The 144,179-nt window shown below is 42.3% G+C and overlaps 5 protein-coding genes and 1 long non-coding RNA gene across 6 annotated transcripts in view; 3 read left to right on the top strand and 3 right to left on the bottom strand.

The window, feature by feature from the left end:
* Positions 1-21,492: 21,492 nt before the first annotated feature.
* LOC306941128 (high affinity choline transporter 1-like) lies at positions 21,493-26,031 on the top strand (the record flags this gene model as incomplete). Its single annotated transcript, XM_079526442.1, has 3 exons — positions 21,493-21,550; positions 22,062-22,279; positions 25,223-26,031. The coding sequence occupies 3 exons, from the start codon at positions 21,493-21,495 to the stop codon at positions 25,784-25,786; spliced, it is 840 nt and encodes a 279-aa protein (XP_079382568.1). The 3' UTR covers positions 25,787-26,031.
* Positions 26,032-71,967: 45,936 nt separating this feature from the next.
* LOC306941127 (high-affinity choline transporter 1-like) lies at positions 71,968-82,891 on the top strand (the record flags this gene model as incomplete). Its single annotated transcript, XM_079526441.1, has 8 exons — positions 71,968-72,151; positions 73,597-73,710; positions 76,195-76,350; positions 77,641-77,789; positions 78,151-78,300; positions 78,744-78,897; positions 80,632-80,849; positions 81,727-82,891. 8 exons carry the CDS (start codon positions 71,968-71,970, stop codon positions 82,288-82,290), a joined length of 1,689 nt encoding a protein of 562 aa, XP_079382567.1. The 3' UTR covers positions 82,291-82,891.
* Positions 73,827-75,216, bottom strand: LOC306941193. Its single transcript, XR_013792101.1, has 2 exons — positions 74,871-75,216; positions 73,827-74,292 (listed from the first exon to the last, which is right to left on the bottom strand). It is a non-coding gene; the product is annotated as an uncharacterized lncRNA (long non-coding RNA).
* A 7,822-nt stretch (positions 82,892-90,713) lies between the features above and the next one.
* LOC306941126 (high-affinity choline transporter 1-like) lies at positions 90,714-103,854 on the bottom strand (the record flags this gene model as incomplete). Its single annotated transcript, XM_079526440.1, has 8 exons — positions 90,714-91,277; positions 96,451-96,668; positions 97,163-97,316; positions 98,264-98,374; positions 99,159-99,307; positions 99,612-99,767; positions 102,144-102,257; positions 103,671-103,854. 8 exons carry the CDS (start codon positions 103,852-103,854, stop codon positions 90,714-90,716), a joined length of 1,650 nt encoding a protein of 549 aa, XP_079382566.1.
* Positions 103,855-108,702: 4,848 nt separating this feature from the next.
* On the top strand, positions 108,703-130,867 carry LOC306941125 (rho GTPase-activating protein 18-like; the record flags this gene model as incomplete). Its single annotated transcript, XM_079526439.1, has 7 exons — positions 108,703-108,747; positions 112,341-112,500; positions 115,049-115,131; positions 125,415-125,621; positions 126,532-126,676; positions 129,264-129,350; positions 130,696-130,867. The coding sequence occupies 7 exons, from the start codon at positions 108,703-108,705 to the stop codon at positions 130,785-130,787; spliced, it is 819 nt and encodes a 272-aa protein (XP_079382565.1). The 3' UTR covers positions 130,788-130,867.
* Positions 130,868-141,843: 10,976 nt separating this feature from the next.
* LOC306941124 (inactive peptidyl-prolyl cis-trans isomerase FKBP6-like) overlaps positions 141,844-144,179 on the bottom strand; it is a gene marked incomplete at its 3' end in the record, with an annotated part of 26,986 nt that continues 24,650 nt past the window's right edge. Inside the window, exon 5 of the mRNA XM_079526438.1 lies at positions 141,844-141,867. Coding sequence (XP_079382564.1) covers positions 141,844-141,867 — 24 coding nt within the window. The remainder of the gene's footprint in view (positions 141,868-144,179) is intronic.

Below are 144,179 nucleotides of genomic sequence, written 5' to 3'. Positions count from 1 at the left end.
CTGGTACAGGTACGGCACCAGAGAGTGACATTATCTCGCATCTGGTACCAGTAGTAGCGGTTTTGTATGCGGGTTAGGGTACGTTCGACCCCAAAGTGGCCACCAACAGGTCCATCGTGCATCTGTTTTAGCACATCTGACTTGAATGCACGGGGAAGCACAATCTGTGGGTAGAACAAACTATCGTCTGTGCAGTAAAAACGTCTCACCAAGATGCCATCCTTAAAGTATATTCGTTTCCACTGACCCCAGTACGTCTTTGTAGCGGGGCTGAATGATGAAACCTCTTCCCAACCGGGACGCTCTCCGCCTGACTCCAACCATCCCCTCAGGGGAGCGATATCAGGGTCATCCAACTGAGCATCACGCAGCTGTTCGAGTGTCCAGCCAGAGAACAGGGCAGGTGTAGCAGTGTCGACCAGACAGATCTTCTCTGCCTGGGCCTCTTTCGTCGCAGTGAGTGGAGTCTCCACTACCCCCACTGGGCTTGACAATATATGAATGTAGTCTAAATCGCACTGCACTCCCTGGTCGTGACACTGGGGCATTTCAGGAACCGTACAGGGACACAACTCACGACAAGGCCTCCTAGACATGCCGTCAGCATTGCAGTGGAGACGGCCAGGGCGGTGAATTATAGTGAAATCATACTCACTTAACTTCTCGAGCCACCTGGCTAGCTGCCCCTCTGGTTCTTTGAACCTGGTAAGCCAGCGGAGGCTGCTGTGGTCAGTGCGCACAATGAATGTTCGGCCCAACAGGTACTGATGGAAGTGCCGAGTAAACTCCACTACCGCCAGAAGCTCCCTCCTTGTGGTGCAGTAATTCTGCTCTGTCTTGGACAGTTTCCGGCTTCCATAGGCCAGCACCCTTTCATGGTCATGCTGGATTTGTGAGAGGACAGCTCCAATTCCTACATCACTTGCGTCGGTATCCAATATGAGGTCACCGCTGTCGAGGGGATAACCAAGGATAGGTGAGCTGGTGAGTGATCGTTTGAGTCCCTTGAATGCCTCTTCACACTTCTCGGTCCAGTGGAAACGTGCATGTTTCTTAGTAAGGGCGTGGAGGGGCTCTGCCATAGTAGCGAAGTCCTTCACAAAACGCCTGTAGTAAGAGGCCAGGCCTACAAACTGACGGACCTCAGTGACCGTAGTTGGAGTTGGCCACTGTTGTACTTGTAAGACTTTCTGTGGGTCTGTGGCAACACCCTTCTCTGACACAATGTGCCCTAAGTAGGCGACTTGATGCTGGAAGAGGCAACACTTGGCTGGCTTCAGCTTCAGGTTGGCCTGGCGCAGCCGGTCGAACACTCCTTCAAGGCGCTGTATCATTTCCGGAACATCTCTGCCCAGTACAATGATGTCGTCCAGGTACACTAGACAGGTTTCCCACTGCATGCCAGCCAGGACGCGGTCCATCAGTCGTTGGAATGTCGCTGGCGCGTTGCAAAGACCAAAGACCAAGGCAGAATTTCAGCTGAACAGCCATTGTATTTTCTGACCAATGGTTAGCTACAGCACAGCTCTTAAAACGGTGTATGAACTCTCTCCATGATGTGGTGCCATCGTATTGTCCAGGCCGCAGAGTGGGGATGCGCTCACGTTGGTCGATATCATCCTCACTGTCCGGGGACGGGTCGTAGCGCACATATTTGCTGTGCCTGTCTTGCCTCTGGGGAGAATGTTCATATCCATGCTGTTGTGTAACATCAAGCCTACGTTGAGTTGTAACATCAAGCCTACGTTGAGGTGTAACATCAAGCCTATGTTGAGGCGAGTGCTGCCATGCACCTCCAATCACCATCTGAGGTTGCATATAATGGTGCTGCACACTGGGCATAACTGGGGTGAATGGGTTAGTGGAGGGCTCAGGGCGGGGGGTAAATGGATTAGGATATATTGCCGTGCTCTCAGCATAGCCTGTGGGCAATTCAGACATGAAGGGGTTTGTGTTGGGTTGGCCCACTGACAGGGGTTCATTCTCCATAGGGCAGATATAGCTGGGTGTATGATAATTCTGCATGTCAATTCCACTAACAGTTTCATTTCCCCCATATTGTAGAAATGGGTTTGTTCATGAGGCTGGTGACTGTGGCAATGGGTAATTAAAAGCAGGCACATACATTGGGGTGCTGTAATTAGGTGGGACAAACGTGAATTCCTCACCATCAGACATGAAAGGATTCAGATTGGCATTTTTAGAATGTTCATAACTGTCAGTATTTGCATACGTCCCCTGTTGCATCATCTGTGATTTTGGACGTGTGTTTAACATTAGGTTAGCAAACTTAGCAGGCGTCATGTCCATGAATGGATTTGAATAGCTGGTCACATTCGCTTGATCATTTCTTTCACTTCCATCCACGTTGTTCCAGCCGCCGGTCGCCATGTCATTTAGTTTGTAACGTGCTGCTGCCACCCGCTGGCTAGTGTGTCTCCTTTAAAAATAACGTCTTCAATTTTATTTTCGTCCGTTCACTCACTGTTGCAGACGAGAAGAATCCCGTGACGAGCCCCCAGTGTAACCTTTCCTGTCTTCGTCCCCGGACTTATCATAACCGGTGGACACAGGAGAAATGAATTCCATTCAATTCCACGGCCGAAATTAATACTTGCGTCGATGCCTATTAACTTCGGGGTACAACCCAACTTGTATACTTTTAGTACTTATATTCCCGTGGTGCAATGGTGAATGAACAGGCGTTTCTTCAGGCAGGTTGGTACTTTATTTTCACTACTAGCAATATCAAACACGTTTCAAGTTTACTTCCTCAAACATTTCTCTCACTCCACCCGTCTGTCTCCCAGCATACCTTACGCTCAGACCACTCTTAAAGGGGACATACGCTCATTTTACAACACATGGACAAACTCTCACAGCTGGCAAGTGAGTTTCAGAATCGTTTTCAGATATTTTCTCAGCTAAAGGCAGAATTCTCTGTATTCAGATACCCATTTGAGACCGATGTTGAATCAGATATTATGATGAACCTGGATGGTAAACTCCAGATGGAATTAATTGATATCCAGCATGATGAAGCATTGAAAATAGAATTTAGGAATAGCACTGTGGAGGAGGAAAAAACTGGGACCGCAATATCCTGCATTTCAAATGTTTGCTTCAAAGATCCTCAGTATGTTTGGCACAACATATCTCTGTGAGCAGGCTTTCTCTGTGATGAGTATCAATAAATCCAAACTGCGCTCACAGTTGACAAACAGACATCTAAATGACATTATGAAAGTTTCAACTACTCAGAAGCTGGTCCCTGATGTTGACAAGTTGGTTAAAGCAAAGAGATGCCAGGTGTCAGGCATGAAGTAAAACAGTTTTTTTTAATGTTTTGAGCTGAACCTTTTCTATTTGGGTTTTTTCCCTTCCTTTTTAATTGATTATGCATGCATGAAGCATTGAGTGTCATTATTTTTTGTTTGACATTTTCTGAGAACTTCTGAACTTCAATAAAAACACAAAACTGAGGTCATATTTGCAGATGTAAATGTTTGGCATGGTAATAGCTCCCAGGTGATCTACACCTGAAACATAAGAACAAAAGCCACATATTACTCAACAGAAACTGGAGATATTTTGCATATTAGCAGATGTAAACAGGTAGACAAGTAATGTATTTACTTCAAATTGAAATGTTTTACTTTCAAATGTTTTGTTGGGGATCCTTATTGCATTGTTTAATAATTACAGTAGAATATATATATATATATATATATATATATATATATATATATATATATATATATATATACACACACATATATGTAGTTATAGCAGTGACTGACTGAGACATCGAGCGCGCGTCCGCAACTGGCTGTGGCCCCCATCAAGTGACCTTTTGACCAATGCGGCCCTTTTGACCAATGCGACCAATGCGGCCCTCACCCCAAGTTGTGGATACAACTGCCTATAATCTTGGTCATAATAGATACTTCTTCGACAAAAGTGCCTACAGTGATACTTTAAGTGTGTTTTATAATACACATGGTAAAGTTGTTACTAATAGTGGATTTTTTAACTGGTTTTTGGACTTGGAGAGAGACTGTGTCTAGGCTCTAGATCATATCTAGGCCTGACCTAGGCTCCAGAGAGGAACCAGATCCTATCAAGATCCAGCAGGAGCTTAAACCTGGAACCCGGAGGCAGCGACCTGGCCAGGGACAGATTACAGTTACAAGGAGCTAAACATCTGACTGTAAGGATTCATCGGCAGGAGCTACTAGCCTAGCTACTGTACCACCAGGCCGGTCCCCTGCAGCAGCTAGCTACAGGGCTTAGGCTGCACTGCAGCACAAGGCCACCAGGAAAGCCCCAGGAGCAGCAGCTAGCCACCAGGCAAGCCCCAGGAGCAGCCACCACCAGGCAGCAGCTGGCCACCAGGCCAAGGAGGGTATTCAAGATGGCTTCGAGGAAAAAGCAAGCAGAGCTGAAAGAGGAGAGGTCAGAGGAGGACCTGGTCTCACATGCTCAGGTAAAGGAACTGCTACAACAGCAGAAAGACATGTTTACTGCACTTTTACAGCAGCAACAGGAACTTTTTCAAGGTTTTGTGAAACTCATTATGGACTCCACTAACTCTAGGTTGGATGCAATTACAAGAGAGGTGCAGGAGATAAAAACAAGCATACAATTTACGCAAAAGGAGGTAGATGATATCAAAGGTCAGAATGCAACACAATCTGCACGGTGTAACTCCATGCAAGCTGACTGCAGGAAGAGCTGTGAGAGCCTGTCAGCTGTCACAGATAAAATGGAGTATGTAGAGGGCCAATCGAGAAGGAACAACCTGCTTTTTGACGGCATCACTGAGAAGCCTGGGGAGACCTGGGCAGATACAGAGGAAAAGTTGAGGAGGGTTCTTGTGGAGAAACTAGAACTTCACAGGGACATTGAAATCGAGCGTGCACACCGCATTGGGAGACTAGTGTCTGGTGGCAGCAGACCCAGACCCATTGTGGCGAAGTTTTTAAGATTCAAGGACAGATCAGCAGTGTTGATGAAAGCCAAAAATTTGATTGGAACTGATATTTACATTAATGAAGACTACACTGATGCAGTCCGAATGAAAAGGAAAGAACTACTCCCCAAGCTGAAGGAGGCTAGGGAGAGAGGAGACACTGCCTATCTGAGGCATGACAAACTTATAATTCGCCCCGGGAACAGCAACTAATAGCAGCTTGATTAGTTCCTGAACGCACGCACGCGCACACACATGTACACACACACACACATGTACTTCATGATCAGAATCGCGATGGACAAAATGTCTTATTTTTCTTTGTTGACAGCCTATCTCAACTCTTATGTCTGTAAATGCTAAATTGCCCAAGAAAGGGCTAAAAATAGCCCACCTGAATATCTGTAGTCTTAGAAATAAGATTCAGGATGTCAAGAATATGTTGATATCAAACAATATCAGTATTTTGGCCATCTCTGAAACCCACTTAGACAACTCATTTGAGGATGGTGCACTAGCAATACAAGGGTATAATATTTATAGAAAGGACAGAAACTGCTATGGCGGTGGAGTTGCTTTTTACATACAAAGTCACATTCCTGTGAAATATAGGGAAGATTTGATGACGAGCACAGTAGAGACGGTATGGCTTCAAGTTCACCTACCCCACTTAAAACCTATGTTGATGGGATGTTGTTATAGACCACCAAGCTCGGATAGCGACTACCTTGATATGTTATGTGAAATGATTGAGAAGGTATGTGATGAAAACAGAGAGATATACTTTCTGGGAGATGTAAATATTGACTTTTCTTCTACCAACTGTTCACTGAGAAACAAACTAGTGATGACAACAAGTGCATGTAACCTAGAACAGATGATCAATCAACCAACCAGGGTGTTTACCAACAGGTCTGGAGTAACAACATCAAAATGCATTGATCATATATACACTAATGCAAGTGAACTGTGCTCAAAAGCTGTATCTGTACCTATAGGCTTTAGTGATCATAACCTTGTAGCAATTTGCAGGAAAGCCAAAGTCCCAAAAGCAGGGCCAAAAATAGTGATGAAAAGATCATATAGAGCGTTTTGCAAAGATTCATATGTGGATGAAGTAAAAAGTATATGTTGGACAGATGTTTTCAAAGAGAAGGACCCAAATGGTGCACTTGATGCTTTCATGGAGTTGTTGCTACCAGTCATGGATAAAAATGCACCTGTCAAGAAGTTAACTGTTAAATCAGTAAATGCACCATGGATTGATGAGGAGCTAAAAAAAATTATGGCTGATAGAGACCAAATGAAAGGGGCAGCAATGAAATCAGGCAATCATTCTGAGTGGCAGTCATACTGTAAAATAAGGAACAATGTGACCAAACTAAATAGGAAAAAGAAGAAAATGTATTATGAGATTAAGATAAACGATATTAACACTTTGATTGCTGGAAGATCTCAACAGGCCTATTTGGATGTTGCTGCCATTTAACATTGCACAAAGGCCTTGTTCGGGGGCCCACAGTAAAATGTTCTCTTATAGCGAGAATCACACGCCTACATCAAAAGAAAGCTGAACTTGTCCACTTCAATTAAAAAAATACATTTTGATTTGACCATGTTCCATTCTGGAGATATTGACCTTTTTGCAACACCTGCATTTGCCTGGAAGTGGTTATCTTGAACAGCGAGCAGAGTTATGGATGGTTTAAAGTCAGAGACATTGACAGGCAGATATAAAATTGAACCCAATAAATATCCTATACATCCTATACACCGAATGAAAGCCCTGAATGTGTACTTTTACGAGGAAAAGAGTAAACATTGATCCCATGTACAGTTAGACAGTAATTGGTTATTGAATGCAGCTTGTGCCCACCAGATAACTTCAGAGAAGACATGGACGTGAACTCCTCAATATTCACAAAATAAGGCCTATAGCGACATATAAATACTATATACCGTATGAAACAGAAGACTCTCTGCTTTGAAAGCAGAGAGTCTTCTGTTTCATACGGTATATAGTATTTATATGTCGCTATAGGCCTTATTTTGTGAATATTGAGTTCGGGTCCATGTCTTCTCTGCAGTTATATCTGGTGGGCGCAATGTGCATCCACCCAGTATCCAATTTATGACAAACTGTACATGGGATCAATGTTTACTCTTTTCCTCGTAAAAGTACACATTCAGGGCTTTCATTCGATGTATAGGATGTATAGCATATTTATTGTGTTTATTGTTATATCTGCCTGTCAATGTCTGACTATAAACCTTCATAACTATGCTTTCTTTTTGATGATGATTGCCGCCTCGCCTAATCTATCTCACTGCTTTCATTGTTTTGATCGCAGTAACATTGGGGGGGGGGGGGGGGGGGGGGTCATGGGCACATTGGGCAGCAAAAGTCTTGATCCGTACGGCTATAAAAAGTCCCATTCCACCGTTCGGTTCAGAACTATAGTATAACGGTAAGACGCGTTGTCATCAGCTGATTTTGTTTTTCAAGCTAGTGTAGGGGAACATGCCTGGGCATGCTAGCCTGGCACGGCCAGACTCATAGCGAGGGTTCACTGATGTTTCCTCCGGGGAAGAATCTTCAGTGAATCCCCGCTATGAGGCTGGCCAAGCCAGGCTATGGGCATGCAGCTTGGGGGCGATGGAGGGGAAAAAAAGCGTCACCCGGCTGTGATGTCGACGAGAAGGAAAAAATGACTTCCACAGATGACAACACCACGGTTTAGGTCGCGGAAAAGTTCGTTATACATTACACCCGGGTCGATTACGTCCCCGACGCGTTCATTGCGGTCTTATCACTACAATTATAATGAATAAAAAAGCGTTACAATCACACGTCTGAGCGATCTCCGATTATGACGGCTCTGCATGGCGATACGTGATCCACCAACGGAACACTGTCTTGTCGTGGCGGCCCCTCGATACTGTGGTTAGTTCGTAGTATTGTAGGCTCGGGGATCGTTTGGTCGCTACAGTATGAAGAAGGAAACATGCATCTGTCCATGTGTGTTGCAGATGTTATGCATTTGCAATGCCGATCTGGCAGCGTTCCGTTCAGCGTTCATCATGTTTTTTTCCGAGAGACAGAGGAGAGCATGTACCCCCTCGCAAGATCCTCCTCCTGGAGAAACAGGAGGGGAGGGGGGAATCAAATGTCCGAGCCGAGGTGGAAAGCCTGGTGAGGCGAGGTTAGGTGAAATTTGATTCTTTTCACACATCGGCATGGGCGCTTACACTGGCTTCTACACGTAAAGCGGCCCGCCCTCCTGTTTTCAGGAGGGGAGGGTTTTTTTTTTTTTTTTTTTTTTTTTCTGATCACGTGAGCGGGACTAAGCAGCAATGATAGGGCGATGGTTCTTCATTGTCCGGGTGGGTAAAAAGATGAATGAAAGTATGCTATAAAAAAGTGATTGAAACGTATTGATACGTGATCCGCACCCGACGTTTGATTAATTGATAACGTATTGATACGCGATTCGCGTCGGCTGTGTTAAGCATGATGGAAAAAAGCTCTGGGCTACCTTGAATAATATCATGGGCAGGAAAAATAACTCAACACCATCCTTTATAGAATCAGAAGGGGCATACATCACCAAACCACTAAATATCGCAAATTATTTTAATAATTATTTCATGGATAAAGTGGAGAAGCTTAGGCAGGGGATGCCCAAGCATAGGTGTGAGTCATCATACAAGAATATTAGAGAATGCATAATGAAACATAAAAATTGTACTTTTGAGTTGAGTGAAGTAACCATAGAAGAGGTGGAGAAGTTATTGTTGGCAATCAATGACGACAAACCACCAGGTATCGACAACCTAGATGGTAAGCTACTAAAGAATGTTGCCAAGTTCATTGCTGCACCCATCTGTCATATCTTTAACATGAGTCTAAGAGGTAATATATGTCCGCAAAGATGGAAAGTAGCCAAAGTTATTCCACTCCCCAAGAATGCAAAGAATGGCTTCACAGGCCCTAATAGCAGACCAATAAGCTTATCACCGGTTTTAAATAAAATACTAGAAAAGATTGTATTTAACCAAATACAAAGCTACTTCATTGTTAACGATTTGATTAGTGAATATCAACACGCTTATAGAGAGGGTCACTCAACAGCCACGGCACTTACACAAATGACAGATAAATGGTTGAAAGATATTGATAGGAAGAACATGGTGGGAGCAGTACTATTAGACTATAGTGCTGCCTTTGATGTAATAGATCATGGAATTTTAATTGATAAATTGGAGTGCTATGGTTTTGCCCCTAAGGCGTTATTATGGCTTGAAAACTATCTATGTGACAGAACTCAAAGTGTATTCTTCAATGGCAGTATATCAGATGCTAGATGTGTTACGAGTGGAATCCCCCAAGGAAGTTCATTAGGTCCTTTATTATTTTCCATTTTTACAAATGATTTTCCACTAGCCCTTGAAAAAGCACAGGTCTCCATGTATTCAGATGACACGACAATATATACACAAGGTACTACAATAGATGAGATTACCGAGATTTTGAACAAAGAACTGGAAACAGTAATCAAATGGGTAACCAGTAACAAATTAGTGCTTAACATTGAAAAAACAAAAAGCATTGTATTTGTCACAAATCATGTATTAAGTTCCAAACCGCAGTTGAATCTGACGTTGAATAATGTAAGGGTTGAGCAGGTGGAGGAAACAAAGCTTTTGGGTGTTAAGTTAGTGAACAATCTATCATGGTCGAGACACATTGATTCAGTGTTGGTAAAGATGGGGAGGAATTTATCGGTTGTAAAAAGGTGTTCAGAATTTCTAACACCTCAACTGACCAAACAAGTTATTGAAACTCTAGTCCTCTCACATCTGGACTATTGCTCAATAATCTGGTCAGGAGCAAACAAGGGAGATCTGGGAAAGCTGCAGCGGGTTCAAAACAGAGCAGCTCGGCTTGCCCTGAGATGTACAATGAGATGTAATGTTAGAAAAATGCATGTCAAGCTCTCCTGGACGACAGTCCAAGAGAGGCTGACAATATCACTCCTTGTTTTCTTGAGACATATTAATGAAATGAAACATCCTACCTGTTTATACAATCAACTTACACATAGTTCTAAATTACATCAATATGAGACTAGACATGCCACAAGAGGGTGCTATCAAGTCCCTAAAGCCAGAACAGGGTCTATGCAGCACACAGTACTGTATAGAGCCATGGCTGAGTGGAATAAACTGCCAGCTATAATCACAAAAGAAAAAACTAAATCAAGTTTCAAGAGGCAATTGAAGAGGCATCTTGAAACCCAAAGACTGTAGGGCGCTCGAGCGTGCACGGACACGCATACACGCGCACACACACACACACACACGCACACACACACACACACACACACACACACACACACACACACACACACACACACACACACACACACACACACACACACACACACACACACACACACACACAGCAGTCATGATCATGATTAGGATAATATTTTCATCTACTTTTGTTTTCTACCCCAGGAGAATGGAAGGCTAATATGTAACTGAGGCAGATATGATGATATGCTTTTTGGTTTTCTTTTTCTCTTCCAAGAAAATGGGGAATCAGAAGGTGGATGAGAAAATTGTTGATCAAATATTTTTTATTTTATTTTATTTTATTTATATATCTTTGTCCTGTAATGTCATTCATGTCGAATGTCATGTTTTTATGTTCTGTGTGGACCCCAGGAAGATTAGCTGCTGCTATGCACCAGCTAATGGGGATCCTAATAAAACAATAAAAGTTCGACAGGCCTGGTCTAATGCATCACCTTCCTATTGTGTCCCAACAGGAGGCTTGTTCTTTGCTAAACAAATGAGGTCGAAGCGCTACGTGACGATGATGGATCCATTTCAGCAACGCTATGGCAACACATTCACCACAGTCCTTCTGCTTATCAGTCTTCTCAGTGACATTCTGTCGACGGCCTGCACTCTGGCTGCCTTGGGTCAGTCATACTTTATAGCTCTGCTTATCAACATCAGGTCCAAATGGACCCTTTACAGGTCTGTCACTCTGCACACAGGATGCAGATCACATGATGAAGTAGTATGTACTACCACTTTCGCTAATTTTTTACTTTGTTATTTCAGTGTGTGTGTGTGTGTGTTATTTAAACTCGATCATAGCTGTTAGCTCTGTTCATCATTGAATCAGTCAGTGCTTACTATACCTATAGGGCTCCAAACAGCTTTGTGCAGAAACAAAAAAAAAACTGAACCAAAGGATATTTTACTATAGGAACAGAAAATGGAATGCAGTAGGGACCCTCAAGGGTTCAATTGGCTTATAGACACATGTGCATTGTGTGTTTCTGCAGGTGGGACAGTCAGTGTGATTCTTGATCTTCATTCGTCCTACGCCATCGTCCTGTCTGCAGGTGTTGCCATCACCTACACACTGCTGGGAGGCCTGTACTCAGTGGCCTACACCGATGTCATCCAGCTGTTGATCATGTTCATCAGTCTGGTGAGAGCAGACATGGATGTCAGGTGTTACGACCCAAAATGTCTAGGGGAAATGGGGGTACACGACATTTAAAGTGACAGGAAACCGCACTCCAAGTTTGAAAAGATTTTACTTGTTCTCTTCAAAAAAAAGTCTTACAGAGTTACAAGGGTTTGTGTTCACAGAATACAAATGGCTCATTCACATTGATGGAAGTTAATCGACTTTCAAATAGATTAATAATAGAGGATCTATAGTAGACAATATTATAAATAGGATAAATAGCTGAGTGGCACAATATAACTTACAGTGATGTGGTTTCCCTCTAAATGAAATGGAGACAAAACAATAAACTTAACCTAACTAAACCTAACAAAGCAGACAAGATGGAAAAGCTACAACTATAAAACCTAACGTTCCTTCCCGAAGGGAACTAACATAAAACACAACGAAAAGTACAACAGCTAGTGCCTAGGTTAGTGGGGTCATCATTACAAAGGTCATCTCAAAGTACAACACGCTGAATGACGTCTTTTATAGGCAACGACTCTGGCCACGAGTCGTCACATGACTGGTCTGGCCAATGAGGTGGGATCCACACCTCAAAGGTTTCCACCGGTTCTCGCGAGATATAGCGAGCGAGAAGGGACATTCTTCATCTGGACTTGAGAGAACAGAGTCAGTAAACACAGCAGCTACCAACGCTGCTGACAGTCCTAATACACACTTAGCGCCATAGCTGTAAGGAGCAAACTAATGGCTAGCGTAAATATATATATGGAAATAAGAATAAGTATATATATATTTAACGAATCATAATCAGAAAATAACAACATAAAAAAAAACAATAATAAACGACTCGCCGTTACACAGGGGTGGCAAAGCTGAATGGGTAGAGAGCCTGGCTGGGAAGCAGAGTGTCTTGGGTTTGATTCCCGGCCTTGGCACGTATGTCGAGGTGCCTTGCCTGAGTAAGATCATTCTAAGATCATTTCCTGTTTACCCAATTTCTTTCCTTTCCTTTCCTTTCCTTTCCTTTCCTTTCCGGTCCGGCAAGTTTTGGTACATTTTGGAAAGTGGTTAATGCAACCTCCATTAAGTGACTTCTTCACTGATACTGAGGGTGAATATAATTATGTTTTTGTTGACCTATGTTCTTGTTCTGTTATATCTTGCCTTTCCCAGTGGATGTGTGTTCCCTTTGTAATTCTCCACCCATCATCATCATCATCATCATCATCATCATCATCATCATCATCTAATGTGACTCTCACACCTGTAAACTCACAACCCTGGCTGGGGGAGCTCAAGACGGAGGATGTTGGAAAATGGATCGATGAATTCCTCTTATTGGTTAGTTGGTGTTGCCATATCCTATTCATACAGTATGCAGATATGTGTTTACATATCTGCCTTGTCAGGCAGAAACCTTCAATGTCCATATTTCATCTTTTTATGTTAGGACAGTGAGTTCCCTCAGGGGGAGCAACAGTCCGACACATGCGTGGCTGGTTAAGGTGCACGCATGGCTCCCGACATGCATTGCTGGTTAAACAATGGCAACTATAAAGTTGCCATCCTAATATTTTTTATCCCCTCAGTAGCCTAGAGTAATACGTGTGTGTGTGTGTGTGTGTGTGTGTGTGTGTGTGTGTGTGTGTGTGTGTGTGTTGCAGACCCTCGGAGGACTGTCCTACCAGCCATTCTATCAGAGGGTCCTTTCTGCTGCATCACCTGCTCAGGCCCAAATCACATGCTTTGCATCATCGATCATCTCCGTCATCTTGGGAATTCCCTCAGTCATTATAGGAGCGGTGGCTATTTCTGCAGGTAGGCCTACACATAGAGCAAAACATATAATATGGGGAAATCAATTGAAAAAAAATATATAATATATATATATATATATTTACTTTCGACTTCTCCTAATTTGAATCGACTTGTGTTAATGAAATCGATGCATCCATGTTTTAATGAATGCCCTAGCGCTATAGTGAATACCCTTGCGCAGCGCAAGGTATAATTAACGCCAGCTGCAAACAATTCGGTCTTTGATTGTGTGATTGTCTGTTTGCACAAATCTGGGTCAAATCAATTAAGCAGCAGGAACTGCCTACAGTATAATCAGACAAAAGACTTTGCCTGCTATACATGTTGATCATACCTTTTAATTTTGCACTAAAAAAAAAACATGCTCGACAGGAACTGTAACCAATTAATGGCCAGGTGCAAACATAAATAATGGCCTACGGCAAATAGCAGCCTAGTTCCTTATAAAATCCAAATCGATTTTGCATTTCAACAGCCCGTGTTAAATCAAGCTAGCGCATATGGCGTCAAATCAACAGCAGTCCTGAGCTAGCCGGAATACATTCTAAAAGAGGATGAACAAATTGACACAGAGAACAGATATACCTTTGCTCTTTAGTCCATGGCCCAATAGCAGTGTGTTTATTTTCACTTCCTTATATACACTGATCACATGATCACGTGACCGGTCAGGTGATCAGGTCACGTGCTCTCAATTAAAGGTATAGGTATAAATATACATACAGTGATATATATATACACAGGCAATTAATGATAAAGGTATAGATATAAATATACATAGTGATATATATATACAGGCAATTAATGATCATACATTCCAACAGCCCGGGCTACTATTTGGAAAATACGGTATATACAAACATCGGCATCGGTATCGGCTAGTTTATTTTTTTTTACATCGGTATCGGCCAAGAATTTCCACATTGGTGCACCCCGATGTGGAGATCATATGTGACCACACGCGATGTACGGACTGCCATCGCGGGGGTGGCAACTGTTGAGGACAGCTGAAAAACTATTTTCTTTGTCCTTTTTTATTTTTCTGTCTAAAATAATCTGAAGCTATATTATTATTCATGTCATGTTAGAGCAGGTCTGAAATAAATGTCAGAGCTGATATCGACATGTCACTATGTCTAATGTTATAACCATTGGGTTAACCAATGCTAACTAGACATACGGCTTCCCTTCCAAAGTATGCAAATTCCGCTAAAATCCGCCTTTTTGTACACAATCGTTTTGGAAGATAATACTAGTCTTTTACTAACTGGCTAACAGAAATACCAGAGAAAGAAGTATTAACAACGATATTTTGTAAAAAGTGTGTTTATTTTGGTCCGCCTAAAGCTAATTCATGCTAATGTTCCAGCTGGGGGCACTGGTGGTCACAACAATGGAAAATGCGGAAATGGCTTCCTATTTCCAATAGCAGAAGAAGAAGACTCGAATGAATGTAATGTCATGCACTAGGGGATGCATGGCAAAAACAGGGAGTCCACACAGGAGTGTAACGTTTTGTAGTTGTATTTATTATATTAAAGTAAATAAGGCATAGCAAAATCATAAAGTGTGGGATGTGAGGATATCAGTTATCAGTAATGTGTGCAGTGTATGGATGTGTGGAGAGTGGTGGGTGCGTGTTGTATTAACTGGTGCATAACTTAACAAAAAGGAGGTTAGGCCCTTGAGCCAGGTAGCAGTCCTGCTTGCAGGGAGGACAGAGAGAAGAGTGAGCTGCAGCCAGGAGAGCTCCCTATATAGTCCCCTAAGCCACACCCCCCTCAGGTGAGCACAATTGGGCTGACGGCCTGCTGCACTCTGCCATCACAGAGGCTTCCCTCTAGCTTATAGCTTACAGTGAAGCAGAGGGGGCAGGGCCGTCACACCCCCCTCCATAAAAATGATGTTCCACCACATCATCTAAAAGAAAAACAAACCACAAATTAGCAACCAATAAACAACAAATATTATCCCAAGTTGACCAAACTAAACAAAACAAAACCAACTTTAATGTCTGCGTTTACCCACACTTAATACTACCTATCCATACTACCTGCTTCCCCCCCATGACCCACCATCCTGCCCCCAGCCTCGGCAACCTTGGTACCAGGAGCAATTTAAGAGAGCCGGAGACAGGATAGTCTAGAAAGGGAAAAAACAGAACAGGAAATGTAAGTGAACACCTTAATGTATACGTGACAGTGCATCTGCCATCACGTTCTGAGAGCCTTTAATGTGGCGAATCTCCATATTATAGGGCTGCAAGAATAATGCCCATCGCATTAACCTCTGGTTTGGATTTTGGAGAGACTTCAAAAATGTCAGTGGATTGTGGTCTGTGTAAGCGACCAGTGGCGTTAAACCAGAACCCAAATACACATCAAAGTGTTGCAGAGCTAATATTAGCCCTAGCGCCTCCTTCTCAATAACTGAGTAGTTGAGCTGATAAGTATTGAACTTTCTTGAAAAGAAAGCAACCACTCTGTCAACACCCTGCTCATCTGCTTGCAAAAGAGCAGCTCCGCATCCTACATTTGAAGCATCGACCTGTAGCGAAAATAACTTATCCAAATGGGGAGCAGCCAGAACCGGAGCTGAACACAACAGAGCCTTGAGACTTTGAAATGCCAACTGACAATTAGTTGACCAGATAAATTTGGTATCCTTTTTGAACAGCCTGGTTAATGGCTCAGCCACGGACGAAAAGTTTCTACAGAAACTCCTATAATATCCTACTAGGCCCATAAACCGGAGCAACTCTTTCTTTGTAGTGGGAGGAGGATACTCAATCATTGCCTTGACCTTATCCTGAACCATGCGGACACTGCCCTGCCCGACCACCTTGCCCAAATAAGTTACTGTGGCCCTTGCAAACTCACATTTAGCCAAGTTGATTGTCAACCGTGCCCAGACCAACCTCTCCAAGAGAGCCTTAGTACGCTGCATGTGCTCAGACCAGGTATCGCTGTAGATTACCACGTCGTCAAGGTATACGGCACATCCCTCCAAACCAGCCACCACCAAATTCATGAGGCGCTGAAAAGTTGCGGGCGCATTGCGCAGACCAAAAGGCATAACAGTGTACTTGTATAAACCAGATGGTGTAATGAAAGCGCAAACTTCCTGTGCTCGCTTCGACAGAGGGACTTGCCAATATCCTTTTAAAAGGTCAAATGTACTAACATACTTAGCTGATCCCACTTCATCTATACAGTCTTCCATTCGTGGAAGGGGAAAAGCATCTGGCTTAGTTACATTATTGACCTTCCGATAGTCTGTACACACTCTGTAGGTCTTGTCAGGCTTACCGACCAGTAGGCAAGGTGATGCCCAGCTTGAGCTGCATGGTTCAGCGATATGGTTCTCGAGCATGTACTCCACCTCTTTGTTCAAATGTTTCCGTTTTTCAGGAGACACCCTATAAAAACGCTGCCTTATAGGTACTGCCGTTTCATCCACCTCCACATCATGTTCAATTAAATGGGTACGAGTGGGCACATCGTGCAACAAAGCAGGATATCCGTTAATAAGAGCCACCAACTCAGAGCGTTTATCATCATCCAAATAGGCCAGATTAGAATCAAGTTTACTCAAGGATTCTGTGTTGTTCAACCGACCCTGCAAAATGACCGCCGGGGTCTCACCCTCTTCTGGAGTAGCTAACCCAGATGAAGACCCATCTACCCTGGTTGTACAAAGACAGGAATTACCACTTTCCCCATTTCCTGCTTTACCATCAGACTCCTTTGAGTAATAGGGTTTTAGCAGATTGACATGACACATTTTCGTCTTCTTTCTTGTTGTGTTGGGGCTGTGCCTTACAAGGTGCAGCATACCTTCAAACAACATGGAACAAACCCCCCCCTAACTTAACTAACATTCCTAAATAACCTTACCTAACTTAGCCTACGTTCGGCACTCGGGCATGAGGATTTCTCCCCTCCAGCCACCTAATGTGACCCCCAAGATCCGCCGCTAAACCAAAACTCCACTAAGGGTAAATTAAAGAAAGAAACAAACAACCGATACCCTAATGGTAAAGGCCGCTCAGGGATTTGTTCCAACTAACAAAATTTTAACTAACACCTGCAAGTCACATCCCAACACTTACCTCCTGTTGCAAATCTACACTCTGGGCTGGGGCCAAATGCTCTCTCCGTCCGGCTCCTAACCAAAAACAAACAAACCAACTCAAGTGTGAAACTCCCAACCAAGACAAACTCAAACAAAATAAAAAAAGAAAATTCAGATTTTTTTTTCTCAAACAAACTAATCAATCAATTAATTAATTATGTACGGACGAGCCCCCATTGCATGGCAAAAACAGGGAGTCCACACAGGAGTGTAACGTTTTGTAGTTGTATTTATTATATTAAAGTAAATAAGGCATAGCAAAATCATAAAGTGTGGGATGTGAGGATATCAGTTATCAGTAATGTGTGCAGTGTATGGATGTGTGGAGAGTGGTGGGTGCGTGTTGTATTAACTGGTGCATAACTTAACAAAAAGGAGGTTAGGCCCTTGAGCCAGGTAGCAGTCCTGCTTGCAGGGAGGACAGAGAGAAGAGTGAGCTGCAGCCAGGAGAGCTCCCTATATAGTCCCCTAAGCCACACCCCCCTCAGGTGAGCACAATTGGGCTGACGGCCTGCTGCACTCTGCCATCACCGAGGCTTCCCTCTAGCTTATAGCTTACAGTGAAGCAGAGGGGGCAGGGCCGTCACAGTAATGTAAACATTGTAACATTATGTCACCATAACGTGGTTATTATTAGTTGCTTTGGAATGTACCTGCCATGAAAACATGCATCTACATGCATACAAACAACACAAATCTTGTGTCTGGCATAAATTATTTTCAGACGGGGGTCTGCAAACAAAATAACAGGCTAATGAAACAGAGGAATTAAGAGAAGAGCCAAGAGGGCATAATTTGTGCTGGGAGAGTTTGAGAGCAAACTGTCCTGTTGTCTGTTGGTTACTGTTTTTTTTGTTTGTTTTTTATTGCATTCATATAGCTCTTTTATTTACATAGGCCTAATTTATCTGCCACTGTTATTGTCCCTTTTCCATACTACAAAATGCCAAATAAATACAGTAGCCTATTTAAAAAAGGAGAGATAACAGGCAAACGATCAGGATAACAACATTCTCTAATTGTGTAGACTTATTGTAAATTAAGTAATGCAGATGTTTAATAATTATGTATATCTTGAGAGTGTAAAATGAAACAAAATGGACCTTTTTAAGGTTTCTTTTTACACTTGATAGTTAAAAATCTAATAAGGGTCCACTTGGTTACCAACTCTCCATAATCAACTACACTTTAAAAACAAGCCGAAATAATCAACTACACTTTATTTTTGTCAAATACATTTTTATTAACAGGTTATAAATTAGTATAAAATTGGTACAGTAGGCCTATGCATTATTTTTCTTTAGAAACAAGGCCAACTAATTATAATAAGCAGACATGGCAACACTGCTGGTTGACTAATGGAGGAATGAAGGGAAAACAGCGCCCCCTAAAGACACAGATCACTGAACTAAAGCTTAGAAGTCCATTTTCTCTGCTTGGTCTTTTGTGACTAGATGTCCCAGCTCTTATATATATATATATAAGAGCTGGGACTCGATTAAAAAAAAATCTAATTAATCAGAGGCTTTGTAATTAATTAATCTTGATTAATCGCATTTTAATCGCATATCAATATTCAACCCGAGAACAGTGAGAAACCTTTTTTTTCAAATGTTTTTTGGTATCCCAGTGAATAGTGACTACGGGATTCCACTCATTTTCAACATTTTACTGTCATTAATATACCTTAGAGTTGTTGTGTGGATATAATAAGAAAGTCCCCCCATTCTGTGTTGCCTAGAAGATATAATAAGAAAGTCCCCCCCATTCTGTGTTGCCTAGAACTGGAGGTCTGAAAAAAATCAGTAACATTATGAAGTACATCTCAGTGACATCACAAAAATGTACTTCATAATGTTACTGTTTTTTTCAGACCTCCAGTTCTATAGGCAACACAGAATGGGGGGACTTTTTATTATTTCCAGTGCACACAACTCCATAGAAAAATGTTGAAAATGAGTGGTATTCCCCTTTAACACTAGCACGTCGGAGCGGTCTTTCTGACCGATTTTGAAATTTTGAAGTGGATTTTCTATGCCCATGAAGTCCTGAGAAAGTTCCCCTTGCATGACTTTTTCTAAATGTTCGATTCAAATCATCTGTTTTTTTTTCATCTGAAACGTTTTGTAAATATGATTTTAGACATGCTTATACCTATTATGACTGAACTTTTTCGGTCACATTGACCGTCCTCACCCTTTCTCCCCCCGCAAGCAGTGAAGTTTCACACCTCCCGACAGCTGGAGACGGCATTGTTCAAGCCAATGGTTCATTTGCATTTCAACTGCCACATGTAGGCAAACTTACATTACGAATGTACTCACACTCACAGCATAGACTAAATGTTGTTTTAGAGGTTATATTTGTTATATGCGGTTTGCAGAAATAACAATGTCTGACTTTATTTTTCCCGAAACGGAAAAAATATATATGGTGAAATATGGTGTGTTGACTGACTGGTGTATTGTTTCCATCAAGCGCATAGCTCAATAGATGTTGACTATACACGCCATCTTTATAGCATAATTATGTAAGGTGGTGATGATAAAAATAAATCAATTATCCTGGAATAACAAAGTTTATAGCATGGTCTGTTCGACCCGACCGACATTTCCTTTCCTTGGAGCGAGAATGCTTGCCGATGCGCGATTCCAAATAAAAATGACAGTGTTTGAAATCAGTCCAACCCGATAAGACATCCCGAACCTCTAAATGTTTTGTCAGTGAAAAGATAACAGTTCTGTCCGTCCTTCTTTGCCTGTAAACTTTTCTGCATGCGACCAGTGGAACTGATTTCCACGCATCACGGCTCTCTTTTTTATCCGCTCCCAAACTTTTTCGGGAGAAATAAACAGACATTGTTTGTGACTTTATTTTCCGGAGGGCACGCTAAACGAACAGTGTAAAAATGACATCAATGACATGAATCATTCCAACGCGATATACCTCCCTCCCTATAATGTTTCCCCTCGATATAAAAATGACAATATATAACTCTAATGTCGTATTTCGTCTGACTCTGAGCAATGTGCCTGGCTCTGGCTGTTACAATAACGTGTGGTAGCCTATTTTATTGTCTCAATACAAAGTCGGACAGTGTTTGCTGCGCAAGGGTATTCAATATAGCGCTCACATCGTCACTATAATTATAGTTTGGTACAACTTTTTTATCCCAACAGATAAACAAGTGCAGCAAGTGCCTATATAAAGTGTCTTCAGTGTGTATATGAATACTCAAATGTGCTTTACATGGCAGGGCATGAGAAAACAAATAAAAACAACTTTATTAGGGGGGAAACATTTCACATGATGTTGAGGCAGACCACGGAATTCCCACGCTTGCTACTTCAGTATGTTTCGCATCGAGGACAGCTTGGCAGCTTTGTGCTGTGGTGAAATCACTGCGCGTCTCCGGTGTCCTGTGAGACATGTTAAGCTGAAGCAGCTAGCATAGAAGCTAACGTTGGTTATGGATCCTTTCCCTCTGACATTGCACACAGCCATGCCGCTATCCACGCGTCCATCCGATAGCTTTTACATCTAAATGTCCCATCTATGGAGCAAAAACGATATAAGCGGCTTCTTCATTCGATTCATTTGGGTTTGGGCTTTCTGACGGAGCTGTAGCCTTAGATTATGGCTGTAGCCTGTAGTGTAGAGTGACCTGCTGCTGCCAGTGCTCGCCTCGCTCTATGGAGCAGAGACAGAGTAGGCGTGCCGCAGCCAATTCAGTACTACTAGAAACGCACCCAGTGAGAAACGTTCCGCGGTGAAAAAAAAGGTGCGATTAAATGCGTTAATTTTTTTTAACGCGTTCATTTTTCTGTAGTTAATTAATCTTAATTAACGCGTTAAAGACCCGGCCCTAATATACACATAATCAACAGAATTCAGTAAAAAGCGGCTAATGCGGAATTCTCTACTCTATACTATCTACTGTATGCGTCCACCACCCGTTGTGTTCTGATACAGCCATTTGAAGTATTATTGTCCTGGTGTTGTATTTGGAACTTTTATATAGTCTTTTGGTGTCATTGTTTCACAATTAGTGTATTTATTACGAAACATGTATTACTTAACCTCTCAGATCCAAATCACAATCACAGGCGACTGTGGCTCAGGAGGTAGAGCAGGTCATCCAATGATCCATGGGTTGGCGTTTCGAATCCCGGCTCCTCCTGTCTACAAGTGTCCTTGGGCAAGACACTGAACCCCAAATTGCTCCCGATGTGCTGGTTGGTACCTTGCATGGCTTCCGCCGCCATCGGTGTATGAATGTGTGTGAATGGGTGAATGTAATGCACAATCTATGTAAAGCGCCTTGGATAAAGGTGCTATATAAATGCACCATTTTACAGTGACATATTTTTACATTTTGACATTTATTATTGATAATTCCATAAGCAAGGAATTATTAATACTATAAATATTACGTCCTGAATGTCCTATTAAACGGGATCATTATTACAGAACACTGGTATTTATACTAAATTAAATAACATTTGATGTTGCCACTATACACCATAAGGTGTCGCCAAACTACCAAAGAGAATATAATAATATATTTGTCCACTGACAAAAAACATGTTCAAGTTCATCTACTCATCACTTTGGATGTCTGGTTCCCCCTCTCAGACTGGAACCAGACAGAGTATGGTCTTCCACCTCCGTTTGAGCGCGGGGAGGCAGGGAATGTGCTTCCACTGGTCCTGCAAAACCTCGCCCCGTCCTGGGTGTCGGTGTTGGGCCTCGGGGCATTGGCTGCAGCCTCCATGTCCTCCCTGGACTCTGCCCTACTTTCTTCTGCATCCATGTTCACTCAGAATATCTACAAGAGTTACCTCAGGAAACAGGTTGGAAACTTTGCTGTGTGTGTATTATACTATATGTCTATGTGTCTGTTCATGTGTACACATACTTGTGTTCGTGTCTTCATGTATGCAGCAGTGAGTAAGAGAAAGTCATAGAAATCTTTATTTTTTCTCACTTTGCTTCCTGCCAATAAATGCTAAAGCGTTGTTGTGTCTAAGCACAGCCAGGGCCGCTTTTTAGGTAGTGTGGACGGTGCCGTCGCACAGCCCCCCCCCCCCTCCCTTTTTAATAGGCTTATAAATGTTAACAATCACTTTCCATCTGAGACCTCAAATCTATAGTTTTACTTACATGTTAAATATATTTCACATTTTGTACTCGCTAAAATTGCGTATCTGCGTCCTAAAATCTAGTTTTGCTTACATGATGCATGGATATTTCACATGTTGTAGCCTATTCGCTGATATTGTGTGTCTGCGTCATATCAAGCGCAGTGGTGATCATGTGTATGGAATGGTGGATGGTGGTGTGTGTGCGTGGGGCATGAAAGACATTAAGTCGAGTTGCAAAGAACAAAAGAAGAGTTCAAGACCTCGCTGAGAGTTTAATTTGATAAATTCATTACAAAAAGCATCGATCCAACCAGCCGCGGGGCCCCGCATCGAGACAACGGAAAAATGATGTTTGCAACTGACTGTCATGTGAAGAAGAGTAGGCTATGTTGATTTGCATTTGCAGCGTGAGGCTGTATTAAGGAGGAAGGCGATATTCATATTAGCAGCAGGCTGCAGCTATATTGTATTCTCTGAGCTGTGGTTTCTCAAGAAAAAGAGGAACGGGACTGTAACGGGACATACAGTATTCCTTGTGAAGTTGCCCTTCGGATCTGGGGGTCCCCGTCACAGTTGCAATGTTGCACATGGGGAGAGCGAGAGCCGGTCCTCCAAACAAGTTAAAACTGATCTACACAGGATTATCAAGACATTATTTCAGAATTTCGGAAAGCCAGGAGGATTGAGGAAAATGCAATTCTTTGCTGCTTGTGAGTAACATCCGAGCTTAATATTTGTCAATTATCTGAAGTGGCTGGGAACGGCTGGCTCTCTCTCTCTAAACTAGCTGGTCAGTCAGTGTATGCAGAATAGAGTGAGAAGGAGCTTATAAGGAACATATCTACATAATAGATATGCCATATGCGCAACTGACTGGCAAGAATTAGTTATTGGCAGCACCTGTGAGAAATACCAATAGTATAAACATAAAAGGCATATATGTTTATATATTCATATAGCCTACTCTTACATTTCGGGGTGTTCATTTCAATTAGTTAATACTTGGAAATTGAAGGCCAAAATAAACATGAATTAATTGATTTATTAATTAATTAATTAATTATTTAATGTTCGCACAGGGCCTCGCATTTTTCCCCAGACGCCTCTGAGCACAGCGGACCTGTCACCTGTAGGGCTGAGGTGACAATTCCATATGAGTAGAGTGTGTTAATATAATTGCAACCGTTGGTCTCAGTTTGCTCTGAAAACCTGCATCTCCCGCCAGTCCGTCCCACCTTGTGACATGCTCCATATATGGCCAATACAGAATTAATTCCATACAGTATGTTGATCTGACCTAATCAAACCCTGTACACTCAAGACCATAATATGGAGCGTGTCCGATCAACATATGGAATGAATTCTGTACTGCCCATATATTATATGGCCAGTACAGAATTAATTCCATATGTTGATCTGACCTAATCAAACCCCTAGATCTCCATATATGGAGCTGGCCTGTTCTGACATCACAATGATGACTCGCCCAGCTCAACAGAATGATTGATCTCCAGAATGATAGATCTCCAACTCTACCTTCAAAACTCTTCACAGCACAGGACACCGGACAGCAGGAAGCATCCCGCTTCAGGATTCTACCTTCAAGACAGTAGTATTTTTCATTGTGCATTTCTTTTGTTGGTCAAAGTTGATGCCATGTCAAAGCGCCAATAAAACGATGGACGCCGTCATTACGGAGATTCTAAACACAAAGCGCCCCCACCCATCCTGTTTCAGGAGGGGAGGGAAGAGGCAATCTGAAGTTGATCACGTGATCCTGGGTGATGCAGTGTGATTCAAGGGTGAATGGAGTATTACGATGGTGGCCACACAAGTTATCGAAAGTAATCAATAAAAAAACGCAAATCACGTAAATCTACGTTGTCCGCATACAACTGTCAGGGATTCATTCACGTAAATCTACATATATAGCATTATATGTTTTAACAGCATATTCCTCTGTTTACTCAATTCAATTCTCAATGAGCGTTACACATGCATACACGCATTTGAGCATTCACTCCAAAATCATCACATCCTGTGGGGAAGAAAATAAGTAAATAATAAGGCCCAAAATCCAAAAGGTGCCACACCCACCCAGGTAGCTCGTCACCGGGGAGGAAAACACTGAGGTATACCTGAGTGCCTAGATGGAAGAGTGAGGATGGAGCAGTGGGATGTGCCCAGGAACTCCAGAAGTGGAAGGCAGAGGTGAAGGGTTCAAACCTCGGTTCGAAACCTTAACACATGCAGAATGTCCAATTTCATGTTTACAAATATATAACAATCTTTACAAAATAGCAATTATACAAGCTCACAATGTAATTGTAACCATGTAATGACTACATACATATAGGCCTACTGTATGCATGCATGTGCGCTCAAGAGCGAGTCTGCACAATGCATGCATTATGGGTATAGGTGCACTTAGCTAGTGACGGTGACCTCTTCCCTACAAATCCAGATGCATTGTGGGATACTTGAGTCCACTACATTAGGTAGAATAATGCTCACTATATATTCGGAAACAAATTCAAAATGGCGGAACCCCCAAATAGTGCACTATATGGGGCATAGGGGAAGTACTCGGACGCAGCTTTAGCATATATGTTGTCATTCTGTAATAACACAAATCTTCCGTTCTCTCTCAAGGCATCAGAGAGGGAGTGTGCATGGGTGATCCGGCTAAGTGTGCTGGTAGTGGGCGTGGCTGGCACCGGCCTGACCTTCGCTGGGGAAAGCATCATGGCGTTCTGGATTATCGGTTCAGACCTGCTGTACTGCACAGTCTTCCCGCAGATCATCTGTGTCCTGCATTGTCCCTTCGCTAACGGATACGGTGCGACCACTGGCTTCGTCCTGGGGACCTTTCTCAGATTTCTGAGCGGGGAGCCTGCACTCCACATCCCCCCTGTCCTGATGTTTCCCGGTTGGAGGGAGGATGAGTTAACAGGGGACATCCACCAGTATTTTCCCTTCAGGTCTTTGATAACGTTGCTTATCGTACTCATCATTCCCTCTGCCTCCTTGCTGGCACGTCTGGTGTTCACCCACCACATGCTGCCTCCTTCCTGGGACGTCTTTGGTGTCTTGAGGGAGACTAGGGATGCTGTAAAGAGTGTAAGTGGAGTGGGGAGAGCAGAAGTAATCTTACCTGCTGCTACTGAGTCTGAGACTACTGAGAATCTGCTGGTTACCTCCACCTCCAGCTGCTAGGAGATCGGTAGCCCAACCCATGATACATACTGTAGGTTTTATTCTAATCCCTATTCTGTAGACTACTAGAACACATCTATCTAATCTAATATCTAATCTAATCTATCTAATCTAGAGTGTATTACTATAAACAAATAGATTCCATTTGCTGCTTGCTTTATGATGGACCTTTATGATGTGCCTGATGTCTGCATTGTATTGCATTTTGTCTGTTGTTTTTCGTTTGAAAAATAATTGTAATTACTTTTTCTTGGTGTTTCCTGTTTCTGTGGACACTTGTGTCCTTTGGGCGTTTTGTAGTACACTAAATGGTAGAATTTTCTCACTGAAATATTTGACACAGGTGTTGACACATTTACTGATGAATTGAACATTGTGGACCCTATTGGAAACAAGTGTAATGCTTAATTGGGTCGTCGACTCACAGTTAACAGCCTTTGTATTGAGTTTGTGCTTGAAATGCACTGTAATTCTGCAAACTGTTAATACATTTTTCAATCAATCAAAACTAATCAAGTTAGAGATAAGACGGGGGCCAGGCAATAAGAAAAATCACTTGTGCGAATTGAGCGGTGCAGGCTAATCAACAACACAGCTGGCTGGCTGCAGTTATAGTGATAGTGCTCAGTGTGAATGGCCCTTTTAGGCTGCTCAACAGTGCCACTTAAGGTCACCCAGCAGTATTGCAGCTGTCCGTACCCCAAACAGACCGGCTTATTGTGCGTATTGCATATGGTCTTTTTCGTATTGCTGCATTCCTTTGCCCCTCTTATCGCTGTACAAAGTGACATATGTGTTTGATTGATTGATTGAAAATTGTATTAACAGTTTGCAGAATTACAGTACATTTCAAGCACAAACTCAATACAAAGGCTGTTAACTGTGAGTGGACGACCCAATTAAGCATTACACTTGTTTACAACAGGGTCCACCATGTTCAATTCATCAAAAATTGAGTTCCGCATGAGTCAAGCCAAACGAGGCATGAGTTTTCACGTACAAACTTCTCTTCAAATGGGATTTCAGATAATGGTCTATAGATTGTTGGCTCTATCATATGCCATGCCTTACCCGCAAGCATTAACTATTACGCATTTAGAAGCTTCCACTATGCGTAAACGGTATCTTGCGGCCACACTACCCACAATACATTATGCCGACACCTTTATTTGCAGGTGGAGGCTATCTTATGCACATAGGTTTAGGACTCCTCAAACCACCCGTGATGCAAATTCATGTTGCAGTACATTCACAGCTCAGAGGTCCTGTTCTGTCTTAATTCTCCACAAATCTCTGGGATTGTAATTGTCCTATATAATCAGCAGTGTCAATTCCGAGGCTTTTATATCCAATGCAGATGTTGCCTAATTATTTTCCATTATTCCATTCCATTATTTTAAACTAATACACAGTATGATTCGCAAATTTGTATGGAAAGGCAAACGTCCTAGGCTTAAACTAGAGAAATTACAGGTACCATAGATAGAAGGGGGATTAGCGCTCCCAAACATAATGTATTACCACTGGGCCTCACAAATTAGATACATAGCAGAGTGGGTAAAAAATTATACAAATTCATCTTTTCTTCATTTGGAGGGTGTTGGATGTTTGTCGGTCCGCTCTTTCTGAGTTGCCATTTATAAACGGAGCCATTTCACTCCAAGGGATAAGAGACAACTTTATTGTGAGAAATACCTTGAAATCTTGGAATCAAATACGTACATATTTTGGTATTACTAACACATATTCAGTTCTTGCTCCTGTTTTTTGTAATCCTGACTTTGCTCAATCATGTTCAGATGTTGGATTCAGAGCCTGGAAGGAGGCTGGTATTTTAAAAATACAAGATCTCTTTCTGGGTGGAACCTTAAAATCCTTTGCCCAAATTAGGAATGAATTTAATTTGCCTCAAGTACAATTCTTCAGGTATCTACAATTTAGGAGTTCCAATCTGTACCATTTTACAAAAGAGAGACGAGGGAAAACAATTTGGAACAAATATTAATGAAAGCCTCTTCCTTAAAGAAGACGGTGATAAGCTATATATACTCTCAAATGTTCATTAAAACCCCAAATATAAAGTAAAACATTCTGGGCAGAGGATTTTGGGTTCCAAATTGATGATAAAAGTGGAAAAGAATCTTGTTAAATGCAAAACAAATTACAAGCTCTAACAGAACTCATGAGACACAGTACAAGATCATTCACAGGTTACATGTAACTCCAGCTATACGCAGTAAATATGATCCAACATGTTCTGGGCAGTGCTTTAAATGTAAAAATAAATAATAGCCATTTGATGTGGTCATGCCGTAAAATTAAAACATTTTGGCTAAGTGGAAGAGAGCAGTGTCAATTCCTTGTCAATTGTGTTTAATTGTCTAGTCAAAGAAGTTATTTGAGTTGTGCCGTGGTGCATTGTGCGTGATTCACTCTGCTCGTTCAGTTGCATCACCCCATTGCGCAGCAAATATTAAATGGATTACAATAATATCAGCAACACGTAGCTGATACTTGGGTCAACCAAATGTGGTTTTATTGAAAGGCAATTAAAGGCTAGATGGTAATGAAGCAACGGGTGTCATTTCCATTAATGTTATTTTCGCCTCAGTTCAGTCTGTTTAATTTATCCGATTTCCTGAACATTCCTCTTTGCTTGATACCGTTTCATAGATAGACAATACAATCATGATCTATATGTAACGGGTAGAAGAAATACTTTGTTTATTGTAGTGAAATCCCTGCTAAAATATGTCTATAGTTTATCCTCCTGCGTGAGTGGTTGTTTGGCGCCCCCTACTGGTAGCCTATAAATGTGACCGGAAACGGAAATTCCCCACAGTCTGACTAGCTATCTGCTGTGGTAAGTGTGTACAGTCCGGTGCTCCTCTGAAAAGGTATTATTAAGTACACTAAAAGCTAACGTGAGATTTGTTGTATGATACACAGTCATGTAACAGCATTGGACATGCTATCCCAGTGTATTTTCGTTTTGTATGTGTTGCTCATGTTGGTTGTAGGCTACTATTTATTTTGATACTGAAGACAATGTTATCTTTCTTATGACGTCAATATCAGCGGAGGAGCTAAACCACATTATGTTCTGTGTCTTGAACCACTCATTTGCAGAGCTACCTCAGTAAAAGAACCACAACATCCAACCCAGTGCCTCTGTGTGTGTGTTGCATGACAGGACGGGTACACAACCGTTACATATATACCAAATGAAACCTTTTTTAAGTATTACACAAAATACTTTAAAAATATATATATTTGAGCGAGTTATGGCTAAATGAAATGAGGAGTGTTCTTGGCTGTTCATGAGTGTTCCATATGGTTCTGTGCGGCGATGAAAAACAAACAAAAAAACGGCAGGGTGGGGAGGGGGTGGGGCAGCGCTGGTTTATTTCAGTGAGGCGGTGTTGGTCGGAGTGGATGATAGAGGAGCTACTGGACCCACAAAACAACCCTCTGTATCAAATATAAATATATACTGTATCAATATAAATATATTTTCAAGGCAACGCATGGCTCTTCCATGGGCCCTAGTGTAAGGCAAGATATCACTGGTCATAATGCATGCATAATGGATCTGTTAAAGGCAATGGCAGCTGGCACGGTGATTGGTTTAATTATTGTAACGCCCAAACCACACCTATGCATAATGTAACGGGTAGTGTATATTTGAACCAGGAGAGTGCGTTCTCTCCATCGCATAAAGACTCAAAATACTTTGAGGCGCAGGCAGGCAGAGAGATGTTTCGGAGTTTGTTTTATTTTCAGAGTACATAATACAGCAGAGGACAAGCAGGACCCGCATGGCTGACCACCATGGTGGCCAGCCCAACTGCACGCCATCCTTACATTGAGTCAGAATATATAGGTACACAAAAGCTGAGGGACAGGCAGTTATTTAAGGCACCCCTTGCAAGGACACCCACATGATTGACACCTTAACCTGCAGCTTTAGTTTAATGCTATCTTTATAATCGGCATTGGCCAGGTTCTCCTGGAAACCCTGCTAAGACCCTAGGCCCAGGGTGTTTAAGCAGCTGGTCAACAACTGAAACTAACGATAGAAAAAGCATGAAGCTTGCACATAATTAAAACTGTCCCATAAATGTGAAATAGCACAAAATATTCTTCAGGAGCTACTGGACCCACAAAACAACCCTCTGTATCTAATCAAATACAAATATATTTCAAGGCAGCAACGCATCGCTCTTCCATGGGCCCTAGTGTAAGGCAAGATATCACTGGGCATAATGCGTAATGGATAATGGATCTCTTAAAGGCAATGGCAGGTGGCACGGTGATTGGTTTAATTATTGTAACGCCCAAACCACCCCTATGTATAATGTAACGGGTAGCGGAGGTGTTTTAGGATTTAGGCTGTGGCACAAGATAGCAAATGTTACGGGGACACACGTCTTACACAATGCTAAATCCCAAAATTAGGGAAAAGTGCCTCTGACGCAAGATAGGGCCCTGTGTGTAGAAAGTTTCATGCAAATTGCTCAGAAAATCAGGTTTAAGCTTTTTTCAAACTGCTCAAAATGGTGGAAAATCTGAGGGCGGAGCTTACTGGTCAAAGCGACAGATGTGTTCCCCATGAGTCAAGCAACATGTGGAAACAAGTGTCATGGCTTTGTCCAAACAAGGCATGAGTTATGCCTGTTCAAAGGTTTCAATTTCAAACGATTGGAAATATAGTTCAATTTGTACAAGGAAGACTAGAACCTATTTACCTACCCCCCCACACACACACACACACACACACACACACACACACACACACACATAGTCATGTGATCAACACGGACCTGCTGCAGTGCACCACTTCCCATATTCCATGCTGATTGGCTAAGATTGGCTTCCAAAGCTCGTATGATTGGTCCGTTTCGAACAAAATGCCACAATTCACAAATACAGTGTGCAATTTCTTTTTTTTTTCTTTTTTTTTTAAAGATATTTTTTTTGCGGCTTACGCCTTTTATTGGTTTTTGAAGGGACAGACAGTAGGCTGACAGGAAACGGGAGAGAGATGGGGGAAGACATGCAGTAAAGGCCGTGTCGGGCTCGGGAGTCGAACCCGCGGCACACTGCGACTGGATTACCAGTCGGGTGCCCAGACGGTTACGCCACCGCCTGGGCCAGTGTGCAATTTCCGTGAAATTATTTAACAGCGCAATAACAGGCCAATTCATGTTTTTACCTATAACTGCATCGATCTGTGTGCAACTTTGTATGTGCACTCCCTAGAGGCCATGGCAAAACATTTTCCCTCCATTTTCCACATCTCCCAGTTATGTGTTGTGGCATTTTGTTCGAAACGGACCAATCATGCAAGCTTTGGAAGCCAATCTTAGCCAATCAGGATGGAATATGGGAAGTGGTGCAGGTCCGTGTTGATCACATGACTATGGCGATAGTGTATACTGAATTGCGTGATGTATGGATAAAATGTGTACGAGTAATCTACAGAAATGTGTTTTGCTAAATTCGGCCTCATGGTGGCGCTATAACCGGCCGTTGTGTAACATTTGGGGCAGAGGTTCGTCGTTGGCATCCATGGAGTGTTTGTGCAAAGTTTGGCATCAACAGGGTTAACGGTGCCAGAGATTAGCTTGTAACGGACGGACGGACGGACACACGGACGGACGGACGGACGGACATAGTGCAAAACATACTCTCTCCCCATGCCTTCGGCCTGGTGGAGACAATTAAACTAAAAGTCTTACTTCAAACACTTATTCAATGAAAATATTACTTAAACAACACTTAAGATTAGGTCAATATTTGGCACTATAATGATTAATGGTTTAGCTCAAAGTCATAGCAATATTCAACAACTATAGTTAAACCTCTCAACATTTTATCATTTCTGAAAATCAATCAACAAAACAGCCTTTCGATGGCTCTAAATCACTTCATTGGCACGTATGTAAACACTTAGGCATATCAATATTGTCAATAGGTTTTCTTTTCTCATTCTATTTTGATTTCATTTTCACAAACATAAAGTGTCATTCATCTCTTTATTTCTCTATAGTATCTTCTTTCTTGTCCATTTAACACAGTAATCCTGGTAAACCATGCCACAGCTGCACTACCATGTTTACTTAGTTATCATTGCCTCAATAGGGCTATTTGTCAAATATGCCCATGTATGCCCACTAGATATGTCACTTAAGTCCTAAACTCTATTGGTTGAGTACACTTCTCCTATTCAGCTACTAAAACACGTGGTAAAAAACAGTATAACGACATTTACAACGATTTACAGACTGTGTGTGTGTGTGTGTGTGTGTGTGTGTGTGTGTGTGTGGTAGGTAAATAGGTTCTAGTCTTCCTTGTACAAATTGAACTATATTCCCCACAACATTTGAATCTCATTATTTACGCAGGCTTCAGCCTTCACTGATTGCTGTTACCGCATACTTTTAGTCTACATCTTTTTCCTGGCCCTAACACTTTTGTTGTCGGTACTTAAATCTAGCCATATACAGTATTTAGGCATATACAATTCAGAATTTAGTGAACCGGCTATACGCACACTCATGCTGGATCCCTGGTCCTCACTTTATCATTACTAGAACAATTACTGATTAGAATAATAGATGTCTTCTCCTCTTACTCTATTGGCCTTAGCTTCACACTCCATTTAATATCAAAACATGTGTACTACAATACTCTTACTAATGAAACACCAAACATTTATAAAACATACATTTAAAACAATTGTTTAGCAACGCTTAACTACTCCTTAGAGAGTACTGTCTGACTCCTCTATCAATACAAATTTGGCAAAGTTTAGAGTTCCCCCTCATGACAGAAACATTTTAATAGTTTTGTCAATAGTGGGTGAAATGTTACAATGGTAATATGTTGTAAAACAATGAGTAATGGTAATATTTAGTAATGTTTTCACCTTTACAAAAAAATATATATATATTTTTATAATATAATAATTATTCTTTACCACTTGCACCACAGCAAACCTATTCTGGGGGAACATTCACCAAAAGTAGCTGATCTACAAGCTCACAAGCTGTTATGAGGTTGTGCAGCCTATATATTTTGTTTCTTTGATTTTGTATATAGTGCTTAAATTAGTCCTTTAATACAGACCGATTAAAACAAGGCAACATAAACCCATAATAATTTAATAAGTGTGGAAAGAATCATTGGTTTGTGATCAGATTGACTGCTTAATGAACAGTAAAGACATCAGGATTAGGTTAAACCTGGCTGTTAGCCTGGTCCGGAGCAGGCTAAATCCACAGCATTAGTTTCCATGGTAACTAGAGTGCCATTGCTTTCATGAAACTGAATCAAGCCTCAACATATCCAGGTTAACTGGCAAACTTAATCTGGCAAGATTAACCAGCTTTCATCGACTGCACGCTGTGTTGTTTCGAAGGACGGGTTGTTCACATAATCAGACTCAGAGTAGCAGGACGGGGATATGGCACTGTACTGTGTCACTCGTCCCCGCGGATAGCTGTCTCCTCCCGTTCCGCTTTGCGGGCTTCCCTCTTGCAGGGCACTTTTGCAGGCCGCTGCTGGTAGAAAGCCGACACTAATCCTAGCAGGTAGCTAGCTGAACGAGGGTCCTTTCACAGGCCACAGAGCTAAGCTGGTTAAGTTAAAAGGCAAAGGCTGTGCGCTAGCCACTATCCTAGATAGCAAACCAACAGAGAAAGGGGGGTCACCTCTTATCTCTGAAACACAGAAACGTCAAGGTTGTTCTATCAAACCTGAAAGTCAGTTTATATCTTGATAGCGTTTCGCTGTTCCAAGTTTCACACCTGTCCTGTTGAAACGTAATGGTAAAGCCAAACACACACAGGCTGCAAACGGCGTGCGTCAAAACAGCCGCCTCCATTATTTTCAATGGACCCCACAATGGCGGCGTCAGACGCGCGTTAACGCATCGCACGGCGGTCCGATGCACCACTGTTCTAATTCCAGGCGTTGCCGTGTGGTGAAAGTGTTTAGCCTATTCTTTTTACTACAACTGCACAAAGTTGGCAGCCGCGCAGCAGAGTCCTGTTGGTACTTATGGGCGGCACTTGACGCGTGTCGATACTGTGCTGCTACGCTGCTCAGTCTGGGTGTGTTCACAGCATCCAACATAGCCATACAACCAGAGTGCAAAGTAATCATGATGATAGTGTCCATAAATCATACTGATCTAACATTGTTCCAATACTATAATCCTCATTCGGGTCCTCCATCCCAATATATTTTGGAGTATAAATACTATGATTAGCCTTAGAAAAGTGGGCAGACTGGACTGGATGCATCATATAGCATGCCTGTGTTCAGTGATCCTGCTATTCAAAGCTCTCAAGGTCACAGAGACATTTCAGCATGTAATATATATATTTTTGGTTTTATACCTTTTACTTGAGTGTGGATGTTTGAAAGTATGTGTGTTGAATCTAAAGTTGCATTACAGTTACCACATCTACTGTATAGTTACCAAATTATTATTATTTATTCAGAAAGGGTGAAGGGATGAGGTGGCAAGTCTGCTCTTAGCTTCATATTTCCAAGATGGAGAGGTCTTTTTACTCTTTTACATTTTATACGGGAGGTTTGGTAAAACATGTTTTCAGTATGTGTACCAATGTCAATGTCTCAATAGAAGATCAGATCCAACCACAACTACTGTAGCAACTGTGCTACAGTAGTAGTTTTACTATTACATTATTAACACACTACTCATATGGAATTGTCAAAATAACGTCTTACTCACACAAATGTGGATTGCAATCATTGCAGCTTTAATAGAGCACCTATCTGCTATCATACAAAAACATATTTTGCGTTGCTGAAAGCTCTACAAGCCCTAAGTGCTTAGACACAACAACGCTTTAGCATTTATTGGCAGGAAGCAAAGTGAGAAAAGAAAGATTTCTATGACTTTTTCTTACTCACTGCTGCATACATGAAGACACAAAGACAAGACATATAGGCAAAGTTTCCAACCTGTTTCCTGAGGTAGCTCTTGTAGATATTCTGAGTGAACATGGATGCAGAAGAAAGCAGGCCAGAGTCCACGGAGGACATGACGGCTGCAGCCAATGCCCCGATGCCCAACACCGACACCCAGGACGGGGCGAGGTTTTGCAGGACCAGTGGAAGCACATTCCCTGCCTCCCCGCGCTCAAACGGAGGTGGAAGACCATAATCTGTCTGGTTCCAGTCTGAGAGGGGGAACCAGACATCCAATGTCATGAGAATGAACTTGAACATGTATTTTGTCAGTGGACCAGCAGAGGGCAGCCCAATGACAAACGTTTCATCATTGAGCAGCAAGATGGCAACATGTGTGAGATATTCTCTTTGGTAGTTTAGCGACACCTTATGGTGTCTAGTGGCCACATCAAATGTGATTTAATTTAGTACAAATCCCAGTGTTCTGTAATAATGATCCCGTTTAATAGGACATTCAGGACGTAATATTTATATTATTAATAATTCCTTGCTTCTGGAATTATCAATAATAAATATCACTATGTTAAACTACGTCTGAATCTGAGAGGGTAAGTAATACATGATTTGTAATAAATTCACTGTAATTGTGAAACAATGAGACCAAAAGAGAGTATATAAAAGTTCCAAATACAACAATAATAAAATAATACTTCAAATGGCTTAATCAGAACAAAAAGGCTGGTGGACGCATTGATGTGTATCGCCTGGCTATAAAATAATCTTAGTGAAGTGATGGATGTTTCTCTTAAAACCTTGCTTCTCAGGAGAGTTTCGCACTAGCAGTTTCTTACTGAATTCTGTTGATAATGTGCATATTAACAACAACAACAAAAAGTAAATATAGTGTGGTGGTCCTGGAAGAGGTAGGTGGGGCCTTACACCGGCCTTACACCGTCTGTCATATTTGCAGAAGGGATACAACAACAACAACCACCTTCCATGGGCTAACTTTTCATATCATCTAGAACAGATTTATTTAAAAAAAATAAAAATAAAACATTTTCGTGTGATTGAATAAGATCTAGCGTAAGGCCCGCCCGAGGTTAAATCCGCTAATTCGGTATGGAACGCTCGGCATGGATGCTCGGCATTTGTTTTTCTTTTTTTTTCAGTGACAAAATGGATAGGCCTACGTGTCTTCATCTTAGAGAGCCCACGCAAAACTGCCCAAAAATCACTTTCACCTAGAAAATCCATTCACATTTTTTATAATTTAGCTGACTGTGGAGACAAATGCTGGAACTTTTTACTTTTAAATGTTTTATAGTTTTGAATTATTTAATTTAAACGCCAAATGCATTCTCAATGGCGAAAACACAAACTTTGGCACCACGTATATATATGGGCTCTGCCCGTGCGGTAATACCAAAGACGTCCACAGACGTCTTGGGCACAAAATGTGTAAAACGTTGAACTGAACTCCTGGATCAGGAGATAAAATTTTCATGCTAATCTGCATACATACAATGTAGCCTACGTACATTCTACTATGCTATGCAACATTCAGAGATCAGATTAGCTGGTCAACATTACGTGATGCTGTTTAAGATATTTGTGAGACCTCAAATAACTTGTTTCTCTTGTGAGTGACATGTCCTGAGCCATCCATTTTGTGGCTATAAGAGGCCTCATGGGCCTCTTATAGCGCCACCATGAGGCTGAGTTGTCTTAGCACATTGGTAGATATTCTGAGTTCGGGGTCCGAACCCTTGGTACTGTAGGACAAAAGTTGTGGATTGCAGCTTTAACAGCGTGCGCAAAGTGTGTGTTTGTGAAGTACCTGCAGAAACAGCCACCGCTCCTATAATGACTGAGGGAATGCAAAAGATGCCGACTATGATCGATGATGCAAAGCTCATGATTCGGGCCTGAGCAGGTGATGCAGCAGAGAGGACCCTCTGATAGAATGCCTGGCAGGACAGTCCTCCGAGAGCCTGCAGCAGGCATGCACACACACACACACACACACACACACACACACACACACACACACACACACACACACACACACACACGCACACGCATTTGCATGCTCTTTTCTTGGAAACTAGGGCGCTGTCCTAGCTCCGTTTGGAACCTCAATATCTACGCTGCTACGCTTTAGCTCAGAGATGTTCCATCCCGTGGTCGACCTGGGCATATCTGCCTGACAATGCAGATATGTAAACACATATCTGCATACTGTACATGAATAGAATTTGGCAGGAAACAACAACTAACCAATAAGAGGAATTCATCGATCCATTTCCCAACATCCTCCGTCTTGAGCTCCCCCAGCCAGGGTGGTGAGTTTACAGGTGTGAGAGTCACATTAGATGATGATGATGATGATGATGGGTGGAGAATTACAAAGGGAACACACATCCACTGGGAAAGGCAAGATACAACAGAACAAGGAAATAGGTCAACAAAAACATAATTAATATTCACCGCCAGTGGAGCAGTGCTAATGCTATCAGGGATGGGGGGATGGAGGAAGAGAAGAGAAGAGAAGAGAAGAGAAGAGAAGAGAAGAGAAGAGAAGAGAAGAGAAGAGAAGAGAAGAATCATCAAAATAGGAGATCCAGTGCATGATCTTTCCCAGCCAGGGCACCTCAACATATGTATTTCCAAGGTCGGGAATTGAACCCAAGACGCTCTGCATCCCAGCCAGGCTCTCTACCCATTCAGCTATGCCACCCCTGACATTCATGTCTGCTCTCACCAGACTGATGAACATGATCGACAGCTGGATGACATCGGTGTAGGCCACTGAGTACAGGCCTCCCAGCAGTGTGTAGGTGATGGCAACACCTGCAGACAGGACGATGGCGTAGGACGAATGAAGATCAAGAATCACACTGACTGTCCCACCTGCAGAAACACACAATGCACACGTGTGTCTATAAGCCAGTTGAGCGCTATAGTGTCCCTACTGCACATGTCATACTCGGTGAACCATCTGCTATCTTTCAGCGAAGATAGCATTGATGACGTTTCCATATTGGTTTTTGCTCCTAGTAAAATATCCTTTGGTTGCACCCAGGACTGGTCATGACAAGATTGCAACAGGCGAGACTACTACTCCTGTGTAACCAGGAGGCGGCTAGTAACAACAGTACCGCTGCCGACACAACAAAGGGAGTTCAGGTCTCATCTATCCTAGCACTGGGGTTGGACATCCCTCCACTGAGCAGAAGGAGCTACGCTAAAAACTTTAGTTCTGCGAGTCACCCACGGATACCAGCGACATTGACCCCAAAGATGCCACCAGTGCGGAGGGAGCCGATGAGTCCAAACATGGGATTCAGCGCGACTGAGGACGGCGAGATCCGTAGCCATCCCCCACCACCTTTCCCGGAGGCCCATGGTTTCACCGAGGCCCACCAGAACCACACAGCAAGACCGTCCGATGGGCCAGCAAAGCCTCCAAACCCGACCAACCACCCACTTCCCCTCCCCCTGTGCATGGTGTGTGCATGTATATTCACAAAGATACTGAATACAGACTGATGAAATTGAAACTGTGATGTAAACTGTGATGAAATTGAAACTTCCTCAAGGAAGCATACTAAGGCCTTTACTGTTCCTAATATATGTAAACGACATGACATCAGTCTGTGACCGCAACCTGTTCTTGACTCAGACAGGCACAAACTGCAGGTTGAAAAGGCCCCCAGCTCTGAACTTGGTAGAATCTCAACCTGGCTCGGTGATAACAAACTATCTTTACACCTGGGAAAAACTGAATCCATTCTCTTTGAATCAAATAGTAATCTCAACAAGGCAGACGGCATTTAAAGTGGGTGACAGTATTATCACACCATCCTGGTAAATCTTTCCGGTGATAAAATGGCCACCAACTTAATAAAAAAGTCAACCAAAAAACAAGATTCCTGTACAGGATCTCTTCACTGGTCAACAAAAACTACTTGAAGCCCCTATCAGGAGCCCCTCTACAAGGTTTCTTCGACTATGCATGCACCTCTTGTAGCCTACCACAGCACCTCAAATGCATTTAAAACAAGGCTCCAACAAGACCCCAAAACAAACTGGTCAGGCTACTTGGCCTCACTCCCCGAACCCTGCCCATTTTGATAGGCTGGAATGGCTTATGGTTGACGACAGAGTACAGCATCTTGCAATGGGTCTGGTCTACAAGATTCACTACAACACCAAGATACCCATGTACCTGTCTAAATACTTAATTAATGTCAACAAAGTCCACTCTCACAATACCAGTAGTTCAACAAACCACGTGCAACCCAGATTCGGCTCAAACAAGGGATTAAATGAATTGCGCTCCTATGCCACTAAAATGTGGAACGCCCTACCAACAGCCATTAAAACATGTGCATCCCTTGACTCCTTTAAAACCGCTCTCAAGGAGCACCTACGGAATGGCTGCAATTCGAAACTGGTCCCCATAATTCAAGTCTGATTACCCCCTACACTTCCCCTTTTTTACATTGTTTATATGATGATTTCCTGTTTTTACAGAAGTGTACTGTATATTTGTACGTCTCTAAATGTTCTGATGATAATGCTTTATAGTGGTGTCCACAGTAAAAAAAAACAGTACGTTGTTCGGAGCCCTAGGTAGTAAGCTGACTGATGCGATGATGAACAGAGCTAACAGCTAAGCAGAGTTTCAATAACATTGATGCACTTAAATGACAAAAGTACCAAAAAGTGGGAGTACAGTACATACTACTTCATGTGGTCTGCATCCTGTGTGCAAAGTGACAGACCTGTAAAGGGAAAAGTATGACTGACCCAAGGCACCCAGGATGCACGCCACCCACAGAATGTCACCGAGCAGACTGGGAAGCAGAAGGACTGGTGAATACGTTGCCGTAGCGTTGCTGAAATGGATCCATCATCGTCACGTAGCGCTTTGACCTCATTTGTTTAGCAAAGAACAAGCCTCCTGTTGGGACACAACAGGAAGGTGATGCATTAGACCACGGGTTCACAACCTGGGGATCGGGACCCCAGGTGTGTCCCCAGATGAATAAAGTGCAACATTGTTTTCTCACTCAACAGTCATTTTCACATCCGTATTCTGGAAAAACATGTGCAATCAAAGTTAGGATTTCATGCAAAACAAAATATCATTGCTATCGGGTGGAAACCACATACCTGACTCATTTTTTAAGGTTTTAGATGATACTTTTGTATATATATATATAAATCAGTGCTATTGAACACCCTTTACGTGTTTTTCAAAAAAATATTGAACCATTGAAAAGTATTAAAAAGCACTTCGGACAAAACCTCTTAACTCCATTGGCACCTCAAGCTGTCTGCTAAAGCAGCTAACTCCACCACCTCTCCCCCTCTCACTGAAGTAATTGACAATATATAATATAATATAAGGTTTTCTTCATTTCCTGAACAATGTATAGTTTTCATGTCCTGAAAAATGAACATTTTGGAGTTTTGGGATATTACACTTTCAAAAAACCTTTTGGTCATTTTATCGTCTACTCAGGCTTATGTGAACACCCCAGATATTTAATTTCTTGATTCAGTATTTAGATATTTGATATTTTAGCTGCCCCTCCCCCTCCCTATACAAACCCATTGTAACTTCAAACTCCATTTTAACCATGATAGATTCATCGAGAACACCTGTCCTTTTTTCTGGTGACTGATAGTGTCCTAATACGCGAGGGGCCGTGGTTTTTCATTTACTGTTTATTTATTTTTAAATATTGTTTTTGGAAAATAATGAGGATTTAGTCCCCAGGTCCCTCGCAAAAATCCCGAAATGTCCCCAAAAGTCCCGAAAATTTACTTTTGATCCAAATTACCTAGAATCATGTATGATGATTGTTTTTGGAAAATAATGAGGACGAGGGAGAAGCTGCTGCAGGACCGAAGAGACTAAAGAATCCAAACAATATTTAAAAATAAATGAAACAGTAAATGAAAAACCACGGCCCCTCACGTATTAGAAGAACAATATCAGTCACCAGAAAAAAGGACGGATGTTGTTGATGAATCTAACATGGTTCAAATGGAGTTTGAAGTTACAATGGGTTTGTATAGGGAGGGGGCGGGGCAGCTAAAATGAATATCAAATATCTAAATACTGAAAAGTTTTTTTGAAAGTGAAATATCCCTTTAAGTGGTTTCTACCCGAAAGCAGATCGAGATATGTTGTATATATTTTGAAATGCCCCTGTGGCTTATGTTATGGTGAAAACCATCAGGGAAATCAAAACCAGGTTTTCAGAACATAAGAGTTCCATCCGGAACAAGGATGAGAAATCATCCGTGGTCTGGCATTTCAATGCTGTGGGTCATGATGTGTGCACTCATGATGTGGGTTCCAGGACAATTATAGTCACAACACCAACACGTTTGTTTTATTGGTTTAAATTCTTATTTTACTTGTTTATCCTATTTGTTGTCCTTTTTTACTTTGTGTTCCAGAAGGCGTAGAGCAGGCCCTGAGGCCACTGATGCACCAGAGCGTCCAAGCGTCCCATCAGGGAGTAGAATAGAGGAAGCTAAGCTTTGTGTCCTTTTTGTGGCAAAGAGTACTGAAGACCCGGGATGTGACAGGCCGTGAGAGAGAGGAGGCGGCTGTCGCACCAGACCAGCAGTCTGTGAGCCAGAGAGCACAGACGCAGGGACTTGATCCCTCCTTGTCTGTTGATGTAGGACATTGTCGTGGTGTTGTCCATATGGACCAATACGTGGTGTCCTTTGAGGAACGGTTCGAACTACTTCAAGGCGAGGAAGACTGCCAGGAGTTCCAGATAGTTGATGTGAGTGGTTCCCCTCAGGGATGATTGATTTGACCTCTATGGACCCTTTATAAAAGATTTAGCCCCCAGGTCCCTCGCAAAAATCCCGGCATTTTTTGCCAGAGGGCCAAATACAAAATGCCAAAAATGTACTTTTGATCCAAAGGACCTAGAATCATGTATGAAGACACTTTTCCATACAAGTCAACCATGAGGATTCCAAATCTGACACCATTTGAATCATAAGACCTCGTTTTGGCCCCGAAATTCAAAATGGCCGCCATCCAGTAGACGCCGGTTAACGACGTGGTGGCACTTGTCGAGAACAAAGAGATGGCTCGTAACGCTCTCCCATCCTCGGCCCTCTCGGCCGTGTCGTCATTCCAGCGCTTGAAGAGAAGCCCACAGGCGAGCCCCGCCCCGACCCCAGGCCCAGTGGACAGGGCGAGAGTAGCCTCGTGCTCGGAGTGTAGGGGCACCTTACAAAATTCCTTTTTTTCAAAGTGTTGGAGTTTGGAAGTGCTCGTTGTATATCACTCAATGGCCCATGTGTACCACCTGTTTTGAATTTGCACATAATGCAGGAGGCAGCAGGTGGTTGCTTTACTGATAACGAGCACTTCCAAACTCTGACACTTATAGCGCATTCGGAAATAGCGCACTGAGCGCACTGTGCAATGCAAACAAATAGGCGAGTGTGCTCCGGTGGGGTATTTCCGAACGCGCCCATAGAAAATAAATCACCTGCAAGGTATTTATTGACAGTAAGTAGCTCATAAGATGTCTACGGTGGATTTTTATGAAACAAACACTTTGCAGATTGAAAGATAAGGATTATTCAAGCTTTTCGTACAGTTGCAATGTTGGAGAGTTCAAAGAACCGCATTCTACTCCACCAAAGAAATGGGGGTTTCGCTTCGCTTCCAATCGCGACTATCCGATAATATGCAGGATATATTACATTATTATATTATACACAATACAGTATATTGAGCTCATTGATTCAAAGACATTAATGGTCACATTACATTATCAGTGCGTCAATATTGGTCAATACTGGTGAAATATCGGTCAATATCTGTGAATTTCTTTTGGAAAAATACATGCTGCTTCTTACCTACGAGGAAGGTCAGACAACATGAAGGAGGCCATATGGCCCAGATAACACCACGGGAGGGAGTGTAGACGGCCTCGGCAGTACCCATGATGTAGGCTCCTCCAATCCAGGTGGCTGAGAGTGAAGATAAAGCAGTTAACACAGGTTGCGTTTACATGCACAACATTCATTCAGAATGAATTAATTACAGTCATCAGAATAAAAATCACACCCGTGTGAACTGAGTGGTGTAAGGTCTTATATAGACTGATCAGCTGTGGTCTGACGTAATGTCTGACGTAATGAAATCACACCCGTGTGAACTGGGTGACCATAGCAACCATGCTCATTTTTTGATACGAACAGACAGACAGACAAACTAACAAAGCCAGTTGTAGGAGTGGTTTACACCACTCAAAAATGCTCAGGTAAACACTCAAAACTCAATTGGAATAGAATATCCCATTCCGGTCTGGAGGGGTGGTATACCGTTTGAATTTACCATGTAAACACTTCCGAACTATTCCGAACGCTACTGGGAGTTTGGAATAGATGTAATAATATTTTACACATCATGTCTGCCCTTAGTAGACTATAGTGCTTTTTGCCCATGTCCAAAGCAGGGATGGCCATTTGGAGACATTTTATGAAATGCGCTATTTTACCCCTTATTTAAAATACAAATACACCAGGTTTTTTCCCATAATATAATTCGCTATTTACAAACCCGTCGGTGATTGGTTGCTGTCGGGAGAACCTGTGTTCCAAGTATACAATGTAGTATTAGCCACAAGCTCTTATAATGCTGTTTATTGGTTAGGTATTTACTGCAGAAAACCCACCTGGAAGACTTAACCAACCTGGCGTCCCTAGTTTTGGCATATGTCGCTATAGGCAAAATGTTTCGCAAATTTTTGAAAGTATAGCAAACATACACTCATGGGTTTTTCAGATAATTATGTTTCTTCAGATATTTTTGGGCTTGTATCTGCTGCTTTTGAAACATTTGCAAAAATCATGAACAATTGTGAAAAAGTTCAATAAGTGTGAAATGTTTAATTCCCTGACACATCTTTTCAGATTGAGGGTCCGCGTCAACATCAATTTGGGGGTCTTTGACATGAAAAGGTCAGTGAATCCCTGATTTATGCCATATCCATCGTCATACAAATGTTCTCACCTGTCATTGTGAAGATGCCAATCCAAATGTTGATGTTGCGTCCTCCTATCATGGTGACTTCACTTCTGGATCCCACACATTTCTTCTCCTCCCTCCTGGATTTCTTAGAAGCCCAGACCCCCATCCCCAGGATCAAGGCATAGAAGACCAACAATGCTACCAACCCAGCTATGTTTAGAGCCATCGTGAAACTGTAACACAAATAGACAGGATGTGTTAACATATTGAAATGTCCTTGAGCAAGATATTGAATCCATACTGCTCCTGTTGCTTCCATGCATGGCTGCTGCTGCCACCAGTTACTGTTGTGTAATGATGAAATGGATTATTTCTCAGAAATGTCATAATTAATGCTGATAAAAGCAGTAAATTCCATGTCTATTGACTCTTTCTTTTCCCCTGAGGGGCAAAAGGACAATATCTGGAGAATGCATGAGACTGTCATTAAACTGCACTGCACTGATATCAAAAGTAAATAACGTATTTTTGAGGGGCGCTGACCCCTCCAACGTCTATAGTTTTCAGACATGACTTCATGTGGCATGATTCTCTTACCAATAACCAACAAGCCACCAAAAATAATAGTCATGTGGCAGCCACAGTGGGTGCCCTTCACTTCACTCAAGTGTGATTTTTTGTATAAACTTCTATCAGTTACACACCCTTTTTTGGGGAGGTTTATTGATTGATTGATTGATTGATTGATTGATTGATTCATCCATTACTTGCACAAGCAGAGCTTGCAAGTACTGCGATCGGATGGGTATGTATGTATGTATGTATGTATGTATGTATGTATGTATGTATGTCGGTGTCCTCCAACAGCCAATAAGGGTCCACCATTCTTGGTGACGTAACTAAGGTTGGTATAAGGTCACTCTAAAGGATTTAGAATAGCAGAGAGCTCTATAGGGACTCAGAGCAGCAGTCGTACCCAGACAGCAGCAGATAGCTTTAGGACTCAGAGCAGCAGTCGTACCCAGACAGCAGCAGATAGCTTTAAGACTCAGAGATGCAGTCGTACCAGCAGTGGTGAGCGCACCTCATGGCGCGCTCTGCTTGCGCACAGGCCATACTGTACATGGCCTATACTTGTGTGCAAGGCGCAAGTTGGCATCTCGACAGAGTGCATTTCTAGTTCATACATTTGTTTGTCCGTCCGTCCGTCCGTCCGTTCATTCATTTATATATTTGTCTAACGAGCCCACAATAATAGCACATTTAAATCACTTTTATGCTAAAGTTGTTTAATGCCTAGCCATAATGTACATGCTCTAATCTTTAATGGTTTACCTTTATGAGCTTAACACACGGACTGGAGCTTGAGACACAAATGACCGCAGCTCCAAACAATGTACTGAAAGCCATTTTACACAAGGAGACAGCAATGTGACGGAGGTGTTTGTAACACCTTCTATTCACGCGTTGACAGTGGAGGACGGTAACTAAGTATTGAGTACACGAGTGCTGTACTTAAAGGGGCATTCCACTCATTTTCAACATTTTACTATGTCATTAATATACCTTAAAGCTGTTGTGTGTGGAAATAATTAAAAAGTTCCCCCATTCTGTGTTTCCTAGAACTGTAAGTATGAAAAAAATCATTAACATGGTGAAACACATCTTGATGACAGATCAAAGATGTGTTTCTCCATGTTAATGATTTTTTTCAGATCTCCAGTTTACTTAAGTAAGTGAAAGTAAAAGTAACCAATTAGAAAATTAGCTTTTTTCATCCCGTCAAAAGTGGCTTGCCATTCATTATATTATCAATGGCATTTAATGTTTGTGTTAGGACAATGTTTGTGTTTACATACACGCACCCTCAGGGTGCAAGCTCACACAAAATATATTTCACAGTCAAATACATATTCATTTAGGGGTCCTAGTCTTCATATATACTCTAAGGTCCTAGTGGAGAGAGCCATTGCAAAACAGACATCATATTAAGCCCTTCATTAAGCCACACTCACTCCACTCTGCGAGGGCATTGGGCAAGCTGTCCTGTCACCCATCACATAGATGCATGTTAAATGATTTCTCCATATAGTCAGGTCCCTTATGCTTTGGTTTCAAGTTTTGTTGGATTTTTTTGAAGATTTGCATATCTATACATTTTTGGAAAGGGTATTATGTAAGGAATCAGAAAATCAATGTTCCCATTTGCCCAGATGTCTGTGGCGGCCATATTGGAATTTACAAAATGGCCACCGTAAAATGTACGTTTTGTAATATCTCTGCCTCTAAATAAGCTAGAACATTGATTTCAACTGCTAAACCTACATTTTCAGCATCAAGGAAGCCAATGGTGGTAGTTATGAAGCTACACAAAAAACCCAACATTAACCCTTAGATGCATGACTGGGTCCAAAATGACCTGGTGTGGTTAGTCAGAAAATGTTGTTGGATTTTTTTAAAGATTTGCATTACTATACATTTTTGGAAAGGGTATTGTCTAAGGAATCAGAAAATCAATGTTTGCAGTTGCCCAGATGTCTGTTTGGATTTTACAAAATGGCAGCTGTAAAATATGTTATTTTTATTGAGAAAAAATTACTTTCTGCATTTATTGATAGTATCAAGTGAAGATAGACAGGAAAGAGGGAGAGAGAGAAGGGGAGAGACACGCTCAAAGGTCGGCATGAACAGGACTTGAACACGCGCCGCGCTGTCAGGTCAGCACAAGCAGCTATTGCTCTGCAGGATTGACAGCTGCAATATCCTCCAGGATTTTAATTGGCATCAATAACCCTAACCTCAGTACAAATAGCCTCAAACTATGCAGCCTATATAGTTGACAAAGGCATACGCCAATATACAGAAAATATTCTTCCTCATGAGTGCATGCTCATGCGGGCATGTAATATCGTATTTGAACCATTATTGATATGTTTTACTTTTTATCCTTGCACAAAAATTATAAAAAACAATTCAAAACCTGACAAATAATTATTTTATATTAGTCTATATTATTACACAGGATTAGTAAATGGTGAGGGATAGACATCTCGTGGGACTTTTTCTTCACAGGGCCCTGGGAGGACTAGTCCCTCATTTGAAATATGATTCTGAATAAAAGAAAGACATTATGAATGTTAAATGAATCAATGATTGTGTTTAGCTGTGGCTGGCTGGCTGCATGTGGATATGCCTCAATACAAATATACAGCCTGTATGAGGTCTGATGTATGACCAAACCAATGTCAGATCTCATGTTTAGTAGGATAGAAAATAATTCAACTGTTGGTCAACTGAGTACCATGCATCCAGAGCATCTATGGATCTGTGATCTCATCTTGATTTATATAAGAAAACATGTGTAAATGTATACCTGAATATTAAAAAAAAAAAAAAAACATTTATAAGAATGTAATAAACAGAAAAGAAATACAAATAAAAATGACATAGCCTATTAGTAAAGTATATAAATATGTACCGCTTATGTAATTCATTCAACTTTGATTTGGAAAAAAAATGTGTAACCCATTTTTCACCAGGTGCCAGTTGCCTGGGCGCTACTCTCCCTCTGCCAACTTCAGAGGGTTAATTTATTGGAGTGGAGATGATAGTGGAGACAACTCCTTCACACAGATAAGTCTACTTTTATTTCCACCAATACAAAAATACATTTTAATTAAACATTTAAATTTAAAAGTATTTTTGCATCGTGACTACGAGCTATGCGACCTGTCCTTTTTTCAAGTTTGTCTCCTGTGGTCAGCACCTCCCCCACTATTGGTGTGCGCTCCTCTTTGTTTTTACAGTAACTTCATCAGCACTCGAATTGTAGGTAAATAAAGAGCTTATATGAAGAGCTTAATTCACATGAACTTTAACTTGAAAATATGGCTAAAATACAAGAGGTCTAGAGAGTATTGTATAAATCCTTTAGATTATGTCCTTAGTCTGTTGATAAACACTAACATTGAATTAATATGAAGATCGACTGACACGGCTCTGGGGTCCACTTCCTTTATAGCTTAGTCTGGGATTCCTTCAATAGGGGGGGGGGGGGGGGGCAGAGCCATGCCTCTGGATGTAAACCCGCCCCATATTTGCCTTGGATAAAGGCGCTATATAAAATGCACCATTTACCATTTTACCATTTTATTTGCATACAGGGCCGAGGGCTGTATTTTTTTTATTTTTTCACTGGCAGATTTGTCTGGTTTCCAGGTTAATGTTTGTTAAAGCATGTACTGCCTTATACATACGTGTTAGTGTTAGGGTTGGAAGCAGGGAACATAGAACCAATGGAACATAGATTGGTACAGTATAGTCTACTTGCCACTTGCCAGCCCATAGAGCCCCATTGTGAACCCAGACATGTTGAGTACAGCAAAGTTTTATGTTGAAATGTTGAGAATGGGTCCCCAGGATGTAGAAACTAACGGATGCTAACTTGCATTATGTTGAGCAATTTTCATAATTAGCATAATTCGCTTTAATTAAAATAATCACTTATATGGGCAATATTTCAGGAATAGTCCCGGGCCTTATTTAGGTACAAAGGTGAGTGCGTGCCATATGGTTATTATAGAGAGATTACTTGACGTCAGGAGATCAAGTTCTACCAGTTTACCATCATCTTATTAAACCAAAACTATTTTGTTTGGTAAAAGAAAGATAAGAATCAAAAACACCATGTAGCCTAAATGTATTCAAGGTTCAATGAGTTTTATTGTCATTCCATACAAGTACAGAACAAACTTTGATTACCCAGATTACCCAAAAATACAGTACGTCTAAAAACGTCAGTTCAGGGTCTAGAGTTCATGATTCTCACAGCTATTACTAAGAAGCTATTCTTCTTCCTGGTGGTGCTGGCCTTAATACTGCGCAGCCTCCTGCCCGAAGGGAGGGTTACGGACAGACCGTGTGCATGGTGGGTGGCATCCTTCATGATGCTGGCAGCCTTATTGAAGGGAAGGTTACGAACAGACCGTGTGCAGGGTGGGTGGCATCCTTCATGATGCTGGCAGCCTTATTGAAGGGAAGGTTACGAACAGACCGTGTGCAGGGTGGGTGGCATCCTTCATGATGCTGGCGGCCTTATTGAAGGGAGGGTTACGAACAGACCGTGTGCAGGGTGGGTGGCATCCTTCATGATGCTGGCGGCCTTATTGAAGGGAAGGTTACGAACAGACCATGTGCAGGGTGGGTGGCATCCTTCATGATGCTGGCAGCCTTATTGAAGGGAAGGTTACGAACAGACCGTGTGCAGGGTGGGTGGCATCCTTCATGATGCTGGCAGCCTTATTGAAGGGAGGGGGACGAACAGACCGTGTGCATGGTGGGTGGCATCCTTCATGATGCTGGCAGCCTTATTGAAGGGAGGGTAAGAACAGACCGTGTGCAGGGTGGGTGGCATCCTTCATGATGCTGGCAGCCTTATTGAAGGGAGGGTTACGAACAGACCGTGTGCAGGGTGGGTGGAATCCTTCATGATGCTGGCAGCCTTATTCCTGCATCTGCTGGTGTAAATGTCACAGAGGGCAGGAAGGCTGCATCCAGTGATCTTCTGGGCAGACTTCACCACCCGCTGTAGAGCCTTCCTATCTGCCTCAGAGCAGCTTCCATGCCATGTGGTGATGCAGGACGTCAGGATGCTCTCCACTGCACACCTGTAGAAGGAGGTAAGGACAGGGGCACCCTCTTCAGCCTCCTCAGGAAGTACACACGCTGGTGGGCCTTCTTTATTAAGGAGGCCGAGTTGAGCTTCCAGGTCAGGTTGGGGGGGGGGGGGGGGGGGGCACACTTTCTGAAGTCCACTATCATTTATTTTGTCTTTTTGACATTGATGCAGAGGTTGTTTGCTCTGCACCACAACTCCAGGTGTTCCAGCTCACGCCTGTACTCCACCTTGTTGTTGTTGGAGATTAGCCCCACCACTGCTGTGTCATCCGCAAACTTGACAATATGGTTGCTTGGGTACCTGGTAGTGGTGTCAAAAAATATCGATATGAATCGATAATCGATTTTAACATTAACGATACGACTACATCGATGCACGTGTGTCTGGATCGGTCAAATTAGCGTCTGGATCGGACGTTGGATCGATCCTAAAGTTGTGAATCGATATAATTCAACTAACTGCGGGAAAAACACAGATGTACAAGCCCACAGCGCTGTGCATTGCGACGGGTAGATAACTTGTAGATCTGCTACTTCCAGCGCAGGAAGGGCGCATGCTTATGACGCTCTTTAACTTTGCACCAGCGACAGTCACAACACACGAGCAGCAGACGGGGTGCACAGGCAGATCCGACACAACTTTATTGCACACATCTGTGCTTTCATCCACGCTTCCATAGCCTTTTAAATCTTATTTCCCATCCACGGGCACAAGCAGTGATATCAACAGCTTCCACCCGATCTGTGGTGGTGTTCTGTTGTCTGACGAGGGAAGCTACTAGCTAGTAGCTAGCATGGGAGCTAACGTTAGTTTAACTTCCATATAGTTAGAAGGAGTCCTCCTTAATAACACTATACTTTCCATCCGTTCCCCAACCCCTCACACTCGCTGCTGCGTTTACACGGGCAGACACAAAGACGAATGGGAATATCATTTGGAGCTTTAACAATGAATGATAGACTGTATCGTTGCGTCTGCCCGTGTTTAATGGTCAGGGTTTCACTGTCCACAGCAGGCAGTCAGACCTGTCAAACTATGCACTTCCAAAACTCAGAGACATGCCACCACCTATAAATTCAAACCCACCTCTGGAATATTGCTATAGCTTTCATTTATTTTATTCCATAGTCTTAGTTTTTCTCTAATAAAGTTGTTTTTATTTGTTTTCTCATGTTCTCCTTGAAAAGTGTCTTTAAGTACTCAGAGAAGCATATAAATAATATTATTATCACTATTATTATTACTACTTGTTTTATTGCCTATGCTTATGTAGTCACTATTCATTGATTCACTCATATCCAAATCCATTTGAAAAAAAAGCTCACTGCTCAGGTCAAATAGGCCTATTGATATGCGATTAAAATGTGATTAATTGAGATTAATTAATCAATCACAACGCCTCCAATTAAATAGATGTTTTTTAATGAAGTCCCAACCCTATTCTTTATAGATCTAGCTTCAAATAAAAAATCTATAGAAGGTTAAATGTGTCAGATCGCAACGTATCGTATCGAATCGAATCGCATCGCATCAAATTCCATGAAGTTCCACAAAATCGAAATCGTATCGATTTGGACTGAATCGAATCGAATCGAATCGTTCTGTATATAAAATGTATCGACCCCGAATCGCATCGTAGCCCATGCGTATCGATACGTATCGAATCGTCTTGTAAGGGAGAGATGCACACCCCTAGTACCTGGCCTTACAGTCATATGTCAGCAGGGTGTACAGCAGGGGACTCAGGACACATCCCTGGGGGGAGCCAGTGTTGAGGGTGATGGGAGAAGAGATGATGTTACGGATCTTCACAGTCTGTGGCCTGTTTGTTAAGAAGTCCAAGACCCAGTTACACAGGGGTGCGCATATGCCAAGAACAGAGTTTGTTCACTACGGTCTGTGGGATGATGGTATTAAATGCCGAACTGAAGTCCAGGAAGAGAAGTCTAGCATAGGCATTCGGAGTCTCCAGATGGGTTAGAGCGACATGGACCACAGATGCTATTGCATCGTCAGTGGAGCGGTTCTTCCTATATGCGAACTGGTGAGGATCCACGTTGTCATCGAGGCTGGCCTTTAAGTGAGCCATGACCAGCTGTTCAAAGCACTTCATGACAATTGGAGTCAGTGCTATTGGATGGTAGTCATTCAGGCATGACACTTTAGCAGACTTGGGGACAGGGATAATGGTGGTCAGTATGACGAGTGATTAGAGTGATGGGAACTTTCATTAATTTACTGAACGACCGGACGAACCGGTCGTTCAGTAACAAGTATGAAACAGTAAGAAGTCTGGGATATTTCATAAATGCATACTGTAATGTTAAAGCCTTAATCTGCAATGTCTTCAACTGGTTGGCTGTATTTATAACAGCAAGAACATGAGGTTTACAATGATAATACCTAATCATCATAATACATATTATTCCAATTGTTTCGGAAAGGGGCCGCTAGTTCCTTTCATGCTGTTTCACAAAGCATTCAGAGATTTTATTTTTTACTCTATTACAACATGAAGCAAGCACATGCACGCAGGCAGGCAGGCAGGCAGGCACGCACGCACACACGCACACACACACACACACACACACAAGCACAAGGTGACACCCAGCACTATTGGTAGTTAGGAGATATACTCTGTAAAAGTATACCAAAAGTACCAAAACTGACAGGAAATGGGGAGAGAGATGGGGGCGTGACATTCAGTAAAGGCCGTCGGGATCGGGAGTCGAACCCGTGGCACACTGCCAGACTGGACTACCAGCCAGGGTGAGCCACAGCCCAGGCCTAGATTGACTATTCAAATGGCCGAAATGTATATAGGGTTGAAGTGGTTAATGTACCGTATGTTTTGTAATAATAATACAATTTTATAAACTAACTAAAGTTGTTATAATTATAGTGGAGTAAACGTATTTGTCTCTGAGATGTAGCCTAGTGGAGTAGAAGTCACCTCAAAAGTACCTCAAAATTGTATTTAGGTACAGTACTTGAGTAAATGCACTTTCTTAATTACTTTTTGTAATGTTACTTTCCACCACTGCTATACACAAAAGTACACTACAGTATGTTGTGATTAACTGTGTAAAGTTCAGCAAGTTCACCATGTTCCTCATTGAAAGTATACAGTCAATAATCATGAATCATGTCATGTCATGCCCCAGAGAAGTGTAAACTAATTATTTGATATCCTGAGGACCGTACAGCACACAGTTGATATCTGAGTGTAAATGTCGTATATTACAGAACTGCACTCTGTCGAGTGCCTACTTGCTTGTTGCACACAAGTAGGCCATTTAGTGCACAAGCAGAGCGTGCAAGTGCTGTAGACCGCTATAAACGTTAAAATCTTAGTCTCACATATTGAGTTATTAGATTTAGCTATTTGCTACGTATACTACCTTCTGAAGGAAAAAAAGTAGTATTTTGAAGTATGGTAAAATCATCGTTACGTCACCGTCAACTATACCCTGGCATTGGTACATATATTCATCACGTCATATGCTCATATGTCCATATATGTGTACATGTCTATATGTATGTATATGTAGTTTTCTGAGTGGTTGGTGGTATAATGTGATCGGCTGGGTGGTTTGATGCGTATGTACTTGACACTGAAATGTATCATCATTACGTCACCATCGTCAACCAATTATACCCTGGCATTGGTACATAATCTTCATCACGATTCACGGAAAACATACCTGCACGGTCAGCTTCCGTATGTCCGTATGACATCATATCACGTGCATTCTAAGGGACATTGGTACACATCTTCATCACGTCATGGGACATATGCTTCGTAGCATGACAAAAACACACCTGCACGGTCAGCTTGGGGCCAGCATATGACGTCATAACATGTGCTGGCCCCAAACACGCGCATCGTAGCACCTGACTGAAAACATGACTTGCACGCTCTGCTTGCGCAAGTAATAATGGAGCTCTCTAAACTAAACTAGAGACTGTAGAGTAAAAAACCTTGTCATCAAAGCATCAGATGAAGAAACGCAGGCAAAGAGAGATGAACTGACGGTCTCATCTGAGTTGTATTTATTTCAAAAGTACAAGTACAACAGAGCATAGCTTCCCGCGGCCATGGGTGGCCCGCAGGAGCACAGCAGACCGACCGTGTGGCCAGCCAGCCCAAGACTACTTTAACATTGCATTTACTGAGACAATATATAGTACTTTTGCATAGACGGAGTTGAATACTGCAGACTGCTCTCTCACTGAGTGTTTTGGATCACACCTGAGGCGAGCTTCAAAGAGTAAAGAACAATGCAGGGTACTTGGGCTGAGAACCTCTCAGACCTGCAGACAGACAGTCTCCTAACCCACTAACCATCAAATTAGCACAGTGACCAAAATGTCTAATTACTATATCCACAAGACCACATTCCCCCCTTTCAACAGACGCACCGTCTGTTGAATACAAAAGGTATATAGTCCATTCATAACTGTTGCTTACCCCCCTTGACCGCATCACATGGCCTAACACACATTAGGAAAAACAACAAAAGGTCACAGATTACAAAGAGTACCCAAAATAGTTACAACTCGTTCAGATTACATCTTGTCGTCTTCAAATGATTTTTCTCTACATCCACACAATACCATCAATGTACACTTTGCATCACTTTTCAACACATTAAGACACTCACAATTCCGCTGTCTGTAACTTCAAATCACTTTTAAAACGAATTACACATAACCTTATCGATCAATGATATAAATGACTGCACTTTACACATACTGACATTAAATCACAACACAATTTCGTCTTAACCCCTTTGTTTCACTTTAAAAACACCCACTTTTATGGAATTATTATTGGCCTTCAATCTTAATAACTAAACACCCCAAGTCAAAATAAGTCGATGGACTTACCCTGACCATAGTTTAGTTCTATGATATTAAGAGTAAAACATAGCCGATAACATTCATTTTCAAATAAGTTTTTCGGACATGTTTGATAATGCATTCATATTTTAAAACTATAAACTTTAAGGTTCGACCCGATATCAGCACTGCAATACGATGGAGTCTGTCTCTCTTTGTGATCCATGTTTGGACACTAGATATGTCACTTAAGTCCTAAACTCTATTGGTTGAGTACACTTCTCCTATTCAGCTACTAAAAAACGTGGTAAAAAAACAGTATAATGACATTTACAGACTGTGTGTGTGTGTGTGTGTGTGTGTGGGGGGGGGGGGGGGGGGGGTAGGTAAATAGGTTCTAGTCTTCCTTGTACAAATTGAACTATATTCCCCACAACATTTTAATCTCATAATTATTTACGCAGGCTTCAGCCTTCACTGATTGCTGTTACCGCATACTTTTAGTCTACATCTTTTTCCTGGCCCTAACACTTTTGTTGTCGGTACTAAAGTTTAAATCTAGCCTAGGCATGCCGCGGTTTACCGAATTTCGGTAATACCGCGACAGTAACAGCCACGGTGTTGATACCGTGAGATTTCCGAGTTTAGGTCGGTGGGCGGCGCATGCTGCTCATATGCAGTGCAACTCCACTCGCAGACTAAGGCAAAACATTTATTTTCACCACACAGCTACAGTAGATTGAAAAGTTGCTTCCTACCTTTGAGTTAGTGTTGCTGAAAGACACCCAGATCCAATTGTATATTCCATATTTCCATATGTACTAACTAAGTTTGAACTGTCAACACGGCACACAGAGTTGTGAGCATGCGCAGTTTACGCACTAGCTCTGCTACAGCGTGCAGGGTACACGTACCATAAACGGCCATTAGGGGGAGCCATAGTACAGTGTAATACAGTGGAGAATAGCTATTGATTCATTGATTGAATACTTTATTGGCAGAAATCATGTAATCAGTACAGGGTACAGTCAAACACAGGGATCACTGAAAACAGTCCTTGCAGTCTTGTTTCCATTCAGGTCCAGGGTAAAAAGAAAACAACCTTACTACAGATGTAATGTTACAAATGTAATGATATTGAAAGTAAACAATAAAATGCTATGACTAATGCTCAGCATAAATGATTATGCTATTATTATTATTAAACATTTATCGAATTTTAACAGTATTGACTCCATCAAAGTAACTAAACAGAATGAAAAAAAGACAATTTCTACAACCCGCCTTTGTATTGGTGAGTAGCAAAAACGTTATTTTTATTTACGCTAAAGACGAGAGGCTGGTCTGCATTTATGCGAGCCCCGAAACTCATCGGTAACATAGCTCTAAATGCAACGGCATTAGAGCTAGGAGGAGACTAGAGTGTGTGTGCGTGCGTGCGTGCGTGCGTGCGTGCGTGCGTGCGTGCGTCACAGTCAGTCTGAGCTACACCAGGCGAATATATTCGAAAGAGACATGCTGCTTCTTACCTACGAGGAAGAGCAGACAACATGAAGGAGGCCCAATGGCCCAGATGACACCACGGGAGGGAGTGTAGACGGCCTCGGCAGTAGCCATGATGTAACCTCCTCCAACCCAGGTGGCTGATGGTAAAGATAAAGCAGTTAACACAGTTAAGTTAACACAGGCAGTCACACCTAACCAGGACCACTTAGAATAGATAGATTGAGACGCCTTGCACACAACACAAATTGTTGCTTTCGGGAAGAAACCTTGAACTGCATGTGCAGATTTGCAGAACCTGTGTTCCAAATGTAGTATTATAGCCACAAGCTCTTAATACTTTGTATTGGTTAAACATGTACTGAAGAAAACCCACAATGAAGACTTAACCACTTTCAACATGGCCTCCCTATTTTGGGCATGTCACTATAGGCAAAATGTTTCACAAATGTTTGAAAGTAAGCAAATCTACAAGCTCATGGGTGCATATCTTTGGTCCGACGTCCTACCAGTCAAACACGCAATCGTCTGACACCCTACCCCAAACCCTAACCTAACCGAACACTGTCCCCCCCCCTCCCAGTGAGCTGTGGCATTCCACAAGGAAGCATACTAGGGGCTCTACTGTTCCTAATATATGTAAACGACATGACTTCAGCTTGTGACTACAACTTGTTCCTGTTCGCAGATGACTCGGCACTGCTGGTCTCGGACAGGGACAAACTGCAGGTTGAAAATGCCCTCAGCTCTGAACTCGGTAGAATCTGCACCTGGCTCGCTGATAACAAACTATCTTTACACCTGGGAAAAAATGAATCCATTCTCTTTGGATCTAATAGTAATCTCAGCAAGGCAAATGGCTTCTTGGTTAGAGTGGGTGACAGTGTTATCACACGTAAAGATGAAATTACCTAGCCTGGTTAATAAACCAGACCGAATCAGCCGTTGGCAAAAAAAAGTTGCCTACCAGCGGATTACGGTCTGGCGAGGCTCAGTAGCACGCCTCTTTCCTACAGCAGAGAACAGGTCGGACCAATCGGGACACGGTATGCAATATAGGCGGGCTTTGGTGCAGTGACGTTCAATGCTTGAGACCTTTGACTGACAGTAGCTCTGACCAATTGCGTCAAAGAGAAAATGTTCCCCGGGAAATGAAATCCAAGTGGAGCCAGCCCAGACTGATATACCGCGACAGTGTTGTGTGATATTAGTCTGGCTTATTAGCCAGGCTAGAAATTACCTACCTAGGTTCCATCCTGGAGGCTAATCTTTCCGGTGATAAAATGGCCACCAACGTAATCAAAAAAGTCAACCAAAGAACAAGATTCCTTTACAGGATCTCCTCACTGGTCAACAAAAACACCTTGAAGACCTTAACAGGAGCCCTCGTACAAGGCTTCTTTGACTATGCATGCACCTCCTGGTACCACAGCACCTCAAAGGCCCTTAAAACTAGGCTCCAGACTTCCCAAAACAAACTGGTCAGGCTCCTACTTGGCCTCACCCCCCGAACCCACCTCACCCCTGCCCACTTTGACAGACTGGCATGGCTTAGGGTCGACGACAGAGTACAGCATCTTGCAATGGGTCTGGTCCACAAGATTCGATACTCCACCAAGATACCCATGTACCTGTCTAGATACTTCCTTAATGTTAACGAAGTCCACACCCACAACACCAGAGGGAGTGCAACGAACCATGTACAACCCAGATTCAGCACAAACAAGGGACTTAATTATTTTCGCTCCTATGCCACCAAAATGTGGAACGCCCTACCAACAGTCATTAAGACATGCGAATCCCTTGACCGCTCTCAAAGGGCACCTACGGATGGCTGCAATTCGAAACTGGCCCCCGTAAAATCTGAATCATGAACATGGTGGACCCTGCTGTAAACAAGTGTAATGCTTAATTGGGTCGTCCACTCACAGTTAACAGCCTTTGTATTGAGTTTGTGCTTGAAATGTACTGTAATTCTGCAAACTGTTAATACATTTTTCAATCAATCAATCAATTTCAATCAAACCCTAACCACACACGGAAGCCACGGGTGAGTCTTAACCGGCAACGTATGTCAGACTATTGGTACATCGGACTATATGCAGCCACCAAGCTCACACCGCGTCACATCTTTTCAGTACTTTTGAACGACGCTCTCAAATGACGATGTACAAAGTAGGGAATTTGTTTAATTTTAAAAGATGAAAGGTTTATTTTCTGCCCGACACCAAGAAAATAACACCCAGTGGTTCAAACTACAACGTGAGAACAGGGGGATCACGGGAAAACGCTATCTCACAGAGAATTGTTGCGCTATACCTAAAGCTAGCTGACAATGTTACAAATACAGAAAATGGTTTCACAAACTTACAGAACTGAACCACTTGAAGTAACTGCAAGTTTTTCAGATAATTATGTTTCTTCAGATATTTTGGGGCTTGTATATCTGCCCTGAGGGGCAAAAGGACCATATCTGGAGAATGCATGAGACTGTCGTTAAACTGCACTGATATCAAAAGTAAATAACTTATTTTTGAGGGGCGCTGACCCCTCCAACGTCTAGTTTTCAGACATGACTTCATGTGGCATGATTCTCTTACCAATAACCAACAAGCCCCCAAAAATAATGTGGCAGCCAGTTAAGTCTATGGACTGTTTGCTTACCCCACTGTGGCAGCCACACACTCAAGTGTGATTTTTTTAATAAACTTCTATCAGTTACACACCCTTTTTTGGGGAGGTTTATTGATTGATTGATTGATTAATTGATTGATTGATTCATCCATTACTTGCACAAGCAGAGCTTGCAAGTACTGCGATCGGCTGGGTATGTACTGTATGCATGCATGCATGCATGCATGTCGGGGTGTATGTCGGTGTCCTCCAGAGTATTGGACTCGAGACTCGATGACTCGACTCGAGTCCGACTCGAGTCATTGATTTGACGACTTGCAACTCGACTTGGACTTGAGGGTAAAAACTTGAGACTCGACTTGACTTGGAAGACAATGACTCCAGACTCGACTCGACTTGAGACAAGCTGACTCAGGCAACTTAAGTAACCGGCCTGTCCGGCAGAGTATTGGACTCGAGACTCGATGACTCGACTCGAGTCCGACTCGAGTCATTGATTTGACGACTTGCAACTCGACTTGGACTTGAGGGTAAAAACTTGAGACTCGACTTGACTTGACTTGCCCACAACAGAAAAACTTGAGACTTGCTTGAGACTTGGACCAAATGACTTGCTACTCGACTCGGACTCGGATCGGAGAGACTCGTGCAATTGTCTGGTGTCCTCCAACAGCCAATAAGGGTCCACCATTCTTGGTGACGTAACTGAGGTTGGTATAAGGTCACTCTAAAGGATTTAGAATTCAGTATTTTAGCCGTGACGTGAGCGCACCCTCCTGAGATACTTCCGGGTCCTACTTTTGTGTCGCTTTTGTGTCCCCATAGAGTTATACTGTGACGCTCCGTCGGACTAAATCTGAGACGAAAACAACCACGAAAGTCTAATTTTACCGCTTTCCTGAGATGAGATGCGGACGGGAGCTGGTGCCACTTGGACCCGGACGTAACGTAGCACTGCAAAATGACGTCGGACTTAAATACTGAATAGCAGAGAGCTCTATGCCGGTTAACGCCCCTTCTCCTGGCGGGGAAACTGGGATTATGACACTCAATTGCCGCTCGCTTCTGCAGCAGTGCATTGGTGCGTTGCGTCGTGCTTGCGGTTAGGGTTAGGGTAAGGGTTTGGGGTAGAGTGTCGGACTGATGCCGCAGAGAAACACTACCTCCTGCCGCGGGTGTTCCGCCGATAATGCCGCTGCCAGAAAATGCACTCGCTCTCTCCCCCCCTTGTAGCGCTTGTTGATGGCACTCATCATCACACACTGTGTATATGGAAAGGACCAAGAATGGACACAATGCCATGGTACTTGTCTGGGTTCTCTGCCTTGATCAGAGTGACGAGGACGTACACAGGATGATCTCCCAGTAAAAAGGCAAAGGGCATGCGTTTTGTGATACCTGCAACAGGGCCAGTTGAAGAGGACGAGGAAGTTGATGAGGAGGAGGGTGGAGTCATCTGAATCTGATGATTCAGAAACCAGTGACACAGAATGCTCTGACACATGTGTTTTGTGTCTGTAAAAATTACAGCAAATAGATTGCTTTCCTATATTTAAAAGTAATGTTCCCACTATGGATTTCGGCCATCTTGAATTTCGGAGCCAAAATGAGTTCTTATGATTAAAATGGTGTCAGATTTGGAATCCTCATGCTTGACTTGTATGGAAAAGTGTCTTCATACATGATTCTAGGTCATCTAGATCAAAAGTTAATTTTTGGCTATGGCGCCATTTTGAATTTGGCCCTCTAGCAAAAAATGCCGGGATTTTTGCGAGGGACCTGGGGGCTAAATCTTTTATAAAGGGTCCATAGAGGTCAAATCAATCATCAAAACATCCTTGCCAGAGGATGGTCACAGAACCTTAGTCTGTGACTCCACTATGTACAGTATGTACAGTATTCAAAAATGTAGTTTTTTCAGAAAACTTCAGGATTTAGAAGGCGTTTTTAGAATCGGCTTCAGTACTGTGGTGGCGAAAATGCATATAAACACTATGGTATTGATTAATTTAATGTAGCCGACTAGTAGATGATAGTTAACACTAATTACCACCTGTTCTTCACTGACCAACTCATTAGAGACTGCCGACTCATGTAAACCTATTTCAAACTGTGTGAGTTAACTATAGTCCATTTAAGGCATGACCATCTCTTGTTACTCCTGAAACTCTGTACACTGCTGAAAGTATAAAATATGTGTAGGACATGTGTGTGGGGAGTGCTGGGGGAAGCTCTGGAGGGAGACACTAGTCTCTCTCCGGTGTGATGACATATACAATAAAATAATGGAGTTCGAATCCTGATGGTTGAGTCCTGCTTCTTCCTGTTGTTTACACTAATAGTAATATCGAAAGCTGCCATTTACAGTACCTTATGTGTTTAATGTGGATAAATAGTGGAGAAGCCAGTGGTTGACAGTGCATAGCCTACTTGAGAACTGCACTTTTTTTTTTTTTTTTTTTAAGCTCCAGTCTGTGCGGTAAGCTCAGAATGATGAGGAATAATTTATATGATTGCTTATATCTAACCATATTTTACCATAATTTATATAATTCTTATTCTTATATAATGCATGTGCTATTTGGTGGCTGTGGGGGCCTTGGATGTCTGCACTGGGCCTAGTGGCCGTTGTTTGTGTTAGCCTATCTTGTTATGGTTTACTTTGTCCTTGAAGCAGCTACAGTACAACTGGGTTTCTGCCCTGTGCTCTCTCCATGACAGGTCTTGGCGACACAAACAGGATTCCTAACCCACTGGCAGATCCTCCAATACAGAGGAGTACGCAGCTGCAAATTAAGGTAAGGCTTACCCTTCCCTCCTATTCTCTGTCTTGGTTGGAGTCTGTACACAGTACAGAAAATTATTTAAATTTGACCGTCATGAGGGGGAACTCTAAACTTTGCCAAATTTGTATTGATAGAGGAGTCCGACAGTACTCTAAGGAGTAGTTGTTAAACAATTGTTTTAAATGTTGTTTTATAAATGTTTATTCTTTCATTAGTAAGAGTATTGTAGTACACATGTTTTGATATTAAATGGAGTGTGAAGCTAAGGCCAATAGAGTAAGAGGAGAAGACATCTATTATTCTAATCAGTAATTGTTCTAGTAATGATAAAGTGAGGACCAGGGATCCAGCATGAGTGTGCGTATAGCCGGTTCACTAAATTCTGAATTGTATATGCCTAAGTATAAATGCACTCTGTCGAGATGCCAACTTGCGCCTTGCACACAAGTAGGCCATGTATGGCCTGTGCGCAAGCAGAGAGCGCTCACCACTGCTGGTACGACTGCATCTCTGAGTCTTAAAGCTATCTGCTGCTGTCTGGGTACGACTGCTGCTCTGAGTCCTAAAGCTCTCTGCTGCTGTCTGGGTACTGCTGTCTTCGGTACTGGGTCTAGTCTACCCAGAAATCAGGAGATCTCTTCAGTCTGATGTTAAAAGTGATTCATTTTTTTGTGTATTGAGTATGGGGTCAGAAGCATATCGGTAACACTTTATATTAAGGTCGTCTTTATAATGCATTATAGCACATTTATAATGCATTATAATGTGCTTATAAGGCATTATAACATTTGTAACTCACAAGTTCAGATTTGCAACTCACGTGAGTGAACTCACAGGTTCACATTTGTGTTTTGTATCCACAAGTTCAGATTTGTTTTTTGTATCTGTAATTCGCATCTGTGTTTTGTATCCGTGTTTCGCATCTGTGTTTTGTATAGCTCTCTCTGGGTTGCTGTGCGTTCATCAAAGCTATTCTGGAGAGCGTAATCCAACATGGCAAAGCGAGCCTCTAGTTCAACCAGTTTGGCAGAATGTTAATACTTTGAAGAATTATAGTTAAGGTCCTTTTGGATATGTTGCAAATTGCACTCTCACAGTAATGGGGCATATTATGTGACTCTTTGTTATCGGAAACTCAAAACTCAAATCCAAATTAGTAAATTAGAATTCAAACTGTGTCTTCATGGTGTTCGTTTCTTTTGTTGTTTTGTTTTAGGAACGGCTGGTACTCCTGTGCTGTTTATGCAGACTCACAGATTTCAGCTAGAATCAACAACACAGACTTTATCTGAAATGGCAAAATTGGTGCATATAGTTTGTCTAACCAGTGGTGGAAAGTAACAAAGTGCATTTACTTAAGTAGTGTACTTAAGTACAATTTTGAAGTATTTGTATATTACTTGAGTATTTCCAATTTCTTTCAATATCTTTACTTCTACTCCACTACATCTCCGAGTTAATGGTACTTTTATTACACTATGTTTATTTGAAAACTTGAGTTATAGTTACTTTGATTATTATTTCAAAACATACAATAGCCACTTCAGCAGAATATACATTTTGGCCATTTGAAGCTGACATCCTGCACATTGCACAATGAGTACTTTTGGTGCTTTAAGTACATTCGATACAAATAAGTTTGTACTTTTACTCAGTAGATTTTGAATTCCGGACTTTACTTTTAACGGAGTTATACAATGCAGTAGGCTATTGATACTTTTATCCTATATTCAAAGAAAATAGTTACGTGATTGATCTATTACAAGTAGTCTCATCATCACAATTCATTATTATTATTTGAGCAAGTGCACAATTTATGAGCTTCCAACATGCAGAAAGCAATCTGTATCTGGTCCACCCTGCCGTAACAATAATCAAAACAGGGAGAATACTTATATGTCTATTAGGGCCAGAGAACGGTAACTTGTTGTCCTTGAGAAGTGGAATGATTTTTCCCTCTTTCCACAATGTAGGAAACACCCCACATATCAGACATCTATTAAATATGTGACATAAGGGACCAGAGATGTAATCGGCAGCAATGTTTAACACCTTACTATCTAGAGATTGTCTGTACCTGCACACCCATATTTAGGAAGAGATTTCAGCAGTTTTTTCAACATTACTCACATCTACACAATTGAATTGAAACATGATTGATTTATACAACAAATTAATAAAACCCCAAACCACAGTCAACCACAGTTTTTTCTCTCTCTCTCTCTCTCTCTCTCTCTCTTCCCCCCCCCCCCAGTAGGCTATTGATACTTTTATCCTATATTCAAAGAAAAAAGTTACGTGATTGATCTATTACAAGTAGTCTCATCATCACAATTCACTATTATTTGAGCAAGGGCACAATTTATGAGCTTCCAACATGCAGAAAGCAATCTGTATCTGGTCCACCCGGCCGTAACAATAATCAAAACAAAAATGAAAACAGCTGATCCACAAGGTCACAACAACAGATCATTGAGAACATAGGTCACTCCTTTCCTAGCACTCATCCTCTCTTCAGAAATGCTCCATCACGACTCACATGGACTCTGGCAGCGGTGGCCGAACGGATTGCGGAGCGGTCTTGATACCGGAAGGTCGCCAGTTCGAATCAGCGGTCCGACACGTTAAAATGACCACCGCTGAAGTGCCCTTGAGCAAGGCATTGAACCACTACGATGAAATGTTCTATGAGCAGGGCTTGGCTGGAAACAAGTTCTTGAGCTTAGCCCAGATACCCTGGGTAAATATAGTAATCATTTCATTACATGCTCCCACATATAATATCAGCAAGATGCAATTTTAAAATGTCCACTGCTGCTACATATTCATTTAGCCACAACCACTGTATTTATACAGTGAATCCTTAACTTAAAGAAAAATGGCATGATTCTGAGGTCTCCACCAGGATTGATATTTGGATAAAATCTGAAGGACTAATATAAAAAAAGAGTGTTGCACATAAATGGGCCTCCTGGTGGCACTCGGAAAATACAGGCCAGATGTTTTCCCTGGATGTAAAACCTTCCCTGGATGTTTTACCGTTTACAGACTCCAACCAAGACAGAGAATAGGAGGGAAGGGTAAGCCTTACCTTAATTTGCAGCTGCGTACTCCTCTGTATTGGAGGATCTGCCAGCGGGTTAGGAATCCTGTTTGTGGCACCAAGAACTGTCATGGAATTCTATTCCTCCTCAATCAATCATCAGTCATTTGAATAAGAGCTGTAGAAGTTGAGTGGCCCTTTCTGTACGCATGTTGATATTTGGTAGTCAGACTGTAGCGCACCAAAGTCCTGACGTCACTGTCAGTAGAGGGCGTCAGTCCACAGGTTCATGTACTTTTTATTTGCATTGTAATCTCCATAGGGGGATTTTAGATCGCCTCATATAAGAACTGTGTTTGAAAAATAAACCGATCACCCCGGCCTTTTCACTCATATGGATATGAAGCATCGACTGAAGGTGGAAATGTACAAATATACCCAAAGAGTAACAAAATAAGCATTAGAAACGAGTCAAACAACCCAGAGACTACATTTCCCGGTAGGGGGGGGTGGCTGCATCTGCCCGTCGCACAACAGAAACTGAATGTCAATTACGTTTATTTTTATTTTATTGATATTTAATGTTTCGTGGTTAGTACGAGTCGAGTCACCACCAGCTGAGCTTACGTCAACGAGGAATCTCAGGAACGCAATGCGTTGACAGCTGGGCGTGACGTATATTAGCAGCGGCATTACCTTCATATTTTGTTTCAAGGCTTTTGCGGCCACATTAATTCCATTTTCTCCAGAAACTGGCTGTATCAAATATGAATGGACATAATTAACGACGCACAGCCACTCCCCTGACAGAAAGGCCGGGGTGGTCGGTTTATTTTCAAACACAGTTCTTATATGAAGCGACCTAAAATCGCCCTATGGAGATTTCAATGCAAAAAAAAAAATACATGAACCTGTGTGTTGGTGCCCTTATATATATAACATAATATAGACTTCATTGCTCTATTGTAGTTAAAATAGTCCTGTACCTGAACATAAATAATTCTCTCCAATACTTGACTGAGTACAGGGAGAATACTTATAGGTCTATTAGGGCCAGAGAACGGTAACTTGTTGTCCTTGAGAAGTGGAATGATTTTTCCCTCTTTCCACAATGTAGGAAACACCCCACATATCAGACATCTATTAAATATGTGACATAAGGGACCAGAGATGTAATCGGCAGCAATGTTTAACACCTTACTATCTAGAGATTGTCTGTACCTGCACACCCATATTTAGGAAGAGATTTCAGCAGTTTTTTCAACATTACTCACATCTACACAATTTAATTGTTGTATAAATTGTTTGATTTATACAACAAATTAATCAAACCACAGTCCTCTCTCTCTCTCTCCCTCTCCCCCTCCCCCTCCCCCTCCCCCTCCCCCCTCTCTCTCTCTCTCTCTCTCTCTCTCGCTCTCTACTCCCCCTAGTGGACATACTATCTACATTGTGAAATGCGCAGATCACGCAAACCTCTCCAAAGAAAATGGGTCAAGATCAATGGAACCTAACCCATCTTTTGCCCTCCATTATTTCATTATTTATCAAGTCGCAATGATTGTGATCCGTGCCACTTAGATTCTGCCTCAGATTGTTCACCTTTTTGATGAAAAAGTTATTAAAATAGTTAGCAATATCCTGGGGCTTTGTTAAAAAAATACCATCAGATTCCACAAATGAGGCACAAGCATGTTTCTTATCATGATTTCATTCAATGTATGTGTATACGTACAGTATATGAGTTGCTTAACATTAATAATTCTCTGCTGATAATATTCTCTCTTCTTCCTTTTGTTCAATTTAGTAACTTGATTTCTCAGCTTACAGTATTTTGATCTATCATCCAATAAACCTGATTTTACTGCCACCGATTTAGCATCATCTCTCTGTTTCATTAACTGTTTGAGGTAAATCTATCCATAGGGCTGTTTTAGTCTTTTCATAGGTGCATGTCTATTAACAATTACCATAAATATATTCATCATGAATGCAGTTAGGGAACCCTCAGGATCATCAATATTTTGCATTGAACAAATTTGTTTAGAAATCCATGTCGTACACCGCATCTCTATAGCTAAAGAGTGCTGGGTTGCGCCCAGAAAATAGCTGATCTACAAGCTCTCAACGCGTCGCAGCACAACGCGTTGTGAGCTTGTAGATCTGCTATTTTTGTCCAAAAGTGCCCTCTTACGGGATTTCAGCCCCTGCCTCTGTAACACTCATTAAACTTTAACTGTCATTAAACGTGGCGTCACTCACAGCAGTCCGACTCACGGGGTTACATTTATTGATATATTAATTTAACCGTTAAATAAATATCCTAATCCTACAAAGTACAAACATATTACATTCATGACGATGTGATACAGTATGTGATTAATGTAGCCTACACATATACTTGACAAAGGTTGTAGCCTCACAGAATAATCCTACTGGCGTTTCTTTCCAGTGTGCCAAAATGCACACTTGCATAGGTGCGTGCGTGCGTGCGTGCGTGGATATGACAGATTGACAGGCAAGCGAGGCAAGAGGGGCCCGGGGGAAACTTTTTTTGGCTTTCCATCATGTAACTATGGTTTCCATACGTTGTTTGGTCGTATTGCAGTTGTTCATGTCGCAAAAACGAGGGCGAGGCTTGATTTCATAGGGCGTGCCAGATTGCTTTCAGCCAATTATCAACGCAACGACCGAAATTACGCAAGGATCAGCTGTTTGCGATCACTTCATAAATGCCGTGCAGACTTGAGCGTACCCGTTATGGAAGTCTGCCGTCTGTGACACCCATGACAGGTCACATGACAGCACAGCACATGCATTAACATTGCATCAACCTTAGGAATGGATGATCGTGAATTACCAGAATCTCATGGTAGGCCTGTAGGGAGCTATACTGACATATGAAATATATGGGATGACAAGCTTGATAAATAGCCTATTCAATGGAATGAATGGGAATGGGTAGGTTGCTCGATTCAGTATTTAGATATTTGATATTCATTTTAGCTGTACAAACCCATTGTAACTTCAAACTCAATTTTAACCATGTTAAATGAATATAAAACACTATTTCTGGTGACTCATACTGCCCTCCTAATACAAATAAAATACCCTCCTGGAGGAGGTTATTTTCCAAAATAATTATTAAAAATAAATGAAAACAGTAAATGAAAAAGCACGGCCCCTCACATATAGGGTGACTGGATCCAAAGTGTTCATTTGAGGGACAGAAGTATCACTTGGGCGGGACAGGGGGGACGGAACGGGGTTAGCGACGTATTACTTAAAACATTTGATTCTAACATGTAAACAAAATTAAATAAGAAGGTTGCCTCTATACCATGCCTCTATGCCTCTACACAATACTCTAATAAAAAGTCTGCTAAAGCAAAAATACCTTTCCTAAAAAAAAAATCCAACTTTTCATAGTCCTCTAACCAGAAAAAGTTAACACAGATAACTTTTATATATATATATATATATATATATTACATACATATGCTTGGCCTTTACCAGGTATGCCATCTGGTGACACACACACACACACACACGAATCATAAATGAAAGTTTATGCATGCACTGTGTGTACATTTCCATTTTCCAGCCATTCAGTTGCAAAAAAAAGAAAAGAAAAAGGGGGCTGAGAGCCCCTGATGTAAACCAACCACTCTCAACTGGGAATACAGGTTCTGTTTCAAGCTCCGTCTACAGAGACACAATTTGACCATGCCGTTCAAACCTGTCACCATGCACTGAGCCACTACAGACTTCATAGACAGCAGCTACAGAACAACAACAGGTAAGCCCTTGATGCCCTTTTAGGGTGACCGGAATCAGATCCAAACTGTTCATTTGAGGGACAGAATAAATTGTGTGGGACCGGAGGGACGGGAGGGCGTTAGCAATTTAGTACTAAAACTAGATCTATTATATATACCAGTAGATCACAAAGGCTGTGCAGGTAGATCACATGACTTGGGTCCTAAAGAATATTTACTAAAAACATTGTTTTGGCATCTGCCACTTGAATTAAAGGGGAAAATCTACTAATCAAATGATTCCCGAGCGCGGCACACGCTGCGGCTCACCGCTCCAAGAGATGGGTCAAATGCGGAGAACAAATTTCACTGCGGTAACGTGTGTGACAAAAATCGTATGACTTTGACTTGACTTTGACTTGATTGATACATCAAAAAGGTCTATAATGCAATATTTAGTTTTCAAGAGTGTTGCTGTGCACAAACTGTGCACAAACATCGGTAGCATTGCAAATTAAAATAAAATAAAAATACCCATTACATTTCTATTTCCCATTCCAAGTGCATTTGTTCTATATGTAATGCCAGCGCCGCTATTCTAAAGCCCCCTCATGTTAGAGTAGAGTTTATTTATTTTGGTCATTAAAAACAATACAGTGCCTGCTTTGTGTTTTTTTTGCAAAAAGAAATATTTGACCAAAAAGGTGTAGGCTGAAGCCTAAGCTTATTGTGCCTACCCTTCTAACAAATAATTGACTTTCATAGGTAAAATAATACAACAAAGCAAACAACAGAAGGGGGGGAAAAAAAGGTACATAGCTTAACCAGCTCAACAAGATCTACCCACCGTTGTTGAAAAAAATAGTTTGTTTGTACAGTAAGTAGCTCTCAAGTCAAAAATGTGTGGCCACCCCTGCTTTAGTTTAGATAACATCTGATGGACAAGTAACAGTAAGTAGCTCTCAAGTCAAAAATGTGAGGCACATTGATGGATGTTCCCATCAATGTGTGTGGGTGTCATGACAACGCATCCATCAATGTGCGTGCGTGGGTGTCATGACAACGCAGAACGTTTGTCAGGTAAGTAGCCTAACAAAACTTACTTATTCCTGTACAAATAACAATGAAAAATGACTATTGACTACTAATATGACTGTCTATGTATTGTTTGGGGACTGGCCGATTTGTAAAAAGTGTACCCCTGAAGAAAATGTATGTACCCTAGTAGAAAATGCCAAATGCTCTATCTAACTGGGGATAAAACTTACACCTGTGTGAAGTGAGTGGTGGAACTGTAGTGTGTGGGGGTCCCCGGGGACAACATCCAGACCCCCAGGAACGCGCCCAGGGGGCTGGCCCATAGTTACGCCGAGCTTTCCTGCGTCCGAAACGGTCGAGTGATGACAGAGTTATTGTGTTGCAGCTTTCCGTGCTAGGACGTGTAGACATACATAGGGACACAGGGGCCCCCGGAACATCCGGACCCACAGTAACATGGCCAGGTGGCCGGCCCAGTTCCGGTGAGCCTTCGCGCGTCCGAAACAGTCGAGAAATGACTGAGGTATCGTGTTGCAACTTTCCGTGCTCATCCGTGCTAGGACGCGCATACATGCATAAGTGACAGGGTGATATTTAACCTATAGCCTACTACGCCACCTGGGGAATTGCGCCCCAGGAGATATTTACTAAGATATAAGGCTGTACACCCGGGGCACTTAAATAACTCCTCACACAGAGTCGTTTACATTGTATAAAAGGTAGGCAGAGACGTGTTTTCAAAAGGTACAAAAAGGTTTTATTTAAATTAATCCGTCATAAATATAATAATACCAATCAATGATATTTACTAGTTACGTTACCCACAATTAAAACATTGAATGATTAAACCATGAAGAGTGTAGGTAGGACATATTATTCAACAGTAATGCATTCAAGGGGTAAAATGGGTGAATACAACCATAGCAGACAGACACTGGTTAGTACCTGTAATGAGTATGAGTCCAGCACTCACACTGGGATATATTAAAACCAAGTATTCTCTATAGTCTTCACATCACCATATGGCAGTAAAAAGGTGTCTACCTATGAGTGGTCCCACAAACAAAGTAATTAAAAACAAACAAAATAGTAAAAGCAAAGTTTAGTTGACCTCAGGCTCAGACCAACAATTAGACGACCCCAGTATTCACAGCCACCAGTCACTGTGTGGTCGCTCTTGCACAGTTGCACTGGCCGTTGGTGAGAGGGGAGAATGTGTGGAGGGAAGGGTGGCTGTGTGGACACCCCGTAAACAACCCCCAGCAAAGCAGCAGTGTCCCGCTGGCCCCCTTTTGGACTGAATTAATTTCTAATGCTGAAAAAAATATATCTTTGTGTTTCTGCCATCAATCAGATGCCATATTAAGTTGAGATACTCAATTTGAATTTAGCACAAACAATAGATATACATGTAGGTATGTGCCAAATTTGGTACATTAGGCTATTCAGGTTAGTACACTTATTACTCTTATTACACTTATACGTATTATACTTATACTTATACTTATTACACTTATACTTATTACACTTATTACACTATTACACTATTACAAAATTAGACTTTACACTATTTCACTAGTACAGTTACTACTATCTCGATTATTGTGATGCCATCAGTGCCTGATGGGTCAAATTTGTCCCAAACAGACAGTAGTCCTAGTGCCTGATGTGTCAAATTTGTCCCAAACAGACATTGCCAAATATCTCAGACAAAAGTAAGGTCAAATGTAATCTACTTCAATATTTCTATAGTTGAATCATCGAGTTAGCTGGTGTGTTTTTTTATTTTAGCACAACTAATCTCAGATTTGGGCAGTAAGTCATACACTGGCAGCCTAGAGCCATGTGCTGTCATCACACACTTTTTCAAATTAATGTAATTTATTCTCCAAACCACTTGATGGCTCCAAAGTGCTTCCAGTCCTTATGTGCCAAAATTGACCCACTAGGCATTGACAGCCTTCTTTTTCCTACATCTTTTCATACAGTTGCAATGTTGGTGAGTTTGACGGTGTGTAATACAATCACATAGGACCTTTCTGTTTGGATGAATGGGCTGTCAATGGGAGGTCGCACCTTGTATTGTTACAGGTCTCAGATGTAAGACCCAAATTCAGATGGGTTTTACTGTTGGAAAGCCCTGCGGTTATACCTGTTAAAACAGGAATACATGTAAGAGACAGGTGACGACATGTTCTCCTTGTAGCCTCCTCAGACATGGCCGTGGGAAGATATTTACAGTATGAGATGCTGAACGATCAGCAGGGGGTGCCGCAAAATATCTCCACACGCATGAACATACTGACACAGGCAATTAACCAGTTTAACCCATTCTGGGCGGGAACCCCTTTTGGTGTTTTACCCCCTCAGGCTGGGAACGCATTTTTGGGTTCTGTACAGTATGTACAGTATTCAAAAAATGTAAAAAATGTGATGCTGCTATATAAATATTTGAAGTTTTTCAGAAACCTTAGGTCAGGATTTAGAGGCGTTTTTAGAATCGGCCTCAGACCTAAATGGGTTAAGGTGCCGATACTGTGATAAAGCATATTTATTAGGCCTAGTAACATAAATCTGTTTTGATTAAAATTATTATTATTTTCCCCTTTTCTCAAATAAAAAAAACATAGTCACACTTTTCTTTTCATCACAATAACATTAATTTCACATTTAGTTATAAATTCACATTTAGTTACAAATAACCCTTTGTTACTAAGCAGCTGTTTTTTAGCAGAACACAAAAATGCAGAGACTTCCCCTTTAAATGTCTGTCAGACAGTAGTGCACATTAATTAATGTAAATTAACTAGAATACGCAGGGCCGTTCAGTGACTTACACGTTATGGATTCAATATCTTGCTCAAGGACATTTCAATATGTTAACACATCCTGTCTGCTTGCATTTGTGTGTTACAGTTTCACGATGGCTCTAAACATAGCTGGGTTGGTAGCAGTGTTGGTCTTCTATGCCTTGATCCTGGGGATGGGGGTCTGGGCTTCTAAGAAATCCAGGAGGGAGGAGAAGAAATGTGTGGGATCCAGAAGTGAAGTCACCATGATAGGAGGACGCAACATCAACATTTGGATTGGCATCTTCACAATGACAGGTGAGACAATATAATTTGTTTGACAATGCATATGGCATAATAAACCTTTTCATGTCAAGGACCCCAAATTGACGTGGACACGGATCCTCAATCCGAAAAGATGTGCCAGGGAAACGTTTCACAATTATTGAACCTCTTCACAATTGTTCATGACTTTTGCAAATGTTTCAAAATACAAGCCCAAAGATATCTGAAGAAACATAATTATCTGAAAAAGCAGTGGTATTGACTATACTGTATGCAGACCACGGCCATCTTGCCAGCAAGGTGCTAACTAGATGCAATTTCCCATTGACAGCCCATACATCCAAACAGAAAAGTCCCACAGTATCCGATTGTATGAAACAATGTCAAACTCAACAACATTGCATCTGTATGAAACGCTTGAATTATCCTCTATTTGTTTGTTTCATAAATTTGAAGTTGGTGGGGCAAAACAGTTCTCGAGTTACGTGCATTACACCCCCCCGCACGCGCGACATGAGACATTTTCTATTAGGCAGTGATATTCACCATAATGTGCAGGAAAATAACCATCTTTGTAATTTGTTCAGCGGACAGTATATTGTTTTGTGTTTCTGGAGATGATGTCATATTTAAAAATACAATCGTAGCAAGCCCCAAAATCCTATTCTTCTACTTACCCCTAATGTGTCAGGATACTCCATGACAAATGTCAGACTACCATGTCGATTTACATTATGTAATTTTAGGGAATTAATATTTGCCTTTACACAATTTCACCAGAGCCATATACCAAAAAGGGGGTTTTGAGGTAGGTGGGACATTTTTAACATAGCTCATCATTTTCAGCACATTTTGTCCAATTAGAAAACACTGATTAGAACAGGGGTTCTCAACCCGTGGGTCGCGACCCCTCGAGGGGTCGCCAAATTATTTTGGGGGGTCCCCAAATGAATTTACCAACTGAATGGCTGTAAAGTGGAAATGAAGAGTTTACATATAGTACACATAGTACATGCATACACCTTCCCTAATGATTATGGTTTCAGTATTTATTTATGGTGTATTGTCTCTATTATTAAGGTTATTGTAGCAGTCAATTTATATTGGGGGTCGGGAGGGGGCGGGGCGGGGGTCCCGAGACGTTGCCAAAGCATTTTTGGGGGTCCCCGGCCAAAAAGGTTGAGAACCCCTGGATTAGAAGTATATTCCCGGGGGGTGCACAATAACCCCCTCCAGCTACTAGAGTAGTTGATAGTGGTTAAGTCTTCACTGTGGGTTTTCTGCAGTAAATCTTTAAGTATTAAGAGCTTGTGGCTAATACATTATTTGGAAAACAGGTTCTGCACATGCAATGCAAGGTTTCTTTCCCACAGCAACAATTTGTAGGCCTACTGTGTGTAAGACGTTTGTCAATCTATTCTATGTGCTACTATGTGTGACTGTGTTAACTCTGTTAACTGCTTTATCTTCACCTTCAGCCACCTGGGTTGGAGGATCCTACATCATGGGTACTGCCGAGGCCGTCTCCACTCCCTCCCGTGGCTTCATCTGGGCCCTAGGGCCCCCTTCATATATCCTGAACTTCCTCATAGGTAATCTTTCTGTAGCACCCCTACTCAGGGATAATAGAGGTTAGCCAACTTATAGTTGTATTACTAGATTCTATGCAGTATGGGTGAAAGACAGACTTCTGTACTTTGACACAGAACAGCTGCTGGCAATTTATTACATAAACGTACAACAAAACAAACATGCACAGTACGGTCTTTCAAATACCCCCCAAAAAATAATAAAATGGAGCTTTTTGGTTGGAAAAATCTAAACTGGACTAAACTAAAAAAATGACCTTTTGAAATTGACCTTTTGAATTGTCCTTCAAAAATATGAGTTCTACCCGGGTAGTGAATCAAAAACACTTGAGTGTTGAGTTGAGTGTTCTTTAAGAATCCTGAGAGAATCCTTGAATCCTGATTCTATTTCAGTTTAATACTTGTGACTCTGGTGTGATCGTGAATCGGTCAGTCGGTCAGTCACTCTGCAGAATCAGAACCAATGCAGCTGGCCACACTGCATCCAAACGCTCCCTCTGCAGACTGTTGCTCACTGGGACAAGCTCGCCATCATACTCAGCATGGTTTGAAACCAGAGTTCCACCAGGATCACAAAAAAACAATCTGCACATAGACAGTACAGAATATAGAATCAATTACAACACTTCCATATGGTACCATATAAACTTTTTTTTATCAATTAAATCAAATCAGTTACTCATTTTACTCATGGATATGAAAACTGTTCAGACTTAAACAGCAGTATTAATTGACAAAACCAAATTAAAACAGCTTCACCTTTTCCAAACATTATTTAAATTAATGAATTAAAGCACATCCATTAAAGGATTTGTATCTTTTGTATCTTTGTTTAGCCTAAATTATGAACGATCACATTTTAAAGCACATGAAATAAAATTATTATTTGTACTGCATCAAATGAACACATGAAATGTACTGTCTCCCTTTTTAGCAGCATGGCATGAGGCTGAACACAGTAACTTAAAACAAAACCTCTGTTTGACAAAAATAAATAAATATAAAGTTATCCAAATGGAACATGTACACGTTTCACAACATCACATTACTCCAATTGTTTTTTGTATGGTATCTATTAACACCTTGTGTTCTCTAACAAAATCCACTCCACACACATTAGCAAAATAGCTTCCTCCATGTGGCAACCAAACACACAAACTTACTGGAGTTCTCAGCAATATAAGAACATGGTAAAACTCCACAGGAACTGGCTCTCACAAGCAGCACTTGGTTAGCTTAGCTTGCATAACTACTTTTCTGCAACTCTGGTGGAGATTTGACATGAAATGTAGCTTATTTCTTTGTTTATCAAAACGAGCAGGAGCTTTCTCTCTGTCAGCTTCACTCTAGGGTGGATAGAGACTGAACCGGGGATTTGGGCACCAACATTTCGTGCCCAGAATGCAGAAGTGCAAACGCACTCAACGTTAAAGCCCAGCTGCACAGGGTTTCCTCGTCATAACTCCACAGGTCCGCCTGCAGTCCCTCCTCTTACCACAAGGGCCGAGTGCTTCAATGTTGGAGAGCCTCACTATGGCCTTGGGTCGATCAATGAAGACTGAATGGAGTGAAAAACGCAGATGCCCTCTACTGGTCAACATGTGAATTGGTGTTGAACATACAGGCTAACCCTCTAGTGACAGTAACATGCATTTCAGAGAATTAGTGACACCATATTCCATATGCATATGGGTTACATTTCCAATATTTTTTCACCGATATTGACCGATATATTTTCACCGATATTGACTGATATTTCACCAGTATTGACCGATATTGACGCAATAATTAATAATATAATGTGACATAATGGCTTTGAAAATTAAATCAAAAAAGTTTATCAATGAGCTCAATATAATAATGTCATAATATATCGGCAGTGTCCCTGAACGCGTTCAATGAACGATTGTTCACGAACCAGTTCATATTTTGGGGGAACGTGACCTGAACGTACTTGAATGTTATTATGAACTCGTTCATTCTGGGCGTGTGTGAACAGGATCTCTCATAGTTTACTTCGGTCAAGACTGTGTGCCAGATTTCCATCTAAACAGGCCTTAAAGGGGCATTCCACTCATTTTCAACATTTTACTATGTCATTAAAACGCTTTGTGTGCCCTTTCAACATTTTCAAAATAGTGACCCAGGGTGCCCAATGTTATTTTTGACATTTTATTTATTTTTTATATGAAAAAAATATATATGTTTTTTTTTCTTTCTTTTTTTTAAAGCGTCCACAGACGTCCTGGGCACCACATAGCGGTAATCCCCAGGACGTCTTGGGCACAAAATGTGTTTTAATATACTGTACCTTAGAGCTGTTTCCATTCTGTGTTTCCTAGAACTGGAGGTCTGAAAAAAATCCTTAACATGGTGAAACACATCTTGATGACATCATCAAGACGTGATTCACCATGTTAATGATTTTTTTCAGACCTCCAGTAATTGGTTGTGAACCCGTGGTCTATGCATGTTGTGTCCCAACAGGAGGCTTGTTCTTCGCTAAACAAATGAGGTCGAAGCGCTACGTGACGATGATGGATCCATTTCAGCAACGCTATGGCAACGCATTCACCACAGCCCTTCTGCTTATCAGTCTGCTCAGTGACCTTCTGTGGGTGGGCAGCACCTTGGTTGCCTTGGGTCAGTCACACTTCAGTCATACTAATAGTGACACCATATTTAGTGACACCATATTCCATATGCATATGGGTTACATTTCCAATATTTTTTCACCGATATTTTATTACCGCTATGTTATTAAGAGATGTTCCAAATATATACCACAACAATGCATTCCCCAAATTGTGCAAACACTGGCACTCACTCATTTGGATTATTGTCCAATGGTATGGTCTAGTGCTGCAAAAAAGGACTTAGTGAAATTACAATTGGTCCAAAACAGAGCTGCACGTATTGCTCTGTGCTGTACAAAAAGAACAAACACCAACAGAATGCACGCCACTTTAGGATGGCCACTGATTGAGGACAGACTTCATATTTCCCTGCTGTCTTTTGTCAAAGGTATTATTACATCTGTCCTGTTTTGCAGGCTGAAGTTCAGCTCTGATGAACACACCTACAATACCAGACATTCAGCACAAGGTCTTTTTACGTTTCCCATCTCAAAAACAAATGCAATGCAACACACAGTAATATATAGAGCAATGAAAGAGCTGCATAGTCTTCCATCACAAATCAGACAGGCAACAAGTAAATCAGATTTTAAAAATAAGTTAAAGAAATATCTCATGTCACTTGCTTTTTGAGAATGGTCATTGAGCACTGTTTAAAATCTTTCATACTGTAACGGTAGGCTACTCAAACTGAAATTGTATATATATGCAATGTTATTAATCACTTGTTTTATATTTAGTTGTATTTTATTTTTTTAACTGTTTTTCTTACAGTCTTGTAAAATGTATTTCATATGACTGTATTGATTGTAATGTATTTTATGTGTGGACCCCAGGAAGAGTAGCTGCTACTAAGGTAGTAGCTAATGGGGATCCAAATAAACAAACAAATAGTTCTGTTTATCAGCCTACTCCGCACTTTCGCTACTTTTTTAATTTGTCATTTCAGTGCATCAATTCTATTTAAACTTTGTTTAGCTGTTAGTTCTGTTCATCGTTGCATCAGTCAGTGCTTTACTACCTATTTTACTAGGAGCAGAAACCAAAATTGAAACGTCATCATCTTTAATTGTTCCAAACTGAAATGTGGCATCTCCATTACTGGTTAAATAATGTTATATTTAACCAGTAATGGTAATATTTTACAATATCTAACAACTACTTGTATGTAATCTGCTATCATCGCTGAAAGATAGCAGATGGTTCACCGAGTATGACATGTGCATCATAGGGACCCTCAAAGGGTTCAATTGGCTTATAGACACATGTGCATTGTGTGTATTGTGTGTTTCTGCAGGTGGGACAGTCAGTGTGATTCTTGATCTTCATTCGTCCTACGCCATCGTCCTGTCTGCAGGTGTTGCCATCACCTACACACTGCTGGGAGGCCTGTACTCAGTGGCCTACACCGATGTCATCCAGCTGTCGATCATGTTCATCAGTCTGGTGAGAGCAGACATGAATGGTTCAGGGCCCAGGGTGGCATATAGCTGAATGGGTAGATTGCCTGGCTGGGAAGCAGAGGATCTCGGGGTTGATTCCCGGCCATGGCAATACCCAAGTTGAGGTGCCCTGAGTATTGCACTTGGATCTCCTATTTTCCCAATTTTTATATTTTTGAACATGTTGATTTTTCTTGTGTGGCAAGTTTTGGTACATTTTAATACTCATTGGAAAGTGGTTAATGCAACCCCCCCCCCCCCCCCCCCCCCCCATCCCTGATAGTATTATCACTTCTTCACTGGCGGTGAATATAATTGTTTTTGTTGACTTATTTTCTTGTGCTGTTGTATCTTGCCTTTCCCAGTGGATGTGTGTTCCCTTTGTAATTCTCAACCCATTATCATCATCTTCATCATCTAATGTGACTCTCACACCTGTAAACTCACCACCACCCTGGCTGGGGGAGCTCAAGACGGAGGATGTTGGAAAATGGATCGATGAATTCCTCTTATTGGTTAGTTGGTGTTGCCAAATCCTATTCATACAATGCATATATGTGTTTACATACTGTCAGGCAGAAACCTTCAGTGTCCATATTTCATCTTCTTATAGGACTTAGGACAGTCCGCCCAGGGACACCATTCATTGGAACACAGGTTATTTTTTCCATTAGTCCTAAAAATAATAGTTACAAGCTACAGCTACGCACGCGCACACACACACACACACACACAGACAAACAAACACGTTCAAATGAAGAGCAGCTGGCGCCGCTAAACATTTTTTTTAACAATGGCAGCTATGAAGTTGCCATCCTAATATTTTGATCCCCTCACAATATAGGCTATAGCAATACGTGTGTGTGTGTGTGTGTGTGTGTGTGTGTGTGTGTGTGTGTGTGTGTGTGTGTGTGTGTGTGTGTGTGTGTGTGTGTGTGTGTGTGTGTGCGCGTTGCAGGCCCTCGGAGGACTGGCCTACCAGGCATTCTATCAGAGGGTCCTCTCTGCTGCATCACCTGCTCAGGCCCAAATCACGTGCTTTGCATCATCGATCATCTCCGTCATCTTGGGCATTCCCTCAGTCATTATAGGAGCAGTGGCTGTTTCTGCAGGTACTTCACAAACACACACACTTTGCGCACGCTGTTAAAGCTGCAATCCACAACTTTAGTCCTGCCCATATGGATCGGACCCCGAACTCCGAAATTCTACCGATGTGTTCGAAGACAAAGTGCCTGGGTCTAAATTTGTGTTCAGCCGTTTCGGTGGGAAGGTATTAGCTGTTGCCAGACTTACCAGAGAGCCACGGACGTTTTCTCTGTCGGCCAGCTTCTTTTCCGGGTTTTTGACAGCCGCGGGGGCAAGCGTTTCCGGGAATCTGGCCGTCGCGGCCTTCAGCCGCGTGGGTGGAGCTTCTTTTCTATCCACCAGCTGTCTAAAAACCCGGAAAAGACGCTGGCCGTCGGCTCAGGTCTGGAAACGCTGATTGCGTCTCCTGTGTGTGTGCTTCACTTCCTTCAGCCAGTGTTGCCTTGTCTGCTTATTATAAGCGACCTTTGGTTTGTTTTGTGGCTTGAAAATAAATTATTGGTAGTAGCTGGTTGTGTTTTTTGGACTTGTTTCTAAAGTGTAGGTCTACAGCTTGCTTATTTGGGCTTGCTTCCTAATGTTGTTTAAAGCAGTGGTTCCCATTCCTTCACGTGAAGGAACCCCAGGAACCCCCAGATTGTACAATGTAGTTGTCCACGTACATCCATCTGAAAATATGTTGGCCATTTTAAAAAAATATTCAAAATATGTCAATTTATTCTCAATATTATTTTTTAAATAACAGATGTACAACCTCACAATGTGTCACTGTGAGCTTGTAGATCTGCTAGTTTCATTTGTGCTTGTTTTCATAGACCTGGCCACTTGTTTCTCTTGTCAAATCTGGCAACGCAGCAAGAGGAAGAGGACGTTATGCACACACAACATGCAAAGATTTAATTATGGGGTATAGGAAAAAGGTCTATTGACCAATTATTTGTTTACAAACATTGGGACTGGGCGCACGGGTGACTGTTTCATGTAATCAATTCCCAGCAGATCTCCAAACCTGTTGTTTTGGGGAGCGCTGGTTTCAGTCCATTCAACCTCCTCTTGTGTGTTGGCTAGTGAGATGCACCCTTAGAGGAGACATTTATACTTCAAAGCGCAACAGTATTGCACACAGAGAACAGCTGATATACAAGCTCACATAGCATCGCAGATGCGACTGTTGTGAGCGTAGAGGTCTGCGTGCGCGACACCATCGTGGGGCCAAGCTGACGATGGTGTCGCACACACAGACAAGCATAAATTATACTTGATGGGCTGCAGGTGCACGCTCCGCTGCCAAGATCATGAGCGCACCTCCCGTTCTTATGACAGTGACTGGAGGTGTGGTTTTGAGGACAACTGATTTGAATTGCTATTATTGTTCAAACACAACAGAAACCAAGGATTATATATTTCAAGGACGAAAGATCACAATACAAATCCTAATCATTCTTCCTCGTGAGTACAGTTAGAACTTTTCCATTGCATCTTATGAGAGGCATGGTTCTTGTGCTGCTGGTATGTGCGCGCATGCTGTTGCTTATCAGTGTGACTTTGTCTGTTAAGGCGTCTAGGGTAAATGAAATCATATTTGATGTTGCCACTAGTCACCATAAGGTGTCGCCAAACTACCAAAGATAATATCTTACACATGTTGCCATCTTGCTGCTGAAACATTTGTAATTGGGCTGCCCTCTGCTGGTCCACTGACAAAAAACATGTTCAAGTTCATCTCATCACATTGGATGTCTGATTCCCCCTCTCAGACTGGAACCAGACAGACTATGGTCTTCCACCTCCGTTTGAGCGCGGGGAGGCAGGGAATGTGCTTCCACTGGTCCTGCAAAACTTCGCCCCGTCCTGGGTGTCGGTGTTGGGCATCGGGGCATTGGCTGCAGCCGTCATGTCCTCCATGGACTCTGCCCTGCTTTCTTCTGCATCCATGTTCACTCAGAATATCTACAAGAGTTACCTCAGGAAACAGGTTGGAAACTTTGCTGTATGTGTACTATAACTATATGTAACTATGTGTCTGTGCATGTGTACACATACTTGTGTTTATGTCTTCATACAGCAGACAGCTGTATGAAAATAAATGCTAAAGCGTTGTTGTGTCTAGGCACAGATGGACCTGTAGGGCTTTCAGCAACGCAAAAGAGGTTTTTGTGTGATTGCAAAAGAGGTGCTCTATTAAAGGTATATTCAGTGATTTGACTTAATTCAAATATCACTTATTTTTTCTTTTTTTCTGGATAATCCTCCCTACTATAGAGTGTGCTGACCATATAAGGAGTTCCTCCCTGTCCCCAGTGAGCCACTGGGGTCAAAAAACCCTAGTTTCAGTTTTGGTGGCGGGTGGCAAAACCTTCATCCAATCAGGATGAGAGGGGCCTTCCTCCAATCATGATCGAGTGGGTGCACATGCTGTTGGCCTGTTGCACTCCCCCCCCCACTGTAGAGCGTGCATGTGCACATTTTGTTACCGGGGCGGACCGGGTGGTTTTCCAAATCACCCAAATCACTGAATGCTCCTTTAAAGCTGCAATCCATATAATTATTTTGTGAGTAAAACATAGTGACTTAGTGAAGGGCTAATTGTGCTGACGTCTGGACACGCCAGTTTCATCAAGTGATGTGACATGACCTGCACAAATATTTTCATTCTCATTCACAACGCATTGTGAGCTTGTAGATTTGCTATTTTCGGCATGTGACACCATCATACGATGGGGCATACATTCAGTATTAGGCCCGAGAAAGAGATCAGATGGCCAACAATGATCTCTATCGTGAAATACTTAGATTTAATGATGCATCTATGTCGCCATTCTGTAATAACGAGTCTTTTCCTCTCTCTCAAGGCATCAGAGAGGGAGTGTGCATGGGCGATCCGGCTAAGTGTGCTGTCAGTGGGCTTGGCTGGCACCGGCCTGGCCTTCTCTGGGGAAGGCGTCCTGGCGTTCTGGATTATCAGTTCAGACCTGCTGTACTGCACAGTCTTCCCGCAGATCATCTGTGTCCTGCATTGTCCCTTCGCTAACGGATACGGTGCGACCACTGGCTTCGTCCTGGGGACCTTTCTCAGATTTCTGAGCGGGGAGCCTGCACTCCACATCCCCCCTGTCCTGATGTTTCCCGGTTGGAGGGAGGATGAGTTAACAGGGGACATCCACCAGTATTTTCCCTTCAGGTCTTTGATAACGTTGCTAACCGTGCTCATCATTCCCTCTGCCTCCTTGCTGGCACGTCTGGTGTTCACTCGCCACATGCTGCCTCCTTCCTGGGACGTCTTTGGTGTCTTGAAGGAGACTGGGGATGCTGTAAAGAGTGTAAGTGGAGTGGGGAGAGCAGAAGTAATCTTACCTGCTGCTACTGAGTCTGAGACTACTGAGAAACTGCTGGTTACCTCCACCTCCAGCTGCTAGGAGATTGATAGCCCAACCTAGACTACTAGACCACAGATTACCGATGTGACCAATGTTGAAACCATGTATGATGATGATGCATGATGATAAGAGCACCCCTCACTTCACACAAGTGCAATTTGTATGTCCAACATGGGTACAACATGTGTTATTTATTGACAGCTTTTGCTGAGGCAATGAAATGCGGTCAATGCTGTTCAACCCAATATTAAGGTGAATTATACAAAGGTAACCGCTACTGAACCTAGTTAGATGTGTACTCAACTCTTGTTCTGTGTCATCGGGGTAGGATAGGCGATAGGGCGTGCAACAAGAGCTTGCTGCAGCTGGCATTCTTGTTTTCTTATTGCTTCATTCATTGGCCCCTGTTCTCGCTGCTTGCAGCTATATTTATTCATCCATTCATTCATTTTAAATTCATTCATCCATTAATTTTAACAGTGCTTGCCTAACGAGCCCACAATAATAGCACATTTAAATCAAACGTTTGAAAAACTGGTGGTGATATTGGTGATAGTCATATCGCCTAGCCATAATGTACATTCTTGTCTCTACTCTTTAATGTACCATATATGTTTTGTAATAATAATAAAATTCTATAAAGTAACTAAAGTTGTCAAATAATTATAGTGGAGTAAAAGTGTAATACTTGTCTCTGAGATGTAGTGGAGTAGAAGTCAAAGTACCTCAAAATTGTACTTAAGTACAGTACTTGAGTAAATGTACTTAATTACTTTTTGTAATGCTACTTTCCACCACAGCACAAAAGTAAGGTAGTCTATGATATGTTGTGATTAACTGTGTCAAAGTTCAGCGAGTTTATGATGTTCCTCATTGAAAGTACAGTCAATAATCATAAATCATGTCATGCCCCAGAGAAGTGTAAACACAATTATACCACAGGTCGTTTCGAGGAAGCAATCTGATTGGTTGAAACAGCCTTCTAGCCTTGGGTTAAACCAGCACCATTCACCACCTAATCAAAACAAAGAATTCAGCTGCTCTGTTTTCCCAGAGCGCTAGCAAACTCGGTGGCTAGGCTAGCTAGTTTCTTGGGACATTTGTGGACGTAGTGACGACATCTATCATTAAAAAAATATATACTTTCAGCGATTGTCTTAGTTTTAAGGGTAACTGTTGTATAATTGCAATATTACACGAGAGGGTGTGGGTTAACGTGATTATTGCCACTTCAGTGATGCTTGCGGAACTCGACTTCGTCTCGTTCCTCACCGCATCCCTGTCGTGGCAATAATCACGTTAACCCACACCCTCTCGTGTAATATTGCTTAATTATTTTGTATTATTATCCTGAGGACGGTACAGCACACAGTTAATAGTACTAGGAGAATGCATGACAGATTAGTACCTTAAGTAGGCCTATATTTAGATGCCAAAGTATTTGTACTTTCATGCAAGATGTGTTTTTCTTTTTTTTGTAATTTTCATCCCACAATGTTGCAACCCATTTTTTTCTACGCTATAGTTTTTGGTAGAGGTTTGGGCTGTGTAACTCCAAATGTGGACAAGAAATAAAAAACAATTGCTCCAGTGATTAGAAATTGATAATTCAAGATTTGCTCCTCATTGACTTAAATTGTACACTGAAAAAGCTCTCAAAGTCACTCTTTTAGTACGTAAACAAACAAACACAAACAAAGTTCATTCAGACAATAGAACATCACCAAAACCCATACTGTTTTTTTTTTTTTTTTTTTTAAACGTTAACTTCCTGTTGATTTTACAATTTGATGATCTACGGATTAGTTTGGTGATTAGTAAATGGTGAGAAATAGAGGGGGACTAGTCCCTCATTTTAAATATGATTCCGAATAAAAAACAAGAATGTTAAATGAATCAATGTTTGTGCTGTGTGCATGTGGATATGCCTCAAATACAAATACACAGCCTGTATGAAGTCTGATGTAAGACCAAATCAATGTCAGATCTCATGTTTAGTAGGATAGAATATAATTCAACTGTTGGTCAACTGAGTACCAATTGTGTCCAGAGTATCTACAGATCTGTGATCTCATCTTGATTTCTTTAAGAAAACATTTGTAAGAAATACAAATCATTCAACTTCATTTATTTTATTTTATCCCGCAATATTGTGTAATAACCCATTTTTCACCAGGTGCCATGCAGTTGCCTGGGCGCTAATTTCCTTTACTTTATTGGAGGGGAGATGATAGTGGAGACAACTCCTTCATACAGGTAACTGTCCCTGTGCAGTCCATTAGGCTACTGATCCTCTCCACACAAGCAAGATGTCCGTGCAAAAATGAAGTTGTTTCATCGACTTCATCAGCAACTGTTTAAGGTGAGACACTACAGGTGAATAGGGTAAAACAAAAAGTTAACTAATAGCTATCACAATGAAACTTCTCCAGTTGATTACTTACATTAAGACTAAGACTTTTTATATTATAAGTCTTCTGAAATGATATGTTTAAATAGGCAAATTCGGCATTATATGCCCTAATTTGCATACATTTTGGGACGATAAATCTGAAGATCGGATAAAGCCAGGTTCAAAATTATCGTTTCATTTTCTTGACATATAATATCAGAGACAAATGGGGGGATTTTAGATATCTCTAATTATCACTCCATAAATCAGAAAATACAGGCATAAACATCCCATTTTCGCCATGTTTTTAGGAATAAAATGTGATGTAAATCAGGCTATGGATGATATATCAACAAACCCTTCTGTAAATACCTGCAGAATATAAATTAATAAGACTGGAAAGTTTGGTGAAAGTTTGCAAACATGGGGCTAGAATCAAATATATGTATTTTTGAGTGGTGTAAACCACTCCTACAACTGGCTTTGTTAGTTTACGTGTCTGTTCGTACCAAAAAATGAGCATGGTTGCTATGGTCACCCAGTTCACACGGGTGTGATTTCATTACGTCAGACATTACGTCAGACCACAGCTGATCAGTCTATATAAGACCTTACACCACTCAGTTCACACGGGTGTGATTTCTTTTTCACAAAAGTTTATATAGTGATCAATTTTTTAAATTGTATTTACTATAGTCCTACTAGAACCCATACAATTACATCTGGCCACAAAAGATCACGGGATCTACTGAATGTGAAGGGGGAGGTGACCAACTGACATATTGAGCCTACAATACTGTATGGCAGCCCCCTATCCCCTTCACATTGGCTTTCACAGTTTGCAGGATTGGCCCGTTTTCAACAAAAAGCCTCAAATCACCGTGTGCAATTTATGTGTGAAATCTTAGGCTGAGGAATATATCCCTCCCTTTTCACGTTGCCCTGTTATAGCGCCACCAACAGGTGGATTTTTGCAAAACGCATTTTTTGAACAAAATGTCAAATCATCCAATTGCCATCAAAGGCGTAAGAACAAATGGCACCCTTTTCACATTGGCCTATAATAGCGCCACCAGGAGGCCACAACCTGACCTGCCCTGGTGGAGACTATAGTTTTTACTGTGTTGGATGTTTTTGTAGTTTTTTTTACCTATGATATTGATTTATTGTTTATGCCATGTCTACTTATGAAATTTGCCATTAATCTGCTCCGCTAGTAGACCAGAAGAATAGGAAAGGCAGGTATTACGGTCCTATAATGTGGAACAGCCTGCCTGTAAACCTGCGGCTCTCAGAATCCGACATTTTTTAAAAGAAAACTTAAGACATACCTTTTTAGCATTGCTTTTAATTAGGTCATATCATTATCCTCGTCTTAGGTTTATCTGTAATGTTTTCCAATGTTTTCTTTTTCCTTCTTTGTTTTTTCCATTCCCTTTAATGCATTTTATATTTGTAAATCTGTGAAGCACATTGGGTTGCACTTGCTGTGCTATACAAAAAAAGTTTTGATTGATTGATTGATTGATTGATTGACATTATGGCAGGCCAGAGCAGGACCCACAATCTGCACCTCGGTCACAAAGACAGACATGCCCAAGAGTTTCACTGACAACTTCTCAAACGTTTATCCACTTAAAACGGCATGAACACAATGTAATGTTGTCCAATTTGTGTGGTAGTAGAGCAGGGGTGGGCAACTGGCGGCCCGGGGGCCACATGCGGCCCCCACCTTCACTTAATGCGGCCCGCAGGTTAATATTAGAATACTGATATAGTATTGATTTCAGCCGTTACAATTCCAAACCCGCTTTAATTACTTCATGACTAGTATTAAATGACTATAGTACTTAATGACTAGTATTAAAATGTTATTGTCTTTTTGTGTCCATTGTAGTTATGTTAACAGTTCATAAAGTTAACATAACTATAACTAAATGCATTTGAAATTCAATAAAAAAAGGTTACTTTTCCGGATTCCAATTCAAAAATAGCAAAACATTTATCAGGTTTTCAATTCAAATATAGCAAAAATAGCCGATCTACAAGCTCAAAACGCGTCGCGCTGCGACGCGTTTTGAGCTTGTAGATTGGCTATTTTTGCTACGACAGTAACATGCACTGTGGCCCCTCTGGAGTGAGTGTGGAAATATATTGGCCCTCTCCATCGTCAAAGTTGCCCATCCCTGTAGTAGAGCATGTTGATACAATATAACTTGTACAATTGGAGTGGTTGTATTTGGTCTCCCTGCTCTTCTATTGAGACATTTAGATCTTGTCAAAGGCCTGGGAGAGACAAGTCACGGAAAGTGAAATTGACAAAATATTTTAGTTAAATGAAATAAGATAATAAACTAAACTAGAAAAAGTGCCCCTCTGGGCACAGGTCTCCACCAGGGCAGGTCAGGTTGTGGCCTCCTGGTGGCGCTATAATAGGCCAATGTGAAAAGGGTGACATTTCCTTTTCACGCCTTGGATGGCAATTGGATGGTTTGAGGCATTTTGTTCCAAAAATGTGTTTTGCAAAAATCCACCTATTGGTGGCGCTATAACAGGCCAATGTGAAAAGGGTGGGATATATTCCTCAGCCTAGTAGGAAAGTCAGTGAAAGATTCCACGTAAATTGCATGCTCCGTTCATGATTTGAGGCTTTTTGATCAAAACGGGCCAAACCTGCCAATGTTAGCCAATTAGGATGGAATCTGAATTCTGAAATATCGGACAGATCCGTCTTGAACACATGACTATAGAGATAGTGTGTAACGATTTGCGGGATTTTTGGACAGAATTTGGAGGAGTAATATCAAAAAAATTGTGTTTATCAAAAGTCGGCCTCCTGGTGGCGCTATAACAGGCCGTATATATATATATATAATTTATCATGTTCAATTCATATATTAAAAGTTTATTTTCTGTAATAAATATCATTGCATGCATTCATTCATTCTGTGTAGTGACATCTGAAAAGTTGAAATGTTAGTTAAAGACGGAAGTTCAACTGAGAGGTGGAACCGTGGAACGAGCCGTCATCCAACTCGGTTCCCATAATTCAACCCATTCGGCCCTGCTCCAATCAGATCGGTGTAACTCATGTCTGTGACCCTTAAAGGGACGCCTCCTCCTTCCTTGTGTCACTTGTGCGATCTGATCAGGTCTCCCGCCACCTCCCGAGTCAGCAGGCACCATAGATATTATAAAAAATAGATGTCTCACTGGCCGTTGCAGTTCATTGGAGCGACGTGTATCCCAATGAAGGCGGAAGTGCAGTGCTGAAGGCTTTTCTTTTTTTTAACAAATCTTTATAACAGTCATGACAATACATTACAATACAAAACAAGACAAACAAACAAACACAAACAACAAAGTTATTAATACAACAATACAACATCAGAGCCAGGGGGGATTAGATTACTAACAGAACACATTAAAGAGTGAACACAAAGCAACAGTTTGCGCAGCTTTCTTATTTAGAAGTGCTGAAGGCACTCTGCGTCGCTGCCCAAGTGACGTCACTCATGCGACTCCTCCATGTATCTCGCTGTCACTCAAGTGACTACTGGCCAATCACAGCGCGTCTTTTCCGGGACTTATGTTACGCACGCTGGAGCTGCTCATTGAAGGCAAATGCTGTGCAAGGAACGGGCCGGAAAGGGCGTCTACGTTTATATGTCTAAGGCAGGCACCACCAGGTTGGCCCCAGGCGGGCTCCAGAGCCCCTGCCTTCCATCGTGCACGATTTGATCCGAGGCTCCTGACCAGATCCTCGCCAAAGCAATTTAATGGCATGTTCAATATATGACAGTATGACTATTTATCATGTCCAATTCCTATTTAATTCATTCATTCTGTGTAGTGACATCTCTTAAGTTGAAGTACAGTTCTCAAGTCCATGCACTTCTTTATTGCTGCTGTCCACCACTGGACACCAATTATCCACATTAAGCTCCTGTCTTTGGTTCTGGGTCTAGTCTCCCCCAGAAACCAGTAGACCTCTTCAGTCTGATGTTGAATCTGAATTGATTCGTTTTTTTCCGAAGTGTGAGGAAAATTGAGCACTGTTATCCACCAACCAAGAGATGATGTTTTGTACGTGGGGCTCATGGCTCAGAGGTGTTTTCAATCTCTCGTTTGTCCTGATGAAAGAAAGAAGGCTTGTGTGCTTCAGCAAAGAGGAACAGATGCCTTTGACCAGTGGTGGAAAAAAAAGACTCATTGTTTTACTTGAGTAAAAGTATCAATACTGCAACGTAGAAAATGTGCTTGCGTAAATGTTAAAACAAATATTGGTATCCAAAATTACTTAAAGTACCAAAAGTAGAAGGTACTCATTATGCAGAATGTCCAATTTCACAAGTTTCCAAACGTCTAAAATGTGAAAAGGAAAAAAATAAAAAAAACATTGAAAATAGCATCAGGACGGATTGTGAGCTTGTAGATTGACTATTTTCAAATGTATATAGGGTTTGAAGTGGTTAATGTACCGTATGTTTGGTAATAATACAACTCTATAAAGTAACTAAAGTTGTCAATTATAGTCGAGTAAAAGTGTAATATTTGTCTCTGAGATGTAGTGGAGTAGAAGTCAAAGTACCTCAAAATTGAGTACGGTACTTGAGTAAATCTTAATTACTTTTTGTAATGTTACCTTCCACCACTGCTATAGAGGGTATGCGCGTGACATCATCATCAAACCAGGAAGTTATGCAGGAACGCCTACTGAGTGGCAAAAAACTACTTTCTGGCCTTGACAGCCCATACATCCACACAGAAAAGTCATATCTGATTGCATTAAACAACATTTAACAATGTTAAACTCACTTTGCATGTTGTTTTGCCACTCGATGTGCCATTCACTTTAAGCATGCGCATACTCTCTATACACAAAAGGAAGGTAGTCTACGGCAGTGGTTCCCAAAGTGCGGTCTGGGGACCCCCAGGAGTCCTTGAGGGAGTCCCAGGGGCCCCCAGGGGTCCTTGAGGGAGTCCCAGGGGGTACCCAGCTAAATGATAGTTTGGAACCAAATGGACCCTTATGGGTCTGTAACTCAGGGAGTGTACAAATGGAACCTAATGGGTCCATTTGGTTCCATTTGTACACTCTCAGAGTTAAAATAACATTGATTTTACAATATATCAGAGATAGAAATGCCATTAAATGGGGGTCCGTAGACTAATGCATGTCAAACTGGGGGGTCCTTGAAATTAAACGGGGTTGAGAATCACTGCTAGAGCCGTAAAAATCTTCTCTTATGGGGGTCCCTGGTATATCTTTTCAAATGGGGGGTCCACGGGATAATTAGTGTCAATTTGGGGGTCCCTGGCATGAAAGAGTTTGGGAACCACTGGTCTACGGTATGTTCAGTGAGTTCACGATGTTCCTCATTGAACGTACAGTCAATAATCATAAATCATGTCATGCCCCAGAGAAGTGTAAACATAATTATTTCATATCCTGAGGACTGTACAGCACAGCACACAGTTGATGAGAACTACATGCAATATGCACAATAAGCCGGTCTTTTTGGGGTCAGCTTGAGGTACGAACAGCTGCAATACCACTGGGTGACCCAAAGTGGCACTGTTGAGCAGCCTAAAAGGGCCATTCACACTATAACCATAACTGCACTCAGCCAGCTGTGTTGAGCAGCCTGCACCGCTCAGTTCACACAGGAGTGATTTTCCTTATTGCTTGCACATTGTAAATGTGTTTCAACACCTGTGTCAAACATTTCAGTGAGAGAAAATTCTACGATTTAGTGTACTACAAAATGTGTCCACTGAAACAGCAAACGCCAAGAAAAAGTAATTACAATTATTTTTTTTTAATTAAAAACAACAGACAAAATGCAATACAATGCAGACATCAGGCACATCATAAAGCAAGCAGCAAATGGAATCTATTATGTACAACACTCATTTAAACCTAGAGGTTCTAAACCTTTAAGGGTATGGTTCCAGTAGAGCTCTCTCTGTCTGTATTTCCTTCTTACAAAACATTGGTCACATCAGTAATCTGTGGTCTAGTAGAATAAAACCTACAGTATATTTCATCGGTTGCGCTACCGATCTCCTAGCAGCTGGAGGTGGAGGTAACCAGCAGATTCTCAGTAGTCTCAGACTCAGTAGCAGCAGGTAAGATTACTTCTGCTCTTCCCACTCCACTTACACTGTTTACAGCATCCCCAGTCTCCCTCAAGACACCAAAGATGTCCCAGGAAGGAGGCAGCATGTGGCGGGTGAACACCAGACGTGCCAGCAAGGAGGCTGAGGGAATGATGAGCACGGTTAGCAACGTTATCAAAGACCTGAAGGGAAAATACTGGTGGATGTCCCCTGTTAACTCATCCTCCCTCCAACCGGGAAACATCAGGACAGCGGGGATGTGGAGTGCAGGCTCCCCGCTCAGAAATCTGAGAATGTTCCCCAGGACGAAGCCAGTGGTCGCACCGTATCCGTTAGCGAAGGGACAATGCAGGACACAGACGATCTGCGGGAAGACTATGCAGTACAGCTGGTCATAACTCATCAGCCACAACGCCATGACGCCTTCCCCAGTGAAGGCCAGGCCGGCGCCAGCCAAGCCCACTAGCAGCACACTTAGCCGGATCACCCATACACACTCGCTCTCTGATGCCTTGAGAGAGAACGGAAAAATCATGTTATTGCAGAATGACGACATGCTAAGGCTGTGTCCGAATTCTTCCCCTATGCACCATATAGTGCAGTATTTGGGGGTTCCGCCGTTTATTAGTGTCCGAATGTATAGTGAGCATTTTTCTACCCTAATGTAGTGGAAAAGGTATTCCACAATTTGTAGGGCACAGGCAATGGTCACCGTCGAGCGTACATGCATGCATACGGTATGTGCACGCACACTGCATCTGCATGCATGCGCTCCAGCTTACTGAGGCTGCGTACACACCTAAAGAACAAATGTTCGGTCCGTGTGCGATGCCTGATTGCTATTTGATTGCTGCTCCAATTCATTTTCAATGGGAGTCACGTCGTTTGATCGGACAAACCTGTCCGATGTGGGGGCGGAGGGCACAACAAACACATCGGACACCTTGTAGTCAAAACAGCCAACGAACAGGGTGGGACTTCAGATCGGACAGAAGGGTGTTTTTTAACCGCCAACTAATAGGAGATAACTTCCGTTCTTGACAGCACTGGGTGGGGTTTAGGCTGTAGTCTTCTGAGTTAGGTGACACAGACTATTATATTGCTTGTTTGTATGTCTTCTTTTGGCTACGGCCGTGCGTAACTTGGAGAGTCCAAGTTGCGCACGGCTGTCTCCAGTGAGTATATCCAGTCTGGTACTAAGTTCTATTCTATATACAGAAATACAGGACGATAGCCAAAATAGCCGTCGGGCCTCGGCAGTTGTGAGGCTGCATTAATAATTAGTTCTAAAAGCATGTCTTTTTTACGGGGATCACTATTGATTTTAATAGTAGACGCATATATGTCTATGAGTAGCCTAGAGTAGAAATGTAATGGCAGCGTACGAGGTTCACATGCGCAAATATAACAGATGTACAAGTTATCGACACGAATGGTACTTACGGTATGGTACACGATGTAAGCTTGTAGATCTGTTTATTTTAAGCATGCGCCACCGCCACCACGCAAAGTTATGACGCGCGCACATGTGGGGGGAGAGACCCGATATATTTTATAGCTCTATGGGAGAGACGCAGACAGAGAAATATTTAAAATCATCCTGTCTCGCTCTAGCGCACGGCCGCACGCATAAAGAGCCAATGGAGCAAATGTTAAATAAGCTACACAGGTGGTCCTAAATGATTAATTGATTACATCACTATAGCAAAAGACGTGATATAGGTCAACTCAACTGCAGCGGAGCTGTTCTGACTTGAAGCTTAACTGACCAGCACGGCTTCAAGTTTAAACCATAAGATGACATGGAAATGCCCGTCGATTTGATGCGCAGAAATAACATAGGCCTATATCGAATCAGGTTAAGGTGCACACATGGAAGAAAAGTCCTTTTTACCGGGGATACTTTGTTGTAGGCTATACGTCTCCGGTGAATTGTATGCACCAGCAGCAAGCACATTATTGTTCAAACACCTGCTCCTCTGTTCATCTGTTGTCTTATTTGGCTAATAAAATAATTATTAAGAATTAATGCAATTTCAAGTTGTTGCTGCAATCATGATTCATGTTGCTGTTCTCTTCTCTCTGTGTGACTGAAGGTTGCGCCCAAAAAATTGTAGACAGTGATTTCCCGCACCCCCTCATGTTATTTTTCCCTCCGTCGCAAAATGACCTCTTTTCTTTTTTTTCACTATTTGGTTCGCTTAACATGTCCACGTGTCATTTGTTTACATATTTGGTACGCTTTACAAAGTCCAGTGTGAACACCAAACGGACCAAAATCAAAATGCAAATATTTGGTCCTTGGTCCTTGATCCGGACCTTCTAAGTGAACTTTGAGTGTGAAAAACGGCCTCGACAAACTACCGCTAGCTGCTGCTGCAGTCAAGAAAACTACACTGAACATATGTGCATCTATTTCCGCGTATCGTAGCACCGCCCAAATCGCGCAAAGCATTGTGGGACATGGAGGCATCAAATCATAAAAATGTAATCAGTGGTCGGTCGGACAGATCAATGTGTCCGAAAGGTGTGTACGAAGCCTGAGGCCTCATTCACACGTACCAAACACCAATCAAGCAATGTTTGGTCGTTTTTTTGGGCCACCACAATGCTTTTCCAATAGGAGTCACATGGTTTGATCAAACATTTGTGTTTGATTGCTGATTGCTGCCCCCTCAGGCTGCGTACACACCTAAAGAACAAATGTTTGGTCCGTGTGCGATGCCTGATTGCTATTTGATTGCTGCTCCAATTCATTTTCAATGGGAGTCACGTCGTTTGATCGGACAAACCTGTCCGATGTGGGGGCGGAGGGCACAACAAACACATCGGACACCTTGTAGTCAAAACAGCCAACGAACAGGGTGGGACTTCAGATCGGACAGAAGGGTGGGTTTTAACCGCCAACTAATAGGAGAGAACTTCCGTTCTTGACAGCACTGGGTGGGGTTTAGGCTGTAGTCTTCTGAGTTACGTGACACAGACTATTATATCGCTTGTTTGTATGTCTTCTTTTGGCTACGGCCATGCGTAACTTGGAGAGTCCAAGTTGCGCACGGCTGTCTCCAAGTTCTATTCTATATACAGAAATACAGGACGATAGCCAAAATAGCCGTCGGGCCTCGGCAGTTGTGAGGCTGCATTAATAATTAGTTCTAAAAGCATGTCTTTTTTACGGGGATCACTATTGATTTTAATAGTAGACGGATATATGTCTATGAGTAGCCTAGAGTAGAAATGTAATGGCAGCGTACGAGGTTCACATGCGCAAATATAACAGATATACAAGTTATCGACACGAATGGTACTTACGGTATGGTACACGATGTAAGCTTGTAGATCTGTTTATTTTAAGCATGCGCCACCGCCACCACGCAAAGTTATGACGCGCGCACATGTGGGGGGAGAGACCCGATATATTTTATAGCTCTATGGGAGAGACGCAGACAGAGAAATATTTAAAATCATCCTGTCTCGCTCTAGCGCACGGCCGCACGCATAAAGAGCCAATGGAGCGAATGTTAAATAAGCTACACAGGTGGTCCTAAATGATTCATTGATTACATCACTATAGCAAAAGACGTGATATAGGTCAACTGCAGCGGAGCTGTTCTGACTTGAAGCTTAACTGACCAGCACGGCTTCAAGTTTAAACCATAAGATGACATGGAAATGCCCGTCGATTTGATGCGCAGAAATAACATAGGCCTATATCGATTCAGGTTAAGGTGCACACATGGAAGAAAAGTCCTTTTTATCGGGATTCGGGGATACTTTGTTGTAGGCTGTACGTCTCCGGTGAATTGTATGCACCAGCAGCAAGCACATTATTGTTCAAACACCTGCTCCTCTGTTCATCTGTTGTCTTATTTGGCTAATAAAATAATTATTAAGAATTAATGCAATTTCAAGTTGTTGCTGCAATCATTATTCATGTTGCTGTTCTCTTCTCTCTGTGTGAAAAATAAGTAGACAGTGATTTGCCGCACCCCCTCATGTTATTTTTCCCTCCGTCGTAAAATGACCTTTTCTTTTTTTCACTATTTGGTTCGCTTAACATGTCCACGTGTCATTTGTTTACATATTTGGTACGCTTTACAAAGTCCAGTGTGAACACCAAACGGACCAAAATCAAAATGCAAATATTTGGTCCTTGGTCCTTGATCCGAACCTTCTAAGCGAACTTTAGGTGTGAAAGTGGCCTAAGTGAACTTGGAGTGTGAAAAACGGCCTCGACAAACTACCGCTAGCTGCTGCTGCAGTCAAGAAAACTACACTGAACATATGTGCATCTATTTCCGCGTATGTAGCACCGCCCAAATCGCGCAAAGCATTGTGGGACATGGAGGCATCAAATCATAAAAATGTAATCAGTGGTCGGTCGGACAGATCTGTGTGTCCGAAAGGTGTGTACGAAGCCTCATCAAACAAAAATGTTTGGTCAAACCATGTGACTCCCATTGAAAATGAATTGGAGCAGCAATCAAACAGCAATCAGACATCACACACGGACCAAACATTTGTTGTGTAGGTGTGTACGAAGCCTCAGGCCTCATTCATACGTACCAAACACCAATCAAGCAAATGTTTGTTTTTTTGGGCCACCACAATGCTTTTCCAATGGGAGTCACATGGTTTGACCACATTTTTGTTTGATGAGGGGGGAGGGGCAGAACACAAATGTTTGATCAAACCATGTGACTCCCATTGGAAAAGCATTGTGGTGGCCCAAAAAAACAACCAAACATTGCTTGATTGGTGTTTGGTACGTGTGAATGAGGCCTATAGTGGACAGCTAGACTGCACTGATTAACCACCTCCGCTTGGCTACACGTCGGTGATTAATCAGCCTGTCAGTGATTTATCTATAAACAATGACCACTCAGCCATACATTATCCCTTACTTAACACACTCTACTCATTTGTTGTCAAAATAACGTTTTTACTCACAAAAACATATGGATTGCAGCTTTAATAGAGCACCTATCTGCTATCACACAAAAACATATTTTGCGTTGCTGAAAGCCCTACAGGTCCATCTGTGCTTAGATGCAACAACGCTTTAGCATTTATTGGCAGGAAGCAAAGTGAGGAATAAATTAAGATTTCTATGACTTTCTCTTACTCACTTCTGTCTACATGAAGAGTCTTGAAGACACAAATACAAGCATGTGCAATTGTGCACACATGCACAGACACATAGTTACATATAGTTATAGTACACTACACATTAGGGGTGTGCTGAAATATCGATATGGCGATATATATCGATACGTCCTCCCGCGATAAATAATCGATATTGATTATTAAAATATCGATATCGGAAGAAAACAAAAACATGTTTAGAAAAGGAGGAAATGACAGCTAAAATAAAGCAAATCCCACTCAGATTCCACAGCAACCAGAAGTACTGAATTACTGGATGGTGATTTGTCCAAAGTCTCCAAACAGCGTTGTGGGAATACAAAATGCTGCATTTTTTCAGTTCCAAATATTTTGTAGTTGCAGATATCGTGATATATCGTTGATGAAATTTCATACAATATATCGATATATTGCAAATATCGCAATATATCGAATAGCGTGATAATATCGTTATTGAGGGCCTAATATCGCGATATATATCGTATCGTGAGGAACCCATATCGTCCCACCCCTACTACACATACAGCAAAGTTTCCAACCTGTTTCCTGAGGTAGCTCTTGTAGATATTCTGAGTGAACATGGATGCAGAAGAGAGCAGGGCAGAGTCCACGGAGGACATGACGGCTGCAGCCAATGCCCCGATGCCCAACACCGACACCCAGGACGGGGCGAGGTTTTGCAGGACCAGTGGAAGCACATTCCCTGCCTCCCCGCGCTCAAACGGAGGTGGAAGACCATACTCTGTCTGGTTCCAGTCTGAGAGGGGGAATCAGACAGGGCAGCCCAATGACAAATGTTTCATCATTGAGCAGCAAGAATAAAGATGGCAACATGTGTAAGATATTCTCTTTGGTAGTTTGGCGACACCTTGTGCGGAATTCGCCACTTCCCAAAATAATTGCATAATCTCTCAACCAACAGATGATTGTATCTTTGGGTTCATATATCAGTCACAGCGTATGGATCAGGAGGATGATTAGCTGCATGTCAACATTCCGTGATTCCATCTGTTTAAGATCCTTGTAACCTCAAAGAACTTGTTACTCTTGTGAGTGACATGTCCTGAGCCATCTATTTTGTGGCTGGGGGGAAGGAATATAACTTTTCCCAGTTTTCCTTAGCCTCTAGGGACTATGGATACAAACTTGTATGCAGTTATAGGTAAAGATGTGACTGGGCCTCTTCTAGCACCACCATGAGGCTGATTTGTTTTAACACATCGGTAGAAATTGTGTGTGTTTGTGAAGTACCTGCAGAAACAGCCACCGCTCCTATAATGACTGAGGGAATGCCTAAGATGACAGAGATGATCGATGATGCAAAGCACGTGATTTGGGCCTGAGCAGGTGATGCAGCAGAGAGGACCCTCTGATAGAATGCCTGGCAGCCCAGTCCTCCGAGAGCCTGCAGCACACACGCATGCACACACACACACGCACGCACATGCCCGCACGCACACACACACACACACACACACACACACACACACACACACACACACACACACACACACACACACACACACACACACACACACACGCACATGCCCGCACACACGCACACACACAGTAGCTCTAACTTGTAACTATTACTTTTAAGACTAATGGAAACAAGAATTGATTAAATCAATGAATTACCAGCTGCATTATTATTATCTGCGGGGGTCCGCTATAACTGCACCCATTAGTCCGACACCCTAACCCAAACCCTAACCTCACAGGGAAGCCATGCATGTGTCTTAACCAGCAACGCATGTCGGGAGCCATGGGTGAGTCTTAAAGGGCCACTTCACCCCTTTTTCAACCAGATCTTATTTTAATGGTGTTTGGGAGACAAGAAACACTTTACCTGGTTTTCTTATGTGGGTCATTTGTGTTTTTAGATATTTCAATATTTCAAGGTGTCCATGGGCTCCATGATGCCATGGACACTGGGCTCACTTCCTTCCTGGACTACAATTTCCATAATGCTGGGGGGGGCTGCCTTACTGAGACAACATGTAGTCCAGGAAGTAATTGAGACCAGTGTCTATGACATCCAGGAGCCCATGGACACTTTGAAATACTAAAATATCTAAAAACACATATTACCCACATAAAACCCCCAGGAAAGTGTTTCTTGTCTCCCAAACATCATTAAAATAAGATCTGGTTGCAAAAGGGGTGAAGTGGCCCTTTAACCAGCCACGCATGTGTCGGACTGTTGCATGTCGGACTGTTTGTACATCGGACCAACGTATGCTCCCCCCTAGGGTGACTCACTGTCCCAACATAAAAAGATGAAATATGGACATTGGAGGTTTCTGCCTGACAATGCAGATGTAGCCTACATGAATAGAATTTGGAACTAACAATTAAGAGGAATTCATCGATCCATTTTCCAACATCCTCCGTCTTGAGCTCCCCCAGCCAGGGTGGTGAGTTTACAGGTGTGAGAGTCACATTAGATGATGATGATGATGATGATGATGATGATGATGATGATGATGATGATGATGATGATGAGGATGATAATGATAATGATGATGCTGGGTGGAGAATTACAAAGGGAACACACATCCACTGGGAAAGGCAAGATACAACAGAACAAGAAAATAGGTCAACAAAAACATAATTATATTCACCGCCAGTGGAGCAGTGCTACTGCTAATGCTATCAGGGATGGGGGGATAGAGGTTGCGTTGACCACTTTCCAAAATGTATCAAAATGTAACAAAACTTTGACTTCTATTCACAAGTTAATTCATTGTAGAACACTTTTGCTGCGATTCGCGAGTTGCCCGAGTTATATTTTCATTGTTTAATCCACGTTTTATTATGAGATGTGTTTTGATGACGTCATCGCAAAAAGTTCTGTCGCACCGGCGTGCAAAGGGTTATGGGAAATTGAGTCCCTGTTGTTTACAATGGGAAAGCTCCCTAGCAGCGCGCGGCCGCCCCATCCGGGCTGTTGTTGTGATCGGCACCTTGGAATATTTTTCAACACTACACCTTACACCGTTTTAAAGTGGATTTTAATGACAAGCAACTCATCGGTCGGTGCAGTGGCTGTTCAAAGGTAACGCTATACTTCGGCAGTCTAGGGAAATTGGGAAAACAGGAGATCCGAGTTCATGATCATACTCAGCCAGGGCACCTCAACATACATATTGCCAAGCCGGGAATCAAACCCAAGACACTCTGCTTCCCAGCCAGGCTCTCTACCCATTCATCTATGCCACCCCTGACATCCATGATCTGCTCTCACCAGACTGATAAACATGATCAACAGCTGGATGACATCGGTGTAGGCCACTGAATACAGGCCTCCCAGCAGTGTGTAGGTGATGGCAACACCTGCAGACAGGACGATGGCGTAGGACGAATGAAGATCAAGAATCACACTGACTGTCCCACCTGCAGAAACACACAATACACACAATGCACACGTGTCTATAAGCTGTTCTGAGCCCTAGGTAGTAGGCCTAAGCACTGACTGATGCAATGATGAACAGAGCAAACAGCTAAGCAGAGTTTAAATTACATTGATGCACTGACATAGTAGCGAAAGTGGGAGTGCATACTACTTCATGTGGTCTGCACCCACATGTGTGCAAACCACATGAATGCAGAGTGACAGACCTGTAAAGGGTCCATTTGGACCCCAGGTGGTCCCTGGAGGACCTGATGTTGAAAAGCAGAGCTATAAAGTATGACTGACCCAAGGCAGCCAGGATGCACGCCACCCACAGAATGTCACTGAGAAGACTGGGAAGCAGAAAGACTGTGGTGATTGCGTTGCCATAGCGTTGCTGAAATGGATCCATCATCGTCACGTAGCGCTTCGACCTCATTTGTTTAGCAAAGAACAAGCCTCCTGTTGGGACACAACAGGAAGGTGATGCATTAGACCACGGGTTCACAACCTGGGGATCGATGAATAATGCAACATTGTTTTCTCACTCAACAGTAAAGTAAGTAATTCATGCTAAACTAAATATTGTTGCTGTCGGGAGGAACCACCTAACTCCATTTTTTTTAGGTTTTAGATTATTATTTTTTTGTGCATAAATCAGTGCTATTATTGAACACCCTTTAAGTCTGTGTGTTGGTTAAAAAAGAATATTGAACCAATGAAAAGTATTAAAAGCACTTCGGACAAAACCTCTTAAAGGGGAATACCTGCACTCATTTTCAACATTTTACTATGTCATTAATATACCTTAGAGCTGTTAAAATAATTTAAAAAAAAGTCCCCCCATTCTGTGTTTCCTAGAACTGGAGGTCTGACAAAAATGAATCACATCTTGATGACATCATCAAGATGTGATTCACCATGTTAATGATTTTTTTCAGATTAAGATTCTAGTTAAGGGCAGACCCACGACCAGAGGACAGAAACTCAGTTTGTATTTAACACAGCCGACGCGAATCCCGTATCAATACGTTATCAATTAATCAAACGTCGGGTGCGAACCACGTATCCATACGTTTTAATCACTTTTTTATAGCATACTTTCATTCATCTTTTTACCCACCCGGACAATGAAGAACCATCCCCCTATCATTGCTGCTTAGTCCCGCTCACGTGATCAGAAAAAAAAGAAAAAAAAAACCCTCCCCCCTGAAAACAGGAGGGCGGGCCGCTTTACGTGTAGAAGCCACTAAGCCAGTGTAAAATGGACGCGCCCATGGAATGATCCAGTCGGTGTGTGAAAAGAATCAAATTTCACCTAACCTCGCCTCACCAGGCTTTCCTCCACCTATTGGCTTTCACACAACACTATAATACTCGATTCCCCCCTCCCCTCCTGTTTCTCCTGCAGGAGGAGGGCCTTGCGAGATGGGGGCTCTGTCCTGGCTCTGTCTCTCGGAAAAAAACATGATGAACGGATCGCTGCCTAAACACATATGCACCGGATCCGATCGGCATTGCATTGCATAACGTCTGCAACACACATGGACAGATGCATGTTTCCTTCTTCATACTGTAGCGACCAAACGATCCCCGAGCCTACAATACTACGAACTAACCACAGTATCGAGGGGCCGCCACGACAACAGACAGTGTGCCGTTGGTGGATCACGTATCGCCATGCAGAACCGTCATAATCGGAGATCGCTCGGACGTGTGATTGTAACGCTTTTTTATTCATTATAATTGTAGTGATAAGACCGCAATGAACGCATCGGGGACGTAATCGACCCGGGTGTTATGTATAACGAACTTTTCCGCGTCCTAAACCGTGGTGTTGTGATCCGTTGTCGTCGACATCACAGCCGGGTGAATCTTTTTTTTTCCTCCATCGCCCCCAACCTGCATGCCCAGGCATGTTCTCTTGTTAGTAAATATACTTCACTAGCTTGAAAAACAAAATCAGCTGATGATGACAACGCGTCTCACCGTTATACTATAGTTCTGAACCGAACGGTGGAATGGGACTTTTTATAGCCGTACGGATCAAGACTTTTGCTGCCCAATGTGCCCATGAACCCCCCCCCCCCCAATGTTTTGCGATCAAGAGTAAGACAATGAGGCAATCATCATCATCATCTAAAGAAAGCAGAGTTATGAAGGTTTATAGTCAGACATTGACAGGCAGATATAACAATAAACACAATAAATATGCTATACATCCTATACACCGAATGAAAGCCCTGAATGTGTACTTTTACGAGGAAAATCCTTGATCCCATGTACAGTTTGTCATAAATTGGTTACATTGCACATTGCGCCCACCAGATATAACTGCAGAGAAGACATGGACCCGAACTCAATATTCACAAAATAAGGCCTATAGCGACATATAAATACTATATACCGTATGAAACAGAAGACTCTCTGCAGACTCTACTGTAGTAATAATAAAAATCACACCCATGTGAAGTGAGTGGTGCAACTCTGTCCCATATTCTGTTCTCTGCTTATTCACTACAGCTCGCTATATACGGACTGAGACAGAAAGTCATGTAAACCTTTTATTTACAGTTTGGTCTGTAAACTTCTACTGTAATAATAAAAATCACACCCCTGTGAAGTGAGCGGTGCAACTGTTCTCTACAGTTGCGCGGTGCAACTGTAGAGAACAGTTGCACCAGTGCACGCCCAGCAGTCTGCCGTCACCCATGCGTGCTTGTGACCTCGTCTTACTGGTTATATTATACACAATATACAGTATATTGAGTTCATTGATTCAAATCCATTAATGGTCACACACGAAAGAATATTGGAAAGATACATGCTGCTTCTTACCTACGAGGAAGACCATAAAAAAGGAAGGAGGCCCAATGGCCCAGATGACACCACGGGAGGGAGTGTAGACGGCCTCGGCAGTACCCATGATGTAGGATCCTCCAACCCAGGTGGCTGAAGGTGAAGATAAAGCAGGTAACACCGTTAAGTTAACACAGTCACAATTATTGTCCGACACCCTACCCCAAACCCTAACATAACCCTAACTGCACGTGGAAGCCATGGGTGAGACTTAACCGGCGACGTATGTCGGACTGCACCATCCTGTAGCCTACTTGTTCAAGAGAAGATTAACTCTAATACGCTCATCACAGCCTCAGCTGAGAGGAACAGCACACATTCTACCATCAGAGGTGTTGGTTTTCTTCTGTCACCAAGAGCACTGAAAGCTTGCCACAACATCATTAAACATCGAACGGATAATAAGCTATGACACTCGTTGGCAACTATTATTGATTGCTACAGTCCAACCAATGAGAACAGGAATGAGCCAGATGTTGTCAATTTCTACAAGGATCTGTCTGTTGTTTCAGCCGTCCCAGCACACAACCTGCTATTAAATCAATGCACAGCTCGGAAGAACAGCAAACACCTGTCAGACTTTCTGGATCATTTTAATCTCATAGCATCCATCATACTTATTCTGACCTACTCGACCCTTACGAGCCAGCTCGCATACTAAGATCATCCGGAACGGCCCTTCTTACCATAAAATCAGGCTGCAAAGAAATTGTAAGCGACCGGGCATTTTGCAATCCGGGCACCGTCACTCTGGAACGCCCTGCCCCTGGAGATCAGGCTTGCCGAGTCTGTGTCCCGTTTTAAATCACTCCTAAAGACTCATTTTTACAGAACAGATTTGTTTCTACTCAGTCTGCGTCTCATAGGAGGGCTGTGGGCAGTTTAGAAACCGTCTTCCAGTGACATCATCATTAGGCAGACTTTTTTTTAAACAAGATTTTTTTACAAAAAGGTTTAGATTTTCATTATCGTGAGAACGATGGCTTCCATTTTCACATTGCAACTTTTCAGGACTAGAAAGACTGCAGTTTCTATTAGCTTGTATTCCCCATCGATGATGTCACTGGAAGACGGTTTCTGAACTGCCCACAGCCCTCCTATGAGACACAGACAGAGTAGAAAAAAATTGCGCCATTCTTTCATGATTATTAGTGGGGACCTATTATATGAAGATAGGTTGAAAAGTGGTGAAGTGGTCCTTTAAGCACTTTGTGACTTGTTCTTAAAAGGTGCTATATAAATAAAGCTTTATTGTTATTATTATTATTATTATTATTATTATGTTTCTTCAGATATTTTGGGGCTTGTATATCTGCTGCTTTTGAAACATTTGCAAAAATCATGAACAATTGTGGAAGAAACTTCAATAATTGTGAAAAGTATAATGCCATGGCATCTTTTCGGATTGATGGTCCACGTCAACATCAAGGGGGTCCTTGACATGAAAAGGTCAGTGAATCCCTGATTTATGCCATATGCATCGTCATACAAAAGTAATGTTCTCACCTGTCATTGTGAAGATGCCAATCCAAGTGTTGATGTTGCGTCCTCCTATCATGGTGACTTCACTTCTGGATCCCACACATTTCTTCTCCTCCCTCCTGGATTTCTTAGAAGCCCAGACCCCCATCCCCAGGATCAAGGCATAGAAGACCAACACTGCTACCAACCCAGCTATGTTTAGAGCCATCGTGAAACTGTAACACACAAATGTTTGTTTTTTTGTGATTGTGAGTAGCATACACTAAACCATTATGATCAAATTTGCATGAAATGTGGTACATGTGGTCATCATTCATGGGGCAACTATGAAGTCAATAGTGTGTGTCATCATCATACCTGGAAGCTATGCGGGAACGCCTACTGCGTGGCAAAAAAAAACTTTCTGGCCTTGACAGCCCATTCATCCAAAGTAAAAGTAAAAAGTAAAAGTAAACAACGTTAAACTCACAAACTGTAGACTGTATCTTTGTATCTGCCCACATGAACGCAGCATAATACATTTACAGCACAAACCTGTCGGGCCTGCAGGACCGGGTCGCGCTCGGGCAGAATTTGAGAACCTTATCCTAAACCTAACCATAGCCACGTACAAATGTGCCTGGGTCTGGCAAATAGGCCCTCATCTCGACCAGAGTAATTTTTCAGTTTTTTACAGATTATTAAAGTACAGAATGTAAGCTTTCATATGATGTATCATTCAATGAAATTGGAAAATATTTGAAGGAGATATGACTGATAATGATTGTGCCGTTTTACCCAAAAGAAAATCCCCTTTGAATGTTCACAACATTTCAACACCTAGAGCTGGCTAGCCTACTTTGACTTATAAATGTATACATTTAATTTGCCCAAATCAATAATCTGTTGGAATGAAAACCTTCTTCAACATTCAAGCTGTGTTAATATGGAAAAAAAAACGAAAATCACAACAAAAAAAATCAAGTTTATTTTAGATTTTCTGCCTTTTCATTATAGGCGAGATGAGGACCATTTTGCTAGACCTGGTCACAAATGTGCCTGCCTTAAACCTAACCCTAACCTCAAACTGTGCAGCCTGCAGTTGACGAAGGCATACACCAATATACAGAAAATATTCTTCCTCATGAATATCTGGTCCCCCAAAATTGTACTTTCATAGGAAAATGTATTTTAAATACCAATGGATAGCTTGGCCAGAAGGGATCTCTCTCTCTCTCTCTCTCTCTCTCTCTCTCTCTCTATAGTGGAGCACAGGGGGGGTCATAAATAATAGCACATTTCTAGGCATGAGCCACAAAGTGCTGCACAGGAATAATAACAAGAAAATTCACAATAGAAAAATAGAAAAACAAATAAGTGACATGATCTATCATAATGAACGCCAAACATTAAACAAATCAAGATAACACAAGATCAGTAAAAGGCAGGGGGAAACAAAAACAGTTATTTATAGGAATGCTTTTTGAAACAAATGGGTTTTTAATAGGGATTTAAAACGTGTAAGGGAGTCAGTGAGGCGAAGGGAGTCTGGAAGCTCATTCCAGAGCTTTGGTGCTCGGATGGCGAAGGCCCGATCACCCTTTGTGACGTAGTTCGCAGTACAACTCTTTAGGAGCCCCTTGCCTGCAGACCTCAGGCTGCGAGGAGGGTCGTGAGGGGGCAAGAGCTCCGCGATATAGCTAGGGGCAAGACCTCTTTGTGCCTTAAAGGAGATTAAAATATTTTTAAAATCAATTCGATTCAAGGCGGGATCAAGGCAGCACTGTGTATGCCTTGATCCCGCCTCTAGCTGCCGCTGATTGGCCAGGCCGTTTTGTGGCCGGAGCATCAAGTCTGCCTGAGAGTTCCCAGATGGGAGCAGGAGGGGGGAACCCAGTGTACTCTCTGCTGCCTCATCTGGCGGAGTCAGGTTACCAAGCCGTAGGGGTGGGTCCAGAACCTCGGGACCAAGCATGTACCGAACCGAACGTGCTTGGGTACCCATTACAATCATTACATTTCGGTTCTCTCTATCGGTTCCCACCGACACGCTGTCACACGCTATTTATTTATTTTCTTCCCTTTTAATAGACGCGCAGGGAACAGAGCTGATCTACAAGCCTACACTGCGTTGCATCAGCGACGCATTGTGGCTTGCAATGCAAATTGGCGGAGGCGGAGCGCTCTCTGCATGGAACTAGGCTGCTCTAGTCTACAGACAAAGTTTTTGGGAGGAATCTTTTAAGCCGACGAAGCAGCGGCTTTTTTTTGGTACTCTGTCCCAACTCTGTCTGCCCAGTGTTCCCCCAGTGCCTCCCCAGTGTCCCCCCAGTGCCTCCCCAGTACCTCCCCAATGTCTGCCCAGGGCCTCCCTATAGTGCCTCCCCAGTGCCTCCCCAGTACCTCCCCAATGTCTGCCCAGGGCCTCCCCAGTGCCTCCCCAGTGTCTCCCCAGTGTCCCCCCAGTGACTCCACAGTGTCTCCCCAGTACTCCCCAGTGTCCCCCAGTGCCTCCCCAGTGTCCCCCCAATGTCTGCCCAGGGCCTCCCTAGTGACTCCCCAGTGTCTCCCCAGTCCCCCCAGTGCCTCCACAGTGCCTCCCCAGTGCTTCCCCAGTACCTCCCCAGTGTCTCCCCAGTGCCCTGCAGTGTCCCCCCAGTGCCTCCCCAGTGTCCCCCCAGTGCCTCCCCAGTACCTCCCCAGTGTCTCCCCAGTGCCCAGTGTCCCCCCAGTGCCTCCACAGAGCCTCCCCAGTGTCCCCCCAGTGCCTCCCCAGTGTCCCCCCAGTGCCTCCCCAGTACCTCCCCAGTGCCTCCCCAGTGTCCCCACTGTCCCCCCCAGTGCCTCCACAGTGCCTCCCCAATTTCTGGGACAGAGTAAAAAAATCCTGCTTAGCGCGCCAGATTGCTCAGGACCGGCCCTGCAGGAGAGAGAAAGCGTGATGCGCGCCTGTGTGTGTGTGTGTGTGTGTGTGTGTGTGTGTGTGTCACAGTTTATAGACAGCTTGCCCAGTCTAACTTCGAAGAGAGGGGGCGAAAACACAAGAAAAACAACAAATGATAGCCTACTTGGCAGCCCTTGTGCATGCACATTTCTGTTTAGTTAGTAGCAAACCACAGCATGCAAGCCGCTTTTGTTTTGAATGGTCCCTCCCTTCGCACGTCGGCAAACCCGTTCTCACCTATCGGCCGGAGATGCACAGCCCCCCCCCCCCCCCCCCCCCCCCCCACGTGTTGAATTTGAAGTCGGTGGAGCGTACGGTTCTCGAGTTACTTGGATTACAAAAGTATGTATGTACGTACAGCACACACACACACACACACACACACACACGCACACACGCACACGGGGCATTTATAGATGATTCCGAATAAAAAACAAGATGTTATGAATGTTAAATGAATCAATGTTTGTGTTTAGCTGTGGCTGCATGCAGCAATAAAAATACACAGCCTGTATGAAGTCTGATGTAAGATCTCATTTAGTAGGATAGCAAATAATTGTTCAACTGAGTACCATGCATCCAGAGTATCTACAGATCTGTGATCTCACCATGATTTATATGGTGGCAGCGGTGGCCGAACGGATAGCGGCGCGGTCTAGATACCGGAAGGTTCCCAGTTCGAACCAGCCGTCCGACACGTTAAAATTACCACCGCTGAAATGCCCTTGAACAAGGCATCAACCACTACGATGAAATGTGTTCTATGAGCAGGGCCTGGCTGGAAACAAGTTCTTGAGCTTAGCCCAGATACCCTGGGTAAATATAGATTTCATTTCATTTCATTTCAAGAAAATTTGTAAAACAAATACAAAACAATGACATAGCCTACAGTATTAGTAAAGTACATCAATATGTACCGCATATAATTTGTTGGAGGGGAGATGATAGTGGAGACAAATCCTTCATATAAGTCTACTGTATTTCTACATTTGTCCCTGTGTAGTCCATTTCATTAGGCTACTAATCCTCTTCACACAAGCAATGTCTGTGCGCAAAAATTAAGTTGTTTCATTGAGACACAGTAACTTCATCTTTGAAGAAGGAAGGAGAGGTCACACAACAGTCACAAAAATGCAAAAATACTTTTTACTTTTAAAATTTAGATTTTAAATGGTAAAGATTATAAATAACGGTAATGGGTCAGTCTTGGTGTGTGCGACCCATTACCGATATATGATATGATTTGAACGGGTAACGCACCGTAAGTCAGAGCGCGGTGGTCACATGAAGAGTTATAAATTGTCAAGATTAACATTAAAAAGTATTTTTGCATTGTGACTACGAGCTGTACGTGTGACCTCTCCTTCCTTTTTTCAAGTTTGTCTCCTGTGGTCAGCACCTCCCCACTATCGGTGTGTGCTCTTTTTTTTTTTTTTTTTTTTTATAATTTTTATCCCACGATTTTGTAACCCATTTTTCACCCCTGTGTCAATTATCTAATGTGATCCTGGGCTCTACACACCCTCCGCCAACCTGGGGAGAGCAACGGACTTCCTTCATGCATGAGTGTCCAAGTTGCTCCTTTAGTGTGTGCTCCTCTTTGTTTGTACAGTAACTTCATCAGCAACTATTAATTGGTCGACTCGAATTGTATAGGCAAATAAAGAGCTTATCAAAATGAAGAGCTTAATTCACACTTTAACTTCAAAATGTGGCTAAAAGACAAGGGGCCCTATGCTGCGCCATCCCTAAACTTATTTGCCTCTTTTTTTCTTTCTTTTTTTACTATTTTGAAAAAATTTTTTTTTAAAACATTTCAACTAGCCGATCTACATTGACACGTTGTGTGGGCTTGCAGATCTGCAATTTTAACTATTTTAAAAGGTTTTTAAAAAATAGTTTAAAAAAAAAAAGGTAAATAATATAGGGTAAGGGGTGGCACAAGATATATAGCCCAAGAGGTCTGAGTGTCTTACCTGCTTCAATGTAGAAATCCTAATACAGGTCTGGAGAGACAGAGTATTGTATAAATCCTGTAGATTCGGTCCTGAGTCTGATGATGAATATGAATGAATATAAGACCGACTGACACGGCTCTGGTGTCCACTTCTTTTATGTTAAAGTCCAAGAGACATGATAGGCACGCTCCCACAGTGCGTGCATGAGCGCACCCGGCAGGCAAGTATAGAGACTGAGAGAGCGAGAGACCGTGTTTGCTCCCTACGAGTTCTTTATCTTGTCACTTTTCAAAGTGGCATGCCACTTTTCACAGTGGCATGTCACTTTTTGCTCATGTTCACCTGTTCAAACCCCGTTTTCTTTCCTTTCCCCGTGTGTGTCTTTGAACAGTGAGCGGTGAGTTACGTGTTGCATGTTCAGCGATGTTTGACTTTATTCCTGAGTGTTACATTTTTTTCTGTCACCATAACCCGGTCAGTGTGCTCATGTGCTGATATACACACGCACACACGCACGCACACGCACGCACACACACACACACACACACACACACACACGCACACGCACACGCACACACACACACACACACACACACACACACACACACACACACACACACACACACACACACAATAAACTAGCTTTAAAAACGAATTAAAATGAATGAGGACATCAAAACCTAAATAGAAATGACAACTAATGAAACATTCAAAACTATAATAACCTTGGTGTCCACAGTAGCCTATACTTCTCATTAGGGACTTTAAGCAACGACGGCTACGGCAGTCCGCTCCGGCAACCAGAAATGGATCAGTGCTCGATACATAAACCTGCATGCTTGCCGTCGCAGCCCTTTCTACTACGGCAGAACCACACTAAACAACGCCATGTCATAACCATTAACCGTTAATTGAAATTACAGCTGTCATACATTTACACCGATTGCTCCATCACCTCTCTTATGCTGTGTAATGTGTTGGCATGCTCTGAATGAAGAAATAACACTATTGCGTCAATAACTATGAGCAAAGGGCCATTTAGGTGCAGAGGTGAGTTGAGGTGCGTGTCATATGGTTGTTATTATTGAGAGATTTCTTGACGTCAGGACGAGATCAAGTTCCACCAGTTCTATACGTTATCAAACCGAAACTATTTTGTAAGGTAGCCTCTATAGTTTGACTTGATGAGAAATCTTCCATCACTGTTATGTCAGGCATGACAATGGAACAAAAGAAAGATAAGAGTCAAAAACATAATGTACCTATATGATGAGTGATTAGATCATTTTTAGCCCCAATCCCCCGTCGGCGGGGGCAGAGGCTTTCCACCTCATGAACAGCTCTCAGCGGGTAAATGGGGCTGGTCAAGGTCTTAGGTTCCAACTCCGATATTTTTTATTTTCCCTCCTGGACCCCCCCTGGGGTTTAAGAGGTTAAAGGGCATGAACGGACTCCTAACTTTGATCAGAGGTGAACAAACATCTAAGTGGAGATTGTAGACCCCCAGGCTGTGCATCAAGGGGTTGACGTAATTAGGGGTTAGGGGTTGACATCCCTAATTATTCCAACAACTCTACACACAAATCTGGATGAAACATCATTTTCTTCATGTTACATATTTTTTTTATATTGGCCATACAGTATTTTTTTATGAGCAAATCCGAGTGCTCTAGATTGATTTAATCAGATATATGATAGTCAGGGAATATTATCAGTATTACCAGTCAAATCTGGGAATACATTTCTTACCAAGAATTTTCTTCACCAATGTGTTTGTAAAGGTGTCTACTAACATATCCCACATTGGTTTATATTCAACCACCCTAGGGGAATTTTTGACAGCTGCTGAAAGTTGGGGTACCATCAACAGTCAATATACAGCAAAATGTTCTAAATTTCATTATGCTTTAAATAGCATGTGACGTGTCAAACTAGGGGGTTTTCATCATTCTGAATCCATTCCAAGCATTTGTTTTGCACGAAAAACACTCCTTGGGCTAAAAACGCTTACCCAAATGTACCCAAATGTGCTGACCTCATCACATTTGTGATGACATCTATGGCCTTTTTAAGCCCAAGGAGTGTTTTTCGTACAAAACTAATGCTTGGAATGGATTCAGATTTCAGAATCATGAAAACCCCCTAGTTTGACCCCTAGTTTGGCCATAGACCCCCTAGTTTGGCCATAGACCCCCTAGTTTGGACATAGCCACTTGCCCAAATATGCCCAAATGTGCTGACTTCATCACATTTGTGATGACGGCTATGGCCATTTTTAGCCATAGCACAACTTAGACAACACAATGGAGACAGCGCTTCTTTCACCTGCCAAATATGACTATGTCATAATTTATTGTTTCTTTATAAAATGTGTGTTCACGTGTCATCATTTAATAATAATAACTAGAAAAGGATCGCTGCAAGCAGCGATAAGGCCGGACCAAGCAGGAAGGCAATAAGAATAATATGCACAAGAAACATGGAAGACTAAACTTGATAAAAAGACCATGGAATTGTGACAGGGTCGGTTTTTTATAGTGGGAGGCAGGTAAGGGTTCTTGAAGACTCATACACAGAGTTTTCGGTGCCCAGATTTGAACCCATGACCTTGTGTTGCAAAGGCAAGAGCTCTACCTACTGAGCTAACAAGCAAAATCATTCAGGGTTTTTGTAGCAAGTTGCACAAGGATAACTAATGATAATGGTGGGTAAAGATACATTAATTGACTGCATATAAACCAGAAAATTTACCAGATTCAGACGAGGAGCTCAATGAGTGAGTGAAAACCAATGAAATGAGTCGGAAACAGGGATTAAAGGTTCACTGAAAAATTATTATTAAACTTCACAGAAAATAAACAGCTTTGAACATTCATGAAAAACAAACAAATGGGGCCCACTTTAAGTTGTTGAATTGAAAAGTCCTAGTTCAGTTCTGCATGTGTGTATAATAATACACACATGCCCAAGGGTCCAACCTTGAGTCTCTCTCTCTCTCTCTCTCTCTCTCTCTCTCTCTCTCTCTCTCTCTCTCTCTCTCTCTCTCGCACGCACACCCTTTACTCCACCACCTCTCGATCTCCTTCTCATGGAAACAATTGACAATAAATAAAGTCACAACTCCAACTTTGAGGCAGTAGTGCTTTGCGTGCGTGCGTGCGTGTTTGTGTCCTGGTATGCACATGGTCGGTGGGGGAGAGGTTTGGTAACACAACCTCATCTCTCCTCCCATCCCCCCTTACCTCTAAAAGGACTAAGATTGATTTGATTGAGTGTTTTTATTTATTTCCGTGTCCTGCTCACAATGTGCCCAACCAACCCTCATGGGTTCATAAGACACACAATGTGCCCAACCAACCCTCATGGGTTCATAAGACACACAATGTGCCCAACCAACCCTCATGGGTTCATAAGACACACAATGTGCCCAACCAACCCTCATGGGTTCATAAGACACACAATGTGCCCAACCAACCCTCATGGGTTCATAAGACACCATTTCACACAATGTGCCCAACCAACCCTCATGGGTTCATAAGACACCATTTCACAATTGCATTTACAGCATGTTTACATTACATGATTCATTACATTACAACTTTATTGTTTTTGTTTATACAGAGTACTCTGTATTCTTTCCCAAGCTTGACAAATAAAATCTGCCACAACAAAAGTAAGAATGTGCCTTATATAGAAAGAAAGAAAGAAAGAAAGAAAGACACACACACACAGACACACACACAGACACACGGATGTGTTTTTCACGTGCAGGCCTGCGTGTGTCTGTCGTTCCTCCCCCCGTCCCGTCTCCAGTCGGTGTGTCAGGAGCTGGAGTCGTCGTTCTACGACGGCCTGTTTGCGTGGCAGCAGCTCAAGCAGCACGACTCCGCCAGCCTCCTGAAGCTGTTCGTCCGAGAGCTGCCACACTCGCTGCTGACTGTGGAGTACCTCAATGCCTTCATCGCTGTCAACAGTGAGAAGAGTTATAATAACTACCTGACTGTGGAGTACCTCAATGCCTTCATCGCTGTCAACAGTGAGTAGAGTTATAACTACCTGACTGTGGAGTACCTCAATGCCTTCATCGCTGTCAACAGTGAGAAGAGTTATAATAACTACCTGACTGTGGAGTACCTCAATGCCTTCATCGCTGTCAACAGTGAGTAGAGTTATAACTACCTGACTGTGGAGTACCTCAATGCCTTCGTCGCTGTCAACAGTGAGTATAGAGTTATAACTACCTGACTGTGGAGTACCTCAATGCCTTCATCGCTGTCAACAGTGAGTAGAGTTATAACCACCTGACTGTGGAGTACCTCAATGCCTTCATCGCTGTCAACAGTGAGTAGAGTTATAACTACCTGACTGTGGAGTACCTCAATGCCTTCATCTCTGTCAACAGTGAGTAGAGTTATAATAACTACCTGACTGTGGAGTACCTCAATGCCTTCATCGCTGTCAACAGTGAGTAGAGTTATAACTACCTGACTGTGGAGTACCTCAATGCCGTACTTTTACTTGTAACGAAGTAGGGGAGAGCCTGGACGGTTGACGCCCATTTTACTAATTCCCTCCCTGCACAGAGATTAATTAATTTCAAGTAACCAAACTTTTTTGTGAACAAGATACACTTGTCCTCTCCCATTACCCACAGTGTTTTTTAATTTGGGTGAAACGAGTCGGACGCAATCGGCAAGTAAAGTGATCTCGCGCTCACTTCCGCACAGCGCTTTTGGCAGGAAGAAAGCTGCATAGGGACAGGGCGAAAGGCACCCCATAAATCGTCCTAAATAAAGCTATTAAGTCATGTTTCTGGCATCTAACGCTCATTTATGCTTCAATACAGCCTACAACAAAATGAAAAGTGCCTATAGCCTACATATGCCAGTGATGGGGGTCCGTAGACTAAATGGGGGTCCGTAGACTAATGCATGTCAAACTGGGGGTCCTTGAAATGAAATCACTGCTATAGAGCTGTAAAAATAAATCTTCTCTGGCATATGAAAAAAACCCCAAAAAAAACATAAACAATGCATAAAGGCGCAAGGATGCAGCATTCGTCCTGCCCTCGTCTGTTTGTTATGTTTTGCTAGCTAGCTCAAAGGCTAATGCATATTTTTCAATGGAATCTTCGCCTGGGGTTAGCATACAGATCAACAGATGAAATCCATTAACAATCGTCAGCAAATAAATACATCCGTACAAACAGAAAACACTCAAATAGGCGATTTTGTAGTTACAGCGTGCAAAAACACAAAAGAGTCTGTATCTCGGTCAATCTTGGGCAGAAATGGAAAAAACATTGTCTGCAGGGCTTGCGCGCGATGTGGAATCGAATGACATCACCGAAAATACGTGTCGAAAAAGTGTTGCATGGTATCCAGGCTGACGTGAAACCGTCCTACCCCACCAACCGACCAGGCTCTCCGTTCTAAATTGCAGTATTAGTAGTACTAAATTGCAGGTACTTTTACTTAAGTAAAACAATTGAGTACTTTTCCCACCACTGCCGCTTGGGAAGCAGAAGGGTACCAGTTCCATCCCGGAGTTAGTGTCGTTGAGCAAGACTCTGAACCTGCTCCCAATGAGCCGTGCACGCTTTCCTCCGCTATCGGTGTATGAATGGTTTTTATCCAAAGTGCTTCACATGGATTGTGCTACATTTGGGTGCCACCGATATTGTCCCTTATCATTTGACCCATTTAGGCCTGACCTCAACATTTAAAAAAAATCCTTCTAAATCCTCCAGTTTTCTGAAATAAATATTTTCAAGATTTTTCAAAAATAGCAGACCTACAAGCTCGTAGCGCGCCACTCGGTGGCGCGCTATGAGCTTGTAGATCTGCTATTTTTTTTTAGCTAAATTATAACATAATGTTTAAAACACCAAAAGGGGTTCCCGTCCAAAATGGGTTAACTGTCCTTTTGCGCAGATCACGCAAACCTCAGCAAAAAGTAAAGGACAATATCGATGGCCTCCAACTGTACATTCACCCATTCACACACACACATTCATACGCCGATGACGGAGGAAACCATGCAAGGCACCAACCTGCACATCAGGAGCAATTACGGAGGTTCAGAGTCTTGCTCAAGGACACTTTGACACTAACTCGGGGGGAGCCCACAGGGTTCGAACTGGGAACCTCACGGTTTTCCAATCTGGCCCTTCTACCGGCCACTCTACCCCTGAGCCACTGCCGTTTGTTAACAGAGCGTTCTCGTAAGTGGTAGAGTGTTCTCGGTCTGATGGTTTATTTGGCGAACATTACTATGTTTAGATAATTAATACATTTTGGTGTATTCATATTACACCATTTGTTTTGTTTTTTTCAAATTCATATTTGGTGTATGTATGGTATAGTTTAGGCATGGTTTTGGAGTGGTTGTAGGCGAGGCTGGGGATGGCATTCAAAGTGATTTATTTCCAATAACTAAAACTCTAACAAGCCTTTGTCTTGTTGCGTGTGTTTGCGTATGTGCGCGCGTGCGTGCGTGTATGTGTGCGTGCGTGGTCCCAGAATTCCCCACTAAGAAACAGCAGCTCCAGGCCTTGAATCTTCTTGTCCTGCTTTTACCAGAGGCCAATCGGAATACTCTGAAGGTACTGTATACGCACGCGTGTGCACAGTAGCAAGGGATGTTGCCTTTTTTCTCCATTTGTTCATGTTTGGGGTCCAGCACCATAAACTGTAGGGGATGTGCATATCTTTCTCCTTTTTTTTTGTTTGCACATCACGATAATGTCCCTTTAATTATAAGCACAATCTTTAACTCTCCATCATTTAGCTGTATGGGGACCACCTGGAAACCCCCCTCAAGGACCACTGGTTAACCACTGATCTACACATGAGCATTACGGCCACTGGGTGGTGCTAGAGCACCTGCCTTTTTGCCCTCTGGACCATAATGTGTCCTTTTTGAAAGTTTTTTGGTACAGTTTGTACATTACATTGTATTTTTGTTTTATACAGTGTACAGTATGTGGCAAATGGTCACATCGACCAATTCTGGATTGAAAGCTTCTAATATAATTATTTATGCCCCAACATCTATTAAATCTCACACACTATTGAGGCAACCGGCGGTTCCACACGCCACACAAGGTGCCCTATTCTTCACTTGAGCACCTGCCCCTCTAAATCAGTGGCTCCCAAAGTGGGGTCCGAGGACCAATAGGGGTCCTTGAGGGAGTTCCAGGCGGTCCCCAGCTAAATGATAGTTAGGAACCAAATGGACCTAACTATCTCCTGAGAGTGTACAAATGGAAACAAATGGACCCTAACTACGGGTCCATTTGTTTCCATTTGTACACTCTCAGAGTTAAATTTACTTAGATTTTACAATATACATTGGGGTCACAGAGATATAAGTCCCATTAAAGAGTGCAGGGGTTCTCAACCCATGGGTCGCGACCCCTTGGGGGGGGTCGCCAAATTATTTTGGGGGGTCCCCAAATTATAAAAAACAAAACAAAAAAAAAAGTTTTTTGCAACTGAATGGCTGGAAAATGGAAATGAAGAGTTTACATATAGTACACATAGTACATGCATACACCTTCCCTAATGATTATATCTGGTTTCAGTATTTATTCACCCTATTATTAAGGTTATTGTAGCAGTAAATTTATATTGGGGGTCGGGAGGGGGCGGGACGGGGGTCCCGAGACATTGCCAAAGCATTTCCGGGGGTCCCAACGGGGGCCAAAAACGTTGAGAACCCCTGAAATAGGAGGACCATAGCCTAATTCAGGTCAAACCGGGGGCCCTTGAAATGAAATGTAAATGGTTGAGAATCACTGCTAGAGCCGCAACAATCTTATGGGGGCATATATTTTCAAACGGGGGGGGGGGGGGGGGGGGGGGTCTGCAGGCTAATGAGTATCATTTTGGGGGGTCCCTTGACATGAAACCACTGCTCTAAATGTCTTTAACCCATTTTGACCTGAGACCAGATTCTAAAAATGTCTTCTATATCCTGACAGTTTTCTGAAAAAGCTATGTTTCTATAGACTCCATGCTTACATCTGTTGTCCTTCTCGTTTTTCTTCTAATGAGCTGAGAAACATCGGAGATGATGAGGTCAACAACAGGGTAATAAACTGGCTGTGTGAACGTGCGCAGACTAAGTCATAGATCATGTTACAGAAAGCCCCGAGACGCCTGGAAACCTGGTGTAATAATTCGTCCGAACCGGTAGGGGAGCACCGCGGCCAAATGGGGACGAGGGACTCGGAGCGATAAACACAACGAATAAGAGTGGGCAAAACATAGAAGCGACTGACAAAAGTCGCTTCGTGAAGGCTCGGTTCAAATCGCTAGTTGGATTTTCTTTCCCGTTGTTGACGGTGAATTAGTGTAAACCCTGAACGTCACTTCAAGGTTTTGGTTCATTGTTTAGAAAAGGGTAAGAAATGGGGAATTGTGGAAACATGCGCCGTTTCTGAACGGGGTGGGAGGGGCCCTTTCTGTGACCTCATCTCGGAGCTACAGAATGAGCGTAGGGAGAGGGCACATATGGGGCTAGGTTGGAGTCGGTAAAACATCCAGGGAAGGTTTTACATCCAGGGAAAACATCTGGCCTGTATTTTCCGAGTGCCACCAGGAGGCCCATTTAAGTGCAACACTCTTTTTTTATATTAGTCCTTCAGATTTTATCCAAATATCAATCCTGGTGGAGACCTCAGAATCATGCCATTTTTCTTTAAGTTAAGGATTCACTGTATAAATACAGTGGTTGTGGCTAAATGAATATGTAGCAGCAGTGGACATTTTAAAATTGCATCTTGCTGATATTATATGTGGGAGCATGTAATGAAATGAAATGATTACTATATTTACCCAGGGTATCTGGGCTAAGCTCAAGAACTTGTTTCCAGCCAGGCCCTGCTCATAGAACATTTCATCGTAGTGGTTCAATGCCTTGTTCAAGGGCACTTCAGCGGTGGTAATTTTAACGTGTCGGACCGCTGATTCAAACTGGCGACCTTCCGGTATCAAGACCGCTCCGCAATCCGTTCGGCCACCGCTGCCAGAGTCCATGTGAGTCGTGATGGAGCATTTCTGAAGAGAGGATGAGTGCTAGGAAAGGAGTGACCTATGTTCTCAATGATCTGTTGTTGTGACCTTGTGGATCAGCTGTTTTCATTGTTGTTTTGCTTATTGTTACGTCAGGGTGGACCAGATACAGATTGCTTTCTGCATGTTGGAAGCTCATAAATTGTGCCCATGCTCAAATAATAGAGAATTGTGATGATGAGACTACTTGTAATAGATCAATCACGTAACTATTTTCTTTGAATATAGGATAAAAGTATCAATAGCCTACTGCATTGTATAACTCCGTTAAAAGTAAAGTCCGGAATTCAAAATCTACTGAGTAAAAGTACAAACTTATTGGTATCGAATGTACTTAAAGCACCAAAAGTACTCATTGTGCAATGTGCAGGATGTCGGCTTCAAATGGCCAAAATGTATATTCTGCTGAAGTGGCTATTGTATGTTTTGAAATAATAATCAAAGTAACTATAACTCAAGTTTTCAAATAAACATAGTGTAATAAAACTACCATTAACTCGGAGATGTAGTGGAGTAGAAGTAAAGATATTGAAAGAAATTGGAAATACTCAAGTAATATACAAATACCTCAAAATTGTACTTAAGTACACTACTTAAGTAAATGCACTTTGTTACTTTCCACCACTGGTTAGACAAACTATATGCACCAATTTGCCATTTCAGATAAAGTCTGTGTTGTTGATTCTAGCTGAAATCTGTGAGTCTGCATAAACGGCACAGGAGTACCAGCCGTTCCTAAAACAAAACAACAAAAGAAACGAACACCATGAAGACACAGTTTGAATTCTAATTTACTAATTTGGATTTGAGTTTTGAGTTTCCGATAACAAAGAGTCACATATGCCCCATTACTGTGAGAGTGAAATTTATCCAAAAGGACCTTAACTATAATTCTTCAAAGTATTAACATTCTGCCAAACTGGTTGAACTAGAGGCTCGCTTTGCCACGTTGGATTCCGCTCTCCAGAATAGCTTTGATGAACGCACAGCAACCCAGAGAGAGCTACCTGTAGTTAAAGGGATAGTTCAGATTTTTTGAACTTAAGTTGTATGAAATACTTGCCATTAATATAGTGGTTGCAACTGTATTCATTGATTGCCCGAGTCCTGTGGTGGGAGTTCTGCTCTGGTTTTGGTCAATATTAAGTAGTTCCGGTCATTTTGTGGGGGGCACTGGGGCCACGCAGTAAAAGTAAATGAATCCACAAGACTAACGTCATTTGTATTGTTGACCTATTTCTAAAATATTAGCGCGACTTTCGTTCAACTTTGACCCCTCTATCACATGGAACTATTTTTTGTGCGAACCGGCTATACGCACACTCATGCTGGATCCCTGGTCCTCACTTTATCATTACCAGAACAATAACTGATTAGAATAATAGATGTCTTCTCCTCTTACTCTATTGGCCTTAGCTTCACACTCCATTTGATATCAAAACATGTGTACTACAATACTCTTACTAATGAAAGAATAAACATTTATAAAACAACATACATTTAAAACAATTGTTTAACAACTACTCCTTAGAATACTGTCGGACTCCTCTATCAATACAAATTTGGCAAAGTTTAGAGTTCCCCTTCATGACAGTCAAATTTAAATAATTTTCTGTACTGTGTACAGACTCCAACCAAGACAGAGAATAGGAGGGAAGGGTAAGCCTTACCTTAATTTGCAGCTGCGTACTCCTCTGTATTGGAGGATCTGCCAGTGGGTTAGGAATCCTGTTTGTGTCGCCAAGACCTGTCATGGAGAGAGCACAGGGCAGAAACCCAGTTGTACTGTAGCTGCTTCAAGGACAAAGTAAACCATAACAAGATAGGCTAACACAAACAACGGCGACAAAAAAATATCCACATTATCCACATTAAACACATAAGGTACTGTAATGGCAGCTTTCAATATTACTATTAGTAAGTAAACAACATCAGGAAGAAGCAGGACTCAACCACCAGGATTCGAACTCCATTCTTTTATTGTATATGTCATCACACCGGAGAGAGACTATAGTGTCTCCCTCCAGAGCTTCCCCCAGCACTCCCCACACACATGTCCTACACATATTTTATACTTTCAGCAGTGTACAGAGTTTCAGGAGTAACAAGAGATGGTCATGCCTTAAATGGACTCTATTCTATAGTTAACTCACACAGTTTGAAATAGGTTTACATGAGTCAGCAGTCTCTAATGAGTTGGTCAGTGAAGAACCAAAAGGTGGTAATTAGAGTGTTAACTATCATCTACTAGTCGGCTACATTAAATTAATCAATACCATAGTGTTGATATGCATTTTCGCCACCACAGTACTGAAGCCGATTCTAAAAACGCGCTACAAGGGGGGGAGAGAGCGAGTGCATTTTCTGGCAGCGGCATTAGCCGCGGAACACCCACGGCAGGAGGTAGTGTTTCTCTGCGGCATCAGTCCGACACTCTACCCCAAACCCTTACCCTAACCCTAACCGCAAGCACGACGCAACGCACCAATGCACTGCCGCAGAAGCGAGCGGCAGTTGAGTGTCACCAGTTTCCCCGCCAGGAGAAGGGGCGTTAACCGGCATAGAGCTCTCTGCTATTCTAAATCCTTTAGAGTGACCTTATACCAACCTCAGTTACGTCACCAAGAATGGTGGACCCTTATTGGCTGTTGGAGGACACCGACATACACCCCGACATGCATGCATGCATGCATGCATACTGTGCATACTGTACATACATACAGTAAATACCCAGCCGATCGCAGTACTTGCAAGCTCTGCTTGTGCAAGGATTAATCAATCAATCAATCAATTAATCAATCAATCAATAAACCTCCCCAAAAAAGGGTGTGTAACTGATAGAAGTTTATACAAAAAAATCACACTTGAGTGTGTGGCTGCCACAGTGGGGTAAGCAAACAGTCCATAGACTTAACTGGCTGCCACATTATTTTTGGGGGCTTGTTGGTTATTGGTAAGAGAATCATGCCACATGAAGTCATGTCTGAAAACTAGACGTTGGAGGGGTCAGCGCCCCTCAAAAATAAGTTATTTACTTTTGATATCAGTGCAGTTTAACGACAGTCTCATGCATTCTCCAGATATGGTCCTTTTGCCCCTCAGGGAAAAAGAAAGAGTCAATAGACATGGAATTTACTGCTTTTATCAGCATTAATTATGATATTTCTGAGATAAATAATCAATTTTAGCAGCGTCAGCCAAGCAGGCAGGCAGTAACGGGAGCAGTATGGATTCAATATATTGCTCAAGGACATCCCCTTTAAATGTCTGTCAGACAGTAGTGCACATTAATTAATGTAAATAAACTAGAATACTTCTTCAAATAACGCAGGGCTGTTCAGTGACTTACACGTTATGGATTCAATATCTTGCTCAAGGACATTTCAATATGTTAACACATGCTGTCTGCTTGCATTTGTGTGTTACAGTTTCACGATGGCTCTAAACATAGCTGGGTTGGTAGCAATGTTGGTCTTCTATGCCTTGATCCTGGGGATGGGGGTCTGCAGACCCCCATCCCCTATCCCCAAGAATAGTATCAGGCCTATATATATAGGCCTGATACTATTCTTCCATCTCACCTGCAGGACAACCATGTCTTTATGAAACTCCTGTGGAGCTTCAATGAGTCCTTCAAAACGTAATGCAGGAGTGCTTCCGTTGAGCCTGGCTTCACGGCCCATCTCCACAACAAAGGATCGGGTAAGGTTTTCCTCCAACAGTTGGAACAGATTTATGAAGGGAATCCATTATTTCGAGGACTCCCTCTGTTGAGCTGGGGTTTGAGTGGATCACCGCTGACCTAATATATAGTAAAATAAACAAATCAATAAAATATGACCGCACCAAAGTATATAATTCAGAATATTACACTACCAGTATATCAAACTTGTTGACCCAAAACCAGCACTGCAATTCATCGTCATAGTATTAATAAATGTGTCATATTTTTAAATATGAATTAAATCTTGATATTTTCTACATACCACTGTGCTCTTTTGCTCCATTTGTTCGGTGTAGGTGTGAGTAATGTGTTTCACCACCTTAGCTTTGATCTTCTCAAGAGCTGTTATATTGTGAACGAGGACCCGCTTGACTAAGACAGTCATACGCAGACGCAAAGAATAATAATCCTGTTTGAAACAAAGTTTATATTTAAATTATTAATGATATGTTATAAAGGTTTATTTTTGGTTATTACACAGGATGTGGCTATGTGTGTGCTACACTGTACATACCTCTGGTGATGGCAGGACCTTGTGCAGAGGGACATCCACTGCCCTTTGACCCTCTCCTTCAAGATGGCCAAAGTTGACTTTATTTCTGTGGGCAAATGCAAGTGCCCAAAGAAGCATCTGGTTGCCATGTCCTTGGCTTTGATGCTTGGCGTGTGCTGTCAACTGTTGAAAGAAGTGTACTAGATTGTTTTTTGTTTTTACTTAATTGTATTCACCTTCCTTAGCATACACATTGTTCTGTTACTACTGTTTGTAACAGAGTGGTCCTCTGTTACTTATGTTGCACAGCATATTGGCACTTTATTAACTTGCACAGTTGTATTTTGCAGTCATGATTTTATTGTTTAATACTGTTTCCTGTTTAGCTGAGATGGCCACTCAGACAACGAGTTCCACCTGGGGAAATGCTTGGTGATTAACAAACATGAGGGGCAAGTGCAATGTGGGTTATAGATGCAATATGTTTGGGAAGTGCAATAATATGGAGTTCTATTGTTGAGGTTTGATTGAATGCCTAACAATTGCCTGTGATGTGTTTCAGTAAGGATTGAGCTGGACCATGTCAGGATAGCAGGCGGGGTTAAGATGTGCTGTTGTGATTGCTTATTTATGTTGTAGTGTGAAGGACTTATTATATAACTTGTATAGTTCATGTAGTTCACATACTTGTAACTTGTAACATTTGTATGGGTTAAGGTTATTTATATGTATTTATTGTATGCTTATGTATGTATTTATGGTATGTTCTCATTTGAAGACACCCCTGTAAATGGGATAGTCCATTCTCATTATCTCCAGCTGGGTATAAAAGGCTGCCATTTTGCCAGTGAACTGAAGTCTGTGCTGGGAGTAGAGAGCTTATTGTATTCATGCCAGTTGGTAGTGCTCTTTGGTGAATAAACATACTATTGGTTAACCTTTACCAATGCCTGTTGTACTGTTTCTCCAGCCACTAACACGGTCATTCTTACACTGTTATATACTATTAATAATATCACTACTTTCTATTACTATTATTATTATTATATTACTATTTGCATACTGCCTTTGTTCTGTGTTTTCTATAGCAGTTATTAAAGTGTTTATCTTACCTGCACATTGTCCCATGTGAGTGAATATGAGTTGCCCCTGGGCTGCTTTTTGCCTTCATTGGTACTACCTAAAGGTTTTAAAATAATAACTTCATAACTTCTCTTTAATATGGTGTATTTTAGATGCATTTTAATTATGAAGGTGTTTTTTGGAATACTTGAATGAGAGTAATATTCCTTTATTTTGCCACAATGACTCTACTTTTTAATAGGCTACAACAGTTCAAAATGTTTACATACCTCAACTGATGTCTTCCATAACTTCAGCTGGTGATCATGGCCACGGCGCATACTGTCTACATGGCCCCTAGCAGAAACGATGCTCTGACTGACTCCCAGGCTGTTAAGTGTGGAAAAAATTTTGAGAGCAGCCCTGCCTCCAACTTTCGACGCCTAGACAACTTTGCACAAATGTCTGTTTTTGCAAGCTAGATGTATACAAGATGATTGACAGCACCATGCCTGCCCTCTTGTCTAAAAGTCCTTGGGCTTCTGTCAGTGTAAAGGGTCTGGAAAAAAACAGTAAATGTAAATGAATAATTTATATTAAATGTCAATTAGATTTATACAAAACATTTTTAATTTATTAAAGGTATATTCAGTGATTTGACTTAATTCAAATATCACTTATTTTTTCTTTTTTTCTGGATAATCCTCCCTACTATAGAGTGTGCTGACCATATAAGGAGTTCCTCCCTGTCCCCAGCGAGCCCCTGGGGTCAAAAAACCCTAGTTTTGGTGGCGGGTGGCAAAGCCTTCATCCAATCAGGATGAGAGGGGCCTTCCTCCAATCATGATCGAGTGGGGGCGGGCCTTGGTGCACATGCTGTTGGCCTGTTGCACTTCCCCCCACTGTAGCGCGTGCATGTGCACATTTTGTTACTGGGGCGGACTGGGTGGTTTTCCAAATCCCCCAAATCACTGAATGCTCCTTTAAAGTATCATACCTCCGCTTTTTAGCTTCAATCTTGTGGTGTTGGTGGGCGACTTGTCTTGCCTCGGGAAACATTGACAGGAGGCAGTTTAAGGTAAGTGGGGCCTTCCCCTCCCCCCACTCCAGGCACTTTTTCCGTGAGAATTGAGATATCCCTTCTGGATCAACATTCTTCGTGAAAGGCCCTTCTTTGTCTTGCACTAGTATGTACCTCTATAATTAACAAATAGATATTTTAAAAAAAGATAAAGGAAATGTTTAAGAGAAATCAGTAATCAAACCATATAATCTTGATTAGGCCTATGTGCATCAATCTGTAGGCTAATTAATGGTTATTATGTAAATCATAATATGTAAATGACAATATAACTGGCAGTTCTAATATTCCTTACACATGTAGTATAATATAATCAATTGAAATGTAGGACAATATAGATTAGGCCTACCTCTTGTTTGAGTAACTGTGAGACAAAGGTAATGAAGGCTTTTTTTGCTCCTTCTATCTTAAAAAGTGTCCTGAATAATTTAAGGTATTTGTAGTTGCGTAAATAGCTGAACGCTTGTGCTCTTGGTCCATTTCCCAGGGGAACCCATGGTAGGCCTTTTAGGTCTTCTGGAACCTCTCCCTCCATAGGAGATGATGTGTTTGGGATGGGTGATGCAGTAGATGGACAAGAGGGTGAACCTTGTGATGTTACAGGAGGTGATGAAAATGTTCTCCTTGGTACAGAAGGTGATGAAAATGTTCTCCTGGGGGTTGTTTTTCTTTTGGGGTCGGGTGATGCCGTTGATTTGGATGGAGATCCTCTTGATGTTGAACGAACAAGTGCTGTATATCGTCTTTTCTTTCCCTTTCTCAGTTTGCACTTAGTTTGAGTATAATATGAACAGACCGTGCATGCAGAGATATGTTTTGTCATTAGGAGAAATTTGTGGAAAAATCAATTTTGATGTCGCCGGACTCATATTCAGTAGCAGTCTTCTACTGTATCCCTTCAACCTTTTTTGGAATATCAATCCGCAATTTTCGCATTTGCTCACTGGGCTGTATATGTCAGCAGGGCTGGACTGGCCACCGGGCATACCGGGCATTTTCCCGGTGGGCCGCGACCGTAAGGGGCCGCCATGATTAAAAAAAAAAAAAAAACTTAGGCGGCAGGCTACCAGGAAAGGTCCGGGCGTGCTGCCATGCTGGGGTAGCGCCCCCCCTGACCCCCCCCCGGCGGTGCAGTGCAGGGGGGGGCCACATAATATTATGTTGCCTATCTGCGCGCTGGTTGTGGTGGGCCGGTCTGGGCCAAATTCACGCGAAAATGCCCGGGCCGAATTTTTGTCCCAGTCCAGCCCTGTATGTCAGTCGTTCTTCGGTTTTTCAAAAATAGCAGACCTACAAGCTCGTAGCGCGCCACTCGGTGGCGCGCTAAGAGCTTGTAGATCTGCTATTTTTCAATAGCTAAAGCATAACATGATGCTAACATGATTCCCGCCCAAAATGGGTTAAGCGCAGCGCCACTGACTACGTGCTCTCGTTCCGCGCACGCACGCAGGCGCTGATGGAGTTCATGGAGCGGGTGATCTCGCACCAGGCCCAGAACAAGATGACGCTCAACAACGTGGCCGTGGTGATGGCGCCCAACATCTTCATGTTCAAGGGCTTCCGCTCTAAGGTCACAGAGCAGCAGGAGTTCTCCATGGCCACCGGCACGGCCAACATCGTCCGGCTGCTGATCCGATACCAGGACCTGCTCTGGACGGTATGCGCATAGCGCCGTCTGTCACCATTTATACATTTAATTAAGCTGAGGAATAATTGTCGCACACATTTCATTGTGTGGGGGTTTTTTTTTTTCTTTGTTTTTTTTTTTCATTGGACATTATGAATAAAGAATGAATTTCTGTTGATAATTACCTGAAATATACAAATAAATTACTGACATATTCATTATTTTATACTTGCAAAAATCTTTTATTTTATGTATGAACATTTTTCAACATGGCAACGATTATGACAAAATAATCGCGATTATCTCCAATAAATTGCGATTAGACGATTATGTAATAATGATCACAGGCCTAACGGTGAGCACTCATTTGTACACGGTCACAAATTGCACTTTATTATGTGCCAGACCGACTTATCATTGCGCGATCAGAATAAGCACACTTTAATGCTTTGTGTGCCCACACAACACTTTAAAAAAAAAACAGGGTGCCCACGTTTTACATTCATTTTTTTACATCACATCACATCAATTTTGTTTTTCTTTTTTGCAAAGACGTCTACAGACGTCTTGGGCACCCCATAGTGGTAATTCCCAGGACGTCTGTGGACGTCTTGGGCACAAAATGTGTTAATCATGATCTCCACTCAACAAGCAACAAGGTAAATAGTCACATGAACAGAGTATTCGTCGTCCAACATAACATTCTGTACATTTGTGGTCGTGGTCGAATGACCAAATTGAGCACACATGCAGTTCTTGAGAGTTCAAGCAGTTCTCATTCTCCTTTTGTTATTTGTTTTGTTACTGCTTAATGTAAGTCGCTCTGGATTAAGAGCGTCTGCTAAATGCCTAAATTGTAAATTGTACTAAGTACTACTAATGATACATTTTCCCCTAAAGTACAGCATGTGTAAAATGTCTCGCTCTCACTCTCGTCTAGATCCCCAAGTTCATTCTGACTCAGGTCAGACAACACAACATGGAGCATCAGAAGAAGCAGCACAGAGAAAGAGCCGTACGGAAACTACTGAAGAAGATAACCACTGACAAGCCAGTGGAGAAACCACTCTATGAGGTGAGAAGCAGTGTTTAGTTTAGTGAAGATAACCACTGACAAGCCAGTGGAGAAACCACTCTATGAGGTGAGAAGCAGTGTTTAGTTTAGTGAAGATAACCACTGACAAGCCAGTGGAGAAACCACTCTATGAGGTGAGAAGCAGTGTTTAGTTTAGTGAAGATAACCACTGACAAGCCAGTGGAGAAACCACTCTATGAGGTGAGAAGCAGTGTTTAGTTTAGTGAAGATAACCACTGACAAGCCAGTGGAGAAACCACTCTATGAGGTGAGAAGCAGTGTTTAGTTTAGTGAAGATAACCACTGACAAGCCAGTGGAGAAACCACTCTACGAGGTGAGAAGCAGTGTTTAGTTAAACTACTGAAGAAGATAACCACTGACAAGCCAGTGGAGAAACCACTCTATGAGGTGAGAAGCAGTGTTTAGTTTAAACTACTGAAGAAGATAACCACTGACAAGCCAGTGGAGAAACCACTCTATGAGGTGAGAAGCAGTGTTTAGTTTAAACTACTGAAGAAGATAACCACTGACAAGCCAGTGGAGAAACCACTCTATGAGGTGAGAAGCAGTGTTTAGTTTAACTACTGAAGAAGATAACCACTGACAAGCCAGTGGAGAAACCACTCTATGAGGTGAGAAGCACTGTTTAGTTTAGTGAAGATAACCACTGACAAGCCAGTGGAGAAACCACTCTATGAGGTGAGAAGCAGTGTTTAGTTTAGTAAACTACTGAAGAAGATAACCACTGACAAGCCAGTGGAGAAACCACTCTATGAGGTGAGAAGCACTGTTTAGTTTAAACTACTGAAGAAGATAACCACTGACAAGCCGGTGGAGAAACCACTCTATGAGGTGAGAAGCAGTGACTGGACAGTGGCCTTGTGGTTAGAGTGTCCGCCCTGAAACTGGGAGGTCAGGGTTTGATCCCCGGCCGGGTCATACGGAAGACTGTAAAAATGGGACCCAATCCCTGCTTGGCACTCAACATCAATGGGTTGGATTGGGGGTCAAATCAACTAATGATTCCCGAGTGCGGCGCACGCTGCGGCTCACCGTTCCAAGAGATGGGTCAAATGCGGAGAACACATTTCACTGCGGTAACGTCTGTGACTAATCGTACGACTTTGACTTTGACTTTGACTAAGCAGTGTTGTTTTTGGCAGCACATTTTGATTTCAGTTTTAGTCATAGTCTCTTGAATAGTTTTAATTTGGTCACATTTTAGTCACCTGGAATGGTTTCGTGTTAGTCTGGTTCTATTCGACTAAATGTCATAAGATTTTAGTCCGCTAAATCTACAGTTGATTTAGTCGACTAAAATGTATTTTGGCGGGCCTTGATGCCGTCGTAATGACTGATTTCACTCGATGTGTTAGTAGAACGCAGGCAGCGAGCGACGGCCACAACCCCGTCGTGGTCTGAAAGCGCCATTCAAAACCCTGATAGGGTTGCGTGAAGGGGGGAGCTACCGCTGGTTCTTCGTCTTGTATGTGGGTGACTGGTCTATTTGGCAGCCCGTTACTGCCACCTAGCGACATTATAGCGCTTTGTGTGCAATTCTTTGAATATTTATTCATTCCCAGCGAACGTTTCTAAGTCATGTCTTTGCTTCTGGGGAAGTCCCTGGAACGGCCAAATACCGGTATATCATTCTGGGGCTCCTTGACATTAAATAGTTTGAGAACCACTGATATAGAAACATAGGTTTATGATTACTCACGATGTCATTATTTACCAGCCAAGTCTATGGACTTTAATGTTTGTCTAGGGTAGTAAATGACAACGTAAGATGTCATCTGGGTGATATAAATACTGCCCTCGCTGCGCCCCTGCACCTTTTTTAGGGCGCTAGGTCTGTTTCTATTATTGTGTGTAAACACAGGATTTGAAGACAAAAGTGAGGACACCAATTAGCCCTTCACTAAGTCCCTCCCCAACCCATCCTCGTCCAATAGGCACGTTGGCAGCGAAGAAAGCTTGACCTGCATAGCAACCGTTGCTAAACTATTGGGATTGGCATTGGTCAATCTCTGTTTGGGGTGGGATTTAGTGAAGGGCTAATTGTGATTGGCCGACGTGATTGGGTGGGTGTCGGTTGAGAATGAGATGATAATAAGAGCGCCCCTCATTTTATTACATTTCAAGGACCCCAGTTTGGTATATATTAGGCCGTCATAACTCTGACAGTGTACAAATGGAACCAAGGGTCCATGTGGTTCCATTTTGTACACTGTCGTGTCAGTTACAACGGTCCGTTTGGTTCCTAACTATCATTCGCCTTAGTAAACAGAAAATATTTTTTTCAGGTTGGGGTACCAATTTTATCCAATGGGGAGAGAGAATTCATATATACTATCTTTCTTTGTGGGGTTCTCTCTCCCGATTGGATAAAATCCCAACCTGAACATGTATTTTTTTCTGTTTACTAAAACAGTTTGTTACTGAACAAACTCTGTATAGCAATGATGACCATCAGAATACTATCTCATTCAGGAATGTTCCCACATTGTTACCAACTGAATGGCGTGTATCACATGCATACTGTGTTTAGTTAGTTAGTTTTGCTGAGCATGTATAATGTACGGTCTTTGTAAAGCTGTCCGTGTGCGTTTCTCTCTGCCCTTCAGTTCAGCGCTGCTGAGGAGAGAAGAGCTGTGCCTCTTTGAGATCGGTGGAAACATCAGTGAGTGTCTCTTTCCTCCAGTAAACGGCAAAACATCTTTATGGTAGAGCTCTTCACGGGTCCAAAAAAATGGTTCCGAAATCCGAAATTAATCTGTGACATGTTAATGATGTTACCGATTCCGACCCGTTCCGAAAATATTTTAAAATAATTAAACCAGCGGACAGAGAAAAAGAGTATATAGCCTCAGTCAGACTGGCACACAATCACACACAGAATGAATATTTTATTAACATTTGCAACAACAACAAAAAAGCAGACAGTTCACACACACAGTAGCCTACGGGTCTTCTCGGATCCACTCGGATATTACACATAATGATTGACAGACACAAACACGACTCCGGACCCGAGCGGGTCTCGGGTCCATTCGGGTAATTTCGGAGTCGGGGATCTGGTGAAGAGCTCTACTTTATAGCCTCCAGTAGGAAGGGGACAAATATTTTATCGTGATAAAAAACAAACAAAATAAAAACATTTTAATTCATCGTGGAGATTGTCCTCCGTCATACACAGGGATCAGAGCTGCATATTCATACTTTGTCAAACGGACCTGTAAGGTCTTGGGGGGCCATATCGTGCACACATCACATTACCCCATATAATCTGCTATTTGAACTAGTCTTTTGTATGATTTTCAAAATAGACAGGGCCTTTGGCTCATTTTTTCAAAGTTTTAACTAAGCATTTTGATTACATTAATCGCAATTATTTTGGCCACAATAATCGTGACATCATCTTCACGTCATCCCATCCCTAAGCCTCCAGTTTGTTGTCACACAAAATAGTCCAATCTACAAGCTCTCAATGCGTTGCAGACACACAAGTGGTCCAACTACCATTAGGTTCAGAACCTACATATTCATATTCATATGAAAGCAATGGTTAAAGCCTCAATCCTTCGTTTGGTTTTGGCAGTATGTAGAACAGAAAACAATATTACAAAAAAGAAAAACACCATTCATTTACATATTGTGTTAATTGTGTAGGAAACGGCGCTAGTGTAGGGGCCTCCTTTCATTCACAAATCGCGACTTGGGCATACTTTTTTTTTTGTTCAATGTCATGTGATTTGACTTTGCTTTAACCCATGAACATGTCATGACTGCTGCTGGGTTAAATGCCGCTCCTTGCACAACTTCATGGCAGTGAACGGTTGGATTTTGAAAAGACGGAGATCTCCGTTCATGGCAGTCGGTGTGTTTACCAAGGGCTACAACTTCAAACAAAACTCAAAATGGCTCCCGCTCCCCACATACCACTCCCCCCACTGTACTCTGCTCGTATGCTCTGTAAACGCTCCGTAACCTTTCTCTCTTTCTCCCTCTGCTCTCTCCCTCCTCAGAGGAGAGATGTCTGGACGAGGAGACCTACATGAAAGACCTCCAGCAGGTCAACCCCGCGGCAGAGTGGGTCATCAAAGCTGTCCAGCGATGAGACGAGCCTGTCTTCCTATAGGCTGCCTGCCAGACGCCTGCCCACTGCACCAGGTGCTGTGCTAACGACGTCCACCCACTAACTGAAAAAAAAAAGTCATAAAACGTCACCACCGTCCAAATGTTTCAAGCAAAGATTTTCCGAAACGGGGATAGTTGGCAGGTCTACGATCTCGACGCATTGCGATGTGACGTGCTGGGCTTGTATATCTATTTTTTTCCTTTTATTTCTTTTTTGTTTTGCCACAGTTCACGGCCAGAGGTTGTGTATGTTTGAGGGTCCTTTAGCTTGGCATGGGGATAGAAGGTTTGCTGTTTACCCATGGCTGTATCAGACCACTGTTCAGGAGTCTTGTGAGAACTCTTAATAAAATATTAATAATATGTTTTGCACTACAATACAATATGACGTTATTGTGACTTAACTACCTGTAGATCTGTTATTACTGGTGAAGAGATTTGGTGTGATATTATATGGAGGCTTATGTAATTCCATGAAAAATTATGGTTGTTGACCACAGCTGAAATCACATCTCGTGGCACAGTAACAGATAAACGAGTCACATATTCCATTATATAGCCTGCCTGCACCATTGGGTGACTTGCAAGCGATATTTGCAACAACAACAAACAAAATACAAATGCCACTACAATGTTGTTGATGTACACCGAGTACTGGGATATCTTTCTGTATTTTTGCACATTTCTAATACACTCTTCGACATGCTAATTATTCTATCTAGATTAACCCATTTTGGGGCGGGAACCCCCTTTTGGTGTTAGCATTATGTTATGCTTTAGCTATTGAAAAATAGCAGATCCACAAGCTCATAGCGCGCCACCGAGTGGCACGCTACGAGCTTGTAGGTCTGCTATTTTTGAAAAATCGAAGAACGACTGACATAGAAACATAGCTTTTTCAGAAAACTGACATTTTTAGAATCTGATCTCAGGTCAAAATGGGTTAACAGTATTTAACCAGGTCAAAAGCACTTCGAACCTGAGGACAATAGTCATGACTTCTGGCCTCATTTATTATAAATAAAGGAATAGCTGTATGATTTCTGCAGCCTACTTTCCGGGGGAGAAATGGGCTCTATGCACAGCAGAAAGAAAGAAAGAAATTGGGCCTCTTCTTCCTTCACAGGTCTTACCATCTACCACCATGCACCGGACCGGCCTGACACGTGCACAAAAAAGAAAAAAAAAACTGCCCTCTCCAGACCACAAATGCAGCAAAATAATGCAAATGCCCCCTTCTCCATGCCAGCAGCACGAGAATTGCCTCTTTTCAAACTCTCCTGAACTTCAACGCGACATGTTGCGTTGAAAGAATTTGTAAAACACATCATTTTAACACCATTTTAACACATTCAAATAAGCCGATAACATAATGTGAACATCTGCATATTAACCACTATTCACAAGATGTCTCGTTTGGCTCCTGTGAAATCTCATTAAATATTATGCATTTCTACGTATTTTTTTCTTTCTGATGTCTTGGCAGCCATTTTGCAAGCCAGTATAATTCCACGCGCGATTAATGTTAAACAGTAGTCTGTGCTCTCTGAAACGGTATTATGTACGACGACGTGTGACTGAAGAGTCTTAATCGGTATACCTGTATAAGCTCCAAAAGTTTCCTGTACATGTATACATCCAGAGTTTTCTTTATTTTGTATGTAATATACGGACCAAAGCTTTTCTTTATATGTATGTTGTTTTTTTTTTAGCTATGCACAGCTTTGTGTGTATATATGTGTGCCTGTCTGTATGAGCACGGAATGAGCTCAGCTGATTGGCTGACCACGGAATGTGATGTATGATGATAAGAGCGCCGCTCACTTCACATGGGTGTGATTTTTTTTTTTTTTAATCTGCAAAACGGGAATCAGACCAAAAAGTGAACATGTGATAGATTGTCGATGATCAGATATTGTTGCTGTCGGGCAGAAACCTCTTCTTTTTTTTCTTTTTCGCCCTTCTTCAGTGGTTTTCAACCTTTTTCACATCAAGGTCCATTATTTATTCTGCCACCATTTGATGACATTTAGCCTCTCAGACCCAAAACTAAAGTATATCTTGTTGTCGTTGGATAAGATTTTCTCCACAATTCCATATGCTGTATTGATGTTGCTGCCATTAGGAGAGACAACAGGCAAACGTTGATCAAAATAACAATTATTTTACTCTAATTGTGTAGACTTCTTGTAAATTAAGTAGGCCTAATTTAACTCTTGAGAGCCGTACGGGTCCATTTGGTTTAATTTTACACTCTCAAAGAGTTCAAGATATAGAAGTGTCCATTTGGTTACCAACTCTCCATCATTTTGGAAACCCGCCCTCAAGGACCACTAGTTGAAAACCACGGTCCTACACACAAAACCATCAAAAGTAGCACATTTACGCCTCATTTCGAGCTTGTAGATCTGCTATTTTTGCTACTTTTTGAATTTGAATCCTGGAAAGTTGTGAGTTTTGGACGTAATGAGGTTTCCACCTGACCGACTGATGTGTACTATCAATGCGTCATCATCGCCTTCATCGTCACATAATCTTATTCCTGTGTGGAGGCTTAAATATGGACTTTATAAACCACTGGAAACCCTGGCACTCACCCCATTCCGTGGCCAAACATCTGCCGGACATTTAGCCGATCTACAAGCTGGTGAGCTTATAATGTAGATCGTCTAGTTTCAGCGAGGATATTTGGTGCCTAGATAGTATAGAGCTCTGTGTACACCAAACTGCATTTATTTGTATTTGATTTTTATTTTGTGCTGACTCTTGTTGCCCCCCCCCCCCCAAAAAAAGAAATCTTTACCTGCCCTTATTACTGCTTATGAAATGACCACTAGAACTGCCTGTAAATAAACATGGGACTATTGAATATCAGAATTCATGTACTGCAAATTTATTACTCAATAAGTACTCAATCATTAAGCTCGATTCAATCAGTAAAGCTGCAATTGTGAGGTTATTGAGTTAATGGTCTATTCCGGCCGCAAGCGTTCGGCGTCGATCCAGCCTGCTTGCTACACTCTGCATATTTTTTCCCCTCACTTGACTTCACACCCACCGTCTGGAAAGCGAGATAAATCGACTCGTGGCTTCTTATTGGTCTGTGGGACCATAGATAGGGCTCCGGAAATCCCCTCCTAAAGCATGGCTTTTTTTTTTAACTACATTTTATCCCACGATTTTGTAACCCATTTTTCACCCCTGTGTCAATTATCTAATGTGGTCCTGGGCTCTACAACCCTGCGCCAGAGCAACGGACTTGAACTCATGCTTCCTTCATGCCTGAGTGTCCAAGTTGCTCCTTTACACCTGACAGGGGGGAGTTTCCCCGGCCGGACGTAGCGCGTGGAAGGAACACGTTATTCCGACCAGTTCCTTTCCCCTCCATCAGGCGCCCCGGCTGGCCAGGGGGAGGTAGTTTAGAGACCAGGATTACTGCATGTTTTTTGTGAGGGTACCTATAGGACACAGAAAGGCCCTTGGGAACACGCCGCCAGCACCCACAGCGTCCCGAGCGGGAATCGAAACCAGGACCTTCTAGCTGTGAGGCGACAGCACTACCAACTGTGCCACCGTGCATACTCCCTTTTCACCCCTTTTTTCCGGGTGGGAAAAGTGTGACGGGCGCGGCCTCTGCACAAGCTTGTGAGTCCAGCCCATTTGACGAAACCATTTTTGAAACAACCTCCTGACTGAAGGCATCGCAAGATTTGGTTGCCAGACAAGAAACGCGGTACTTGGCACGTTCAGAAATGTACTTTGTGCTCTTTAGATTCCTCTATAAAATTACACAGTGTACACATCGAAAAGCAACACAGTAGAAAACAATGTGTGATATGTCTTATTTTCCTGCAACTGATTATATGACAAAGGTCGCAATCATTCATAAATAGTGCTTTTTCATGAGATGGTCCAGCTGGCTCCATTCACTGCCATGTATTTCCCCCGAACTTCCGGTGTGAGTTTACATACGTGACGCAACTAAACAACTTATCTTGGTTCTACTGGATCTCTTCTCCACTATTCACTCCCTAACATTTCATTTTTCATTTTGTTTTAGTCAGTGAAAAAAAAAAAATATATTTTTTTTGTTGGTGTAAATCAATCAATTGCTTCAGTGTTGGAAAGTGCATTGGTCTGCTCTGGTCTAAGTTAATAGTTTACATGATACATTGTTTTACTAAACTTGTCTGTGACGATTTCTAAGGTTAAAAATGCCCAAGCCCAACAACAGACCCATGAGACTTTTATTTATTTTAACCATGGTAGAGCAATGAACTGTCTTAGGAACTACGATATAAACACTGTGTGTGTGTGTGTGTGTGTGTGTGTGTGTGTGTGTGTGTGTGTGTGTGTGTGTGTGTGTGTGGGTTGTACGCTATTCAATTTACTTCTGGACCTTTTCTGATTTGTCCTTACAGGTCTATTTGGTTCCATTTGTTATAACAATCTTTGTCAAAAATGTCAAATCCGTCCGTACAACATGCTATCCAAGTTTCACCATGTACAAAAAGGTACTGGGCCTGATTCACTAAGCTGTTTGTATAGTGCGTAAATAAAGTTACTAAAGGGTTGTGTAGATTCTCTAAGCACAATCTGACATGTGATCCACCAAAGCAAGTCTCTAGCCTTTATTTGTGTGTATCGCAGGTGCAGCTAATTTTTGCCTGAAAGTCGCCAGCGCACATATAGATCATCCACGCCCCGTTGAACACCAGGCAACCGGAAAAACTAACATTTTTATTTGTTGACAAAATGATCAATATATTTCATCAGTCATAGTTTTAGCTTAGTTTTAATTTAGTCTTTGTCAGTGAAAAAAAGGTTGTTTTATTCGACGGAATTTACACTCCAGGTCTGTATTTCCACTCAAATTATAATGTGGGGTTCTTTTTTTTCACAATGAAAATGAAGACAAGCTACATGACAATGACTTTTATTTGAGGCTCAAAGGTATAGGCCTAAATCAACCAAAATGATGCAGAGACATTGTCTTGTATTTTTAATGACACTGATGATAATAGGAGGATTGGAGGCTGTTCTGTTCCCCCCGGTGTCTTCGTCACGGAGCTGTGGAAGAAGCACATAATACAAACACATTCATACACAACAAATGGGCATTTGTATAGATCGTCTAAAATGAAACCATTATTTTGGGGGATTTTTAACCGGAATTGGCTTGATAGGTCATCTTCCAAGGACAGTAATCTTATCAGCAGAGCTGATAAGGTGCAGTGCGAAACTGTTGACGCTTCACCGGCACGTTTCACTCTTTTAGCACTCCCTCAGCAGCCTTTGCTTCAAAGTTTCGGCGCTCTTGCAGCAATAGTTGAGTCTTTTTTCACTTTCTCCCCGCGCCATTTGGAGCGCGCGACTTGTGTTGTTAGAGAAGTTCAGAACGTTCATTCTGAGACGCATCTTTATAGGAATCAGATTTGAATCAGATTTTAAACCACCTCTGAATGTGGTTCAAGTCGGATTTGTTAAAATGGGATTCCATGTGACTTTTTTCTTCTGTTCAGACTTCATAAAACAAATCGGATTCCAATCTGGACAAGTCATGATTGAATCGGATCTGGCTGACTGGATTCTTGTCACTCATCCTGACAGAATTGCAAAATCTGCGGTCTGCAATCTGGTATTGTCTGATTGCTTCAGTGACCATTCCCTTATTTTCTGTGTGTGGAAGATTAAATTACCTTGTTCTCCACCAAAAGGGGTTCCCGCCCAAAATGGGTTAAGGGCCTTTTCACCTGTGATTTAAATTATATCTTTTCAGAATCAACTTTATTGTCACATCACGGTTTAACAAGTAAAAGATGATTTATCTTTATCCACATTCCGTCAATCTGGGCCAGAGTTACTCCTCTGTAGCCTGGTTAATAAACCAGACCGAATCAGCCGTTGGCAAAAAAAAATTGCCTACCAGCGGATTACGGTCTGGCGAGGCTCAGTAGCACGCCTCTTTCCTACAACCGAGAACAGGTCGGACCAATCGGGACACGGTATGCAATATGGGCGGGCTTTGGTACAGTGACGTTCAATGCTTGAGACCTTTGACTGACAGTAGCTCTGACCAATTGCGTCAAAGAGAAAATGTTTGAACCCGCCCCCCGGGAAATGAAATCCAAGTGGAGCCAGCCCAGACTAATATACCGCGACAGTGTTGTGTGATATTAGTCTGGCTTATTAGCCAGGCTAACTCCTCTGCACAAAAGGTGGCCACTCTCATGATCTCACCAACTCTAGACCTATTTCACTCAACGGTACAGCAAAGGTACTTGAAAAGACTATATTAAGGACGGGTCTTTAATGTGTCATAAACACATTTATAAAGCATTATAATGCACTTATGAAGGCACTTTTGTATAAATGTTTATAATTATGCTTTATTACACATCTTCTTGAATGAAGTCTTGAATGCTTGATTCTGATTGGTCAGTCCCTGAATTCAGCTGTGTGTTATGTAAAGGATAATGTATGGCTGAGTGGTCATTGTTTATAGATAAATCACAGACAGGCTGATTAACCACCGACACGACATCGGGCCTGAAGGTGATTTATCTCACTTACCACTCAGCCATAGATTATCCCGGTATTACATGGCTACTTTAATACATAGGCCTAAATTAATAAATTGACCCAAAGCGCAACAAAACGAGGTATTTCCTGTGTCGCGCTGGCCGGCGTCTGCCCAGCTGCAGCACAGTCGGAAAACAAAGAAGTGAGTTGATCAAATAGAATCCATTCTCGGGTAATGCATCGACTATTTCTCGCTCAAATGTTTTCAAAAACATTTTTGAGAGCAATGTTTAGCTGTAAATGACCTGAATGGTCTGTTATAGAGCGAAGCGGTCATTATCCAGAAATAACAGACTGCTGAATTTGGCGATTGACCAATCAGAATCAAGCATTCAACCAAGGCGTGTAAGAATTCTCGATAATGACCTCTCCGCTCTATAACAGACTGCTGTCTAATCAAAGGCTCAGAGCACCTGTCTAGCGCTCAATGCACTGCTTGAATTTAATGCTGTATCCAACATGACAGCCATGTAAACAAACACACCATGTCATTTACAGCTAAACGTTGCTCTCAAAAATGTTTTTTGAAAACATTTGAAGCGAGAAATAGATGATGCAGTAACCGAAAATTGATTCAATTTGATCAACTCACTTCCTTGTTTTCCGAAGCGACTGTGCTGAAAGCTGGGCAGATGGCCAGCGCGACAATAATTTCAAATCATTACTGTAGGAAATACCTTGTTTTCCTGTCATTATTTCTAACAAGCTTTATGAAATAAATATTTTTTTTGTAGTCTAATAGACGTCTAAATGGCTAAAATAATTGTCTAATACCTGGGGAAAAAATTGTCTAAAAATGAAAGGTTTTTTAGCAGTCTAGGCTTAGATTAGACGTTGAAACAACGTTGTTTCAACGTCTATTTATAGACGGTCTACATTTAGACCTTGATTAGCCAGGCTATCAAGCCAGACCTTGATTAGCCAGGCAGTCTAAGCCTAGACTGCTAAAACACTTTCATTTTTAGACTATTTTTACCCCAGTTTTAGACGGTCATTTAGACGTCTACAAGACGAAAATTGCTCTGTGTGTGTGTGTGTGTGTGTGTGTGTGTGTGTGTGTGTGTGTGTGTGTTGCACGTACTTATTTTTTCACACAATACCATTGGAGCCTGGTGCAGGATAATGGTCCTCTGGTGTAACACCCAGCCGAGGCCACCAGTGCGCTCGTCACAAAGTGACACGACGGTTTCCCGTTGCACCTGACAGAAAAAAGGGACATGCTTAAACCTTGTTCTCAAAGCGCATGCCAACAAACTTGTTTCAGCGTTTTTCAAAATGCTCAAAATGGCGGAAAATCTGAGGGCAGAGCGTACTGGTCAAAGTGACAGATGTGTTCCCCATGAGTCAAGGCACATGTGGAAACAAGTGCCATGGCTTTTGGCCAAACGAGGCATGAGTTATGCCTGTTCAAAGTTTTCATTTTCAAACGATACAATTGGAGTAAGAGTACTGTTCAGTACAATTTGGCATTATCCTCTACCATACTATAAAGTTTCATAAACATGTGATTCTGCAAGTATGTATTAGGGGCAGAAGAAGAATCTTCATGAAACTGCAATTTTCATTGCCTCATAAAACGTTCTTTTTTTTTTCACATGTACTCCCGATTTCTTGTCCGTATTATGTCCAAAGTTCATGTGTAGAAATTGTCGTGCATTTTGATCAAAGATCAACGGAGGAGATAGATTTGAACTGTTTTTCATATAATTCAAAATGGCGGGTGATCTAAAGGTCAGAGGTCAAAAGTCAGAAAGTCAGGAGACGCATATGCGTTTCAAAGGTTTATTGCCGACGGTCAAATGGTTCATGAGCTATGCCTGTTCAAAGTTTGGCCGTGGGCTTTGCATCCTCACCGTTTGTCATAGACCTCTACCATATTGTGTGTGTGTGTGTGTGTGTGTGTGTGTGTGTGTGTGTGTGTGTGTGTGTGTGTGTGTGTGTGTGTGTGTGTGTGTGTGTGTGTGTGTGTGTGTGTGTGTGTGTGTGTGTAAGTTTCACGAAAACCAACTGCACGGTTCAGCCAGAACGGCTATTTTTGGCGGAAGAAGCAGAGAAAGGAGGAAGAAAAAACAGACAAATACAATAAGGGACCAAGAAGTCCCTTTGGGCTTGGCCCTTAAAAGAAGACCAACAAACTACACTATAAAAACTGGTCAAACTTTGGCCATATTGGGAGCACAGTCGGTGGCACAGTTGGTAGTGCTGTCGCCTCACAGCTTAGAAGGTCCTGGGTTTGATTCCCGCTGGGGACGCTGTGGATGCTGTGGGTGTGTTCTCTCCTCCGCATCATCAGTGCCCATACCCAAGGTGGGGTTTGCGAAAGGGCCTTTCTGGAGTTTGCATGTTCTCCCCGTGCCCCCTAGGGTAGGTACCCTCACAAAAAACATGCAGTAATCCTGGTCTCTAAACTACCTTCCCCTGGCCAGCCGAGGCGCCTGATGGAGGGGAAAGGAACTGGTTGGTATAACGTGTTCCCTCCACGCGCTACGTCCAATCGGCGAAACTAACTCCTGTCAGGTGAAAATAAGCGGCTTGGACTCCTCATGCATTGAAGGAAGCATGAAGTCAGTTCGTTGCTCTCCCCAGGTTGGCAGAGGTAGTGTAGAGCCCAGGATTACATTAGATAATTGACACTGGGTGACAAAATGGGTTACAAAATCGTCGGCTGGCTGAAAAATGTAAAGAAAAATTGGCCAAATTGTCAAATAACTGTCAAATAAATAAATAAAGAGGCAAAAATTGTGAAAATCCACATGAGCTTGTAGACCGGCTATTTGCACAACATTATTTCTGGAACCGAGTCAGACTAAAGGGGGGGGGGGGGGGGGGGGTTGGGGCTCAGTTCACATTATGATGACAGCTGCATTCGATACAGTGGATCATCGGATCTTGCTGTCCAGACTGGAGCACCATGTTGGTATTTCTGGCACTGCCTTGGAATGGTTCAGGTCTTATCTAACCGACCGCTGTTTTAAGGTTGGGCTAGGCGCATTCCACTCCAGTGTGGCCCCTCTAACCTGTGGCGTCCCTCAGGGTTCCATCCTTGGCCCCATCCTCTTCCTGCTCTATATGCTCCCTCTAGGCTCACTCATTAAAAAACATAATGTATCATTTCATTTTTATGCAGATGATGTTCAGCTCTATCTTCCTCTGAATATGGACAGCACTGACCCCGCTCAGCCGCTATTGATGTGTCTCTCCGACATTAAATCGTGGATGAACACAAACTTCCTCACTTTGAATGAAACCAAGACCGAAGTTATCATTTTCAATCACGACCCAAGCTCTCCCATCACCCCTCTCGGTCCCCTCAGTGCCAACATCCGGTCCTCAGTTAAAAGTCTTGGTGTCACGTTTGACAGTAATCTAAAATTCGATAAACACATCAGTTCTGTGGTCAAGGCCAGTTTCTTTCAATTAAGGCTTCTGGCTAGGGTAAAGACCTATCTGCCCCGTACTGACCTGGAGAGTGTCATTCACGCATTCATATCATCTAGACTCGATTATTGCAATGCTCTTTATGCAGGCATCGACCTGTCAGCAATCAGACATCTACAGCTCGTACAGAACGCCGCCGCTCGCCTCCTCACTGGCACAAATAGGCGTGATCATATCTCCCCAGTCCTTGCCTCCCTCCACTGGCTCCCTGTCCGTTTTAGGATTGCTTTTAAGATTTTAACGTTTGTTTTTAAAGCCCAAAAAGCCCTCCATATTTGGTGGAATTGATCACTCCATATGTCCCAACAAGAGCCCTGAGATCGGCTAACCAGTCTCTCGTGTCTGTGCCGGATACACACTTCAGGACCAAAGGAGACCGCGCTTTTGCTGTGGCCGGACCCACTCTCTGGAATGCCCTGCCATTTCATGTTCGCTCAGCTCGGTCTTTGATGACTTTTAAATCCTTGCTAAAGACTCACTTCTTCTCAATCGCGTTTCATAATTAAATTAAGTTTACCGTGGCCTTTATAACCTACCTATGCACTTTGTTCCCATTTGATATATTGTTCTGTTCTGACTTATTTTTTATATAATGCTTTACTTTCCTTTTATTCTTGTATTACTTTCGATGTATGTTCTTATGCTCTGTGATGTATTGTGAAGCACTTTGGTTCGACCTCGGTCGTTGGAAATGTGCTATATAAATAAAGTTTGATTTGATTTGATGATGATTATATTTTGGGGGGCCACGGCCTGAAAAGGTTGAGGACCACTGATCTACCAGGTGGGGTGTGTGTGTGTGTGTGTGTGTGTGTGTGTGTGTGTGTGTGTGTGTGTGTGTGTGTGTGTGTGTGTGTGCGTGCGTGCGTGCGTGCGTGCGTGCGTGCGTGCGTGCGTGCGTGCGTGCGTGCATTCTTACTCTCTTGGAATGTTGTCTTTCAAATGTCTATTACAGACATAATCAGATTCATAGTTGAAAAAGCCACGTCTGGACTTCCTTGCCCAAATAATATCTTTCATCTTGATGACAAGTCCTCCTCCTGCACAGAAGAGGGAACAAGCGTGAAACAATCCCAACAAACACTTCACATTAAGATGAAATACTTCTTACTGTTTGTCACACGGCTTGGCTGAATGCTTGATTCACATTCAGTGGTGTGTTTATTTCTGGATAATGACCTGTCTGCTCTGTAACAGACCGATGTCTAATCAAAGGCTCGGAGCACCTGGCTGCAGCCACTGAGCTGCTTGGATTTTATGCTGTACCCTACATGACAGCCATGTAAACTAGCACACTGTGTGTGTGTGTGTGTGTGTGTGTGTGTGTGTGTGTGTGTGTGTGTGTGTGTGTGTGTGTGTGTGTGTGTGTGTGTGTGTGTGTGTGTGTGTGTGTGTCACGTATCAAACACCATCAAACAAATGTTTGGTCATGTTTTTTTAGTTTTTTTAGGCCACCACAATGCTTTTCCAATGGGAGTCACATGGTTTGACCAAACATTTGTGTTTGATTGCCGATTGCTGGTGGTGTTCTGCCCCTGCACCCCCCCACCCCCCATCAAACAAAAATGTTTGGTCAAACCATGTGACTGTCAGTCCCATTGGAAAAGCATTGTGGTGGCCTAAAAAAACAAAAAAATTACCAAACATTTGTTTGATGGTGTTTGATACGTGTGAATGAGGCCTGATTCTGTTTGACCAGAATGGAGCAGAGCCTTCGTTAGTATCATTAACACTGACTCTGTTTGACCAGAATGGAACAGAGCCTTCATAAGTATCATTAACACTGACTCTGTTTGATCAGAATGGAACAGAGCCTTCGTTAGTATCATTAACACCGACTCTGTTTGACCAGAATGGAACAGAGCCTTTGTTAGTATCATTAACACTGACTCTGTTTGACCAGAATGGAACAGAGCCTTCATTAGTATCCTCGGTAACACCTGTGCGTGTGTGCATAGATCCCATTATCCCTTAGCTTAGCTTCAAGCTGACAATGCAGAGTTCCTTCTTACCACACGACAGGTTACTGTGCTCATCTCCACACTTTTTTAGTTGTTCCCCTGTTGGATTCCCAAGTGTAAACAGTGACGCACGCACACACACACACACACACACACACACACACACACACACACACACACACACACACACACACACACACACACACACACACACACACACACACACCTGAATTCCACTGAAGTATTGCATTACTCATGAATAGTACCATTGATTTGACAAAATATAGGTTACCACACATCCAAATATGCACATGTTGTATTCATATTACTCATTGAAAGTGATTTTTATGTCCACGTGTTGAAATAGATGTACTTACAACTGTTGGCCTCCCAGCACACAGCAGCCAGCACTGAAACATAATGACGTGTCAAATACATTTTAACAACATTGTCCCCAAAGAAACGATGTTTTAGATCAGCTGTTCCCAAAGTGTTTAGCTCAAGGCCGGGGAGAGAGTAACCTGATGTCTCCCCAGGACCCAAACTAGTGAAATGTACCGATCTACCAGCTCACAACGCGTCGCAACATGATGTGTTGTGAGCATGTACTGTAGATCAACTATTTGGACTAATGTTATTGCTACTTGTTAAAGCTCTTAGCGTGTCAGTTTGTGCCGCGGTATGAGCTTGTAGATCTGCGATTATTGAAAAACCATGAAACTTTATACACGGCCAAAGGTATAAGTAAGTGGCCTTGCCGAGCCATGGGGCAGGAGCCTATCTCCTGTTTCTGTAGCGTGAGGAATGTGTACAAGTGTACAAGATGTACAAGTACACCCCCTGGACATGACGCTAGTATGTCGCAGGGACTTACCCCCAATCCAACCCTTGATGCTGAGTGTCAAGCAGAGTCTTTGGTATGACCCGGCCGGGAATCGAACCCCGACCTCCCAGTCTCAGGGCGGACACTCTAACCACAAGGCCACTGGGCTGGCCAAATGTATAATTGACATGAAAAAGTTTGAGCATCACTGATATAGCAACATACAAAATTGTTTAGGATTTAAAAGGCACTGAGGGGAGTTAAGCACAATTAAATGTGTATAGTAATAGTAATAATAGGCATTCATGGATAACATATAGTCCAGTCCAAGTTATCATAAATAAGTTTTGACGAGTCATACTCACCGACGAGGACACACAGGAAGCGGAGGTTGGTCATGTTGTCAGATTCAAAGCCAAACAACTGATGTACGTTGTGCTTCAAACCATGCTCTTATATACAGTTGTCCTGCTCATGATAACAACAGTTATACACTTACATAATTCTGTTTGAGCTCAAACAGCCAGCATCTAAACCCAATATTTGAGTAAGGTTCGGTCAATCTAGT

This window comes from Electrona antarctica, assembly GCF_951216825.1.
Source record: "Electrona antarctica genome assembly, chromosome: 17".
Classification (NCBI taxonomy): Eukaryota; Metazoa; Chordata; class Actinopteri; order Myctophiformes; family Myctophidae; genus Electrona; species Electrona antarctica.
This window is presented reverse-complemented; position numbering and strand designations above follow the sequence as displayed.